The sequence below is a fragment of the Petromyzon marinus genome, chromosome 22, assembly GCF_048934315.1.
Source record: "Petromyzon marinus isolate PM22_M1 ecotype Great Lakes invasive population chromosome 22, UKy_Petmar_22M1.pri1.0, whole genome shotgun sequence".
Lineage (NCBI taxonomy): Eukaryota > Metazoa > Chordata > Hyperoartia > Petromyzontiformes > Petromyzontidae > Petromyzon > Petromyzon marinus.
In genome coordinates this window covers 17,899,343-18,023,227 of record NC_133688.1, presented here as the reverse complement: position 1 = coordinate 18,023,227, position 123,885 = coordinate 17,899,343, and the positions used below count along the sequence as shown (strand labels likewise).

General features: G+C 42.8%; 2 protein-coding genes and 1 long non-coding RNA gene across 3 annotated transcripts; 2 read left to right on the top strand and 1 right to left on the bottom strand.

Moving 5' to 3' along the window:
- The first annotated feature begins 2,240 nt into the window (after positions 1–2,240).
- On the top strand, positions 2,241–36,432 carry LOC116944884 (receptor-type tyrosine-protein phosphatase epsilon). Its single transcript, XM_076068803.1, has 29 exons — positions 2,241–2,573; positions 3,957–4,034; positions 5,045–5,146; positions 8,177–8,239; positions 8,432–8,488; positions 8,984–9,040; positions 9,233–9,292; positions 10,807–10,941; positions 12,303–12,440; positions 13,686–13,810; positions 13,995–14,052; positions 15,807–15,918; positions 17,360–17,409; positions 19,248–19,363; positions 20,205–20,295; positions 20,536–20,603; positions 20,728–20,764; positions 20,898–20,995; positions 21,646–21,771; positions 22,580–22,740; positions 23,966–24,101; positions 27,010–27,159; positions 28,170–28,260; positions 28,381–28,517; positions 30,087–30,221; positions 31,146–31,271; positions 32,688–32,836; positions 32,939–33,074; positions 33,687–36,432. The coding sequence occupies exons 1-29, from the start codon at positions 2,495–2,497 to the stop codon at positions 33,816–33,818; spliced, it is 3,003 nt and encodes a 1,000-aa protein (XP_075924918.1). The 5' UTR covers positions 2,241–2,494; the 3' UTR covers positions 33,819–36,432.
- A 590-nt stretch (positions 36,433–37,022) lies between these two features.
- Positions 37,023–43,228, bottom strand: LOC116944885 (sialidase-1). The gene is made up of 6 exons (XM_032958744.2): positions 42,934–43,228; positions 39,573–39,762; positions 38,623–38,885; positions 38,269–38,451; positions 37,914–38,133; positions 37,023–37,643 (listed from the first exon to the last, which is right to left on the bottom strand). The coding sequence occupies exons 1-6, from the start codon at positions 43,009–43,011 to the stop codon at positions 37,417–37,419; spliced, it is 1,161 nt and encodes a 386-aa protein (XP_032814635.2). The 5' UTR covers positions 43,012–43,228; the 3' UTR covers positions 37,023–37,416.
- Positions 43,053–121,725, top strand: LOC116944886 (uncharacterized). The gene is made up of 5 exons (XR_012942586.1): positions 43,053–43,152; positions 51,886–51,934; positions 53,573–53,601; positions 54,946–55,063; positions 120,302–121,725. It is a non-coding gene; the product is annotated as an uncharacterized LOC116944886 (long non-coding RNA).
- Positions 121,726–123,885: the final 2,160 nt, after the last annotated feature.

Genomic DNA, 123,885 nt, shown 5'->3' with positions numbered 1-123,885 from the left:
AGGGTCACGTAGTCAGTCCTTGGAAAGCCCCATGCGGCTTGGGAGACGCAGGTTGCCATCCCCTGGACCAAATCTTTCCAAGATGTGCTTGTCCTCAGAAGGAGCCACACAGACGCTGACAAAGCAGCTCGTGAGAGCAAAAAAAATACCCACATACATTTGCATATTTGCAATCCGTGTATTTTCCCCATTCCTTTGCGTATCATCTCTGAGTTTTAGGCGGCCCTTTGATCAATGTGGATCGTTTTAATAGCAACACAACTTTGTCATGATATTAGATTTTTACAAGAGCCACTATGATCCCCCCGCCCCCCACTACAGACGGACATAGCGAATGGATAAACGCTTTTACAAACAAGGCAAAACATCAAAACATCAGTAACGCTCTTCATATTGCAGACGTGATTGATGTACAGATCAGTTGAACACGTAGGCTTTCGCGACCAATATTATTCATAATTAAAAAGGGTTTTGGCTTTGATCGACATTTTGGCCAGGTCGTGTGCATTTATTAAGACCCTCATGGGCAACTCTGACTAAATTGGCCAGGTTTCAATACGCTAAGGCCCACCTTTAAACTTTACAGTGGACTCTTATACTGGATCATCTTTACAGGAGCGACGTTGTATCATCTCCACTGCCTGCCGTGGCAGGCAGATGATTGGACAGAGCGAATGCATATGTGGTGGTGGTGTTATTGGAACACGCGCACACCAACGCCAGTCAACTCCCATTACTTACCTGATATTGTTGCTACGTGCTGATTAGCGTTGCGTGACAAGGTCTTTATTCAGCAGTGGATTGACAATTGGCTTTTATATTAGCACTATTCAAGATCACTATGATCAGCCATGATCTGTGAACTGTTGGATGGAGGCCTTCTCATACGGTGACAATCTTTCATGGTCGTGCGATGCAACAATCCAGTGTATTCTTATTGCACCACTCCATCTCAACGTGGGTAGATAACTGCTTGGGCGTGTTCCTTCCTCTGGCTGACATTCTGTCTTTAATCTTCACCACTGAGCATTTCCCCTTCTTTGCAAGATTGTCCAAGGCCACGAGAATTTTCTTTTTGCAATCAAAATAACATCCCTAACTTATGTATGGTCTCCAATCCATGCGTTCCTCTAATTTCTCAATTTAAATCCACACGTTAACCCCCCCCCCCCCTTTCACACCGCCTCCCATGCTTCTTTGCATTTCTAATCAGTGCACCTCAAACAAGATGTAAGGAATGTGCGGTGTAGTCAGCTTCGCTCACCTGCAAGCTAGGTTCAGTTCATGATCAAGATAAACAGGTTGCGAGGTTTTCAGATAGGATATTTTGTGTTTAAAAATACCCTACACAGGCCAACCGCATCCCATGACATAATCAGATGGCTTTAGGAATTTGTTCTTTTGAAAAAGTGGTTCATAATCATACACACAAGAACACAATGTAATTCCATGAAAAGGCAAAGATACACAACATCGTAAATAAGCATTAGACTGCAGCTGCCCTTTTACTGATAACACTTAGGGAACTTAACGGAGCGTCATTTGGCCGGTCAACCAAACACATTGGCACATCTGGTTCACGAAAACTCATGTTAAAGGCTGAACCGATCAAAGGGGTGTCCACGTGACAAACACGTTATGACACCTATACAAACATTTTAAATCGAATACTTGGTACGATGAACATTGCACCCAAGACACACATACATGGTTCATAACATTCTGCACACTCCCAGTTCGTATAGAGTGTGGGATACTCTAAATGTAGCAATATCAGACATTGTGCAAGTGTGCGCGTGTTTAACTTATCGCTTGTATTTTTTTAGACTGCTGGTATATTTTTTAGTGTTTCCTGAGAGATTGTTCCACGTCAAAGCATCCCGTGAAGCAATCACGGGCGCTGTTGTGGAGAATTTAAAATGACAAAATTAATAAGCGGACAATAAACACGGCCCTGTATTATCCCTTCCCGCCCGGTGTATATGTCTGGTCCCTCATTCGTATACGTGTCACTTTACGGCAGCACTGTGTCTGACGCTCATTTCCCCCCCCCCCCCAAAAAAAAAGACAGAGCGTGGGCCAGTCCAGATGGCACGGCCGATGGCTTCTCACGTTTGCGGGCACTGGGCATTGCGTGCGCGGGCCCGATAAGGAACCTCCAAAACTCGGAGGGCTCGGTGTCGTCACGGGTTCGGCTCCAAGAGGCACGCGAGTATAACTTCTCGTCCCAAACACTCGCCCCAAACACTCGCCCCTCAGCAGCGGCCTATCGGGAGCTGTGTTTCACGTCCCCCCCCCCCCACCACCCTGTTTTTTGTTCCTAATTCCTCAAGCGGGTGACACTTCAGCGCATGCACACACAACACGCACGCACGCACGCTCCACGTGGAACCAAAAGGAGGAGTTTTTTTTTAGTCACCGTAAGATTCTTGTAGAGTACGGACGCAAGACACCGCTATCCAAGTGTCGCTGGTGGGCAAGGGGACTAGGCGAAATGGAACCACGCAGAGCCCCCTTTGCCAGATGTATCGCTGTTTGCGCGCTGATGTGCCTGGGGGTATCTGTGAGCCACGGTAAGAGTTCAACCACAGCAGCTTTGCTTTTTTTTACGTTTCGTTCGACTCGCGTTTTGCAATTAATGTTCCATTCAACGTTGGATACACAAGCAAAGTTATGGTACCTTAATAATAATTTATCTTGCGAAAAATCACAAATAGGCTATGTTGTGCCCCACGTATGCGGAGAGGGGCATTGGTATCTACCATGCGTTATATCTATATATCTATTTAAGTGTTGCTTATCAACCTGCATTTGACACAATGTTATAATTATGCATGAATTTTAAGACTGAAACGACTGATTTCATTGGCCTATGTACAATCATTTTAATTTTAGACATCACCGGTACAATTGTGTACAGGCACATGTTTTTGGAAGTTGCTAAAATGATACAATTATTTTAATAATTGATTTAATTTAGCGGGTTTTTTTACACACACTTTTTTGTTTTACAAATTAGGCTTGGGTATGACATTGGTAATTTAAAGTAATTTATTTACGACTGCATAAGTAGTGAAAATGTTCAGCATGTAAGATAAGATTTAACTCATTCAATATAGTCACATATATAAACTAGAGCGCAGTGGTGGAACTGCGCTGTGTGTGCACTGCACTTCGAGTCCAGTGACCTGAGTTTGATTTCTGGCCATGGCTAACATCAGTGGTGAGCGATATCTGAACCAGTGTTGGTTCCCCCTTCAATCAACTTGCACTGAATAGCATGGCGATATAATGGTGTACAGCCCTCATCGTGGCTTAATAAAGGGCTGTAACTTAACATTATTAGAATTACACATGCTGAGATAATATATTATTTAAATTTGTTAACTATGAGTGCGTCATTATTTGTTATAGACAGTGCCTAACTTTGTACACCGCAGCGCAGAAATAGTGATCACCCATAACCGAGACTAACATTTGCACAGTGCTAAAAAGTAAGATACTGTCTGTCATGGTTCCTGATGCCTGATGTAGAAATGTGGAAGTTCAGTCACTGGTTCAGGTCAATGGAGGTACGCGCTGCGTTGGTGTCAATTAGTAACATTTTTTAAATGTAATTTAAAACGTTTCAAGAAAATATCTGGTGTCAAGAACAATTTGCCAATGCATGCACTGAAACATGTTCGTCCACAGGACAATATACTTGACTCCGCTCCTTCATTTGCAAAACCAAGTCCTTTGTACCTCCACAGACACCCATTTGCAATGCGTATTGCAGTCTGCGTCACAAGCACACGCACGCACGCATACGCGCGCACGTTAGTTGTGCCTATGAATGTTTGGCCATTCGCCACGACGAAAATAGTCTGGCTATTTGGCGACAGTCGGTGATAATTAACAAGGGTCACTTTTGTTGGGCGATGTTGTTTGTTGCACTCCCCTTTCCACCGCCGCAGCGACAGCACAAACGCAGGCGAGCACCACGCCGAGCGCGAGTCCCACGGTGTCATCCGCAAGTGACCAATCGCCAATGAGTAAGCTGGATGGCATGAGTTTTGTATTGAACTTTTTTTTTTTACATTTTATTTCTGGCGGAATGTATACAATTTGTAAGAATTGTCATTTTCGTGTGATCATGTAGAATGTTCAACGTTACATTTGAATCCTCAACGTCATTTTCCTGTCGAAGCTGCGTCAAGCACCGTCATTTTGAAGAAACGTGATGCCACTTTTGGTGGTAAAAGCGTGGAAGTTACGCCATATAAGTGACTGTGATGTCACATGTAACCCTTTCGGATTCATCAATTGGAAACCAAACATAAATTGAGATCATCCGAAGTTTTGTATCACAGGCGAAATTTCTTATTTTTTTAAATCAGAAAATTGGGAACACATCCCCACGGCATATAGTTTATACCGAGCGTTCTATGCTTGGGTGTGGCAAAATGCACGCTAGATAGAAGACAATCATATCGTTACTCATGTATCGATAAATTTTGATTCAAAGCTTTCGTGACTGCAGTAATTCATATTCTTAGTTCTTTACCGAAATAACTAAGAACATGTATCGATAGTTAACATTTTCACGCACAATTTTATTGAGGGATTCCACTGCTGTGTCTTGGTGTGGTCTTGGACTATTTTTGTTTTCCTGCCTTGCCCAACATTGCATTTGATGTCGAAAAAAATCAGAAGGAATGTATACTTATATTTGTACTTATATACTTTATTTATTACTTAGTGACTTGCTTAGCTTCCCCTATACTTTGCACTCCTGCCGTAACTTTCTGACCCGCCCCTAACTGGACATCCGTGAAAACGAGTTTCATAGCTCATCGGATTCTTCCAGTGTAAATAAAGATTCTGATTCAATTTGTTTAGAGTTCAACATTGACAGCGTCGTGCCATCCTCCTCACCCCTGCCCCCCATATTCCAAGTCTTTGTAAGCCCCCCCCCCCTCCAATAAACAAGGCCACGCTACAGGGTTGATGTAAAGTCAATTGGACTACTGTTGTTCTCACGTATTGCGTTTTCATTTTTTAGGTACACTGGCAGCTGAAAAGCCGTCAGTGCTCCCGACGGCGAACACTTCACGTATGGCGAACACCTCTCGGCATAAAAATGACATTTTAAACTATAATGCCTGTAAGCAAGTATTTCCAATTGAGGGTTTGTCTTCCTTCGAAAGGGCCCACAAGTCCAGACAAACAGACAGCCCAGTCACACACCTCCAACGTTGATATCATATGAATACTCTTTTTTGTTCAAAAGCATTAGGATGTACGGCCAATATCATTAACACGAGTTTGCCATGCGGTAGGAAACCAGAGTGCCTCGAGAAACGCCATGCACACAAAGGGGGTTTACACTCAGCACAGCCATTTCCTGGTCACATTTCACAGCCCCATGCCTACAACGCTGAGCAAGCACGGGTGGCCCACCAATCTGATCTGGTCAGATTTGGCTTTCCAAATCTGGCCAGATCAGATGCATTCAGGGTGATTTGGCAGCAGGCATATGGGGTCTGCCTGTGTATTGTCCAAATTGCGTACGTATAGCTTTAATATTTCAGCCGATGATATATATAAATGTTAATTAAGTACATCGCATCAACAAGAGTACATAATAGGATATATACATGCACTTTAGGACACAAGGCCCATCGATAGATATGCGGGCCCCCAGTGCATAATAATGTTGGCTATCTCCCATCACCATTGTTTAAAGGCGATAATTTTTTTCCCAGGCACATATTGTACCCAATATAATATTTACTAAGCAAGTTGAAAATTTCATTTTTATTTTACATATATTTATATGTGGAGACTAGATCTAAATATTGTTCACGAATTAAATCGGTGGCTGAAATATGAACTGCAACGTTTTCGATTTCTCCGGTTTTGTTTGCTTATTTGCCACCATTTTCATACTTTAGTAATGTGCATCACATTAGATGTGAGTCATTTAAAATTCACTCTACGAGGCAATTAATTTTTGCTTGCAATTTATGATCTCCCAACGGAGCGTTGTACCCCGTTTGCCCCTTATCACTTGTCAGGTTTGGTAATCATATGGTCCCTAAAGTAGGAATATGCATTTCAGATTTTTTTTACGTGTGAGGACACATTTTGATTCAAAGTGTAAAGGTTGTGTACATTATAGTTCAGAGTTAATTGTATACGTATGCTTTCATGACCAATGATATGATTGATAGTTTGCTTATTTTTGGTTAGATGGTGTAATTTTCCTTGTTGTTTCAACATTCCTCCCATTTGGCTTAAAAAAAGAACGATTCAATTTCGCACATTTCCCTGCGTGATCGCTTAATTTGATTGGCTCTGTCACGTGGTGGAGAATTATGATTAAACACATTTACATTAAACCTACACGATCCAACGCAAGTTAAACGAATTATAAATGTGAGTTTAGAGCTCTGCGTTGACACATTAAAGATGGTGTCTGGAGTTTTGAAACATACATAAAGTAGGAAACACCAGTTTTAAAAGCACATCCGTTCACATGCCAATCAAAACCACGTACACCACAAGGAGTATTTGTTCAGCACACCTGCTTCAGTAGGCAGCTTTGAACAGGAAAGGGAATCGAACGGTGCCCTTTTATTATTTGGCCACATATACATATATATTGCATCAAGTGTGTAATTTTAGCCAGGCGCCTGTTGCCACACGCCCGAATTTAGAACTGTTGGCGGATCCCTCCTCCATGCGCGTTGAGGTTCCCATCTCCTGGCTCTGCCAGCGCATGATGGCAGTACAGAAAGTGGGTAAATTTCCATCTGTAATCCATATGTATGGGAATGTAGTGTTACCCCCCCCCCCCCCCCCCCCCCACCTTGCATGCGTGGTTACTCCGGATTTCTCCCATATATAAACACTTATTAATGGAGTTATTATGTTGTAGTTTATTACAATTAATTACAGGTTTAGTATTACAAATACGGCATTTGTACAGAATATACCAAAATACTTCACGTGCCGTTTTTGGCATATCATACACACATTGCGTTGGAAACACTACACATTCGTACGTGTCCTATACACAATGTCTCTCAATTTCACGACAAATTAAGCATAAATGCTCGACAGTGGCTGGTTTCGCTTAAATGTTGTTGTTATACTTTGGGATGTTTACACCTACCTTTGTTGTAAACTTCACGGTACAAATCTTGACTTAAAGCTTTCGTGACGGCAGGAATACATATTGTATGGGTCTTTCGGTAAAGTCACGTAGATAGAAAAATTATATACAAAAATATCACAACGTTTCGATCGCAACACAAGCAATCGTCTTCTCACCTGAAGATGATTGCTCGTGTTACGATCGAAACGACGTGATATTTTTTTTTAAAATACATTTTCTATCTACGTGGCTTCACGGTACAAGAAGTGCCTTTTTTTTAATACATTTGAGCTCGATGATCGTACGTGTGCTCTTGTCACGTTCGTGTTGCAGGAATTACCAACGCACCGATAATGATGGCCAATTCTAATGCCTCTGCAGCCACTCAATCTCCATGTAAAATACACACACACAGAGGTGCGTGTGCATATTCTTACTTTTAAGCTCTATGCCCAAGGGCGAACCCACATGGCTCAATTATTCGTCCACCGCACCGCACACTCACTCCTCCGCATCACTTTTGCGACATCGCAATCCACACAAGGTAGGGGTTCTTGGACCATGACTTAAAGAGGTGGTTTCAGTCCTGGTGGTTTCACCTTGCCTTGATCAACGGTGTTTATTTGGCGACAGCGCCATCGCCATTTGCAGGTGAAAGTCACGCTGAGCAGCACAGATACGCGTTACGTGTTCGCAATGTACACACAGCTTGATCCATGTATAAAAAAATTAATTACTGAGACTTTATAGAGAAAAGGTGTTTTGTTTGAAAGTCCCTAACATGTCTCCCACCAATCTCAAGGCACTTTGTAATGAAACAAAAACGTGACCTGCCCACCTCTGCAAGGTATAGAGGCATCCCTTTTACAATGTTTAATGAACCGTTGAGGCGAAAAAGTGTCATCTCGTCATGAGTGGATCAGTGGGGTGTCTGCGATTGGATCACACTCTGCGTTACACGTACTTGTATGCTTGTCGAATGATGGTTTAATCGGCCACCACCTAAAATGTATACATTTCGACTCCTCTCATCAGCTTCTGTTTCTACAGCCACAGCGGACAATCTGACCACGATAACCAGCTCAGTTTCACCGAAAGGTACTAATCTTGGTGTTATTTTCAAACTCGCTAAACTAAATTGTTTTAAACAAAATAAAACGAATGATTATAAATGATGAACATTGTTAATTTCATAGTTGCACGTTGGAACGTTAGGCTTGTGAAGAAATGTCAATAAATTTGTGCCGAACGGCGCATGAATGATTCTCAAAGCTTATGCCTCGCGCGCAGATTCTCCAACTCCGACGAACAACCAGACCACGGGATCCACGCTTCCTTCACCCGGAGGTATTTCTCTTGGTGTCATTTTCAAACTCACAAAACTAAAAATTGTTTTAAGCAGAAACGAAATAAATCGGACGGTTATAAGTGGCGAACATTGTTAACGTTATGGTTGTACATTCAAACGTTTTGCCCGTGGGAAAAAGACGTCTCGTGTTTAACACGTAGGCTTTCGCGACCAAACCTATCAAAATAAAGCGTCTTTTTTTGGGTTAGATCGCGTAAATATAAATGTGTGGTACTCGAATTGTTGTGTGGGTTTACCCTCAAACACACCGGTTTGCTGAAGGAGCAACTAATTGGCACGTTTTGTTTACGTGACAAACCTTACGAATTGGCTCTGTCGGGTGATGGCGGGTTTAACGACACATCTATATTTACGCAATCCAACCCCCCCCGCCCCCCCCCCCCCCCAAAAAAAAACCTTTATTAAAGACGTCTCGGTCAACGCTTGCAGAACAACACGCGAATGATACTTAATGCTCTGCCACGCGCCTGCAGGTTCTACAGTCGCACCGAGCAACCAGACCTCAGGACCGACCGCATCTTCACCCAGCGGTATTTACCTTCGCTGCGTTTTCCACGCACAAAAACAAATAAATGAAACGAAACTCACGGTGGAGTATTTTAACCATTGTAAAATTTCTTCACGCTTGCTCCTTTAAAAGTTGCGCTTGTTACAGTTGTCCGAGTATGCGCGCGTGTGAAGCAGCGCTCACACGCGTATATAAACCATGCTACGTGTGCCAGGTTCTATGCCAGTGTCCTCAACGTCCGGACCGAGCACAGGACCGACCCCATCTGCTTGCGGTATTTCCCTTGAATTCCGTTTTCCAAACTCGAAAATTAAACAATAACTTAAAGAAAAGAAAATGTATCTAAAAGGTATATTACGCGACTCTAGCGTGCCGCAATAGTGAATGAACGTACACGAATGCCAGCTGGGATACGGAATATTAAATAACACTGTGCACTAACAAGTCCATTCCTTTGATAATAACTGAAAATGTATAGATTAAAAAAAAACTGACAAATAACTTTTTATCTCAGTATTAATAAATACTTGAATATGTATATGTTTTATATTTTTTTATTTTATTGTTTCCCTTCTACGTGACTTTACCGAAAGAACCAAGAATATGTATATCCATGTAAAACATTGTCTATGTATTGTGTTCTTGCATCACACTCAACATAACAGTATTTTAAAACACTATTCTGTAGAAAATATTCAATGATATATATTTACAGTACATTACTCGATGCCATAAAACATAACGTTAGATTATAATGAGTGCCAATATTCATACACATTAAAAACAATCACACCATATTACAGTAATTATGAACAGGTTAATATTTTGTTTCGGAAAATGTTAATAATGTTGATAATTGGATTCATTGTCACGTTGACTTTGATGTCTACTTCATAAAATATTGTGAAAACGAAATTTGTGGCTGAATTACTAATTAGCTTGACTTTATTACAATTGTAATTTGGATTTATATAGCATCTCAATGTGACTGCATCTCTCGTCACTGTACAAAAACAGTGGCCTTGTCTTTTTTTTCATCGAGAAAGGCAGTCTAAAACCCAGTAAAGCTAACTGAGCTATTAGCTTTTTTTCAGAGGCGACCTGGCCACACATGATAGCTCACTGAAGTGGCGTGTCGTATGTAAAGGCAATTTACAGTCGCAGCCCAAAAATCTGAAAGCATGTTTCTAAATATTGAGGGTAAAACCGGAGGACCCAGAGAAAAATCCACACTACCACGGGGAGAACATGCACACTTCAAATCTACAGGTGTCATGGTCAGGCTCAAACCACTTGCGTCTTTAAAATGGACTTCTTGAGCCTGGACTCGAATGACTGGAGGTTAATGTGACAGATGTTTGGGAGAAGGGAGTTCCAGACGACATAGTCTGCAGAAAAGAATGAGTGACCACTCTTTAAATGAAGCTTGATTAGAGGCTTTGTTATAAAGCCTCGATGACTGAATATTTGGTTGGTGAAACTGATTTTAACATAGAATTTTCAAACAGTTTTGATCACACAGTAGATGTGAGTCTATAAAATAATTCACAATAGTGAGTATTTTAAAATTAGATAACACAATACTAGTTTACACTCAGTAAAGCATGGTTCAAATTATCAATCACAGCCTATTCAGCTGTTTAAGCATTTCCAGGTCACAAGGAAAAAATATGTGTTTACGCTTTTTATCCATATATATTTAAAAATCACGAATGTATAAGTCGTCTCATGAACAAATGCCATACAGTATTTACAAAAAAAGTTACACTTACAATTTTTTTTATACAGAGCAACCAACGGCTTTTCAATGTCACCGTTTCACCGACGGTGCCAATTCTCTCATCTTGTGTCGCTGGGAAGGAAATCCACGTGACACGTGCCCTGGGTACACGGTGCACTGTGCGGCAAATACGACATCCTTAGGTATGTGAACGAATTGTTTTGCGGGCGCAGTGATCAACGCACTGCACCGTAAACCCAACGAATTGACTTGAATATTGAACAGGTGATATCTGAACCAGACCCATTCACCCATGCCCAGCACCAGCGTGGTGAAGTATGGTAAAACAATCCCCCGTGACTGACACAGCATTGGAAGGTCTTCATCCGGCAGTAGATTGACACAGATCTGTGCAATATTATAATTTGACGATATATTGATTGAGTTTCTGATAGTGCTTAATTGCTTAGAACGGACCAGCAGGTCGTTACATTTTCAGAAGTGTATAATTGAAACATGATAACATAAATGGTTCCTATATTTCATATCATATTTGTATAGCTCATACATTTGCAATATAATATAGTTCTACAATAATTTGTACTGTGTAGTGTGTTAATAATAAATGTAAGATATATTTAAAATAGCTGGTAAACCTAGCGTGTATTTTCAATGTATTTTAAATGGGTTTTTCTGAATTTATTACACAATTAGAAAATAATATAACAAATACTGTATATACATATATTGCCCATGTATAGAACGTGCTTATTTGTAAAATATATATTGAAAATGTACTTTTATTTCATATGGGTTTATAACTTGTTGATTAAGTCTGTTATCGGGCAGGGCTATCATTCGTGTCATCTAAACTGGTCCAAGGTCAGCCTTACCCTCCACGAAAACAAAGATCCCCCGTGTAGCCTTGAAATACTGTTGGGACAAGTGCTGTTCGCGAACACTTTCGAAGGCTGATACAGCACACGTGGGGGTGGGTGGCCAGCACCACGTCCGGCTGCCTCTGTCTCCCGAGTGGCGATGTTTACACATCGCACCATGTGTTAAATTGAGGCTGAGTCGACCTAGGGGAGGCCCAGGACTGGTTTGACATAATTGTCAGCTGGTGTTGGCCGTGAGCGGGAATCGAAGTCAGGTCACCGGGTTCGAAGCGCAGCGCGTGAACCCTTATGTCAGCGCTCCCCTCCACATACCAGCGTGGTGAAGTATGGTCAAAGCAATCCCCGTAGGGAGGCGCTCATCCAGCAGTGGATTGACATTGGGTTGCACATTATTAATCATTATAATTTTGGGTTCATATGGCGATTGCTTTGCTTTCATTTGACCTGTAGGTCCAGCACGGTGCTGACGACTGTCATACTTAATTATTGTCGCGTATTTTTGGTTCCTGCTGTCACAACTAGACGTGGCTTATTTTTTTGTTACATTAAGTTATTGAATACTTTTTGTTCACTTATCAGAGATCATTGCGATATATGACCATGAATTGCATGTTTCATATAAAGTGTACCTGATTTTCCTTTCTGTGTTCTTTGTGTTATTTTAGGCCAACCCCAGTCCTTTACCAATACTGCAGAACACATTATCCTTTTTCAGAATGTACTAAATGACATCAACTACAGATGTACCTTGAATACTAGCAACTACCCTGAATCCATTTCTCTTGTGACAAGAAAAACATCCGGTATGTATACATGTTGGCATACGGGATATTCGTTGAACCATTGAATAATGAATGTTTTGCTTTATTGGAAAAATGACGTACCAATTCTGAGTCGGAGAGTACTGCACTGCAAACATGTCGCAAGTCCAGCTGGATACAACTATGAACACTTACGTGGATCATTTTATAATAACAGATTATTATCATTTGGGTGCCGTGTCATCCTGATAAATATATCTTCAAGCTGAAATAAGACCATGCAACTTAACTTGCTGACGACGACCGCTTTATTCGAGGGATTATGATATAAACTTTTTGCCTGTGTTTTTTTAAAAAGGAAATGTCAGGAATAATATTGCGTACCTTTTGCATTAAACAACGATTCCCTCCAAGTGTTTTTTTTCCCTTCTATTTACAACCTTAAAAATAAAACAAAATATATTGTTGCTGAGCACAGGTCCAAAGTCAGTAACAAACAGCACTCGCAATGGCGTAAAAGAAAATAGTTAATAGGTTTATTGAATTGAGCACGGTTCTAAGAACCTGAGAAAAGAGACCATGTGAGGCAATTCTAAAAGTCTGTGGAGCAGTACCAGGGGATACGCAGTTTAAGAGTTGTGACCTGCAGTGTTGGTGGTTGAGCAAAGTTGTGGACGAGATGAGACATTGGGTGGAAGAATGAATGAGTGAAGTTCAAGGTAAGCGTCAACATGGTATTAGTGATAGAAGAGTTCGTCAGGAGCTGTGTGCCAGTAACCGGATTCAATGTTTGAACAACCTGAACGTAAATTAAATGCTTTCGGATCATCGTATTCGATAATGTGTTTATATTTTGAGTTAAAGCTTTCGTGACTGCAGGGATTCATATTATTGGTTCTTTCGGTAAAGTCACATAGAAGGGAAACAATAAAATAATAAAAAAATATATATTGTTATATAAATATATGTTTGATATTTTTATAATTTTTTTGTTTCCCTTCTACGTGGCTTTACCGAAAGAACCAAGAATAATGTGTTTATATTTTGCCTTGTACAATGATTATCTGAGACAACGTGTAATTTAAGGGTGTATTCGTAGTGTTTGACTATGTTTCACTTTCAATTGCACTGTGTTTTTATTTTCTATACTTGTGTTTTTCTTTGCTTTTGTAACCCAGTTCTCCTTTTGAGAAGATACGATGTCTTCGTGGCTCCTAACGTGGTTACGAATTTTTTTGTGTTTGTCCATCTGACCAATACGTGTGTCCTTTTAACATTTTGCTCTAGGGACCTTCAAAGTTGCAGTCGTTTTCAAGAACCTCCTGGGTAATGGAAAAGGCAAAGTAATACGACGGACTGATGCACTCGAATTCAAAGAAAATGAATCCGGACATTACGAGAAAACCTTTGAGGTATGTAACCGTCCGGGTTACCGGATGGTTTACAATACAGATTGAATCTATTTAAAAACGTAAATTCCTTTATTTCACTCTCGTGAAAGGGCCTCGGCATTCCATGCATGGATGGGTCCTCAACAACGTAAAATAAAGAATGAACATTTGTAATGTTGACGTTCATTTTTCTTTGGTGTTTTAGACAAACAATCGCATGGAATGGGAAAATAAAACATTCACATTTGTGCTGGAGGCTGGTGGTAAGTAAACTCATGTATTTTTAATGTATGTATTACGCTTGTCTGCCCAGAAGAGCCTAACTGAGTGAGTCTCACGACTCCTTTTCAGGAGGGTCCTGCCAAGTTATCGCAGTGGGTGGGTGGGAGCAATGATTGCTATTTATGTTCCAACTGAGTTCGTCTTGCTGGACGTTTTTCAAATTAGCCAATTTCGGACCACGACGTCAGCACGCAACGGACGACTCTCTTGCGGAGAGGACTTCACGGGGTCTTTAGCGTTCACTGTGACACGGATGGCGCGCCGTCTTTTTTTGTTCGCGGTTAATACAACCGCCGGAATTAATTTGGGGGCGGCTGGCTTCTGGTTTCTGTACCGTGGACCTCGGAAAAAAAGAAAACGGAAAACGCGGCTACTGCTGGCCCCACGTCACCGCCATATTTAATTACGGACCATCGCATAAACTTTACGCTTTTAGCATGGACACAAGTAGTTATTGTTGTTGCGTGTAAGAATATTTGTACTCATCTTCTTTGGTTCTTTCGATAAAGTCACGTAGAATGAGAATAAAATAATAAAATAAAACAATAAAATTCTCACGACGTTTCGGCCACAACACAAGTGGCCTTCTTCAGGTGAAAGGAACAAACCTGTCGTCCCGACAGGTTTGTTTCACCTGGGGTAACATACGTGAGACTCTTCTTTGGTTCTTTCGGTAAAGTCACGTAGAATGAGAATAAAATAATAAATTAATACAATAAAATAACACAATAAAATTCTCACGACGTTTCGGCCACAACACAAGTGGCCTTCTTCAGGTGAAAGGAACAGACCTGTCGGGACGACACAGCTTCAATGAACGTTGGTAAGATTCGTGACTTTACCGAAAGAACCAAAGAAGATGAATCCTTGCAGTCACGAAAGCTTTACATCGAAATATTTGTACTGTAACGGAGCGTATTTTGTCAAATGCCTCATCGAGTTGCGGGATCTCTGTGGGTCTGGGTGTTTCCACTGCGTTCTGAGTCATCAGCTCCTGGAAATTATTGCACAACGCGGCAAGACGCTGTGGTCGGAGAGCATTCAATGCGCTAAAGAGTCCAAATGCCGAAAACTAACGAGGTTGTCTCGGTGTGCTTCTGCCATCAGGCAGGGGGCTCAAGATGCAAACAAAAGTTCCGCAATTTAAGTGCCAGGATCCTGCCACAGTAGTGTAATGGGCAGCGCACTGAACTTGCGATCCAGAAGTCGTCGGTTCAATTCGATCTCGTAGCGTGGCAGTTGCAACAATGGCGCAAGTTTATATCTACATTTTTTCAATAGACCCACCGGCTCTTGTCTCACTCGGCAGTACGTTAAAGGACAAACGGGCACGCATTTAGTAGTCAATCAGACGGCAAGTCCGCCTATGGTGGGGTAAAGTGTGGGCACTCCCACCTCTTACAAAATGCCTGGCCACCGTGGAGGAGTATGCTGATCTCCTCCTCTCTAAGTGGAGGCCCTTATGCCAGCAATGGCGTGAGCAAAGCAGTTGCAGGGCTGCACCTACACCCTTCGGGTGGCACAAAAATGAATGAACGGGAAAAGTTATAAATCAACAGTTGCTGTACATTAAAGATGCAGAATTTATCATTTAAGATGAATATTAAAAAAAACGTAACGATGTAATAAACAACCGCCAAGTGCAGTATGATATATGGTAGCCATGTATTGTACTTCCTACATCGAGCTGCGTCGGATCAAACGTGCATTCATGATTTCATCGGTTTCATTTCAGATTCTGGGTTAAGCAGCGGACAGATCGTCACGATTGTGTTGTTGTTGGTCATAGTCGTAGTCTGCCTGATTTTTCTACGGAAATTCTACCTGAAAATCAGAAAGCTTGAGAGGTGAGTACGGTGCACAAATGCAACCCCGCGGGGGCAGCATTACCGGCAATTTCACGATATCACGATCCCTTCAGCTCAACGTATTCTCTTGCGCTCATTACGCAGAGCGCTTGCCACAAATCATCCACGATACCTTGCTGATCGCGTAAAGGAGGATGAACCATCGCACGCGGACCCCGGTCATCCTAGCAGTGGATTTTGGAATGCCCATCGAATGAAGACGGTCACCGCGTCGCGCGTTTTCAGATGCCCTTCCGCGGCCTTCTAGAACGCTCGTCCTTCCAATATTAGGAAGCTACCGGAGCTATGCACTTTTAAATGTAGATTGGAAACTCGCTTCTTTAGAGCTGTTTTTTTTTGGCATGTACAATGTTATCCTTCCCCCGCACCTCCGATTAGCACAGTTGGCTACGTATGGTGCGAAAGAAGTTCAACATGCATACAACTTTGAAAGCGTATTTCGATTTGTTTTTTAGCTTTTGTACGTTGGCGTATTACTGTCAGCAGGAAATTAATAATGAAATATATTTTTTCATCAAGCCGACAAATTAATAGAACTCTGTCGTACTTCCAAGGACAGCTTAAGATTGGTTAACAGCTATCCAAACGTACTTCACTCAACATAAGCCTGCCACAAGTTGTTGCAATTCTACAATCTCTATCGCTTAAAATGCACATGCTGTCAGTGAAAGATGTCATATTGTCGACATCACTTATCGTATTGTACTCCGCAAAGCATTGTCCAAATCTCTCGATATTTTTTTTCTTTAAGAAATGTATTGTTGCAAACTTAACTTATTTCCGCATTGTTATTCCTTAACTATTTTGTGTCAGCGTATGAAAATCAGTGAACAAACAACAATGATCACAGTGTGACGATATTTCGCGAAACGCACGACGCGGCTATCGTGGACCGTATAAATTGTATATCATTGCATCGTCATATCACATCGACTCTTGCCCACACTCCAGTAAGTTATCTTACACAGGGACGGTTTTGCTAATCGGGCAGCCACAATGGAAATGTTTTTTCGGAGAATTAGCCCTCCACTGCAGAGTCAGGATCAACGTGAACAACAACAACAACACGAGTGCTCTATTGTGCAACTTTGCTATGCCCTGATTCCCAGGTGAACAAAAAAAATACTGCAACTAAATTAATCACAGGTTCCAATTACGAGCCCCGATGTTGTGAGAGAGAGAGAGAACAAAAAAAATGGGCCTACAATTGCTTCCCCACCTATACTGTGTAATTATAAGATCAATGTAATTAATAACATTCCATATGAAATATGTATCCACACTCGTGGATACATTCATCAGATTTAAAATAAAAACCACGCCGATCGTGTAATTATTATTTATATTGTGTGTGCGTGTGTATTTTATCCTCACCACTGTTACCAACGTAGTGTATGTATGTTTTTTTTGCTATCCGTAGACAATACAACAATGACGAAGGGGTGTGCTTGCTACCAAAAGGCATCCGCGGTGAGAGTTTTGAGGAGTGGGTTTATTTTGTCGATTCATATTTTGACGCTTACAAAAATATCACTGACAGAATCGGTGTTTTCTTGTGTATTTCATAACCGTCGTATTTACATCTACAAATTCCGTCTGCACACCAAATTTGCAAACATAACATTACTTTGTAACCAACATTATTATCCTTTATATTCAACACGTATCTTTTTTCTGCTGAGAAATAGTTCTGACGAAACATATCCATGGCTATATTTTCACAGTAAATGTCGAAGATTGTACAAAAATCGAAGGGAAATACTTGCCAAAACTATCCTGCTCTTGATTTTTTAGCCGTTACGAAACTACTAGAAGCACCATGCATTGCTTGTCAACGTTAATAGTCTCAATAAATAATGTACAGCTCTCTTGGTCAATGCGATTCTGGATGAATGATTTCACAGGGGTTATTGTTGGCCGAATGTTCCCAAGCTGGTTCGCGAGTCCTGGTGAAGGAGAGGGTCCAGGACCAGTTCAGAAATGATCCGCCACCAATGTTACCCATGTCCGGGAGACAAACACAGGTCACCGACAAACACAGGTCACCGTGTTCACAGTAGAACAGTAGAACACGGTGACCACTGCATGGCTGCTCTATCCCTGCCATTATTCTAAATAAAATAAGTCATTGGAGACATTCTCAATCCAGCAAATGATGAAGCAGGCTTCCCCCACACAATGCAAGTCATGCAGGAGTCTTTGCAATGGCGGAGCCAGGATTTTCAGGTAGGGGGGGCAACCCCTCCAGCAATGAAAAATGATAGAGGAGTTGTTAGTAAGTAAAGAGTTGTTAGTAAGTAAGGAGTTGTTAGTAAGTAAAGAGTTGTTAGTAAGTAAGGAGTTGTTAGTAAGTAAGGAGTTGTTAGTAAGTAAGGAGTTGTTAGTAAGGAGTTGTTAGTAAGTAAAGAGTTGTTAGTAAGTAAGGAGTTGTTAGTAAGAAGTTGTTAGTAAGTAAGGAGTTAGTAAGTAAGGAGTTGTTAGTAAGCAGTTGTTAGTAAGTAAAGAGTTGTTAGTAAGTAAGGCGTTGTTAGTAAGTAAGGCGTTGTTAGTAAGAAGTTGTTAGTAAGTAAGGAGTTGTTAGTAAGGAGCTGTTAGTAAGTAAGGAGTTGTTAGTAAGTAAGGAGTTGTTAGTAAGGAGTTGTTAGTAAGTAAGGAGTTGTTAGTAAGTAAGGAGTTGTTAGTAAGTAAGGACTTGTCCCTTGCTTTTTATTTGACGCGTGTGCGGCGATGGCCCAGCCATCGATCGAGGGTCGGCATCGCGCTCGCTGAAGGTGTTGATGCCTTCAGGGAAGTCGTGTACTGTATACGCAACTGCGCTCAATTCTGTGAGTTACCTAGAACCGATTTGCCGGTACTTATTGCCAATTATGCACTCAGACTATTGTCCTATTATCTCATAGAGTCCCTGGCACGTAATAATATGCTACACAGTGGCAGTGGGGGTCGCAAAATGCCGATTTATTACTAATAAACCCCCATGATCCGATCGAAATGAGGGATTTCGATCGGATCATTGGGGGGGCACGTGCCACCCCACCCCCCCCCCCCCCCCACTGGCTCCGCCAGTGAGTATTTTGTTTGTTATACTTCACCACGCTGGTCAGGAGGGGTTGGCGATGGGTGACGAGGTCAGGACCAGTTCTGATATCACTTTCCACTGATGTTAGTCACGGCCTAAAATCAAACTCGGGTCGCGGGGTTCATAGCGCAGCGCGCCAACCACCACACCACCTCTCCATCCCTTTCATGGCAGAAATTCCATTAGTGCTGACATTTTGGTGACAAATGCTGAACACTTGTGATTGCAGGGTTTCAGAAGGAAACTATCGTCAAGGAATCGGCTCCAATCCCCGCAAAAGTGTTGCGCCAAACTGTACAGACCAAATCCGCGTCGGGCTCCAAGCTGTTTCAGGAAGAGTTCAGCGTGAGACCAAACACCTGACACCCTTCGGGATGACGTTTTATTATTATTAGAATGTTCTGAATATAAAACCCAAAATTGTACTTTCTTTTATGACACCTGCTTACCGAGGAAAGCCTCACGGAGTCTCGGGAGGGTCCTGCGACGTTTCTGTTGTAGGGGGTGCGATGCTGTGATGCTTAATCCAAATTTTGTCATTTGCAAAGTAATTATTCAGCATTGAGCTGTGCACTTTTAAATCTAGATTGGAAACTCATGTATTTAGAACTGAGTTTTGTATTTAGAATGCTGCCCTTCACCCGCACCTCCGATTATCACGGTTGGGTATGTGCAGTGTGAAAGAAGTTCAACATAGATACGGATGTTTGGCCAATAATAATGACCTCTATTTTATAAAGCGCCTTTCACATTGAAGTATGTCAAAGCACTGATACAAGTTACATTGCGAATATATCTTTGCTCGGGGAGGAAATCGTAGAACCTGGAGGAAACCCTTGCAGAGCAGGGGGAGAACGTACAAACCCCACTCAGAAAGGCACCTGAGTCGGGAATCGAACCCAGGTCCTTTTTGCTGAGGCACAATGTTATCACTCTGCAACACTGCTGCCCGTGTGGTTTCTAAAGAGTCACAAGCAGTTATATATTTTTTTCTCTCACATATTCAGATAAAGTAAATACTACCTCCCTGACGTCCACCCCCAAAAAATATATTGCTCGGAAACCATAACAAGTTTGTGGTCCCTGGCCGAATGTTGTGCAATTTCTGCAATGCCGATTATTCACTGTTGTAGTTAAGACAACGGTTTGAGGAAGCAAGGTGATTGTAGGGTGTTTGTATTCGCAGAATTTTCCACGAAAGATAAATAAGTACTCCCAGCAAGAGGCAACTCAGGAATACAACACCAAGAAGAACCGCTACTCAGACATTCTCCCATGTGAGATACGCACCCATACCAGTGTGCTTTCAAAAACTAAATATCAAGCATCACAGAAAATGCCTTATTGCATATGCACCCAATGAAATAAAATATTGCCGTTTGTGAAATGCAATGAAACGCTTCGATACGTTAACAGCCACGGAGACGTAACAAACAAAAAAAACCCCCGTAATATTTAACTCGGACATTTGCAATAACCGAACCGATTAAGCGCTTATTCGCTATCAATTGTCTTAGATGATCACAATCGAGTGAAGCTGAGCGGTGAAGGAGAAAGCGACTACATTAACGCAAGCTACGTTGACGTGAGTGCGGTCGCACGCCTGCGAGCTGACAAAGCGAGTGTCGCGATATTCGGGAAGGCGAGGGCCTGGACTCCTGCCGTTTGCCGACGAACTCACGCTCTTTGAATTTCGTTCTGTGGTGCAGGGCTACAAGTCGTCCATCAGATACATTGCTGCGCAAGGTGGGGGACAGTTTATTATCGCCGACACGTGAACACGCACTCAAAGGCACATGTTCGCCACGGTTCATTTTTGCGCGGCTTCAGCGTGAACAAATTATTATAACGCGCGCTTGCTCTGTGGTGCGACTTTCAGGTCCCCTAGAGAACACCGCGGGTGACTTCTGGCAGATGATTTGGGAGAAAAAAAGTTCCGTGATAGTCATGGTAACCAAATGCGAGGAAATGGGAAAGGTATGGCTTACAACGCAGGCACGTGCACATGCACGCACGCACGCACACAAAGACAATACATCGCACGTTCGGTCTTATAGACGATTTGGGCAATTGTTGTAAGTGAGCACTTAGTAACGCTGCCACGAGAACAATCTTCTCGAGTGTCATTATGCGTAAGTGTATCACAAACCGAACAAACACAAATATTCCCCATATAGCCTACACAGGCTCTTTGGGCAAGTGCTTTTTAGCAAGCACCTATGAAGGCCGGCACACAGCTTGAGGGGTGACGTGTTTCAAACCCGGCTGCCTTTGTCTCCCCAGTGCTGATGTTTACACAATGCACGCTGCATCGACATTTTGGGCTGAGTCGACCTAGGCGAGGGCCATAACCGGTTCAGATAATCGTCACTGGTGTTGGCCGTGAGCGGGAGTCGAACTTGGGTCGCCGGGTTCAAAGCTCAGCGCGCTGTTAGACTACCGCTCTCCACATACCGAACACACACACAAACATATACATAGCCACACTATTCAACCACACTTCTACCCTCATATTTGCACGTAATTGTCACCCGTACGCACTCTATTATTTCATGTAAGATCTGCTATGCGTTTGCCTATCATAGCTTCACACGCCTCAGTCATTATGCTATTCATATTATTTGCAGGTAAAATGCTTCCAGTATTGGCCACATCCTGACGAAGACAAAAGGGCGTACGGGGATGTGACTGTGACTATCATGGATGAGAAGCCCTACGCAGACATCGTCATTCGAACACTCTCCATATCCCACGTATGATTTGTATTTATACACACACACGGCGCGCGCGCGTGCACGCATGCACACATAAAATAATGGAATGCACTGAATACTGCAGTGATGGAGATAAAGATGTATTGCCGCAGATCATTCAGTTAACTTTAATGGCCACACCTGACATTTCATTAATTCTAGAAAACCTTGGTTGATTTATTTCACCTTATCTATGGAGCAAAATAATAAAAAAAAGGGAGTCAAGCCACATTTTGACACGTGACAAATTGACTCGGCGATGCGTTGGCTAGGGTCATGGCGAGCCTACGACATAACTGCTGTGTATGACAATGCACAAAGTGTCATCCAATTTACTAACCAAAGTGTGATGCTTGGCAATGTCAATGGAACAATGTAATGCCATTCCTCAGGGATACTGCTGGGGCGTAATGATCAGCACGCTGGACGTGCAATCCAAAGGTTGCCGATTCGTTACTATCCAGGCGATAGCGCGGCAGTTGAAACGATAATCAAAGTTTCTGAAATCCTCCCGCCTTTGTCCACCCAGCAGCATAAATGGGTGCATACATCTAGTTGGTCAATTGGCAGGTCAGGTGTGGTGGGGTTAAGTGTAGTTAACGCCCACCACTTCCAAGTCATCTGGCCGGCGTAGAAGAGCAGGCCAAGGTAAAGCCGTCAATGGGGGGGGGGGGGGGGGTCTCTCTGCGGAGTTCACGCCAAGTGAGGCCCGCCCCAGGCCCTCTCCCCTTTCCGCTGGCGGAGGCTCCAGCAAGCAATTGCAGGGCTTGCGCCTTACACGGTGTACCTCTTCGCCGTTTCCCCCCAGAGCAAGCACAGAGGCTTTGGAGCTCACTGGGTGACCCACGTGCAGTTGGTGAGTTGGCCCGACCACGGCGTGCCCGAGGATCCCAACCTGCTGCTCAAACTGCGGCGACGCGTCAACTCGTTCAACGGAGCCGGCTGCACAGCCGTCGTCGTCCACTGCAGGTTGAGTCGCGGGAGACGCCGCCGCTGTTGCTTGAGCACTAGAAAGAAAAAAAAAACAAATCGAGACGGGCGATATATGGAAGTTTTTGTTGTTGTTGTTGCTTCTTTTGATTTAAAAATAAGTAAAATTTCGATTTAAAGCTTTCGTGACTGCAAGGATTCATCTTCTTTGGTGCTTTCGGTGAAGTCACCACGTAGAATGAGAATAAAATAATAAATTGATATTTTATCGATTTTTAAATAATACATTGATATTTTATCAATTTATTATTTTATTCTCATTCTACGTGACTTTACCGAAAGAACCAAAGAAGAAAAATAAGTAAAATGTTATCGTCGGCTGAACGTAAAGCCCCAAGGCTTTAGTGAAACAGTGTTTGGAACACGTTGGGATTTTATTACTTCATTTTACATGAAAAAATAGTGCTCGCAACATTTGAAAGCACTTGATACATACAATTAGAAAATATATATTTTATATGTATATTTGTTTATCATTTAGAAGTTTTGGTACAAATTACATTTGTTTAAGTTGTCGTGCTTTTTTTTTAGAAAGTTGTGCATAGAAAAGTTAAACATACATTTCACTCCCGCATGGATCACGACAGCCTGCGTAGGTGTTCACTAACGTAATTAGTTTATAAAGTCTATCGACGGCTAATTATAAAATAATGATTAATTATTATAATAATAAATATTATTATTGCACGTGTTTTCCCCAGGAAAGCCTTATTGAGTCTCAAGACCCATTTGCAGGAGTTCACTAACGTAATTAGTTTATAAAGTCTATCGACGGCTAATTATAAAATAATGATTAATTATTATAATAAATATTATTATTGCACGTGTTTTCCCCAGGAAAGCCTTATTGAGTCTCAAGACCCATTTGCAGGAGTTCACTAACGTAATTAGTTTATAAAGTCTATCGACGGCTAATTATAAAATAATGATTAATTATTAGAATAATAAATATTATTATTGCACGTGTTTTCCCCAGGAAAGCCTTATTGAGTCTCAAGACCCATTTGCAGGAGTGTCCTGCCAAGTTTTTGCAGTGGTGGGGGGGGGGGTGTAGGGGGCACGTTGCTATGCGTAATCCCGATTGAATCATTGTCATGCAATCTTTCAGCATTGGGGGTGAGTGCCCAGTAGCTTTTAGTCTGTACGGTTTATATAAAATGTTTTAGCTAAATCGCCGATCATTATTTTGTCTGACAATTCACAGTGCTGGAGTAGGGCGGTCTGGAACCTACATTGGTCTCGACTGCTTGGTGAGACAGCTGGAGAATGAAGGTCATGTGGACGTGTATGGATGCGTCTTTCGTCTTCGGCACCAGAGACCTCTCATGGTGCAAGTGGAGGTGCGATTTGCCATTTAATTGGTGTTGTGAGATCACCACTTTCATCATCAGCCACAATCAATCCACCGCTGGATGAAGCCGTCGTAATCTCCCACGATTTTGCGAAGTGACAATCTAACCAAGCAACTGCGCACGTGCCAATTTCATCGCTTCATCTTCTCAGCAGACGGTCTGTTGGACGCGTTGCATCCCTTCGCTGCCGCTCCATTATTATTCTTTACCATCGGTCATCATCCCTTCGAGAGAAGTGTCCTTGCCCAAGTCTATTGTTCACAGAGAGATGTCTTTAACCTGTGTACGCTCTTTAATCCTTGTGTTAATGCCAATAATGCACATATCCACGATTCTTTACCTACTTGTTAGTTTTTTGTTCCACGTTCTATTTGAATTCCCACGTGGTAGCAAATACAGTATACTGCTGTATATGCTCCATCTAATTGTGAGCTTTTGGCACACCATATATTGATTTTTGTTCCTAAGACGATATATTTGCACGTACATTACTCTTTGTCAATCCAAATCATTCTGCTATATTTTAGTTTCCCGATGTTTTCCGAATATGCACTTGAACTGATACACAGCATCAAACCAAATGCGTCGATTTATGTATTATACTGGTACTGGTAGGAAACGTAGTGGACTGGAAGCCCAACCGCGATTAATTCACAGGAGGCAGGGGATTAATTGTGTATGTCTGTCCACGTCGGAGGGATGGGGCTGGGTGGAGAGGGCTGGGTGGGGAGGGGCTGGGTGGGGCTGGGTGGGGGGGTGGGAGGGGTGGGGCTGGGTGGGGAGGGGCTGGTCACCCCGTGGTGCCCTTATATGAACTGGAAGCCCAACCTGATTAATTCACAGGAGGCAGGGGATTATACACTCACTTTCTGGTGCGACCTCTTTTACACTGCACTTTCTGGCGTCGTTTTATAATTCTGCTCACTTTTCATTTTGCTTTCTTCTGCGCACGACCCTAACAAGTTTGGCTTAAATATCCATACATAATTACTTAAAAATTTCCTACCAGCCCCCTCCGCAGGAATGTGTTTATTATTGCATTTGTTTCGCCAAAAAAAGCCTCGCAAACTCTCAAGACTCTCTTTGGCGGGAGGGAGAAATGTTCACTCTATGTACTTCCATTTTTAGTCATTTGCAAATAATTGTTCAGCATTGGGATGATTGCCCAATACCAGCGACATTGGACGATTTATTAGCGATGGGAGAAAACCAGAGAACCCCAGAGAAAAGCCACGGCGAAGAAGGAGGGAATAAAATAGAAACTCCACACAGAGAAAGGCCCGATTTGGAAATGGAACCCAGGCACTTCTTGCTCCCGGGCACGAGTGTTAGACCACAGCACGACCCTGCTTTACAAACTACAGCGCTTGTGTAATCATCAGCGACTGTGTTCGGGTCATCACATTTGCTCCGTGTCAATGCTTTCTGCACTGGGTAAATCGTAATCATTTTTCGTTTGTCAGCCGTAGGCCCTGAAACCAGGGACACACAGATGCTGGCTCAGTACACAGGCACGGTCCATTAGGCTCTATAGCCACCAAGCCATTACATGTATACACGCGTTCGTGTCTGCTATGCTGTACTTTAATTTATAAGAAGTCGATAAAATAAATAAAGTATCCCAAATTACTTAAGTGAGCATATTGCCATAACTACAAACACAGGGCCAATGCAAATAAACACACACGCAGACATGAGTAACACAATATACACATAGACACGCATGTCACTGATTTAGAAATATTGTACACATTTAATAATAAGCAAAGACACGTTCAATAAGCACGTGAACTAGGTCAGTGGGGTTTTTTTTGCCAAATTTTCACAGTGGATGGGGCATGACACCACGACTCACGCACAGGGCCGGATTAAGGCACGGGGCTTTAGGGGCTGCAGTTCAGGGGCCTCCGCCAACTGGAGGGCCTCTAGAGATTAAGTGAAAAGTTATTTCATTTGTGAATGCTGAATTTTATTTGTTGTTAGCTTTGTAAAAATAACATTTATTTTTCTTTAACTTTGTTTTCCTTTTTGAAAATATTACTGGGGGCCTCACAGTACCTGTAGCCCCGGGGCCTACAAAATCTTAATCCGGCCCTGCTCACGCACGCAATATTTTTCCTGGATTTTTCTGTCAGACGGCAGACATACGACGCGTTAAACATGGTTGTACCCTTGCCACGAGCAGTGCACTTGTAATCACAATGCAGGTCCATTCCTTGGTAGCATACACTTGTCTTTACTCATCCGCAAAGGGTAAAGCAATCACAACAACTCGCAGCTTTTCTAATTTGCATGTATGCAAGGGTACCACAATCTAAAAAAAAAAACTACTCCCTGTGAAATGCCAGGATCATGCCTCTTTCACTATGCAATTTGAAGAAAATTGCACTGGCATGTCATGTAATTTTATATTTACGTGATTTAATCCCAAAATAATCCCTTTATTACGAATGCAACGTAATTATTGAGAGTCTCTTCGCTGATTGCAATACTTTCGTACATTCATTAATAGTTTATTCAGCCACATTTACTTACGCTTACACAACCGTGTGCTTTATTTTGAAGGCTGCATTTACTCTTGCCCACTTTATCCTGCCTCTGTGTCGTGTGCATCTGGACAGGTGGCTCAGTGGCAGAGCGACTGGCTTGCAATCAGAAAATGTAACGAGTTCAAATCCTGATTGTTGGTTGACTTATCCCATCGTCTGGCGAATAAAACGAGTATCACTTTGTAGGCATATCAACCAGAGGTTGCCCTATGGATATACTCGTCCCAGCTGTAGCAATGTGTAATTTCCACCCACTAGCTCAGGGTTGTAAACAGGAGATGAGTGCCGTCTTAATACTCATTTGAGCATGTCATCCCTTTGACCTTTTGACCCTGTATCTCAAGCAGAGTCAATATGTGTTACTTCACCGGGCACTTCTGGAACATCACCTCTTTGGAAACACCGAGCTGAGCATGGCCAAGCTCCACTCAAGAGTCCAAGGCATGAAGTTCAAGGGTTCCCAGCAAGACGAGTCACCCGTGGATGTCGAGTTTAAGGTTTGACTCATCATCAGGCATGGTCAATCCACTGCTGAATGATTATCTCCCCAAGCTGCAACCATATCTCGCATTGCCACGATGTAAATAATTCATATAGCAGCCGCATGCGAGCGGACTTCATCGATCCCACCTTCCCCAAGGTTTGAGTCCGTCTGTATTTTGTTTTACTCACAATGAGCTAAAGTGCTAATAATTGGTACAACTAGTGGTAGAGTGGTGGCACAGTTTCTAGAACACCGCACTGCAACGAACCTAGTCAACCGTGTTCAATTTCCAGCAATGGTTCACAGTGGTTACATCTAAATGGGTCCTGGGCCTCTTCTTGACCAACCAGTACTGACCAGTGCGGTGAAGCATGCCTATAACACCTGGTTTGCACTGGTAGTCACCAATCCATCCGAGCACTAACCAGCCTCAGTGTTGCTTAGCTTCTGGGAGATGACGAGAGATTGGGTGCATTCAGGGCGACTTGGTTGTAAGCAATAACCCTAAATCCACCGCTGGATAAGAGCCTCCCCATACCATTGGGAGTTATTGTGGACCATACTTCACCACACTAGTCAGTTGCGGGTTGATGAAGATTGGGAGCATCGACGTGGGAGAAAAGTTCAACGCAGCAGTGGGTTTTGCTTTATTGCCCCCTGCTGCCCATAACACAGCCTTATAACTGCCTACACCACGTGTTTACTGCACAGTGGCCATCCATCCAAACACTATCTAGGCAAAATCCTGCTTATTAGCGTCCAAGCTGTGACGAGATCGATCGCATTGCAGGTGATTTGGCAACAGGCCATGAAGAGAGGGGGAAAAAAATGTCCATGTGCCCGAGACAATCAAATGCTCTACACGCAATAACCTAGTTTATGAGTGCACAACGTAAGGATATCTTAGGTCTGCTGGTGCAGTATCATCAACTCTGACATCGGCAGTAGCTCCGCGAGATCCACACAACCACCGCTGTGGGTTCAAACTTTGTGCTTTGTTGAAATTTGTGTTTCCCCCTGCAGAGGCTGCCAACGTTTGAAGGCACGTTCGCACAAAGAGCGGGCAGGAACAGCAACAACGTCAACAAGAACAGGAGCACGAATGTCATCCCGTGTGAGTCCTGTGGCCACTCAGCCAGTGCACATGCGTGCTGCGAAATAGATTCGTTTGACCGTCGCTTGCCATTGTTGTTGGAAAGCATTAACTGTGAGTGAAATATATCTGCGTCACCAGACGACTTCAACAGAGTGAAGCTTTGGAAGTTTACTCCTTCCGAAATAAATGATGAGAACGATGACAATAATTCTGATGAGTATGAAAGTGACAATGAAAACAGTGATAAAGACTACATCAATGCCTCCTTCATGGATGTGAGTGAAGTTTTTTTGGACACATTCAATGTAAAAAAAAATGTATTCACTGGACTAACGTTGTGCACGCATAAAGTTGGGTGAGAAATCCTCACATTTTCACATGGGCCACTTGAGAATGTATACAGTAGAACTCTTCTAATCTTCCGCTTTGTATGGGATGCACATTGCCATCCTATCATCCATAATTTGTTGACGAACTCCACTTATGTGCAAAAAAAACGTTGCAGATAATAGGCGTCACGATGTAATTTTCTGAAGTGCATGCTAGGGGAAAAAAAAAATCAGTACCCACAGATTATGGCGTGGATTATCGTTGTCGCAGACAGTTCTACCGTGTCGGTAATGTCCTGTACAGCCTGTGCCTGGTGAGAGAAAAATCTCGTAGCCAACCTGACAATTGTGTCATTGTGAAAGCGGCGGAGGGGGGGGGGGCAGTCTCACACTGCAGATGCAACCAAGATGTGCTTCTGCTGCCATCTGGAACGATCTTTCTTGCGATATTAGGCAGCCACTGGAGCTATGCACTTTTGCATCTATATTGAAACCTCGTTTGTTACGAACTGCTTTGTGTTTAGTTTGTTGTCCTTCCCCCCACACTTCCGATTAGCATGGTGCGAAAGAAGTTCAACATACATGCGTACGTTACAACAACATGCTAGATGAAAAAAAAGCCATCCAACTTGGATTTATGTGGGGACCCCCTCATGGGAAGTGGTGGTGCTGGCCCATTAGGGCCCCTAAGCAGAAATATAAACTTTGGGCCTTCCCCGCAACATTTATCAACTTCTAGTGAGATAACAAAAGGCATATACGGACAGGATATGGATTTTCGGTGAGATAAGAACAATGTAGATGACAATAGAGATTAAGTGACATGAGAGATGAAGCTGCTTTGTTTCTCATATTCATTAATGTCATTATTTTTTCATGAATCCAAGGCCACTTGGCCTTCTGCTTGGTTTGCTTTATTCCTAGCTCCACCACTGCTCATGGGAGTCTATGAAATCTTCTATAAAGGATAGCGTAGTCATCCAGTTCATTGCAACCTATGGTATTTGCAGTGAGAATCCAATAGGGCTTGGTAATTTGTATTGACCACATTTTTTGTTGCATAAATGGTTGGTGTCGTAAGTATTGGTTCATAATTGGTGTATTTTGGGTTACAATGTGCAATATTTATTTTAAAATATTTAATTATAACCCTCCACCACCCAACAAAAGCTTGCTTTATAACATTCCGGTTGACTGCAAAATCAAATCGATTGGCATATGTGCCTGGTGATATCTTGCATCGATTTGCTGTCAGGTGGTGACGGATTATCGTAAGGAAAAGTTTACAGTATAGTACAACATCTAACCCAAAAGTAACCCGTTACGAATCAAAACATTGGTCCTGAAAGCCTACTTATAGAATTGCTCTTGGTTGAAAACATGATCTGGAGGCGATCCATAGATGCACAGACTTATGGTTGACTACCGTGTCGCTTATACTTCATTCAAATGTTACATTTTATTGCAAATGTCGTGTACTCATGATGTAATCGCCTTCCATTTTCTTCCATTCAGGGTTATCACAAGCAAAAGAGCATCATAGCTACTCAGAATCCTTTGCCCGACACCGTGTCCGACTTTTGGCTCATGGTGGTCCAGCAAAACTGTAGCCACATTGTCATGCTGTCAGAGCTGTCAGAGGGAGGCAAGGTATGATCATTACAATGGGATAACATTCACATCACATGCATTGTCTTATACAAGGACATTGATGCGGAATACTGTTGTTTACTGAACCCGATGAGGTACTAAATTTCCAATTAACTTTTTTTTATTTGCATAAGTGCAGTTCATCTGATTGAAGGCTGTTGAGAAATATCGACGTAAAATGTCCTTTCGAAAACAATTGTATCGTCACGGTCAGGATAGCAGTTTGGCGGTTGATCAACTTTTTTTTTCGTCTGCAATGAATGTATTTCGGACGTACTGAGTACATTTTAATTTGAGATAATCTACGCGTAACAAGTGCTATCCAATAATGTAATTAGGACGGCACGAACAATAACAACCCATCGCACGGCATTTCAGGATTGTAAATGGCACGTTACGCAACCGAGGGACGCGCATTTTGAATTATGGGTTGGGGTTATTTCGCTTACTTCTGGTTACACGGAAAGAAACGCCACACAGTTATCAATGCAGAAACAATGTAAGTAAAAACTCCACAATACAGGTTTTTTTGGGGGGGTTAGACCACGTAAATATAAATGTGTCGTTAAACCCGCCACCACCCGACACAGCCACAAATCTGACTGCCGCCTGATGATGCTAGTTGTAATTACTGGCGAAACGTCGTACTCAGATTGTAAATGCTGTGGATTTACTCTCCAACACACCGGCGTGCTGTACCGGTAACGAATTGGCATGCTCTGGTTTACGTGACAAACCTTACTAATCGGCTGTGTCGGGTGGTGGCGGGTTGAACGACACATTTACATATTTACGCGATCCAACCCCAAACCTCCCCCCTCCCCTTCCCCCTTGCATTATGGATGATATTCGTCGCGAAATTCCCTCTGGCGTGTTAAACGAAGTGAACACTTTTCACCACTCGTCAATTCCATTGCGTTGCAGGAGCAGTCTGCCCACTACTGGCCGGTGAAAGGAACGCAGAATTATGGCGCCGTCGGGGTGACCGTGAAAAACGTGACTTCCAGACGGGACCTCGTTGTCCGGGAGTTGTCGCTGACTTATGAAAATGTAACGCATCCACGTGCACACACGAGTCCCCAAATGTGTGTTGTGCTGAGTGTTAACTCGGGTTGCGCAACACAATGCATGACGAAACAGTTGAGCAAATCATCACGATATTAGTTTCCTGTAAGTTCGTTGTGGTGTTTTGCATTTTTATTGTAGATTGATGGACTTTGCTGTACCTGCTGTGTGAATATGTATTACAGAATATAATTTCAGCAGCAGTTTACCCAACAACACCCGTCTTTCCATCGCGGCAACTTTACAATTCACACTTACAATGCACATGCCTCCATGTATGTAATTGAGAACTAACGACTAAGTAACTCATGGAACTTACAAAAAAATCAGTCATACACTGTAACCGGCATGCCATAAATTACTTATTTAATGGGTAAAAGCTACGAATGTATAACTCTAAACCATATTTTTTTTCGTTCTTCAGCAGCTCTCCCGCTATATTTTTTCACCTGATGACGATTGCTTGTGTTGCGATCGAAACGTCGTGATATTTATTTGATTTTTCTATCTACGTGGCTTTACCGAAAGACCCAAAGAATATGAATTTCTGCAGTCACGAAGCTTTAAGTCAAGCTCCAAATCACTTGTTATTTTTATACGGTACAGAAATGAATATACATTTTTAGTCAATTACCCATGGTAAACAGGATACAATGACATTTTGCAACAAAGGTGATACGGATTATCCTCGACCTTGTAGCTATTGTAGGACATGCCGTGGTATCGTGCGAACCAATTGCCATATTCGTATTCTTGGTTCTTTCAATAAAGTCACGTAGAAGGGAAATAATAAAATAAAACATAATAGAATAAAATTCTCACCAATTGCCAAATACACTGTGGTTTTTGAATAGCAACGCAGGCGCTCCCTCACGGAAGTCGAATCCGTTGACTCAGCCGGCAATACAATTTTATCTAAAGAGCACATTTTTGGTTGGTGTAAGCAGTTACATTTTTCCGTAAACTACTGTTTGTTCATACGGTTCACAATTTGTTTTGTTCAGATGTGTGCTGCAATACGAGTGTTGGCAGTTCCACCCAATGATGTGCCCAAGATACAGATTAAATCCCTACAGGAGTTGTGTCAAAAGGTCTAATTATGTTTTAGGTGCACACAACGCATTCGTCTTTCGTGTACATCTATATTATTGTAAATCCATACGTATTTAGCTCTCCGATATTTTTTTGGGCTGCACAGCGATTTGTTCTAAATTGTGCGCCGACGTTTCGCTCCACGTACCAATTCATTGCCTTAAGCTCGCCCGGAAGCACGTGGCGTCAAACATCGTAGCATCACAACGTGGGCGCGACTCGAAAGCACATCGGAGAGTTGCACAGCTCAACGGCGTAAGACCCAAACGGCAAGATGAATTGTGTTAATTGATTTTCCTTCATTTGCAGAAAGAGAGTGTGGTGACCCAGATCCAATACCCACACTGGAAACCAGACGGACTTCCCAAGTCGCCCAAGGCTCTAGTATCCATTATGAATGCGGTCCAGGGCTGTCAGAAAGAAAATGGCAACCACCGACACATTGTTGTCCACTGCAGGTAAACGCACGCTCCCATTTTGGCTCTTTCGAAGAAGAGGTTATTTTGCCTTGTGCTTATATATTTGTGTCCACAACACGTCTTTTGTTTCCGCCGTTTTAGTGACGGAGCGAGCCGAACCGGCACATTCTGCGCACTTTGGAACACCCTTGAGGCTGCGCGCATTGAGGGGATGGTTGACTTCTTCCAGGCGGTGAAGTGGCTAAATATGCAGCGTCCGGAAATTGTCAAAAATAAGGTAGACGTTCGACTGCTGTGTCGGTTTTCACGGTCGTGCGGTGCAGCGCCTCTCATGCGGTGTTCTCCCAACACAGAGAAGGCCCATGGGCACGTTGAGTTTTTTGCGAAAAATTATCATGAATCTGGCAAACGTTTACAGTTGTAAAGCTTCGATTGAAAGCGTTCGTGACCGCAAGGATTCATCTTCTTTGGTTCTTTCGGTAAAGTCACGTAGAATGAGAATAAAAGAATAAAATAAAACAATAAAATTCTCACTTTTTATTGTTTTATTTTATTATTTTATTCTCATTCTACGTGACTTTACCGAAAGAACCAAAGAAGAGTTGTAAAGCTTCTCCAGATCTTAATTACTTTGCATTGTAAATATAGACATGGGGACTTTATTATTTTGAGTGTAACCTTAAAGCTGATGCGATGCTACTATTGGTAGATATAAGGAATGCAAAGATTTCCACTAACCGGTGATTCGATTATCACAATTCAGGGTTACGGTTTTAATTCCACATCACATTTTTATTTTATTCTTGTGAATGTAGTGGCCAGTAGTGGCTACGGGAATGAACATGAATACCTCCATCATAGTAATGACGTTTTTTTTTCTCTTGTGAAGGTCCACTACCGCTTCCTGTACGAGACCGTCTGCAGCTTTGTGAATTCGACTAATGGCATACAGAATGCGTATACGGTCGCTCTGGAAAATGTTGGATCAATGCATTCAGTCGACATTATATCAGAACTATGATACAAAGAACAAACTGGTACATAATTCAACTCGAATTACACCTCGTTCAATTCCATTGGTAACTGCTTCGTTTCAGTTCCCGACTCTGCATTCATGTTGCACCCTACACTCAGGGATTTGCAGTTTTAGGAAACCAATGAGTGGTTCCTGTATGTCCAAAACAACATGACCAAAGAGACACAATATGAAATACAGGTGGTGTTTACCTCTTATGATTTAAAAGACGTGTATATATTGAGCGTAATTTTTTTGTAAAGTAAATTTTAAAATTTGTATGGACTACTTCTCTCAAACTCAGCTGGACAATGTCATAATCTAATTATTTAGCTTTCGTTTGGAGATTTTGTTTACTGTTCACTGCTGTACAAATTTTACTCTGCTAAAAAGAACACATTTACAAACTGCAGCTGCCGATTTTTACGCACGTGAAATTGCAGTCTAAAAATGTCTCATTAACTCAGCGCGCTCATTACAAATTCTATAAGGATGAGAAATATCTTGCTGAACCCCCAGCAACTCCACATAACCCGAGTAAAAAAAAAACCCATCAATAATGTTCTAGATGGCCTTCCCAAGCCACCACTTGGCTTTAATATCCTCATTTTATAAGCAAACAAAACAAAGTTTCCTATATGGATTCCTATCTGCCTGGCTGACGCGCGGCCAAGTGCGCGATAGCGGAGACAGGGAGGTAAGGGAGGACGAGCCAGAGGAGTAATGGGAAAGGAGTGAAAGGGCATGTAACGGAGAGGAATGGAAAGAGCAAAACGGAAAAAAATTAAAGCGAGTGAAAACGACAAGAAGTGCGCGGGAGGATTTGGGAAGAGGCAAGAGATTAAGATGTGAAAGAAAAAATTGGGAATAAGGAGAGCAAGTGCGAGAGAAACACAGAGATAGGGGGGAAGGGGAAGAGGGTGAGATACATTGGAGGCAGAGGAGCATAGATGGAGCGATAACAGGATACATAGGAATAGAAACAGGGAAACGGAGACAAAGCGAGAAATGGAGATAGATTTGGGAAAGGTGGAGACACGGCAGGTGGAGACACGGCTCTAGATATATATAAGAAGTATACAAAGTTTGACTGGCTGGGAGACAGACGAACACGTCCAGAGGACGTGCAGTTTGCTAGTATTAACTATTACAATCGTACATTGTAAAATGGAATACGTCCAAGAAGACATCTACCGAGTTGGAGCAATGCAATCGGTGCATGTGTAGGTGCTGAGTGGATTAGATATCGCAGAATTGTGAAAAGACCATCCAGTAGTCGATTGACCATGGTTGCTCATGGTCATGACATTCTAAATGCTATACCATATATACATGGCTAAAACCGTGTTGTTAAAATGTACTGCAAATGATTTACCATCTACATAGAGTATCGAAGCTAAAATGTATTGCCAGCAAGGAAACAAACCAATTTCTTCAGAGAAAGATTAAAAACAGTTTCGTCGGTATTTATTGAACGGCCGTTAAACCCGTTTAAAATCTGAAGTGAAATTGTCATAGTAGAACGTGTAATGGTAACTTATAACATGCCAAATTGACCCAGGTCAGAGTAAATAGTGCACTTTTCACTGTAAATGGTTTAGCTCTGCAAAGGGCAAAATGTGTGAAAAGGGTAAGCCAGTTGTTGCACCAAAATAAGGTTTCCATTTTCCTCGCACATTTAAGGAGCATATATATTGTCTACTTGTGATAACATACATCGCTTTACGTTTTGCATATTTGTATGCTGTTATTTAATAGGCACCACTGAAAAGCTGAACGAATTTTGTCGAAATTGATGATGCTTCGTCCAGATAAAACATAGGCTTGGTGCAAGGTTGTTCCAGAAAATCTAAAAAATTGCTCGCGAGTAAAAAGTCCGTTCCAGTCCACTGGATATACAGGCAATGTAACAAAAGATGTCACACCGACAATAACAAGGAATTTGTTGCGTTTTCATGCAATTTAAATCCCAAATTCGCTACCTAGCTTTATGCATATTACTCTCTGCAAGTGAAGAGACTGAGTCAATGTATTGCATTGCAAGCAATGGTGTGTTTTGCAACTTCCTTTTTAAGCGAATATATTTAGACTTTTACGTTGTTGCATTTTTTAGCATATTTTTAAGTTATGTTTTGCCAGTTTGATTTAAAGATACAATATATCAAATGATCAGAGTATCAAATTATTTCATTGATTATTCGGGTTTGTTAGAATAACTTTATAAATTGTATTAAGTAAATAGTAAGCAGTGTAACGTGCTTTAACTAATAATGTAATAGCCTTAAAACAAGTGAAACGCTTAATGATTGCAATTCAAGTGCCTGCTTTGGTCTGCACTTCCGTTATTGTGCTTGCACTATCAGAAACTTAGAATGAACATTTGGCAAGAGAGCCACATCGTCTCAAACAACACCATGAGATCAATGTATTTGGTTTACTGGTTTCAAAACTGGCCGAATCTTGATTAAAGGATTATTTTTGATTACAGATTGTTAGTAAAATGTTTACCAACAAACTATTATTTTTCATCAATTTACTTTTTGTTAACATTCCAGAAAGTGCTTGGTTTTGTTTGATGTTTTGTAAAGATGTTGGTAAATAAAAACATAACAAAGAGAAAGTGTTCCTCAAAATATTATTATACTGGATGACATGCTACTGTTTTTACTAGTTCATAATACAATAGTAACCCTTGTCCATATTTGTACCTGATATATATTGTTAAGAAAAAGTGAATATATCCCAAGAAATGTACATCTGTGAATCTGATCAGTTTATTCCTGTGGAATATAAGGAAATGTTTCTTTGACCCATTTAGACAGCAGTTAATCCTTAGAATATTTAGAAGATAATACTCGACACATACAGTATGCAATCAATAAAATAAATCTTCTTTGGTTCTTTCGGTAAAGTCACGTAGAATGAGAATAAAATAATAAATTAATAAAATAAAACACAACAAAATTCTCACGACGTTTCGGCCACAACACAAGTGGCCTTCTTCATTTATTATTTTATTCTCATTCTACGTGACTTTACCGAAAGAACCAAAGAAGATGAATCCTTGCAGTCACGAAAGCTTTAAATCGAAATTCAATAAAATAAATTTAAATACAAACACTGGTATAAACCCAAGACCTTAACAATGCACAGTATGTTTACTACGAATAATAATGCTTTCATACGTAAAAAAAAAACCAAGCGATCCTGTTTAAATTGCAGTGTTTTTATTTTGGCAAAAAAATATTCAAATCTATAAAACTTTTACAAAGTTCAATGTGATTGCATTAAGCTTGCAAGGCAGAACCAATGTCTTACATTTACAGTAGAGCACCAAAAGCAATATTAAAATATATTCCACATTATCACCAAAGACCAAAGTGTAAACAGCAGCTTTTCCTTCCCCAAACTAACATTAGCAGTATGACACCAAACAGCATTCAACATTTCTGAAAAATCCCGATTTTCACGTACCCTGAGAAATCATAAAGTGACACGTTTTCCAATAAGATTCCAAAAAAAACGTGGAATCTTTACACGAAAAATCTATCAGCCCAAAGATGAAAGCAATGAATAAAAAAAACCTCATCTTGAAATACTAGATTTACAATTGACCAGAAACAGGTGTGTACAGCTGCACCTTGACAAAGGAGATGGACTCAGTAGTGTCCACCTGGCCTTTCTCAAACAGGATGTAGACATAGTTGTTGTCCTCTATGTCACTGTCCAGCTTGGCCATGACCGAATATCCGCTGGGCCCAGGCCAGATCAGCAGCGATTCAGGCCATGTCGTCCCATTGTTATAGCTCCACCTCAGCGTCAGATTTATGCCTGGCAAACCCGGAAAAAGAATAATTACGTAGAATAAAATGTCAAGCTATGATAAAAAAAACAAATTGCCGGCATATTTTGTCTCATCATGAATAAAAATGTGTTCCATTGAAATAAGTCACCCAACTTGCAGAGAATAAAGGAAATTATTGTGTGGCCCTGGCATTAACGCACACAGCACTTAAACAGTTTTAATACTTATAACTTAAAATATATTCTAAAATGGCTTTGAGTTTAAGTTTAATTTCATTAAACTGAAACATAACTCACGTTTAGATCCGCTAGCTGGATTGGTAAAGAACACAACTTGGTTTTTCAATACAGCGCCAGCAGCCACTGCAGGGTCGATTAGTGACTTGTCAAAATAGAGATTCTCAATTGGGAAGGTCTCACCGCCATCGAAACTCTGCATCACGATGCGGCAGTGGCAGTGGTAGAAGTTCTGGTTGCGTGCGTTCACCACCACAGAGCCATCTGGCAGCTCGTAAGGCTGGGTACGGTTTCAGAAAAGTGGGGTTAAAATGTTACAGTCTGGGCACGTTGGGAGAAAACGCAATGACAATTCATTAAACATCTGCTGAGCTAGTGTACTGACAAAATGCATAAATGAGATGGCAGCAGAAACCTGGCATTCATCAGGGTTGAAGTCACCGGCCGCTTTCTTTTGCTTGTATGGAATGCTCTTCATGACACCTCCGTTAAACCAGGTCTTTCCATGGTCATCGCTCAGGAGGCAGAAAACTCCATCCGCCAGGAGCATGCCGTGTCCACACACTATCAAGCGCCCCTTCCTGGGCTCGTGCCTTTTCTGTACGAAATATATTTTTTTCGTGACAGTTCAAAAAGATAAGCAAACATGTCATTCACGCTGCCTTATAAACAGGAAAAAAAAGACGTAAAAGGTTAAAATGCCAGTGATTATTCAGAGAACACAACGACTGACCTAAATACGTTACTAATTTATCACCGTTTAGCTTACCTGAATGCCATAGCCTGGGCCCGGAGCAAATGCGTCGGTGCCAACCTGGCGCGAAATATTTATGGGTCTACTCCAGGTGATGCCGTCATCCGTGCTGCTGATGAGCATGGTACTGGAGACGGCACATTTCAGGTGGTGGGCACATCGCACGTACATGATAAACAATACACCCTCCTCGTGATCGGCGACTACCGCGCCCAGATTGAGGCCATCGGCAGTTGAGCCATCATCGGCCACAAACTCCGAGGGACTCCACGTGAAGCCTGTCGGCACATAAAAGGCAAAGAAAGGCTGGCTTATTAAATAAAATGTGCACTCTAAAGTGGTGGTTCCCCATCCTTGTTTGTCGTGTGCCGTGCCTTAACTGGACAAATCAATGGTCCACGGACCCATACCAACAATAGGCTTTATATTTTAACAAGTCAGATTTTACTCAATTATTCAGTTGTATGTTAAACTTCTTTCGCACCATACGTAGCCAACCGCGCGAATCGGAGGTGCGTTATTGGAAAAATCCCTGCACCCCTAATTAAACGTACATGTAATTAACGCCTGAGACATTAATTTAACGCTTAACTGAAAAACAATCCACTAAATAATTCCACAAAACAGATAAGTGTTCATGTTTAGAATTGCTAGTGCACACATGTAGAGCAGTGTGGCTTAGTAACCCCCATACCCAACTGACACATTGCGATTTGCCTTGCATACCCCTCGAGATATCATGTGTATCCTCAGGGGTATTCTTACCGCAGGTACAAACCATTGCTCTGAAATAGATTCAGACATGAATAAGTGCTTGTTGTTCTGTAAGGTCACAATGTAATTGTTTTGAGCAAGTGAAGATACACGCTTAATTACTGAATGGTAAACAGTATTTTGTAAGGGACACTGATTGTGTGCACAATTATACAGGAATGTTTTTTTTATTAAACTCAAGTAATGCTTACCTTTGTCAGTGGACCTACGAATGGCAATGAACTTGGCTCCTTTGTCAGAATAAGAGTATTTCCGAGCCTCCGCTGCAGCGATTAGATTTCCTTTTGGGGTATCAGTGATAATGGGTATTCTGAAAGTATTTACCTCCCCAGTGGCTTTCCTTTGCCAAAGCAACTGCTCCTCCAAAATCCTGGGGTTCACCTATGATATGCAATGGTTTAGTTTGAGTAATAATTGCAAGTGTTGTGAAAACATGCATTCTATGCGAACCAAATCATTTTAAACAGACAATGTAAATTATATTGCGTGTTTAGATCACTAATTTCACTGTAAACACATTTCGCAGTTATGAAAATGTTAGTTGACCTCGATCAAAGATTTAACTATTTTAAAGTTGTGTACTTCCAACAATAACCTTATTTTGTTGAGCAGCCTATTCAGACAGGACGTTGATTCTGCTTATGTTTATCAGTCCAAATTTGCAACATTATTCGTGCATGGTAGTCACTGAATTGAAGGGAAATTGGAATCAAATGGATGAAGTACAGAGGTGTATACTCAAACAGGCTAGAATTATTTTGTCAAGCTGAACTTCATGATGAAAAAATCGGTGTACCAATGTCCAAGAAGAATAGTTTGAACCAGTGGATTTGACAATTGTGGTGACATGAACCAGACATATGGTCACTGACAATGGAAATGGAACAAAAGCGAAAAGGAAATGGACAGCCATGTTCAAAATTACAGATGAAAATAAGAACTGTACTGTATCAGAGAAAAAAATAGAATTCAGTCATATGTAATGCACATCATATTGACCGATATGAAAGTTGGAATTGGTCAGGACACATCACGAGAAGTTAAGACATACAATAGACAAGATGTGTGACGTAATGGCAGCTGAAGGGTAGAATGTGCCCCAGAGCACAGACATGCAGTGATGACAAAGGAGCTACATGGATTGTGCCATCATTGTATGGTAGAGAAGATGGCTTGGGGTGGCATTAATCAAGCGGTGTCGACAATGGCTGCTGATAATGATTACACTTTAGCACAGTATAGTACAAAAAAACAAGGTAAATACCCTAAAATTAGGCAGGTTTAATCCGTTTTATAACATCGAGCTTTAGCACTGGATCCAGTTCAGACCATTATCAACAACATGTAAAAACTGGTTCGACTACTTTACAGTCTAAACGATTGTTCTCCTGGTACATATTTGTACAGGTATTGAAAAAGATTAGAAACAAATCACGTTGAAAATCAAAACATTGCATCCTGAAACAAGTTTTACGTTTTTGTTTAACAACCACTAAAAGGTTGTTTCTTCTCCAAGCCAGCAACTACGATTCAACTAATGCTTTATTTAAAAAAAAATATTCACAACATTGTGCAAAAAGCATCACGGTGCAGTGCACATTAATGAAAAGAATTTTCTCAGTAATGAACATGACAAACGCGTCCCACAAGCTTTGACACTGTTGTCCGGGCAGCCAATAAAGTGAAAGGCTCCAAACGCACCAGACACTATTATGATGGCTCGTTTTGTGACCACCACCCACCCCCCTACACTGCAACTCACCAGATAAGATTGAATGAGGTATACACGAGCACGCTTTAACCAGGCCCCCTGGAATGTCATGGGTTGGTTTTATTTTACAACAGAGTCGCTATGAATTTGACATTGCCATGCTTGGCACACCGAAATACTGGTGTGAAAGTTCTAAGCTGGTGTGGGCTCAAGGGACGTTGTCGGGGGGGGGGGGGGGGGTGGTGCAAGTGTTAAAGATTGATGTGTTTCGCGGATCAGAACATTTGCCGCTGGCAAAGGCAATGTTGAGCAAGGAGTTGACGTAGAGGTTGTCAAAACTTGTTTTAAAGGCACCCCTAAGTGTTCCACAATCGGTTAATCTAATTTGCACTTCATTTGCAACAAAAGTTGGCTTTCCAAACCCACCCTCTGCGTTATCCAATCACTATGTACGAATGGGCGTTTTGCGAATTTTTTACATTATAAACCACAAAGCCAATTTCAATGTCGAGTGTCTTCCAGAGATTACATAATACCCAAAGCACGTGTTACATTATTACAGAAACAACCTTTGCACCACTCGTGCACTGTAGTGTAAGTGTCCCTTCAAACATGACCATGAAAACTGAAATTTTTGATTCTTATTAATTATCCATTGAGAATGGATGAGGTTTTTTTTAACCATACTTCACCAGTGCGGACTGAAGAGTGTGGGGGCCAGGAGTGATTTACAGCTATCGAATGTCAATGGCTAAAATAATGTCCAGCATAAACGTACTTTGGCCAAATTAACTTTTATTAAGTTAACAAAAAATAATCGAACAATATCCCAGCATTTAAATACTATTGCCGCATTTCAAATCCGTTTGAACTTGGAATGTTCGCCTCTGCTTAGGGTTAAAACTTTTGAAATTAGAAAAGTGTGCTTTCACATTTTGAGTTGTAATAATTAATTTAGTTTATCTAACAGTTATAACCATTTCTACAGTTTATAAAAAAAATACTTCAAACAGCAATGCTAAAGATATCGCGGATAAACCTTAGCCTTTCCACTTCCTTATCTCTTTTTGCGGTGTTTGTAATTGATAAGAATGACGCAGCGTAATTCCTAGACACCCGCACAATACAAATCAACACACTCTCCAATGTTCCACGAGATAACCCATTAAAACACGTAATAATTCCCGTAAACCACGTAAAAAGAAATTCCAAAGGGTATATTACTGGCGAAACGTCGTACTCGGATTGTAAATATTTTGGATTTGCTCTACAAACACCGGCGTGCTGTACTAGTGACGAATTGGCATGCTCCGTTTACGTGACAAACCTTACAAATTGGCTGTGTTGGGTGGTGGCGGGTTTAACGACACATTTATATATTTACGCGATATAACCCCAAAAACAAACTTGTATTATGGATATTGGTCGCGAAAGCCTACTTGTTAAACTAAGCGTATAAACGTCACAAACACGAGCAGGCACTGTAATTGAAGACGTGTTAAGTCCGCGGAACACAACGCTACGTCTGAAATGTAAACAACTGCTAACGAAACACAAAGCGTTGCGATGTTATTCTATTTTAGCATGTTCCATATCTTAGTTGTACCTTTTAAAAGTTCAAGGTGTTTGGCCTAGCAGAGCACCCGGAAAAAAAGTGCAGCCTACGTGTTGCCTGATCCGCGTGCCCGAAAAAGTCGCACAGCAAGCGGCTGCGCTTGGCAAGATGCGGCGGCGGCGGCGAGCGGGGCGGCGCGTCACGTTACGGGACACCCCCTTAAATCGATGACAAAACACAAATCAATAACGAGATCGATCACTTCAAATTGTAACAGCCATCGTACCTTCATGAGTCCCACACAAACGGAGCTACAAGCTCCCAGGAACGCACACAGCGCTAACACATTCGGAGACAAGGCCATTGCCGACGACGACGGCGATGGCGATACCGGCGGCTTGAGCTAGCCCGCGCCGCGCCCCCTTAGAGGGCGTTCGCGATGGCCAGAGAGGTGCCGATGATTGGCAAGTCACGCGGTGGACGATGCCAACCCGTGCGTCACCAGGTAAAGGCGCTCATCGAGCGTACAGGTTGTGCGTAAAAAAAAATGAACAAACAAACGCGTCCGATCTCAAACGCGTCCGATGTCTCCTCGTCACGCCGTGCGGTTTACTCCGTATTCGTGTGCGGCCGGGAATGTTGGGTTTGCAGGTACAGCCGTTTCAATACGGGCACAAAAAAATATTGGGTTTTTTTTTCTCTCTCTATTGTTGTTCGTGTTTCTCCCTCGTGATGGGACTTTGTAGGATGAACGTTGAGATTTATAAAGGGCACGGGGTGACCAATACGGTGTGAGTTGGTCTGTAAAATGGTAGGCACTGATTAAAGGTTGACAGGTACGCTATACACTAATAAACACTACACTACTATACACTACACTACTGTACACTACACTATACACTACGATACTATACACTACACTACTACACACTACACTACTATACACAACACTACTATACACTACACTACTATACACTACAATACTATACACTACTATACACTACACTATACACTACACTACTATACACTACAATACTATACACTACTATACACTACACTACTATACACTACACTACTATACACAACACTACTATACACTACACTACTATACACTACGCTATACACTACACTACTATACACTACAATACTATACACTACTATACACTACACCAGGGGTCGGGAACCTTTTTGACTAAGAGAGCCATGAAAGCAAAAAAATTGGAAATTTATTTCAGTGAGAGCCATATAATATATTTTAAAAGTGAATTCAACTAAATGTCAGTATAATAAGCCTCTGAATTTATTCTTTTAAATAATGTTGTTATAACACTCACCATTAATGCGACTTCTGGTGCTGCATGGATTTGCTGATGTCTTTGTAGTCGGGTTGGTACTTGGTGAGGTTAAGCTTCATGCAAGCGTTGAGGCTTTCATCCGTTAAACGTGATCGTAGGTTGGACTTGATGTTTTTAAGATGTGAGAATGACTGCTCACATGCATACGTAGATCCAAACATGGTCAATACAGCAATACTCACACGCTGCAGTGTGTGGTATGTGACAGGAAGCGCGTTCCAAGTTTTGAGAATCAGCTGGTCTTCGGGTTGGAGTTTTTTCATTTCTGTCCACATGTGCTTGCTCGCCAACTCCGCTTTCTGTCGTGTGATTCTTTCCAAATCTTCATTCAGTGACTTGAACTTATTCACCCACATGTCTGAGGCCTTCAGGTCAGCCACTCCTGCTTCAAAATCTCTGACGGAGACACCAGGGATGTAATTCAGGTCGGCTGTGTTCAGTGAACACTCGTTTGGATGGGTGATGAACTTAAAAAGACGAGTGTGCTCACAAAATTCTCCAAAGCGTGCTTTGAAGGACTGTAGGAGGCTGGATGTGCAGCCAGCTAGCTGGTGGAGATCAAGGTTTTGAATGGGCTCACTTGCTGTGCATGCATCTTTAAATTGGCTCAGTTTTTCAAAATGTAGTAAACGACCTGTTTCAAGATCCGTGATGAAAAGCTCCAGCTTGTTTTCAAAAGCAAATACAGCTTGTTGAAGGGATAACACTGTATTTCCAATGCCTTGCATTTTCACGTTGAGCTGGTTCAGATGTTCAGTCAGATCTACGAGATAGTAAAACTTGAGGAGCCACTCGGTGTCGGCTAGCTCAGGATGCCCGACGCCTTTCATTTCAAGGAAAGTCCGGATTTCGTTCAGGCAAGCCGCAAAACGGCTAAGCACCTTCCCTCTTGACAACCAACGCACATTGCTGTGCAAAAGCAGACCAGGATAGTTATTTACAACTTCATCCAGCAGTGTTTTAAACTGGCGATCATTTAAGGCTCGGGCAACAATAAAGTTGATCACACGAATGACCAGCGACATCACTTCGCCAAACTGCCTGTCACACATCTGAGCACAAAGTGCCTCCTGGTGTATAATGCAATGGAAACTTAGGATGGGTCTATTTTCATGTTCACGGAGAAGCGCCACAAATCCTTTGTTTTTCCCCACCATACACGGAGCACCATCAGTACACACTGAGAGAAGTTTATCCATAGGTAGACTTTTTTCTTGAGCAAACTCCATGAAAGACTTGAATAAATCCTCACCTCTTGTGGACCCTTTTAATGGCAGAACAGCAAGACTTTCTTCGCGCAGTGTGTCACCAACAGCATATCTTGCAATCACGCTGAACTGCGACAAATGGCTCACGTCTGTTGACTCATCCAAAGCCAGAGAAAAGAACGGCGCTGCATTTATGTCCTTCACTTGCGTTTCCTCCACTTTGTTTGCCATCACGATGGTACGATCATGAACAGTTCTTGCCGACAGAGGCATGTCTTGTATCCGTTTGATTATCTTGTCTTTGTTCGGAAGATCATCAAAAAGTTCATTGGCTACATCCAGCATGAACGTTTTAGCATACTCGCCATCTGTGAATGGTTTTCCGTCCCTCACTATTGCTAAAGAACCAGCAAAGCTAGCCGAATTATAGTCACCTTGCCGGGTCCATACGCGGAGTTGCTGCTGGCTAGCTTGCACCCTGCTCAGAAGCTCTTGGCACGCTTTCTTTCTGCTGTCTCCCGCAGGGTATTTTGATGCAAAGGTAGCGTGGCGCGTGTCGAAGTGCCGCTTTACATTCGACCGTTTCAACGATGTAATTTTGTCATTGCAAATTAGACACACCGCAGAACCCGCTCTCTCCACAAAGGCGAATTCTTCGGTCCATTCGTCCTGAAATGTACGATACTCGTCGTCTTTTTTTCTTTTCGCCATCTTCTTCGTCGAAGGGTTAGCTTTGAGCTAATGACCGAGCAGACGCAGTCTCAGACTGATTCAAAAGGGGGCGTTTACCTGTTTTACCCAGCAACGGCAAACGTAGGCCAGTATCATCCAATTAAAATAATGGACAATTGCTCCTGCAGCCCTGAACAGGACATGCGCAGTGAAAAATCGATGGATGGATTAAAACAAGTGAGAATATTTTGTTTTATCTGCGAGCCATATGCAATCATCAAAAGAGCCACATCTGGCTCGCGAGCCATAGGTTCCCGACCCCTGCACTACACCATACTACTATACACTACACTATACACTACACTGCTATACACTACACTACTATACACTACAATACTATACACTACACTACTATACACTACACTACTATACACAACACTACTATACACTACACTACTATACACTACACTATACACTACACTACTATACACTACACTATACACTACTACAGTACTATACACTACACTACTATACACTACAATACTATACACTACTATACACTACACTACTATACACTACAATACTATACACGACACTGCTATACACTACTCTACTATACACTACAATACTATACACTACAATACTAAACACTACTCTACTATACACTACAATACTATACACGACACTAATATACACTACAATACTATTGACTACACTACTATACACTACAATACTATACACAACACTAATATACACTACTATACACTACACTATACATTACACAACTACACACTACACTACTATACACTACACTACTATACACTACAATACTATACGCTGCAATACTATACACAACACAACTATACACTACAATTCTATACACTACAATACTATACACTACACTACTATACACTGCCATCCACTACACTATACACTGCACTACTATACACTACCTACTATACACGACCATCCACTACACTATACACTGCACTACTATACACTACCTACTATACACGACCATCCACTACACTATACACTGCACTACTATACACTACACTATTATACCCTACCCTGTCAACCCATATGGTTTACCCGTAGTCTTGTACAGGGAAATTGAGTTTTCAGGTTCATGTGGCGTGCAGCCGCATGAACCTGTGCTGGGACTTTGTAGGATGAGCGTTGAGATTTATAAGGGCACGGGGTGACCAATAATATCTGAATTAGTCTGTAATAAGGTAGGCACCGATAAGGGGTCGACAGGTTTGTATAATAATAGGCAACACGTTAAGTGGGGCTATTGGATAGATGGACGGACCGTCAAGAATAATGACGAGGAAATAATGACGACAAGGGACATTGAAAATTCCACCGACGAGATGATGGATAAGCAGATAGCAAAGGCCCTCTTTAAAAGCTGAGAAGATGTCACGACCTGCATTTCTTTTTTTTTTACAGATTGTCATCTTTGAATTACTGTAGTGCGTCACATCCAAACGTGAGACTGCAGAATATATAATGGGCAGCTTTCTGTTTCTTTCAATCTTCTACCATTTGCCAAATTGTCGTTTCAGAGTGAGAATTATTAGTTCAGAAGATTGCAATTACGTACAGTATATCAAAAGGCTCTGGTCATTTTCCTTCCCTATGTGCTTTGAATACTATCTTTTTTTTAGTCATGAATAAATGATATCCACTTAAACTTAACTTTAGCCGATGCTACATTGTGTCATTACTTGCATCTCTCTGTGCACGTAGTTTTGTGTTAATAACCAAATGTACTCATTCTGGTCATTTGAATTCTCCTGTGTATTTTACTTTCATAATAGGACCATTCATAATTAGCAGAAACATACTACCCTTCCACACAAACTAACTCTTTAGCGTATTCGATTTCAGCTAATAACACGGTATATATAAAACAATGGACACTCATACCATGAGTTTCAAGATGGGCTAATTTTATGATAAATATGAATATTAATACTTATGGCACTTAGTCATTTAACAGCATAATAAATATAGATTGTTTTCAATTTCTCCCATTTAATGAATGCAAATGCATTCATGAAATTAAAGGCTGACTTTAATAAAAAAAAATATATATATGCACGTTCACACATGGGAGTTCAACTCATCGGCAAAACGTATATGGGGTCCTGGACATTGAGGGCCCATCCCAATGCAATACCCGGGCTGCATTAACACAGTTCAAAGGTTACTGAGAACCCATATCACTAGTTCCCAAAAGAGGCCTGAAAAACCTGAAGAGCACTCCAGCAGCTGACAACCGAAAGGAAAATCGAAAATAATTAGAGCACACGGAGCGATTTTGAACATTGAAATGCGATTTTAATTTCACAAAAAAGAATGCATGATGATATCCAACGGACCCAATGATATATAAATTGTGCACTATAGTGTATAACGTGCCATAATATGACCATTGCACCAGACGCTTGCAATACACGCGTATACATGCACGTTATAATTTTATGAATGTACAGTTTGTGCTATAAATAGTTATTAATTACATGCAGACACATTTCCTACCCCTCATACAGCATTAATACAAAAAACACACACACACACTGGTACACTACAAGCTGTAATACAGTATTAGACATGTTAATGTTTACACAGTGAAATATTCACATAATCAAAATGATTAATACATATATTAATATAAAACAGCCGGAAATCACTTCTGGAACGTAACTTGGAATAAAGCACGTTCAGCAAATCCATTAGATTCTTTCTCCATGTCCATAAACTAATCTTTTGCATAAAACTCGTTATACTGTCAAGGATAAAATATGCAACGACTTTGACGTTATTGCATCTGCCTCGGCAAAAATATTCATTTGCTGAGGAGGCTTGCCTCTTTTAAAATGCGCTTTCTGCATCAAGTAATTTTGAAATAATCTACCAGTGTATTCAATGGCCAACGTAGAGAAAAAAATAGACACTTTTTCAGTCAGGCAATTGAGCACTTTGAAAGTTACGTCTGCAAGACCCGATTACAGTTAAATGACCCGTTTTATTTAATGGCTTGGTTGGGGCTGGTAAACGGCTAAAGGAGCTGATTGAGACTTACCAATCACATAGCACGCAACCCTATCTCACTTTGGCATATTTCATGCGTTAGTCGAGATAGTTTTAATCAAAGCTAACATTTATTCCATAAATAGCTCACCCGCATCCGTAATTGTGTTTCCCAATAATTGCGTGCGATGTACAATGAGGGAAAAAAAAGTATTTGATCCCCTGCTGATTTTGTACGTTTGCCCACTGACAAAAAAAATGAGCAGTCTATAATTTTAATGGTAGGTTTATTTGAACAGTGAAAGACAGAATAACAACAACAAAAATCCAGAAAAACGCATGTCAAATATGTTATACATTTATTTGCATTTTAATGAGGGAAATAAGTATTTGACCTCTCTACAAAACATGACTTAGTACTTGGTGGCAAAACCCTTGTTGGCAATCACAGAAGTCAGACGTTTCTTGTAGTTGGTCACCAGGTTTGCACACATCTCAGGAGGAATTTTGTCCCACTCCTCTTTGCAGATCTTCTCCAAGTCATTAAGGTTTCGAGGCTGACGTTTGGCAACTCGAACCTTCAGCTCCCTCCACAGATTTTCGATGGGATTAAGGTCTGGAGACTGGCTAGGCCACTCCAGGACCTTAATGTGCTGCTTCTTGAGCCACTCCTTTGTTGCCTTGGCCGTGTGTTTTGGGTCATTGTCATGCTGGAATACCCATCCACGACCCATTTTCAATGCCCTGGCTGAGGGAAGGAGATTCTCACCCAAGATTTGACGGTACATGGCCCCGTCCATCATCCCTTTGATGCGGTGAAGTTGTCCTGTCCCCTTAGCAGAAAAACACCCCCAAAGCATAATGTTTCCACCTCCATGTTTGACGGTGGGGATGGTGTTCTTGGGGTCATAGGCAGCATTCCTCCTCCAAACACGGCGAGTTGAGTTGATGCCAAAGAGCTCCATTTTGGTCTCATCTGACCACAACACTTTCACCCAGTTGTCCTCTGAATCATTCAGATGGTCATTGGCAAACTTCAGACGGGCATGTATATGTGCTTTCTTGAGCAGGGGGACCTTGCGGGCGCTGCAGGATTTCAGTCCTTCATGGCGTAGTGTGTTACCAATTGTTTTCTTGGTGACTATGGTCCCAGCTGCCTTGCGATCATTGATAAGATCCTCCCATGTAGTTCTGGGCTGATTCCTCATCGTTCTCATGATCATTGCAACCCCACGAGGTGAGATCTTGCATGGAGCCCCAGGCCGAGGGAGATTGACAGTTCTTTTGTGTTTCTTCCATTTGCGAATAATCGCACCAACTGTTGTCACCTTCTCACCAAGCTGCGTGGCAATGGTCTTGTAGCCCATTCCAGTCTTGTGTAGGTCTACAATCTTGTCCCTGACATCCTTGGAGAGCTCTTTGGTCTTGGCCATGGTGGAGAGTTTGGAATCTGATTGATTGATTGCTTCTGTGGACAGGTGTCTTTTATACAGGTAACAAGCTGAGATTAGGAGCACTCCCTTTAAGAGTGTGCTCCTAATCAGAAAGGGTTTTATTCGCCATGAAAGTTCACACAGACACGGAATTTACTTTGGCAGGATGGTGCATACATTCACCATATAGAAATCTCAGCTCCTTACCTGTATAAAAGACACCTGGGAGCCAGAAATCTTTCTGATTGAGAGCGGGTCAAATACTTATTTCTCTTATTAAAAGCAAATCAACTTATAACATTTTTGACATGCATTTTTCTGGTATTTGTTGTTGTTATTCTGTCTCTCACTGTTCAAATAAACCTGCCATTAAAATTATAGACTGATCATTTCTTTGTCAGTGGGCAAACCTACAAAATCAGCAGGGGATCAAATACTTTTTTCCTTCGCTGTATGTGCGCAGTGTACAAGTGCTTATGCGGCGCACGCTTCCACAAGATGGCAATATACCACGTCCAAAAAAACATTTCAATCGAACCAAAGGCAGAACTGCATTTTCCCTTTAAATTGTGAGAATTTTAGTATCTCACGCCCAGACATATTTTCTGACTCTGGGTATAGATGTCTTTGCGATGTCATATATAATTGTACTCATGTACACTATGTAGAATAAAACATATTTTGTTAATTTTAGTGGCTGGTCATTTTACAACACACATTTATCACTAAAGTAGGCTATGCAGATAGCTCAGACCTTTGAACAACATCCTATTTTACATTCCTTTGAACAACACACCTTACTGTTAAGCCTAACATTATGATGCAAAAGCATGGACTATACTATGTGTGTAATTCAATCTTAACCTATAGTTAATAATTTATATTGCTGGATACCAAAAGCTAGATTATGGAGTTGAGAGCCACTCCTTGTCAACCAATATACATTATGTATAAATAGCACATCCTATGCGGCATTATATTTTTGGCATATTAATAATTACAGCCCTTTGTCAATAATGCACTTCTGGATAAAGGCTGCTGCATATCATTTTAGTTAGATGGATTGTTTGACCATACTTCACTACGCTGCAAGTTGTTAAAGGGTCGGGGGTGGACAGGACTGGTTTCATATATCACACGCCACTGATGCGAACTATGACCTGGAATCAATCAAACTCCGGTGACCAGATTCACTTTGGAGTGCCTGGGCAACTTCGCCGCTGCATCTCCCAAGTGATATATATGCATGGCTAAATTCATGCGGAGGTATAATGGCAGAGCAAATTATTTGTGTACACCAGATGTTGACAGTAAATGCACGTTCACCTGTCGATCAGGACACACGTGGCTTTGGAGAGTGTCCGTATCAGAGCTTCGGTCAATAGATTAAATGAATGATTAATGTTTTATCATGTGACGCAAACTATCCCCACTTGTGTAGCGTCGACAATCAACGGTGTGAAAAGTCACACCAGAGGTGTTGAATTACCACGGCGCATTCCACACCCTCCACCTCCATCTCCTGCAGGTCTGAAAAATTCCCTGGAGGTGTGCGTGGTGGGGAAGATGGATGCGAGGTGAGAAAACGCACGTTGTTGGTTCCGTGGGTGAAAATTCTAATGAGCGTGATTGTTTAACCAACCCAGGCAACAGCACTTGGCAAAATCCCACTTTTAATATTTCATCAGGTTGATGTGAATAATACACGGTACTGTACCGTATTCACGGCTATTAACTATTGATCTAAGATACGTATGAGAGAATCAGTCGTATGACCAGATCACAACCTGAATTACACTCAATCTCATCAGGTCTCAGAAGCTAAGCAGGCTTTATCCTGGTTATTACTTGGATGGGAAATTGCCTGGGATTACCAGGCTTGTAGGCTTGTCCTGTAAATGCCAATGGATTCTTGAACGTATCGGTGAATTATGTTCAGTGTTACCCAATCATATGTGTCCGGGGTTTTCTCTGGTACTGTTTTCCTCTCATATGTCAAACGCTCATTATTAAATGGAATTGACCACACATCCAAAAAGCAGGAAACATCGTGAAAAAGAGTCTTTAGACTCAGTGTAAAGGGAATCTATATTTATTGAATGGGGTAATATGGTATTTTTTTTACAAATATGACAGGGTACTTTGGCAGCATACTTCTACACGATAATGTCATTGAAATTATAATATTAACGCTGTTTTAATAGCTTGTTTCATATCACCATTTCACTGGGTATGTTTAAGCTATCACATGTGCTTCAACGATCCTATACTTTAAAAATATATATTTATAAAACATGTTTATTTACACTCAGCTGCACGCAAGAGACACCGCTAAGCAAGGGCTAGTTACGGCTGATTAATGAGACGGAAGGCAGTTGTCATCCCTGTAGACTTGCATTTTTTCTCATTGTGGTGAATGATATATGAAGGTGGTATGGATTATTTGTCCCCGTCCGTGATATAAAGGTGGTGTGGGGCGATGTACTCATACCAACGCCATCTTATGCACATTCTAGACGCCTGACCTGTCCGTACGCGGTACAATGCCACGTGTCCATGTTGGTGGGGGAAAGATATCTGATAGCGATAGCCGGGGGGGGAGGAGGGGATGATTTGGTGAGGTGTGCGGGAACTGGGGGGGGGACAACCTGTGGTTCAGCAAGCCGTAATTCGCGGAGTTGAAAGCAAGGTCAAAAGCCATGGGAAGGCACTAAAGGCTCCGCGCAGTCACTCGCAAATTAATATTTGATTATTTCACTCCGGATCAAGGTGGCACGAACGGAGGAGTCGTGCTGCGCGTTTTAAAAATGTAATTTTTTTTTATTAGAAGACGGAATATTTTTTTACAAACAAGTACGCGCCTGATAACACGGAAAATGCTCTCCGCGCTTATGTTCTGTTGTGCAGTGTGTACAATGTGCCACGTTTTTGTTGTTGTTGTTGTAAAAACACATGAACATTCAGCGCGGTACTTTTAATCCTTGTGAAATTAAGCAAAGGGAAATGAAGTTTGCGCGCGTAAATTTTTTTTCCCAATTCCTAATTTAAATGCATGTTGTTTTTTATGTACTTTCTGGAAATTGTAGTACGTACCGGCTGTATTTTTTGTTGGCGTGAAAATTGGAAAGGAGCTGTACCTTTAAATATGTTGTGTGACTGTAATCTCTCTTGTCTCGTATTTCAATGAATATTTTATCATCCCACCTTCTGTCAAGGAGGAACATATTACAGAGCTCTTTGAGAGGTGGGCCTGCACACTGAAACCACGTGTCTTTGTGTGATTCTGATGCCGCAACACAACCAATTCTAACTTGTAAGCATAGAAAAAAACCGCACGCACACTCACACTCAACGCTTAACATTTACCATCATCTTACAGCAAAATACGTAGAGTAATGACGCCACATCCAACATCAGCGCAAAAAAAATCATACTTGTTGATATCACTTCATAATAATGTATAACCTTTAGTCATTCTACTGCAGGATAGAGGCCAGTGTCAATCATTGGGATGTTTGACCAGACTTCACTACCTGGTCAGTGCAAGGTAGTGAAGGGGAGGCCCATCATCAGTTGAGATATCAATTGGCAATTATTTTACCTGAGTTCGATTCCTTGCCAGGGCTAAGCTTGGTAAATACATTAATTTATGTCACTGGTTCATAGCGATGTACTTTAACTGTCGTGCCACTGGTCCACCACTGATAAGTAATTGTCATGAAGTGCATATAAAGTATTCTTGGTTCTTTCGGTAAAGTCACGTAGAAGGGAAACAATAAAATAATAAAAATATCAAACAATAAAGTGTGAATACTAATTCCGAATACAGTGTGTGAAAACCTATGAAAGTATCCCTCATTCACGAGTAATATAACTAGGAAACATATACTGTACAGTAAAAAAACAGGTATATAATTAACTTATTTAATTTACTGTAATTTTATTTATCACTTAATTTTTTGGAATGCTGTAAAATATAGTTTCTGTGAAATGTAAGTGACTTTGTACTCAAACTAAAATCACTGTTACGTGGGAAAAACTGCCGGTACTTGACACATTTTCACACACTCTTACATTTTAGTGAAAAATATCTGGATTTCTTATTATAATTGCAATTGACAATCGTCATTAGATATAACAGCAATCCTGTCACACTTGCAAAACGTCATTGCACTAACTACGTAACCGTTAACATTTTTGGTAAAAAAAAAATAACAAGTAAACTCATCCGTTACATGAACAATAATATTATAGCTTAAAATGTTTAAATAAAAATAAGAAAACATTGTGACAAGGTGGGTGGAGTAGCGGCAGAGTAGTTAGTGCACGACGCTATGAACCTGGGGACCTGCACTCAATTGTCGCCCACAGTTAACATCAGTGGTGAGTGATACCTGAACTGGGCCTGGCCAACCATAACCGACAAGGCTTAGGGAGGCCTTCATCCATCAGTAGATTGCCAGAGAGCTGTTAATTCTTCTTCTCCTCCTCCTCATTATTTAACAATAACAAGGTCTTCGTTTACCACGAAACAGGCTGTTTTGCAGGAGGGCAATTATTTTAGCCAACTTGTCTCTACGCTGCGTAGGATTTTGTCAGCCGTGCTGCCGATGTCCGACATTGGTTTTTCTCTCCACGTGCTGGGAGCATCTTCGGTACCACCTGACAGCATGTCGGAGAGCTGACTCACCTGCCACAAGTAAACGGTGAGAGCAAACAAAAGTGTCTGATGAAAACCCAAGCGCATGAGCACGGAGGGCACTCAAAGTCTGCAGGGGATAGGTGAAAAACGTGCATTGTGTCCTACCTCGTACATGTAACTCATGGCACGCATGGTGAGTGTCTCCTTGCGGATTTCCAGCGATCCTATGCCACTATGAGGTATTTGAAGTACAGTACAGTAATGTAGAGGTGAACATATCCCCCTGTTGTCAATACTTTGCTGAATGAGGGTTTTTTTTTTTCCATTCCACGTGGATCTTGGGTTATTTGACCATACTTCATCATGCTGGCCGGGACGAGTTGGTAAACAAGGGGTGCATCATATAACCGGGAGCATAGAAGTACAGAACAACAATCGATGTTGCCACATAGTCTATAACACTCGTTGTGCATGGCGGTCACCCATCCAATCACTATCCAGGCTCAGCGTTGCTTGGCTTCCAAAATCCGATGAGATCAGGTGCATTATGGGTGACTGTGTCAGTTTTGAAATAGCACTGCATCATATTAGTTAACAAAAGTAGTGTTTTCGCATACAATAGATCATGCAGGTTTTGAGACATTGAATCAGCCCGCGTCATAGTTTAACGATAACACATTTTTCGCGCTAGGGACGCGCATCCAGTTTAACACGCATCAAAGTAAAAACCTGCTGTGTGAAAATTCCTAAAAAAGAGAAGATTTTTGTTTGGTTTACGTTACTTATAAAATCAAACACCATCCAGTTGGTCACTTGTTGTTTCGTCTAAAAATGTGACACGTCGCCAGACTCGGCGGCGTCCATTAAATGTCTCCTGAGGCGTGAGGTTCTGAGCAGCGCCGACGAAAGAGCCTGTTTTTTTTGTCTTGCCCTTAATTTTTGCCCAAATGAGCGCTGCAGGTCTTATTTGCATGTGTTGCACATGCACTGCTGCTGGGAGAAGGAGGGAAGGGCTTGTACGTGGCATGCTCTGGGGCTGAACATTACATGACAACACTCACAGAGCATTTGCAATAGTCAAGTTGGCTTCGAGATTAGCCGAGTAAAGTGCTTTACTGTACTAAAAATGAATAGTTTATGACAAAATGCGCCCTTAGATAACAATGGCCTCGCTGGAAATGTGTGTACATTTTAACACTTTAGAAAAAAATATATATCGGTTTATTTTGTGCTCTATATTGAACTTTAATTTGAGTACCTTGGAGAAAGGCACTTTCTAAATGTAATGTATTTATAATTGTGCACTACAGTTGACGCTGGATATGTAACACAACCCTTGGGAGGGAACAGGTCCATGTATGCTTATATCCGAAGAGAGCCCCCTTATTACAGAGTATTTGGCTTACCGTTCCGTTCTGGACTAGACATCATTGTTAAAGGTGGGAGTGCCCACACTTTACCCCCACCTGACATAACCTGTCAGATGGACTAACTGTGGTGTGCCCGTTTGTATCGATTAGGTGTATAGAGGCGGGGGGGGGGGGAGGTGGGGGCGGATTTAAGAAACTTGCCCAATGTTTAAACTTGCCACACCAGCACGCCGGGAGATGGAACTGCAGACAGAGGTAAATGTCTGAGATGGATACACATTACGCTTACATTACACTAAGGCTCATATAACGTGTGCTCATTTGCAGCTTCACACGGCACGGATTGTACAACGTTCAGTTGACCTTGACTCATTGCCTCATTAACGGCGGATGCTGGTGATCAGATAATATTACTGTGCAATCACTCTGCCGTAGGCCAAGAGAACTCTGCAAGCACTGCCAACGCACTTTTAAAAAGGCATCGTTCACATTATCAAGCAAGAGTGCACCAGGTTATTTAGCAAAAGGAGAGAGTGCGGCTCTTATTGTTTCGGATGTCTCCATGGCATATACATTTACAAAAAAACTCGGCGCGAGTGTGGTAGTAGCAACACAAATATTGCGTTGTCTGATTTTGTGGCATTGTGCAGCTTGATGGTCATTTTGCTATGGTTATAGGATCCAATTGCAATGAATGTGTTTTTGTTTTCATGCCATTCGTAAATACCAAAAATATTGCTTCTTGCATAATGGCTAACTAAAATGACATTTCAGTAATGAACCAAGAATAAAGCAACATATATGCACCAACACCATGAACATTGAAGGCAATTTAAAAATTGCATCAGCCATGACCTATCAACTGCTAGATGAAGGCTTCCCCAAATTGGGGCGCCGCGGTGGCGAGATGTTACCTACCTCGCCTGGTATACTGGAGGTCGTGGACTCGATCCCGACCCTGATGCCTGTATATTTGGAGTTTGTATGTTCTCCTTGTGGTCGCGTGGATTTTTTTTCCGGTTCCTTCAGTTATTTCCTCCACATTTAGAAACATGTGTTCAGAGTATCTGGGTGCTATACATTTCCACTTCGTTCAGCTATTTGTGGCCAGGGCACTTCTGAAAACGAGCTATGTAGCTCAGGGGGTGGGGGGGGGGCCTTAGCTGGTAAAATAATGTAGTTAAAATAATCACCATCCCTCGTGGTCTTGAAATACAACAACCCATTTCGCACCTGCACGTCAGCTTGACCTCACCGCTCCCTCTCAGCGGTGGGCATCCTCTCTAATGCGTGTTTTTCCCTCCTTTGGCTGCCAGTTCATGATCAGTCTCGGCCATCATCCCTCCTAAGGTGGTGTTCCGCCCAAGCCCACTTATTCTTCTCAGCAGTCAATACTGTGAGCCTGATTTGAGTTAGTTTCTCCAATCAATGAGTTCCTAAGGTTGACTCTCATTGTCATCCTCAACAACCATCTCTCAATTCCTTTTTGTGTATTTATTAATTTTGTCAGCGTCCACGTCTCCAATCCACAGTAGGTAATATGCATTGATTTTAAACTTTTCTCCTTAACCACATTGGTGTCTTGATATTCATTATCAAATGCAATTTTGTTCAAAGCGCTCCAATCCGCTTACACTCACCCCTTTATTTCACGATCTTGATACTCATCTACCTGGGCATACATAATCTATTGTGCTTATCATTTATTTATGCAATAATTATTTTAAATTGTTTTGAAAATTAATTGCACGTCACTTTTGTTTCTCATATATGTCTTAAAGCCGAACTTTAAATAATGTATTGTTCAATATTTTGAACCATTATCTGTAATACATTTCCCATTGGCTGTTAAAAATTCCTGTGGTAAAAAAAATTGTAAAAAAAATGTTTTGGTTTAACCCCATATTTGTCCAATGCAATGTTTTTTTTGTTAAATATCTTATAGTGTCACTGTGAATAGCACCGGTGAAAGCGTATATCCTTGCCTGACTCTTATGAATTATAATGTTACGGCACTGTACTTTGTGCAATGAATGCGTAGCTCTTCTATCTCAATAAATGGTTTTGATCATTTCTATAAACATACATTTTATGAGGGCCTTGGTTTGTGAGAGCCTATATGACTACATCAGTTTCTACTAAATCAAACGCCTTTTCATAGCCTATAAAAGCCAGGCAAAGCGGTACAGTGAAAACGCATTCAAATTAATAATGCAATACACAAACCTCAACTCTGGTAGCTGTTCCCAAGGTTAACCTTTAGATGGCGTTATGAAGCTGACACTCCCGTGCTTGGAATACGGGAGGTTTGGTTGGCATATGTAATGTCTTTTCCATTTGGATACTTAACCAGTGGTGTTGGTTTGTGGTTCTAATTTGTTAAAGCTACGGGTGTTCACAGCCTCAAGTTATGGATTTATTGGTGACTCGAATCTGAGGGCAACGTGTTGGTGATGATAAACCACCGGCGCTGGGGTGCCCAGCAGAACAGGGCTTTTGGGGAAGCTGTGTAGGATGCATGTGCCCAGCTGATAGAGAAGACGCCAATGAAGTCACTGTCATCGCATTGCAGTGAATCAATTCATCTATGCCAGCATGCTGCCGTCGTGCAATGCCGAACACAGTGGACTTGCGAGTGAGGTTTTCTACCTTTTCCATTTTCTTTGGGTCTTTCGGTAAAGTCACGTAGATAGATATTATTTTATTGTGATTTTTTTTATCTACGTGACTTTACCGAAAGACCCAAAGAATGCGAATTACTGCTGTCACGAAAGCTTTAAGTCAACCTTTTCCATTGTAAACAAAATCCAGACGTGTTTCTCTGGCAGCCCAAATCTATCAGCACTGTGCAGTAAACTGTAAAGGACTTTATATGTTTTCTTGCCAACCACAACAACAACCAAGACTTCAAAAATGTACTTCACCACCGACTCAAGTCTCTTTTCCCCTTCTGGGATTGCACCGTCGCCATCTTAGAATCTCACCCAAATCTGGAAGAACGCCAGCAAAGCCAGAGTGGAACAATGCGGACGTCCAGAATAAACACCTCATTCGAGACCCACACCTCGCACCTCCTGGCTTTCACATTCCTGGAGGACACTGGTGGTGGAAGCATCAACCGCATCAGAACGTCAACAGGCTGATGCGCACATCTCCTTCACACATTGAAATTCAACGCAAGCCAGAGTGCAACTGCGGCCATGCAACCCAAACTATGGCTCTAGTAAATCACAGCATTCCATGCTCCTTCAACTGAGGAGAAGGAGGAATAGCAAAACTGCACAACTCCCTCCTGAAGCCCTCTCGTGGCTAGCAGACCTCGACATTGGCATTTAGCTCCTGAAAATATCGCAATACACAAGAACAGAATACTGTAAACTCTAATCGAGTTCAACACAAAACCACCAGATCTTGGTTAAATTAAATTCACATAAGATGCCAATCAAGATAGCTCAACAAAGTGGCTTTTCACGTGAAAATTTATATCAGCCAAATACTCCAAATGCACGTTGATTCGAAATGTGGATGGAAAAACCGGAGGACCCAGGGAAAAATCCATATAACCGCGGGAAGAGAGACATGCAAACTCCATATAGACAGGCAGCAGGAACCCACGACCTCCTGCATACGAGGCAAGGTAGTTAACATCAAAGCACTGCTGGATGAAGGCTTTCCCTTGGGCCATCGCTGTTTTTCATGGTCCTGCGATGTAATGATCAACTTTGTATACCAGTCCCCATGTGTTGTGGAAGGCAGTTTCTATGAAGGTGTAGCGCTGTAGATGGGTCTCCAAGAACTCACTACAAAGGCAATCAGATCTGTAATTTGAGGCTTTTCGAGCGTTGGTCTGGAGTGCCATGGGATAGGGTGTAAAGTGAGCACTTGTGCAAGCGGATTTGATTTCCATTATCCCCAGTTAACAGTGAAATATGTAGCAGGGGAAATACCACTTTGAAGATGATATTTTAAAAGCACCGTTGTCGTGACAGATTAACGTTTGTGTCCACGACTGTTTATGTACAGGAAATACTCAAAACTATATGTTTTCCTCGATCGTTCTTAAAATTTTACCCAGGCCGATCAAAGAAAGCCACAAATAAGACATGAATGCTGGGGAAGGAAAAAGGAGGTCACCTATTCTCTTGTGCACCTGGTGAAGAAACAAGAACACACCAGTAGCACTTTCCCATAGTATATATGTGTAGCCGGGCGGTGGTGGCTTTGCACGTGGCTTGTAATCCAGAACTGTGGAGGCGAGGGTTGGTGGACCACACAAACGTCGTGAAACTCCTTTCCCGTGGGTATTGAGGTGCCCATACCCTTGCTTGCCAAGCAGAAGGCAGTACAGCAATTGACTCATTGCCATCTGTTTCCATCTGTACGGGGATAGTGTTCCCCCTTTTTGTGAGTGCGGATTTTCACAACGTGCTCCTGTTTTCGCCCACTTGTATAAACGCTGAATATTTGGATAAAAACAAAAAAAAGAAACCGATGCAGAACCCTCCTGAAAGTCTATTATTGTTATAAACATATTATATTTTACCTATGGTACCTATTGCCACGTGTACTCTTTGCTCTAACATATGCTTCAGAAACATGGTTATTAACAAAAAAATAAATAAACCAAAGCTGAAAAGTGCACAAATAAGCATGGAGAGATGCTTGCTTGGATTGTGTTGAGAGCAGAGAAAGAGGAGTGCATGGATTAGAGAACATACGCAGGTTCACGTATTTTAGACGATTGAGAAAGTGAGGTTGGGCAGGGCCTGTCACGATAAAGGATGGGATTATGGTCAAGAATATTAACGGAGTGACAGCCAAGGCAGCACCGTGACGAGATGTTAACTACCTGGCTTGGTATGCAGGAGGTCATGGGTTTGATCCTGATGCCTGTATATTTGTAGAGATCTCTCACGATGGAGTAGAGGCCCTTTTTTTGCGAGCAGTGGCATAAACCAGCCATTGCAGGACTGCACCTTTATATTCTACAGGGCGTCTATGAATGTAGTCGCTTTTCCACCATGGTCATATTGGTGGCTTGAGGCTAATCGCCGAGCCTGCAGTGTTGTTTATTTATTTAAGTATTCGGGAACCACAAGAGTTGGCAGGTGTGTACTTGGGAAGGCAACAAAAAAAAATAGGTCAACATTGAAAGCTCGCACGATCTGTTGGCGAAAAAAGGATGTGTCCTGTGGTTCATGGCTGCAGAATTATTAATTCGTTTGCTTTAATGCGTACGTGGCAGGGGTGTTGCCAGATGTCAAAAATGTATTCTCACACTGGGCAAGGAAGAGGGATACGAAGGTGGGCGACTTGGGTTAGGGGGTAGGGGGTGGAATGAACAAACAGGTCTCCCCTGCGTTTGTGATGGACCTGCACAGATGGCCTCGCAACGCAACGTCTCGGAAGCTGGACGCATCCGAAACAAAGTGCAACCGTTGTGGTGAGCTCAGTTAAAAAAAAGGCATGTCATTTCTAGTGTGCGTGTTTGCATGCACAGGTGATGTGATCGAGCGGTAGCGCGTTTGCTGCTCATTGCAGATGTTCAAGATGTGAGCCTGGTGGGCACCCTGGTTAATACTGGGGGTGGGGGGGGGGGTATTAACAAAAAATATATACCAACTTCTTCACAGTTTATGTCAAACATCCTGTGAGATTATTCGTAAAAGGCTAGACTGCGTGTGTTGGCAATGCAGTCCAACTTCACCAATTTTTAAAGGAACCTGCAAATTACTTGAATTAGTGAACTGGGTGAAACCCACATAGGAGCATCGCCCCATACCTGCAGATGTTGCACGCCTGTGAAACATGGTGCATTCGTGCAATATAGCCTTGCCCGATAACAGTGGCGCAATACCAGATGCATTCATCACGATAAATTGAGTGCCCTGCGGCTGTGAAATTGATACCTGAGTTTGACTCAGAGCCGTGGCTAACATGAGAGGTGAACGATACCTCCTTCGCCCATTTTAACCAACCAGCCCCGAGCAGCGTTGTAAAGTATGGCCCAACAACCCCCCGTGCGTGACCAATGTGGCGTTGGCGGGTTTTCGTGCAAACGTGTATGTACTGTATGTACTGTGCGTTGAACTTCTTTTTGCACCGTACGTAGCCAACCGTGATAATCAAAGGTGCGGGGGGAAGACAAGAAACTCAGCACAAAAAGCAGTTCTGAAGAGATGAGTTTTCAATCTAGATTGAAAAGTGCCATAGCTCCAGCGGCTTCCTAATATCGTAAGAGCGTTCCAGACGGCCGCAGAAGCGCACCTGAAAGCGGGCGATGCGGTGAAAAGGTGCTGGATTGAAGAAAAAAAAATCCGTAAATTACTTTTTGTCAATCATATGCACGGCAGCGTACATTGCATATCTGGTAATGCTGTGATGTGAGCACCTGTGCATGCCTGGGCTGTGAGCTACACTGCAGCGAGCAAAAGAGACATTCACATTGACCACGTTAACCTTGGATTTGAAGCCCTCATCAGCAATATACTGTCAAAACACAACTGTGAATTGGTGACTCCTGATAATGATTGAAGGATAACAATCTATGCACAAGAGTTATCTTGTACATCGATTGTATATAGCCAGGGCTTATCCAAACGTAAGGGCTTAAGTTATATTCAATATTACGTTATGTTGTGTTATATTTAATGCAGCGCTGGAACAGCGGAGCATATGATTACGTTTGTATGATGTGTTTTCAGGTTGTACCGAATGTTGTTTGGTGTAACGTTTGACACTTTCGCTTCTGCAGGAACCGAACTAAATAATGAGGAACATATTTTCAGGAACTAAATGTTCAGCTCCGGTTCCCGAAGAAGCTCCCAGCAGGTGGAGTGAAATGTCAAACAGCATGCCGCACAATGCCGAAAACACACCAGAGAGAGACGGAGCACAACCGTGTAAATACCTGCACGGTGGTGTTGTTGCAATTATTTATAAAAAAAAACGTGTCGTCTTCACAAGTTTGTCGAAATAATAAGCTGACATTGTCCCACAATAAATATATATATATATATGCCAGCAGTGACACTGGAATTATTTTTGAGCACAGGCAATGCGCGTTTTTCTTTTTATTTCTGCCTATGCCGGAGCCACCCAGCACAGAGGTGGAGTCATAGTAATTGCTACCTCCGGCCAACAGCAGAGCTGCCAATTAGTGCCAAAGTCACATTATTAATCACCAGTTATTTGCTTCAAACCATTGTTCATGCCTTATATATCCCTTCAGGCTTTGTTCAACACGATTTTTTTTGCATAAAATGTTCAGCATTATGGTGCCTTGTCCTGCATATACCACATGACCCTTATGCAACAACTTGTTATAATGATGTTTTTGATGTAAATAACATTACACATTCTATGTTTGTAACTTAAATTTTGAAATCTGGTTTATTATTAAAATATGCAGTACATTGACTGAATGTGTTTTAACAATACCTTCAGTTTCAATACAAGAGGAATCATTATTGTGGGTTTACTTTTGTTGTAGTAACGTTTTAAATTGTAAACGCTCGGAGTTCCATTGTTACCTGGTGTCAGTGTGACCTTGTAAACAATGTGAGAGTTGTCTGGTGGAAGCGTATTTTGCCGTTAGGAATACGTTTTGGCAGTTCGCATTCTCGTTTCAGTGAATTCACAGTGGGTTACAGGTAAACCCATCAACATGCCGTCACTAGAGGAAACATTAATCCTACTTTTATTAATTGCAAATAGGGGCCAATTTGTTTGGAAGGGAAAAATCATAAAAGGTCAACATCACTTTGAAATGTCTTTTACAAAGCAACTTGCAGTTATAGTAGCGCTAACTGTTGAGGAGAATGTACAAAAATATAGGATGCGATGCAATATTGAGAAATAAAACGGGTATATTTTACAAATACACAATTTCTGGGAGAAATATATTAATCGCTCATTCACCATCATTCGTTACGGCCCTTTGTGAATCTGCTGTGAGATGATGGCCTACCCATGCCATGTGAGTAATGGGTGGGGGGGTTTCCTTGATTATACTTCACCATGCTGGTCAGTGCAGGTTAGAAAAAAAGGAGCCCAGAATTGACTCAGATACCATGCCACTGATGTTTATTAGGCAAGGCTGGGAATCAAACCCAGGTGGCCTGGTTCATCGCGAATTGCATGAACCACTGCATTACCCCATACATGCTCGGTGTCAATCCTTATTTAACTATAATACGCACACACTAAATACTGTTTAGTCATACGCTACACTTCGAAATATTACCGTTTGTTGTCATTAATTATACATTGCAACAGATCACAATTGCAAAAACACTCATTAAAATGTTGAGTCACGTAGGTGAAAGGAATGAGCATCAATTTTGAGTTGCACATACAGCACCTTTGCTCAGCGACTAAGAAACAATACAGCGGTGCTAAATCCAATAGTGGTGTAGAAAATGCCGCAAAAAATGATTGGGTGCAATTGACTGTGCAGAATTGTAGGAAATTTCATCCTGACATTTTCAACCTTCAAGCCCTGCCATTCCAACAAAAGAAGCCTCTATATAATCTGCTCTTTGTGGCAATGTGGTACGACAGTGGCCATCTGTATAAAATGCTATGAAATTCATCCACTATACAGTATTTGAATTTCATTTTTTGCCTGTCACTCAGAGATACAAAAAAAAAACACAGAAAGGACCATAATAGAAGGCAGACATTTTTCAAACTTACGATTAGACCTGTTTTGCTTGAACTTCATGCTGCGCATCTTTATAATTTTCACAAACTTCATTTCTATCCCTTTTCCAGATGGCAATTTCTGCATTATGGGCACGTTCCAACTCAACGTTATTGCACGGTTAAGCTCCGTTTTGGTCTGCAGTCACGCGCGACCTCTCCAATAACTGTGCACGGTGATTGCCTCATCAATATTCCAAACATCGTTGCGCCGAGAGCAAACACTGCCTTTGTAGGCTTTTGCACTGCCTCTAATAATGTTTTCGCACGTAACGGAGGGTATGCAGTCAATCGCTAAAGAACCAACATGGATTAATTATGATGTGAACAAAAAAAATCGGTGACCAATTCTTCATGTGTAACTACTAGCGAGGTAATGAATTTCAGATTTTCAGATTTTTTTAATGTAAAATTTTTATTTTTCTTGCTTCAGATTTTGCGACTTTCAGATTATTTGCATTGTTTCTTTGTATTCTCGGGCTCACCAAAAGTGATGTCACTTAACAGCAAGCATGTGACACAAAATCTGTGGTGGAAAACATGAGTGTCATGTATGACATCACTTCCTGTACAATTATATTTGTTGCTTTACATCAACATCAGCCGTCTGAAGACGACAGCATATTTTTTTGCATAATCCAAAATCAGATTTTCAGATCATCCAAAATTTCATATTTAGGCGTGTTTTTTTGTATTAGTTTGGAAATTGGGAACATTACTAAAAAAACGAGTATATATTTAAAAGTATTTTTTGGGTTTTTAATCTGAAAGTATCTTACATCCATCCATAGAATATCTTTTGCTTACAATATAGTCCGCCTAAAATGTGTTTCAATTTAACGATTGTATATATTTTTTTAAGCAATACAACCCGTTTTTCTTTGCAGCCAGACCATGTTCGAGTTGATGATTGACAAGAAAATAACGGTTGTTTACGGATGCCAAAAGCCACGTACATACCTGCCACATTTTTTTTTGTTGGTCGTCTGCCTGAAAGCACCGAGAAGAGAAATTCTCTAAGGGCCCTCTTCAGTGATGGATGGCTCTGCGGATCTCCACGGTGCCACGGTGCGTTTACATTTGCAGGTTGTAAACCGCACCGTGCGTATCAAACTCCCGATTTTATAATCGGCAATTAATAACATCGAGGAACCGCCGGTAATAACGCAATGCACCAATGCGATTTCAGTCGTAAACGTTATGCTCCAAAAGACGTGGTGATCGGGGGGGGGGGGGGGGGGATTAATAAATAAACAACTGCACGTGCCTCGAATGCAGCTGATGGCCTGGCAAAAAAGTTTTTGTTTTACTCACGCTGAAGCTACAAACTACTTTTGTATATATTTTTTCTCCCAAAGACTTTATCTGGAAGAAAAAAAAATGTTACCTGCTGGCGGCATTCTCGATTAGTGCTTGCTAAGGGATTCCAAGAGAGGCCACAAGCCACCAGAAGAGACCGTGCAGCTTTATACGTTGGGTAGGGGAAAAATTGGCGATTGATTTGAGGTTATTTCGGCTTGTCAGATGTATTCTTTTGGGAAATTGGATCATCCAGGTTAATAACCCCCACTGGGAAGCAGCATAGGACTGATCAACCAATCTTAATGACACCCTTAGTGCTTTTGTAATGCTGGGCCAATTGAGCACATGGGAATATGCTATGAGGCATGCGCATTGACTCAAACATTCTGCCCATATGCCTGAAACTATGTATAAAACAATGGTATATGTAAATACTATATTCATACTATATTCATAGTATTTCATAGTATTTCGTGGAAATACGTGGGGCAAGCTCTGCTATCTGTCTTAACTTGTGATATTCGTTGATTTCAGTAACTGATCTTAATTATAATATATGCTAAGATCAGTTTTAAAGTATATTTATCATTAAGTCTTGGGTATTTTTACAAATTGTATTTCATGTAAAGCACTCTGAGATGCCTGTAATGATGTGAATTACACGATATGCATAAACATTTTTAGTGGCAGAACTTCGTTCTGTCTACAGATATAAATATTTAGATTTAAAGCTTTCGTGACTGCAGGGATTCATATTCTTGGTTCTTTCGGTAAAGTCAAGTAGAAAGGAAACAATCAAATAATCAAAATATAAAACAATAAAATTATCACGACGTTTCGACTGCAACACAAGCATCATCAGGTGTAAAAACCACAGCAAGAAAATTTGAAAAAAGTGGTGGTTATTTTTAACGTTAGCACCATGGAGAGCGATTTGACAGTTTGTTCAGATGGACAAGTCCATCTATGTTTGGAAAAGAGGAGGGGGGAGACGAAAATAATGGATACGGTCTGAAAGCCACCGTAAGCGTGAACAATCAATTAAGACCCGAAATGGTTTATCAAATCCTTCCAATGATTGCTAAGCCAGAATCCATCTTCTCGGTTGAAATTATCTCTGTGTTTGTATATGTCGATAGCCTCATGAACGAATCTCTCATGGTAGCCAGATGGCTTGCAAATAACCTCTGTCTTGGAGAAGTCAATGTCATGTGAGCCTACTGAATTATAACAATGATCTGCCACGGCTGAGGTGTTGGTCCTACCGTGTTTTAGGTCTGCTTTGTGTTCACGGATGCGGTCCTAGACATGTTTGGTTTCTCCAATATAACTGCTACCACAGAGGCAACTTAGTTTGTAGATGCCAGGGTACTGTATGTCCGGAATCACATCTTTTACAGACGGAACCAGATCACGGATTTTATGTAATATGTTGAATCGGACCTGGATCTTGTGTTTATTCAAGACTTTGGAGATCTTTTTTGTGATCCCCGCAATGTAGGGTAAAGTGATGGTTTTGAAATGCTCCTCAAGAGGGTCCTTCATCATGGTTGGAGTGATAGCTTTGCGGATTGTGTAGTCGGAGTAACCATTAGCCTTAAGAGCTTGGTGTACGTGCTTGAGTTCACTTGCTATGTGTTCCTGGTCGGATATGCATTGGGCTCTATGGTGCAGAGTCTTGATGAGGGAATTCTTCTGGGATGGATGGTGGTGGGAATCCGGTTTCAGGTAAGCATCTGTATGGGTAGCTTTCCTGTAGACAGAGTGGCTCATTGAACCATCAGGTCTCTTTTTTTATTAGGACATCCAAAAAAGGTAGCTTGCCATCTTTTTCGACTTCCATGGTAAATCTGATAGCTGGGTGTATGGAATTGATGTGGTCGAAGAATTGGTCTAGAGCAGGTCGGCCATGTGGTCAGATGACAAAAGTGTCATCCACGTACCTCTTCCATAAGGTCGGGCGTAGAGTGGCAGTCTGGATGGCGTCAGTCTCAAATTTATCCATGAAAACGTAAAAAAACGCCACTTTTTTCAAATTTTCTTGCTGTGGTTTTCACACCTTATGATGTTTGCTTGTGTTGCAGTCGAAACGTCGTGAGAATTTTATTGTTTTATATTTTTATTATTTTATTGTTTCCCTTCTACGTGACTTTACCGAAAAAACCAAGATATAAATATGTTTTAGTCCGTTGGCCTATTGGCATTCCAGACCAATTTTATTCAGCAAATATTGTTTTAGCAAGCAAACTGTTGACACATTTTTGATCTTCTTAGTCTAATCGGCAGTCAGGCTTTGTACACAACGTCTGCCGGATTACTAGAAGTTTTATAAATCAAGTTTGATTGAGTTGATTGATTTTGAAACAATATACATTTTCAGTTTAACAGCCAAAACAAAAGAATATTACATATGTGCACTATTCTGCGATTGAAATGCTGGTTGCAAGCTAATATTTTCTTCTTAGTCTTTATCAGAATGCACCTATGTCTTCGTTTCCTTTATGCAATTGGTCACGACAACATAAATTCCAACACAAGAATTGATTAAGCGCTCTGTGCATATATAAAACAAGCAAAAAAATAAGCAGATTAACTGCAGGAAAAATATAATTATCTTGAAATGCCATGTCGTAGTGCAAACTGATCAAATATAATATCCTCCCATAAGACAGCACAACTCAAGTGTGTACCTCAACACACAGTGCAGAGACAAATGCCAGTGTACAAGCAGGAAATACACGACTGTGTAATATTAATGCATCACCCACAGGTCTCTACAGCTTAACGTGGTGTAACAAGATGCTGGGTTCATAAATAAGCCGCGAAATAAGAGAGAAAAGGAGCTCGAGAGACACACAGAGAGACAGAAAAAGGCTTTCCCATACCCATCATTCAATTTATCGTGAAAAAATATAAATAAAGAACAGTCCAGGATGGTGAAATATGGGCGCACTATCTATTTCACTCGGAGGCTCATTATTGATGTGGGCGTTGTTAAGTTGCATTGCAGCGCAGCCTTTATTTAGTAAGGTATTGATTTCTGACGGTGCTGGCCGGGGCTGGCTCACAGTTAGAAGTGCGTTTTAAAAATGTTATTCTTCTTCTTTCTGCCCTCAGTGCATTGCATTGGCACCGTTACGAACGCATACCAACACCTGGCCAGATTACTCGCAAAACCGTTGGTCCAACACGCATTTAACAAAACAAAAAAAATATTCATATAACATCGCGGCGTCGCTGGCATCGTTTGGACATCAATAGTCGCGCGGGCAAGCGTTCCCGAATTTGGGTATAAACAAAACCATTATTACAAATCAAAGGGCTCGGGGGAAACCGCTCCTCCGTTTATTGAGGCCTCCCGCGTTCACCGGCGAGTGCTTTCGAGGAGGCAAAGAGAGAGCGTGCCACAGCCGCGCGCTCTCGCTTTTGGTCGCGGTGCGTTGGCGAGGGTCGTGGGGGTGGGTGGGGGTGGTGGTTACTTTTTTTCTCTCTCCCGAGCAAGAAATATACGCGCTGTGCGCCGTAAATCACGGATGATCTATGGCTGCATGCATTTTGTTTCCATTAGCTGCGGGCCCTCAGGCCGGTGCCTGTGGCAAGATCTATGCTGATAATAAGTTGAGCAATGGCACCCTATGGCAGTAATGTGGACCGTGAATTAGAATTATTCCACGCTTGTCCGCTTAATAAAAAAATGGGGGGGGGGGGGAGGGAAATTATCCGTCATGAAAAGACCCGCGTGTTGAAGCAGGCCCAAGTCAAAATAATAAAGCTACTGATGTACTCTGAGCTTCATTTGATATGACTCTGGTCTATATCACCCCCCCCCCCCAGTTATCATTACAGGAAATGTGCTCTATACGAAAATTCAGCAATATTACGTGAAGTGCGATTAACATTGGCCTCGCTTATTTTGTTTAACTCCGATGGTTTAATTGCGCAAACTGTAGACGGAACATTTTCCACCACAACCGCGTTCCGCTTACTACATTGAATGGACAAAGCTGTTTTGTTTCGGAGAATATTCGCCTTTTCCCCACCAAGTGGATAATTCATTTATGACATAAGAACACTGTGACCCGCTCTTGTCAATGTATATTACGGGTTCTTTATCTCGTGCACGCAAGCACCACGGACAGCAGTAGGCTTATGCACATAGGCCCACTGCTGTCAGGCTTGCATAGATAAGTTCGAATATCCTACTGGTCACAGCCACGCAGGTTTTGATGCTAGGGGCTCAAGGAATACTTTTCTCGGATGTCTCATCACCTTGTCTATTCAACTCGCCCATCCCGTTGAGCTTACCGGACGTGTCCCATCATTGTGGTTGCACACTCCCATTTAACCGTCATTCGCATGCTGACAGGGAAAGAGAAAATAGCAATAGAGCTTCACCAGAACCCTTCTGTGTGTTGAGGACTATTTATGGAACGAAACAGGAAGATTTCTCCACAAATATAGCTGCCGCCTGATGAAGCTAGTTGTAATTACTGGCGAAACGTCGTACTCAGATTGTAAATATTGTGGCTTGGCTTTCTAGCGCACCAGTGTGCTCTACAAGTAACGAATTGGCATGTTCTGTTTACGTGACAAACCACCCGACACAGCCAACTGGCTGTGTCGGGTGGTGGCGGGTTTAACGACACATTTATATTGATGCGATCTAACCCAAAAAAACCCCTCTATACTCTTTGGTTCTTTCGGTAAAGTCACGTGGGTATAAAATAAATTCAATCACGACGTTTCGATTGCAACACAAGCAATCATCATCAGGTGGGAAAACCACAGCAAGATAATTTTGTTTTGCTGAAGTGGGAGAGAGATGCCGTAGTAAGAGGTTATATAGGTCAATAGGGGCAAGGGGGAGAGAGGGGGGGCGTTGGCGTGGACGCTAGGAGAGGGACGTGAAGCTGGACAGGGAGAAGTGGGCGGAGCTGAGAAAGTTGGGCATGCGCGGGGGGAAGATGCAACAACAACAACAACGCCACTGCAGCAACAATGCCAATGAAGCCAACAATGACAATGCAGCAGCAACGCCCAAACGCTGGGGATGCAATGAACTCGGCAAAATAGACTAGTGCCCGGCAAATATGATGGAACAACCATAAACAGTTAAGGTTTTACCTATTTTGCCCTCCCCCTACCCCCCTCTCCCCCCCCCTTGCCCCTCCCCCCTCTCTTTACCTATATAACCTCTTACTACAGCATCTCTCTCCCACTTCAGCAAAACAACATTTTTTTTTGCTGTGGTTTTCCCACCTAATGATGATTGCTTGTGTTGCAATCGAAACGTCGTGATTTAATTTATTTTATACCCACGTGACTTCACCGAAAGAACCAAAGAGTATGGATTCCTGCAGTCACGAAAACTTCAAATCCCCCCCCCAAAAAAAAACCTCTGTTACGCTGAGGACTGTTTTGCTTGCAGAGGCACCAGGATACCCGAGAAATCTGCCTACAAATGGCAAACGGATTCCATAAACTCCAGCACGCCACGCCATGGCATTGTATACGTGAGTCAAGGCAAAGACAACAAAAAAAAAACGAGCCAAGTCCAAAGGAAAAAAAAACTAAAATCTCAGAGCCATTGAATTCAAAATTTGTAAATGGACAAATGTCCGCACGGGCCTAGTTTCATTACACTCCTGTCAGCGCTGTCCGCCTCGAAAGGAAGCCTTAGTTGAGCACTCTGTGAGCTTTCTACTGAGCTCTAATAATCCCAACTATCCGGAATGCCAATGTCAGATGAATCCAACGCAGTTAATTGAATGACTGATAGTATTGGAAACGATTCACACGTAGTCTATTGACTTCTTCTGATGAAGGCTCGCCGGGCTACGTGGGATGGTTAATTTGTACGACAAGAGCAGACTACAACTTGAGGGCTACGATAACTAATGCAATGCGTGTGTGTGTGTGTGCAGCGAATGATCCTCCTTGGAGTGTGTTTTGTTTAAAATGTCCATTGGTGCTTGAAAATGAAAAGCATTTACGTCTTCTTTCATCTGCTTTGCGGCACCAATGACGCGACTCGGTTGATCTGTGGTTAATTTTCGCACAGACAAACGTAACTGCTACCTTTACAGATTGTGGTGTGCTCGATCATCTGTCATACTCGTGTGAATGGTCTCTCAATGTTTCCTGTTACACTCAAAATCAATCAGTGCAGCCATATACTTTAATGTGAATGCATGCACGCCATTGTACATTGAGCAAACATACGCCTCACATGGAGGACAGTTCTGCAAGACTGGTGTCTTATATATTTTAATCTTATTCATGGGCGCCTTTCATTGTTTTTGTCAACACATATGTATAAAAAAAAATCAGCTGCCTTGCGTGCGACAAACTAATCAATAAATAAATCATAATTCTGCGTGCTCTCTTCCAAACTTTAATCCCATGAGGCAAAGTATAAGGACAAAAAGTAAATTTCTCATGAAGAAAAAATAATCTATGGGTATTTACTTCAGATAAAATGGGCAAAATAACACACATTTAGAGGCAGAACAGCCGCAACTATTGGCTAATAAAAGCAATTGCAAGTAGATATAGATTATGCTTCGAACACCTCTGGGTATCTCTCATCGCTCCTTAATTATCTGAGCTGGAGCATTTTTTTATTTTGCGTGTTTAAAGCTCAGCGAAGAGGTTCGTAAATTACTCGCGACGCCAGCTTCTGAGCTCAGCCGGCCCCCCTGAGGAATTTCCGTCGCGACAGCGCCTCATTTCATTTCCCATTAACCCTTCCCGACAGCGTCAGATGGGGAGAGTCAGGGATGAAGATATGAAGAGGAAGGGAAGGGAAGCACAGGAAAAGTAGAGGGTGGGGGGGGGGAAGTAGCCAATGAGGGAAGGTGACAGTGAAAGGGGGCGATCGTGCGTGTGAAATGGTGGGGAAATGATGCAGATGCTAACTTTTGTGTGACCCTGAATGTTTTGCCGTAACTTTAGAGGTACATTATTGTTCTTATTCCAATCCGGACCAGGAAACTACATGGAGCAGACAATTTAAACCAATAACACGCTATGTTCCTGAATATCACGCATAGTCTCCGGTTCTTCATGTTTGATTTGTATGTGAACGCATACATACTTGCAGAACATTCCAAGTTTCCCTTAAAAATGTGTCCACATTTTAAGTGTTATGTTCACGTGTCGCAAGGTGCATGTACAATTTCCGAATGAAATAAGTGGGGCACTGTCACGCCTAAAACCGAATAATCACATTTCCAAAATGAAATGTGTCGAGGTAATGTGTATGTGTATTTCTTTAAGTGCGCTCAGTGTGAAGCCGTCAATAAACTTAGAATTTCTCCGTGTGGCAGAGTGGACACACTTCATCGCCTGGCCTACAAGATAAATAATACCTAACACGCCACAGGCATCAAGGTTGACAAGCTTACTGTGCGAACAATAATTTACTACGTGGATTTTTTAATGCATACCGAGACTCGGGGTACTTAACCATATTCCTGACATCCCGTAAATAACTAAAAAGAAATATACGCTGTGCGATTTTCAGTGCCCAACCGCAAACGGGTAGCAAGTGCTAGCAGTGACGTATATGCTCAGACAGTCAACACAATTAGCCTCCCTGTGTGCTAGGTATAAAACAATCCAACCCCGATCCCAACAACTAATATATTCGTTGGTTTGTATGTGTGTATGCAGGGGCGGAGCCAGGGGGGGTGACAGGGGTGACATTCTGCATATAAGTGTACGATACTCGGTCTGGCGGACTCCGTGCAACTGCATTGTCAGAGTGTGTCGCCAACAGCCTGACTCTCTAATCATTCTTGAAATTAATATTTGTTGAATGTCACCCCGGCCTGAAATCCTGGCTCCGCCCCTGTGTGTATGTTGTTTGTAATGTCTCCCTGGTAATGTTTGTCATGTAAATACTGGCTCATCTGCATCCAAAATGTGTAGTCCTGTAAGCTGAAATCATCATCAGCCAAAGTAAATCCCGCTGTCTTTCATGATTCTGAAAACACGTATGCAAAAACATTACATTGTACTGTGCTGGACGATGTGATTTGCTTATATTATTATCAGGTTGAAGTAGTGATGGAATGGTTAACACACTGTGGGGGGAACCCGGTGAACCCGTGTTCGATTCCCGGTCAGTTCCGACTCAAACGAAATCTCTTTAAAGCAGCTTTCTCATCATTTTCTCTGCTCCTCTCCGGATCTTATTGAGCCACCTGGTTCTTTCTTTATTAGCTTCGTCCTTTTCATGCATGGCAGCTTGATACATTATGAAAGGGGCCTCATAAGTGCAAATTGTTATAACTATTATTCGCGAGCCCACACTGGCCAGGGTGGTGCAGTATGGTCAGATAGAAAATATTCCCTAATTAATAACCAGGACTCCAGGGCAAAAATTTGAAATATTGTTCAGATGCTTGCATTTTTTTTAACCAAGATTCCACATTAATGCAATGTCTCTATTAATATATAATGTTCGTTTATAGAGTGTGTAACGGTCAACGTAATTCATCAGCCGCGAGGAAACACCTTACTCTTTAAGCTTTGCAATGCATTCAAACGGTGGTGGTTTGAATGTTTGCATTGGGTCTGTTTGTAACGAAGGGAGGAACGGTGGGGGAGGAGCAGGAGCAGGATCGCGGGGGACACGATGACGCCCGTAAAGTTGTTTTGACATTAGGAAGACATACCAGGGCAAAAAAATATATGGAATATTTTCAAATATGCAAACTCATTTTGTACTGACAGCTACGCGTCCATGGCTTCGCTACTTGACTTGGAGGCCTGTGAAGTAGAGCCTAACAGTTTATTGGGCCCACCTGCTTAAACAAATAAAATATGTCAATGTCACGTAGGTAAAAAATGAAACAATTAAAAATCACGACGTTTCGACCACAACACAAGTGGCCTTCATCAGGTGAAGGGACCATGCTGTCACGCAGACAGCGTTGGAATCAAGAAAGTCAAGCCAGGTCTGTCTTCGTGACAGCATGGTCCCTTCACCTGATGAAGGCCACTTGTGTTGTGGCCGAAACGTCGTGATTTTTTTTTTTTTACCTACGTGACTTTACCGAATAGAACCAAAGAGTATGGATACTTGCAGTCACGAAAGCTTCAAATCTAGAATATGTCAATGTATCTACTGCAAATTAAATACGAATAGAAATGTAAGTTGCAAAGCGTCACATAAGCCACACATATGCACGATTGTTCCTCGCTTGCTTGTTGTTGTCAAAGCCTGTCAAGGAATTCAAGGTGAGTATCATTTATGATTTACACTTTAAGTAAATAAATCGCTCCAGGAATGCAATGATGCCAATAACGACAACAGCAAAAAAAATGTATGATTTGTTTTATTTCTCTTGGCTTAAAATAAAACAAAATTGTAACAAAAAAGTTTCTGCAGAGAAAAAAAGCACGTATAAAGCGTGCCTGCTTAACCTTAAAACGTTAACATAATCCTCAGTGCTCCATTAGTTTAAACTCAAAGAAAAAAAAAGACGACATCGCCCTGCAAAGTTTATCTGCTGGGTTTTAAATTGCGTGTTCCTTTAATGAAGAGTGGAAATGCCTGCTGGAATAAAGTAAAAATAATAGCTAATAAAACGTTTACATGCTTGGTCACATCTCCACCAAGATATCAGTGCCGTGTAACGACGGCATAAAGTTCAATACGACACATTCTTAACGGCCTTAGAAGCTCCAATTGCTCTGCGATGGCACAGTAAAGCTCGCGTGCTTTAAAATAAAATAAAAATAAAACTTTCACGTGGCAGCGTAAATGTATGGCTGTACTTGGATGTCATCCTCTACAAAAACTGATTTGAAGAATTACAGAGTTTATTTTCCGCTGCTATGAAGTTGGTCTATTGCCCCAGACGTTGCTTATTATATATATCTTTTTCTTCTAAGGGCAGTGGTATTTATGTCTGTGTTGAGTTTTTTTTTTACGTGTGATGTGTGCTCGTGCACGATTTCTGTTTAACTTCTTAGAATTACATACTCATAGTCTCCAATCACAGGTGTAGAACATGTTTACAAAGACTTTGGAGAGCCATTTGATGACCAGTTCAGAGGCCAACTAAACGTGAGATCAAGCTGGTTTTAGAAATATTTTTTTTACCGTAGATGACATACACAACTATCACTCACATTCTCGAGAAGACAACTTACTATTAAACATCATTATGCATTTTTTTCAGTAGAAAGTATCAAAACTAGTAATTAAGATGCAATAGCTACGATAATATTGCACAAAGTTACAAAACACAAATCAAAAGGGGAGTCGCGCAAGCAGGTATGCTTCAAACAAGACAATTCACGGTGGCGCTAGAATATATTTTCAGAAAATTGGTGCGTGGAAAAATAATGGTTAATTCAAAGGCCAGTCAACCATGAGTTCAAGCTGAGTTTAAAATGGAACGCGACGGAGAGGATCCCTGCCGTGGAGATGGAGTGATGAGATCAGATCTTACGCAGGAGCTCGACAAATTATGGCATCACAAGACCGTGATGGACGAGGCGGATATGGCGAGGCCTTCGTCCTGCAGTGGATAGATCGTAGGTGATGATCAAAATGATGACTTGGGATGTCTTTTGGGCTCATTATGTTAGTGTGAAAAAAAAACACTTGTTGTGGGAATCTGAAATGTTTTATGCACGTAGTTTAGATGTTCTACGTAAGCTACACAGGTTAGACACATCTTATTGACTGTTGCATGAAACTGTGTAATGAATACAAAAATATATATACGTGTTTAAACATTATCATGGGATTATAACTGCAGCTCATGCATTTTAAATGTAGAACTTTGTCAATACGGTACAGGCTACATTTAACCGATATTTGGAAACCATTTTTTTTCACACGTGCAATTACTGTGCCTGGGAACCTGGCAATTTTATTTTTGGCACCAAAAGAAAATAACGCCGACGAATAACACAGTTATATTTTAGCATGCAGTGTCACTCTCAAAAACTTGTTATTACAGGGTGCTTAAATTTTATTTTAACATTTGCAACAATGCCGCAAGAAATGTGCTGCTGCCTCCGGGCTCTGGAGACCACCTGGAGAAGATTCCAGGCCACGTGTTGACAACGATGGTTGACACATGCAGACTCTTGGACATTTTAAAACTATTAACATACATTTGTTATCATGTTGCAGTGCATTATCCGTTGTTTTTCCATAAAAAACGAAAAGTACCATATAAGTTTTGATTTAAAGCTTTCGTGACTGCAGTAATTCATATTCTTAGTTTTTTCGGTAAAGTCACGTTGAAGGGAAACAATTCTCACGACGAAACGTCGTGAGAATTGTTTATTGTTTTATATATTTTATTATTTTGTTGTTTCCTTTCAACGTGATTTTACCGAAAAAACTAAGAATACCATGTAAGTGTTAAACGTTTTTTTGAAGCACCCTGTAAAATTGTAATAAATAAATATAACATAGGTTTTACAAACAAGATCGTTTCATGAAAATTACACTTTGGTTACATGTTACTTGTGCTTTCACATATTCTTTTATTCCCCCCACTACCCCCCCCCCCCCCCCCGATGTGCTTCACATATGGTGACTTGGTTTGGCGAAAAATGCGAGCATCAGCAGATTTGATTTGCATATTCACTGCGGGAGGAGACAAGGAAAACCTGGCCACAAATAGCGGGCATCCAAACAAGTGCATCACACGAAAACTTGTTGGTAGAGCAATGATGCGAAAGAAGCAAAAAAAAAACCCCATCAAAATACATACTTATGATAACATGGCTTTAATTTCTCATGCTTTTTCATACCCTAATAAAGAAAGCGCCGAGGAGACCAAAGCTGCGGAAGAACTATCGGGGTTCATACATCAAACCGTTTTTGCCGGATAGATAAAGCCTTTGAGAATGCCTTAATGATAGCAACTGAGCCATTTCTCATGGTTTCTCAGAAGAGAAGAGGAGGAAAAAAAATACTGCTAACGGTGAGGTGGTGGGGCATCAAGTAGCGGCAAAAAATAAAGTATTCAAGGCACAATTGAGCAAAAGTTTGAAGGTGCTATCTGTGTACAAGTTGTATTCGAATATGCCTCCAATGCCCTATTTTGGATCAATAGAGGCTATATTAAAAAAAAAAGTTCTACAACTTTGTGCATAATTCACGTTTAAATAAATCCACCATCCCTTCAAATAAGAACCGTTGCGAATCAGTATCCCTCAGTGGCTGCACGGGCTCGGCATGAACCCTTTCATCATCACAATTATCAGCCATGATCTATCCATTGGTGGATGAAGGCCTCCCCGAAAACCATCACCATCTCTCAAAGTCTCGCGATACGACAATCCATCTGGCACCTGCACGTGAGCCCATTTTTATCGCTCCATCCCTGCTGTGGACATTCTCTTAGGGGCGTGCTCCTTGGGGCGTGCGAAATGCCGCTCCATCGTGAACTCATCACAATTGTTTTTTTCATATTTTTATTTTACCAAGTATATTTTTATTTTAACAGGTATTTTTATTTATTTTACCAGGCATTTCATTTTTTTATTTTACGAGGTATTTTAATTTTACCGGGTATTTTTTATTTTATGAGGTAATTTCTCATTTTGCAAGGTATTGTTTTTTTCTTTTACGAGGTATTTTTTATTTCACTGCATATTTTTTTATTTTATCAGGTGTTATTTTTTCTTTTACCAGCTATATATTTATTTTAACAGGTATTTTTTTTATTTTACCACGTATTTTTTTGACCACGTATTTTTTTATTTTATCCGGTATTTTTATTTTACCAGGTATTATTCATTTTCTTTGGGTCATTCGGTAAAGTCACATAGATAGAAAAAGAATAAAATCACGACGATTTTTTATTATTTTTCTATCTACATGACTTTACCGAAAGACCCAAAGAGTATGAATTCCTGCAGTCACGAAAGCTTTAAGTCAAGATTAATAATTTTACCAGGTATTTTCAATTTTATCAGGTATTGTTTTAGCAGACTTTTTATAAAAATGTACCGGGTATTTTTTATTTATTTTACCTGGCATTTTTATTATCAGGCACTTATTTTTATTTTACCAAGTATTTTTTTATGTTACCAGGTATTTATTTAATAATAGGGGTTTTCCCCTTTTTTCTGGCAACAAAACTGAAACCTTTTTACAAGGATTCATGTTACTGTATTAACCACAATACCTGCAGTCAAAATGCAAACAAAAAATATACTATGATAATATATGCCTCGACCCAATTGGTGCTCGACCAGATGACGCCTTTTGGCTTAAAAGCACCAATTGGGTCGAGGCTCAAAAGAAAGCCATCCCTTGGTGTGGACCAATCAGTTTCAAGGACAATGCATATATTATCATAGTATGTTTTTTGTTTGCATTTTGACTGCAGGTATTGTGGTTAATGCAGACATGAATCCTTGTAAAAAGGTTTCAGTTTTGTTGCTAGAAAAAAGGGGAAAAACCCTATTATATTTTGGTACTGGCAAAGGAGGTCTAATGAGGTAGTTATTGAGTAATTACCATGTTTATTTATTTATTTTACCAGGCCTTTTTATTTCACCGCATGTTTTTCTTTTATCAGGTATTTTTTTCTTTTACCAGGTATTTTAAGTTTACCAGGTCTTTTTTTATTTTAACATGTATTTTTATTTTACCACGCATTTTTTTTATTTACCCAGTAATTTTTATCTCACCGGATTTGTTTTATTTTGCCAGATATTATATTTAGTTTTACCAGGTATTATTTATTTTACCAGTATCTCAGCGGCCTAGTGCGCGACTCGCAATTGCAATGTTGCAGGTTCGAGTCCTCTTTGGTGGTGGCGGTGGTTGGCCACAGCACATCATCTGAATGCAGCTGATAAAATGAGTACCATTATTTCGCAAGGCGGGGGGGGGGGGGGTGCAATCCAACAGGACTTTGGCTCCATGGATGGAATCTCCCTCCTATAAGGATGTGGAACGTCCACCGCGAGCCCTGCAGGACTGTAAACTATTAAAAAATATTTTTTTACCAGGTTAGGACCACTGAGCTTCCTAGCTCTTTTTCAGAAGCGACCTGGCCACAAATAATAGCTCAACATTATGGCATATCACGCGGTAATTTTTAGCAAGCAAATACTCTAAACGCATGTCAATTCTAAATGTGGAATGAAAAACCGGAGAACCTAGAGAAAAATCCATGCCACCAAGTGGAGAACATCCAAATTCCAAATATACAGGTATCAGGGTCGGGATCGAACCCAAGACCTCGTGTATACCAGGCGAAGTAGTTAACATATCGCTGGCCATCATCGCTTCGAGTGATGTGTATCTTACTCATCCGAATTAGGTTTCCTAACAGTCAATGTGAAGTCTCTAGCTTGTGTTAGTTTTCGTCTATGTGTTCCTCTTCATGCCATTGAAATCCCGAAAGTGCACTTCTACGTGATTCTTTGTGTACTTTTCAGCTTCACCTACATTTTCGTCCAGGTTATATACACTGATTAAAGCATATTCAGTTCAGAAAACAGAAGGTCATGACGACTTCCTGGTCTCTGACCTACATTCGCTTGACGCACTTTCAAGCAAAACCGTTGCATCTAATGTCTTAATTTAGCTGCGAGGCTTGTTCTTAGACTTCCCGGCGATTGTTAACCAATAACATTTGACGTGTTAAACGCCTGTACACGTGACCGTCAATTTTTTTTTGTAAGGTGGTGGAGGGTTTTTATGACAAATACATATTTGGTTACATGATTACGTGGCCTAACCCAAAAATCAATTACGAATCAGAATACTTAACCACAAAAAAAACCTACACGTGAGGTTGAAATTAAAGCGAATCAAATCTTCAAATTTTCGGAAATCCACTGGTGGATGAAGTCCGCCCCACTAAATGTTGCTCATCATGCTTGTTTGACCATACTTCACCATGAAGGTCGTTGTCAGTCCATAAAGAGGTGGGTGCACCGGACCGTTGCAGGTGTTAGGTACCGTTAATCTTTGCCGTCGCTGAAAATCATTCTTGGGTCGCCGGGTTGATAGCGCAGTGCGCCAATCGCTGCACCACTGCTCGACTCCGTACCATACAAAGACAAAGATCCCCCATATAGCCCTAACACATTTCTTTGGGGCGAGTCTTCTTCACGGACGCCAATGAAGGGCGGCACGGCACACGATGGGGTGGGTGGCCAGCAACACGCACGGCCGTCTTTGCCACCCAAGTGTGGGATGTTTAAACAACACACCAGGTACTCGTACATGTACCGTACAACATATACGAATCAATGCACATCGATTCTCGCACACGTGCAATTCAATAGACATGACGTGAGCTTTCACAATCGAGATTAATCGGCATGTTGTTATATCCCCCATCGATTATAATGTGATCAATCTGTTTGTCTTTAATTTCTCACGTTTCAATTGTTTTAACATACATACTGCAATTTTACAAAAAACAGCACTGTGGTTAATTGCTACACGCGCAAGATAATTTTAAACACAGCTCTAGTAGAGTAAAGCACTCCTAAATAAAAGTTGTTTCAATGCCTGCCGCGCTCATTGACTTGTTTAAAAGCGTGAAGGAATTGCCCATCATCTGGGCACACCGCTCGCCACCCTCCCAACTCTCGCCCGAGTAAAAATCTTGAGAGCAGTTAACTGTGAAAATTCATGCGAATTGCGGGACCGATTGATCACGGCCACTTCACCACAAGACTTGACCCTTGGGGGCCTCTTCCCATCTGCCGGAGCACAGCCCAATCCAAGACCCGTATTTTTTTATCGCACTTTTTTTTTTCTTAAAGAAACGCTCCTCAACAGTCAGTCGCCTCTAACCTCGCGCATCATGGGCTCTGATCCCTTATCCGAAGTGCATTGAAGAAAAAAATAAAAAAAATAAAGATAATTGGGAATGCTACCGTGGCGGGAGCGACGGTCAGCATGCTGGACTTACGGAGGAGGAGGAGGGGGAGGAGGAGGAGGAGGAAGAAGAGGAGCTTGTTCAGTGACTTTGTGACTCATAAGTAGAAGAAGATTTGATTCGATCTCCCGACATGGCAGCAGAAACGATGGCGCGAGCTTCTTAAATCTCTCCCCACCCCCTACCCCTGCCCTCTGCTCACCCAGCAGCAGCAGAAATGGGCAAGGCCGCGGTGAGTCGATCGGCAGGGTCGCATGTGAAGAGGTTAAAGTGTAGGTACTCCGACCACTTCCAACACGTCTGGCCAGTGTGGAAGAGGAGGCCAAACACCCTCTAGAGAACTCTAGAGGTGCCCTCTTGAGTTCCGTTCGGTAGAGGCTCTTCCGCCAGCAGTGGCCTGAGCAAGCAATTGCAGGGCTGCGCCTGTACATTTTACTGCTGGCCTCAGGGCTGTACACGGGAGATGAGCACTGCCCCATGCCAATTTTAGCAGGAAACCACTTTCATATTTTTATTTGTATGTTGAACTTCTTTCACACAGTATGGAGCCAACCGTGATAATCAGAGGTGCGGGGGGGGGGAAACAACAAACTATACACAAAAAGCATGTCTAAACAAGTTTGCGATCTTGATTGTATTACATTGGTTGAAGTGCTGTTACTCTATCTTCGAACTCGCTTGAGATGCCACTGAGATATTGTTGGGCAGGTGTCCTCTTGAATTATTCTTTGTTCCAATAGACAAGATCAGAATGCATCAAAGTTGTCAGCACGGTCACCAGATGTCAAAATGCACGGATAAATGTTGACATTGTGAGGTGGATATCAGATAAAGTGTGGAATGAATCGGGGGCATTCTGAATTGGCTCGTGTTGGCAACTTCACCTTCGTCAATTTCCACCACCGCGTCTCATTTGTATGGATTTTTTGTTGACATTTGTCATTGTCGTCGGGCAGACGTCACCAGGGGAGACCTTCATGCACGGGACAATGTTGCGTATCTACCCATCGGAATGTTTGAGAAACCTACCTGTCGGGTGTTCGCGGCGCACGTGCGCATCATTATCGCTTTCGCTCTCTCACGATGCGGGCAACATGAGACTCCTTTCTGCTTTACCGGAGGCCGACAATCATTCGCGAGGTTGCCTGGCAACGTCAGCATGCTCTCAAGCCTCGGCTATCATTTGCATGTCTTTATGATCCAGCTGCTCTGCCAGCTGTTACTTTTTCAACTTGCATTATGTCTAAGCGAGCTCATCAATTTCTCTCACCCCCCCCAACCCATCCTCCTCCTACCTAAGGTTGGTTGCCACTCAGATGAAAGAACTGAGCCGTGGTGAAATATTTATTTTATTCGCCACATTGAAATTTTGACTGATTTCGGATTCATTTGGCTTCCACCATGTGTTCCATTACTGGCGTGTAATGGGATAGAGGAAACTGCGATGTCTCAGCTCCCTGCCTAATGAAAAGCCATCTTTCCATCTGCCTTTCGCAAACAGCGTGAAAGGACGTGGGTGCTCGCAAGCACACTTTCACAAATGAAGGAGTACGGGCAGGCGTAAATTCAATACCGCAATTTCTAGTCGCATAGGAGCACCAAACTGCAAGGTGCCTTGCAGTTAATGCACAGTAATGCAGTGGGGCGGACATGATTTTAATGGAAATGTTTGAGTACTGGAGAGTGGCCTAGAGAATCGTGTGTGTGTAGGGGAAGCAGAAGTAAAATACGAATTTCAGCTACCTACCTGTGTATGTATGTTTAACTTATTTTGCAGCTTACGTAGCCAACTGCGCTAATTCTAAAGAAGAGTTTTTTTTTTCAATACAGATGATTTAAAAGTGAATAGCTCCAGCGGCTTCCTAATATCGGAAGGAAGAGCATTCCAGACGGCCGCAGAAGCGCATCTGAAAGCGGGCAATACAGTGAGCGACTTTATTCAATGGTTAGCTTGAAGCCGCTGCGACGATGACTGGAGTTTACGTGATGGTTTATACCTGCCATGCGGAGGTCGATGTCATGATACGCACAAAAACGACACGAATTTCATTCGTGGAGTTGAGTTTAATGCGGCTGTAAACATATGGTCGCATTCTTTTTCTGGAGTATAAAACAAATTTAGATTTTACAACATTTTGAAAATGCTCAATATTGTTTGCATCTCTGTTTTAATCAAAAGATCTTCTTAACCAAGCACATGCTTGTTTTATATATATTTTAAAAAATGTTTATTTGGCATGTCTTGCTGTGAAATTAAAGGCCATGCACTTATCAAAGAGAAGACTGTCAAATACCTCGCCTGGCTTTGTAGGTTATGGGAAATTTGAGTGAACATACTTCACCACACTGGTCAGCGTGGGTTTGGTTCAGGTAACAATTGCCACCAATGTTAGCTGTCGCCGGGAAACAAATGTTACTCACCGAATTCTTAGCGCAGTGGATTAACCACATTGTCTCAGACGCGTTCTATATCTTCGCTGCCGCTCCATCACTATTCTTGAACCTAGGCCACCAAGACCCTTCTATAGCGACGTGTTTTGCTCAAGCCCACTTTTTTATGATTCTTAAATTTAGAAGAAAAAATTGCGAAAGATATTTTATTCACTGCATGCCAGAAGAAGCAACAAAACAAAAAAGCACCCAACAGGATGAAGGCAATGCTATCGGTGGAAAGTTTAATTTCCCACAGGGACAATATTATTCCTTTAATTATTTTACATCATGTAATTAAGAGATTAAGAGCAATTGGCAGGACACTTTTTTTGTCGTGATAAGAATGCATGAATACAAATAAGGAGAAGACGTATATTTACCGGTGAGCTTAAAGATAGAGAAATGTTTATCTTGTTCTTAATTACACTTGCAGTTGTTCGATGATTCAGGAATGGGGTCATGATTAGGTTGAAGAAACTATATCCCCCCCCCCCATTGTGCATGCTACACCTCCAGGGGCTGCAGGTATGATGTGAATCCATTATGTACAACATATACAAATGAGAAAAAAATACGTCAATTCATATTTTTTCCATCTGGTTTGTATAATTTGTTTTTTTTTCTCTCGTCTGTACAATATTGTAAACATTATCATATAATTTTCTAGAATTCACATACATTTCTAATAATATAATCAGCTCCCATGTGAGGGCAATGCACCATGTATGACAGTCAACCCGATGTTTTAAAATTTCCAGAGCTGAAATTTAGCCACCTTAAGTGCACAACCAAATTTAATGAGATGGAGTTTTTTTTGTTTGTTGGTGCAGTCATCCATTGGTGATCGTGCTGAGACCATGAACTCACTTCTCTCGAGAACTCAATTTAATTACAGGCGGCTGAAGCCTGGATTCGAACCCAGGTTCTCAACTGTGCCAGCTCAGTTCTCTCACTTATGAGTCACACATTATTCTTCTTCTTCTTCTTCCGTATGGATAACAGTGGAAGCAGAGCAACAACTTCACATTCAGGTGGTGAAGCCAAATAACCGCGTGAGGAGTAGCGCGAGTGTATTGCTGCGATGCCTCCTTTGTATTTGTGGATCGAGGCATTGCGTCGTTTTACGTTGTATCCGGTCTGTTCCGGATGACCACAGTCGCACACTGGAGATTTTAGATTTTTTTTCTTCCCCATTTGTGAAGCTGGTATCCGCACCTGCCATGGTTTGGTTTGTGCGCATGCGGTTTAGGGTGGACAATAATAACATGCAGTCGACAGGGTGCATGTTATTAGTTAAACATTTTAATGAAAAACTTAAAAGCAGTAGAGGGTGTGCACTCCAGTGTTCGTTTGTGGATCAACAACAGCCTTCTTAACCTCAAGCCACTATATTTTTTCTTGTGCATGCAAATATAGTTCAGAAGCTAAATGCCAATGTCACGGTCTGCTGGCCACGAGAGGGCTTTCAGGAGAGAGTTTGTGTAATTTTGCTTTTCCTCAGTTGAACGAGCATAGACAACAGTGGTTTCCTGAATGGTCCATAGTTTGGTGACATAATGTTCGCCAGGACAGGGAGCCAGGAGATCGGAGCCAGCGCCAGTGTTCTGGTCATGATGCGCATTGCGTTATTTAGGTGTTCATCTTAGCAGTTTTGTGCATGCAGTACAGCACGATGTCACACGTTTTTTGGTATTCTATGCCACCGAGCGGATCAAAGATAGGGCTGCAGTTCGCGGCATACAAGCTGAAGGTGGCCCAGATCATTCCTGTAAGTTTCTTTAGTAGGGCAATTATTAACTTGGTCTTTCATATATCTCTATTGTGTGGGGCTTCAATGTCTGGCTTTCTAACCATAACCCCTCGATATATTGGTGTGTGGTCATAGTACACTGTCGCAGAAGGGCACATTCAGGGTGGCATCTGCCGCATTATTTTTTATTTCAGGTGAGAAGCGCTTGTGGTGGTTTTGGAAGGATTTGGTTGGAGTCTCCAGCGACACCAATATGCTTCCAATAAAATTATATCAGCTGTTAGAGTGATTGCAAGGTTTGCGCTGTGTGCAGAAAGGCCTGCGGACTTGTGAGATGATGCATATGGCAGATCGCTTATATATGTTAAAAAGTGATGGTGCTCCTCCCAAGCCATGCGAGTATTTAGAGTGGCATTCTTATTGACTTATACTGAACAATGTCTTTTACAAATGTATTTATTATTATTATATATTCTAGTTTTTTCAATGGCATTATGTCACGAGACACAGAATATATTCGAACGTTGGTGGACCTCTTATCCACTTTCCCCAACCCACCTGCAACGTTGCATGACGGTCAACTGGATATTTTTAATTCTCAGAGGGGGAATTCATCCAAATGAAGTGCAGAACCAAATTTAGGATGTATATTTTTTTTATCTGCATGCCATCATTTTGACCGGGCTGAGACCCTCAACTCACTACAATTGAGAGCTGCTTTCTTTAGCGGTGGCTGCCTCGATTTGAGCCCAGGATTTCTGCAGTTTCAGTGCAGCAGTTTGACCTCTGAGCCACCCGGCTACCTCAATTTTAAATGTCTTTAAAAACTATTCAACGCGAGGACTTTCATTTTCTAGGATAATGGTACTTAAGGGTATACTGGTTTAATATCTTTTGTGCATAATTTTAAGTCTTGTCACAAAGTACTGCATGTGGAAATGTCCTAAATTCACTCATTGCCGCATTACACTTGAAAATTTATGGCATATATTCAAAGGTTAAAATGCTTTAGCACCGAATACACCATGAGAGCCTCATAAAACGAAAAATCCACCCGGCACGGACGGACTCAAGAACCGTGGGAAAGAATAATGCAATTAAGTGAAACATAATAGATGTTTTGGGTGAGGCCACGTAACGATCTAATCAAATTCATGTTTTCTTAGACCCCCTCACCACCCGACATAACCACTTGCGTTGAATTGCCACGCGTACGACATTTTGACGCACCGATCGTTATTGCTTCAGTCAACCATTGAGTTGAGGAAAGGTTCTCACGACCCAAATGTATTGCTCTGAAAATCCTTGTAGATCAGTAGCTCCAAGCGAAACGTCGTGATTCTGATCGCGAAATTTGCTCGTGAGGATTCTTCTTCGACGAACCGGTGAGTGAGCTCAAACAAAAAAATAATCGCCACGCCATGCTTGTATTGTTGTGCATGACGTGGCAATTAAATTTTTTTGGCTGGGTTGGGTGGTGGAGGGTCTTACGACAGTCTGTTTGGCCCAGATAATTTAGGTGGCCTAATTCCCGCAAAAGAACTAAATAATTCACTATATTGGCTGCGAAAACCTATGAATGTTGCAATGAAGTGTTTAAAACTGCTTTTTTTTTTCTAAACAATTAAGTGTTCAGAACTGCTTTTTGTGTTTGGTTTATCGTCCTTCCCCTGCACTTCCGATGAGAACGGCTGGCCATGTACGGTGCGAAAGAAGTTTAACATACCTACGTTAAATTACGAGTGTATGTTTGTATAAAAGACGAATACATGTGAGGGTTTATTCATCAAGAAAGATTTAAAAAAAACCTGTCAATTATGTGCGAAGCAGGAAGCACGGCTGTGTCCATGAGCACACATTATTCATCCCTGCCTACTCTATCAATATATTGTCCATCCCAGCGATCAAAATTACCCTCGATTTCATGAAATGCAAACGCTTAGCTTGCACGCTCTACCTCCTTGGCAGACAAACGGATTCTGAGATTTTTCTTTTTGAACTTTCAATTTTGAGCGCGCGGAAAAAAGGGGGAAATAACGATGCTTCGCTCTGACAGATAGCCCTAATTGTTTTACACATCAATGCCATCATTAAGAGAAATCGATGGAAAACAGCGGTCAACTGTCCAGCCCCGCGCAATTGAGCAATGTGCGCACAATTAGCCAGGGTAATCCTTCAAATTGCTGCTTCTCCTTTGAACCTAAGAGCTCTTTAACATATGTCACTGCACAGAGCTCTCCTGTGATCTATTCACTTTTACTTAAAGTAAGGATTTACAGCACTACTGGAGCAATTGCTTACATTTATCTCCGCGTATATATGTACGTGTGCTGAAGTTATTTCGCACCTGTACGTAACTAGCAGTGCTAATCGTAGGTGCAGTGGAAGGACAAGACACTAAACAAAAAAAACTGTTCTAAAAAGAATTTAGTTTTCAACCTAATCTAGAGTAATCTTGATTATTTACATGCTACAATGTATTTCCAGACACAAGTGCATATATATGTATAATATAACGTACTTTGTAAAGGGAAGAGGTGGTGCAATGGTGAGCACACTACTACTATGAAACTGGCAACCTGAGTTTGATTCCCGGCCATGGCTTACCATCAGCAGCGAGAGACATTCGCCAACCCACACACGTTGGCGTGGTCAAGTAGGTCAATCGTTCCCCATGTCTGACGCAGTGTGGGAAGGCCTTCATCCAGCAGTGGATGCATAAAGGGCTGTAAGTTATTATAATAGAATATATTCTGCTGACACCTTGCACTACCCACCTACAATACCAAACGGTCAGGTGATTGCATATTTCCTCATAAAGGCAGCTTCGGTAGATTGTGTCATTCAAAAAACGCGGTATTTATAACTCCACATAAGTCTATTAATTTATGATCTGAAGGTAACAGAAAAAAAAAGGTAATAAAGGAGAGAAGAAAAACTGAACTGGCTCCGAGACATTTCGGGCTATCTCACTCATCCTCGTCGCTAACATCAAACAGGCCTGCTGCCATTGTGCACCAGATTGGGGGCGGGGGAAGATATTAAGTACCAAGCTGAACGGAAGGGGGGCACTATAAACCAGCGTATGAAGCTGTCACTACGCAATCAACCGCTTTCCCATGCCCAAACGCGGGCGAGCTCCCTGACTTATTGGACAAAGGCCCTGAGCCGCTTCACCAACTATCCGGTGCCTAAACGATGCATTTCACTGATTTAACGGTGGAACTCTGAAATCCAGCGGTTGCACTTGTTTTTGTTTCTGTGGAACGGTCGCTGACCACGTTGAAATCGCTTTGCACTGCAATCTCCTGATGACAAAGCGGTCGAGATGGATACAAACCTTTCAAAACAAAAAAAACATGTTTTGTTCTCGATATTATCCCACGGTGTCACACGTCAACGGACGAAGCATCCGTTAGTCAGAACCGTCGCGCAGCGTCACGTAAAGTGGCCATCGGGGCGGCGACATGGCCCAGCGGTAGCGCCCTCGCCACCTGTTGCAGACGTTCGAATCTGGCAGGCGGCCCTGATTAATACTACGGCTGTGTTAACCGTAAATACACACCGTTTGCTTCAAAGCAGGCATTACAAATTCCGTGACGCCATTCAAAATGGGTAAGCTACCCTGTTGCCGGCATTCGTGATCCACGCTTTCCCAAATTCCAAAAATTATACCGCAAATTGCTGAATCGTGATTACACGTGGCAAACATCGACCCCCTACTGGCAGAATAATGTCCACTTGTCTGCTGCTGCCGAGTCACCTTGTGCCGTACTGGGACAGCTGACGCTGGGGGTGCCCTTTGAATGATTTTAGATTAGATGTGATGTAAGGCCCCATCTAAATGCAAAGATTATGGTATCATATTATTAAATGTCTACTGTATATGTGTATGTTGAACTTCTTTCGCACCAATACGTAGCCAACCGTGCTAAACGGAAGTGCTCTTAGGTTGTATGATAAAGCCGGGCAGGGGACATAGCAGGAGTAGACAGCTTTGTAAAAGACAGATGCAGGCCATAGCAGTTGTATTGCCAGATTTATGTAGCCCTCAGAGGGTGGTAAAACGGTGGAAATGGCCGAGAGACGATGCGAGGAGCCCCGATCCAGAAAGCGTTATTGGCCATCCTTCCATTTCGTGTTGGCGGAATGGCGGTACAGGACATTGCAAATGGTTTGGCGAACCCTGTAAGTGCAGAGGCTTCGAATGTTATCCTCTCGTATTAACCGTGGTCCGTTTACCTTGTGCGTTCTGGTTTCTTTACCACACAAAGCAAAACACTGATTTAATAGATATAGCAAAATATCTTATTGAAGGGCCCTTCTGAATAGGTCTCAAGGTTTTGTGAGGCTTGAATGGATGAATAAATGACGCTGAAATTATTAAAGGATACTGATATTTGAGTAAATATATGATTACATAAATTAATAATTAAAGTGTGCTTTTTTTTTTTTTTTTACATTTCTGGACACTGCTCATATGCATATACTGATATAATGAAATGTTTTACTGTATGGCATTGGCCAGCGCTGTCAAATGTGATCAACCGGCTCCCATGAGCAGCATTGCATGTGGAAGCCTTCATCCAGCAGGGGCTCGTCAAAGGGCTTGACATTGTTGCTGCATTATTATTACAGTGCATATTTAGTAGAGTCGAATACAATTTTAAACTATTGACAGAAAAAAAGGGCACTGTCGGACATGACCACTCATACTGACGGTATCTGCACAGAGTTTCCGATTTTACAAAAAAAAAAAATCCCATCCATTGAATAGAGTTATAACATACGTGAGTGAGACCGTACATATGTACTTTTCATTGTAGATATAAAAAAGGTCAGGTCACATCACATCAGCTGGCAGACAGCTTCCAATTGCGGTCAGCACCCATTATGCTCATTGCGGTGAGTTTTCGTGCTGAACTTCTTGTGCACCGTACGTAGCCATCCGTGCTAATCGGAGGTGCGTATGCAGAACAGCTGGGTCAACTAATTAAAAAGAAAAATTGTAGACGGACGTGAACTGCATATATTTGACAGTAATAATGGAACAGGTAACCCTCAAGAGAAATACAATATCCTGGGTTTGGATGTGGGAAGTGCAAACTCACTGAGCAATTCTTAGTGCGTTTAATTAAACATTAACATGTCTTACAACCTTTCCAGTCTCACATGCTTTTGATAGTTAAAATCCCTCGTTGTCCCAAAGCGTGTTTCTCAGGGAGGGCAGTCTCGTATCCAAAGAGAGGGAGAAGGATGGTGAGTTTAAATGAATGACACAAGGATGAGGATTATTTCTTTTTTTAAGCAAATGCTGTTAGTAAGCACCGACATGGCAACCGAGGGGTGCGTGGCCAGCACCACACCCGGCCGCCTTTGTCTCCCCAGTGGGGATGCTTACACACCACACCAGGTACTCATTGGAGGCTGTATCGACCTAGGTGAAGCCCAGGACTGGTTCAGATAATTGTCACCGGTGTTGGTCCTGAGCGGGAATCGAACTCGGGTCGCCAGGTTCGTAGTGCGGTGCACTAACCGTGCCACACTACCTCTCCCCATACAACTACAACAACCGTCATTCGCCAGTAAGTGGCGGTGACGTCACCACAATGCTTGTGCCAGGCTATGTGCACGTTGAGGCCACGTGAAGTGTCGAACGCCCGCTGGCAGGAGGTCACGGGGCAGACCCAAGTGCCACGGGTCGACTGGCTGAGATGACTGAGCTGACTGGCTGATGCACCACCTGTGCCCTCTACTGTGCCAACAATGCTGTGTTTTAGCCACCCGGCGCTCCGCTCGTTGTTGTGAGCGTCGCTCCTCCCCCCTCCGTTGTTGTTGCAGGGCGACTGCCTCCAACTGCCCAGTAGCAGCGTCCGTCACGAGCCTCTTCCACAGAGGCTGATTTGACACCGCTGGTGCCAGTCATCGGCAAGTACACTCAGCTCCACATCCTACTGTACCACATGACTCCATCTCTTCTCTAGCCCGTACCGCGCCCATTTAGCCCCCTCGATCCGGCCGAACAAAAGCTGTTTAGGCTTGCGGTGGAGCTACATGACCCAGCCAACACAGCCTTGCCTGCTGGAGGAGCTCACCGATGGGACTTTGTCCAGATCTTTCAAGGATATGTGAGCTCCTCACACAATCCAGCCTGGTTAAACCCAGGATGGATCTTCGACAGGCCAGCCTAAATGTTCTAACCGGCGAAGATGCTCAATTAAGGGGGTCCACGTTTCGTAACCGTAGAGAAGGGAGGAAATTAATGTGGCCGACAGAACCTGAAGCTTCGTGCGGAGCGACAGACCAGCTAACTTCCACACAGCGCTATGCAACCGATTAAAAGATAATGCCACTCGACTGATTCGGAGTGAGACCTCTGCTGTCAAACCGGAGCCGGTTATGAGCACACTGCCCAGGTATGGGAAACTCTCCACTCTCTCCACAACTGCCCTATCACCAATTGGGAGTTGTGGGGGTGGAGTGTCCGATGGTACAACATACCCAGGCAGGTGCTTAGTTTTGGTGGGGCTGATGGTAAGTCCCCACCTCTTAGTGGCAAGCTCCAGGTTCAGCAGCAGCACCTCCAACTCCTCCTCTGAGTGAGCAGCAATTACCAGATCATCGACATACATAATATGGTTGAGCAATAGGAAGCCATCCCTTGACCGCACCAGGGCATCGATCAGCCTCCCATTGTATCTGTACTAGATGGAAATTCCTCCGGTACAGCTATTGAAGGCTTCACAAACTACGTGGTCTAAATAGATGTTAAATAATGTGGGAGCCAGAGGACATGCCTGGACATCCCTGTCGCACCCCTCTGGTTGATCGGAAGGCGAAACCAAAGTAGCCTGGGGCTTACAGCTTCCCATACCTCACCGCTACGCTTCCACGCCCCCTTCATTCTTTTGTTCCGAAGAAGAGCCACTCCCTGTTGTTTGTCAGTCTCCTGCCCCGAGTAGAGGACTGTCCACCCCTCATGGTAGCAGGAGCCAGAGCCGGTCCACCGGACCTCCTGAATACTACAGAGATCCAGCCAGTACTGGTCCAGCTCCCGACAGAGGAGTGGCAGCCTCTCCTCCACAGTGAGCGTTCGAACATTCCACGTGACCATCCATAGTGGCTTTTTGTTGTTTCTGGAGGAGCCCCGAGGATAAGGATTCAGTCCCCTGGCTCCGCCAAATGGGGTTTGGCCAGGAGACGTCATAGATGCCTGTCCCCCCAGGGCTTCCAGCACAAGCTTAATTGAATTTTTACATCGTAGTTTAGTGGTAGTTACCAGCCCCTCTCACCCATCCAGAGCCCCCATTTGACCGCTGTGGTGGATACAAACGCCATGAAGGGAAAGGCCAATCTAAATTGGCCCTCCCCCCATGGCACTGCCCACCACAACGTTGCCGTCCGGCACCACGAGGAGGTAGGGGGTTGTTTTTGCCGGATATGCACACAGGCACGCACACAAATTATGTCAACGTTATTTCCTGCTCAATGAGGATTAAGGCAATGGTGCTCGTCTCTTGTTTATAGACCCTGTAGAGCCAGTAGTGACATCTTACACATTCCTATCGTGGGGGCGAGACATTGCACAGGACAAAACCTCCGCTGATTTCACCCGCAGAGTTCTGTACACATTTGATCGCAGCTTCTGATTGTCAGTTGCTCACTCAATTGCTGAGCCACCAGGTCAATTATCATAATATTTATCTTATTACTAATAATAATACTACATTTCAGACATTTGAAAATACACTTCTGGATGAAGGCCTCTCCCACTCAGTCTCGGTCGTGAAAGTTGTTTGTCCATACTTCATCGAAATGGTCGTTGCAGGTTGGACATTCCATGACTCGCCGCTGATGTTAGCCATGGCTGGTAAATCGAATTTAAGTCACCGGGTTTACAGCACAGTGTTGCTAACTGATGTGCACCCGCCTGTTGCCCATACTGCGTAGATAATACATTTGTAAAGCAAACTAAAATGGCATTAGTGCAAGTATATCATTATGTTGGCGAAAAGATTATTGTGTTTGTAGCTGATATATCAAGGGCGACAAAAATACAAAAACCCACACTGCCAAACAAATGACGTGCGGAATAATGTTTTGGTACTTACGTGAAATGCCCTTTAGCATGTGACATGCGCTGTGATGCAGCCAGGCGACGGAGATAATGCGTAGAGAGAAAATAATAATAATTTTAAGCAATAGTTGGGGAGTCAATTTCCCGGGCTGTTAATTAACACGTGATTACACGCAATTCAAATCAATTCAATGTAATCATTATTTAATTATAGGCGGTCACCATTGTGGTATCAAGTAATCACTTGTCAAAGGTGAAAGTCATTCCTGTGCCTGAACGCCGTCCCTTCAATTACGGGGCACTTGCTGGAATGTTGAACGTGTGGAGCATGTCTAAAGCACGCTGCTTATGCAAAGGGCCTTGGAATTACTGCTCCCTTATGCCACCATAATATTTTCTGAGTGGTGCATAACTTAGCGAGCTTCCTTTATTTGACATTATGCTGCGGTATATCATTCTTTCGCCACAGTTATGCATTCGTGCATTTTCCTGCGCGTCTTTATGGCCATATTGAATAACAATAAATAGTAACATTTAAATAAAATTATCAAATATTTATATGTATACGCACACATACACACACGAGTTCTTATAAACTTACTGGCGGAGAGTGAGATAATGGACGTGAAGATTGTTGAATAAGCAATTTGTTTCGTTGCCACGTTTCAAAACAAGGTCCCAATTATGCCAACGCTTCTTTTAATACGGCACTGAAAACATCCATTTACGTTATGGCGGTTATAAGCGGAAATTTCACCGAAAGAAAATAGCAAGTAGAAGATGTGCCATTGTCTTCTGGCCACACAAAAAAAAATATCAAGCCTCAATTTTCTCCTGTACTCACTCGGTAATTTCGGCCTAACAATGGCAATGAGTAGCACTTCATATGAAACATCTTTTCCGAAGTGAATCGCGTTGTGCAGCAATTAAGTACCGTTTTTTTTTGCGTGTCTTCGCCGGTCATATACGTAATTTATAAGCCTTCAGAACAAGCATAAATATTGTAGATACTACACGTTCGTTTCCATTTCACCAGAGCTGAGTGTCTGAATCCTGATGAACTAAATTGTCACAGCCCATCGTCCCTTTGGGATAAAATAATGGTGATTAATGAATCATTTGGAGAGAAAAAAAAATACTACAGGCCGAGTGCTTTCCAGTTCATTTTTTTTGCGCCGTATGAGACTAACTTAAGTGTAAGTGAAGGGAAAAAGAGACTCGATGTTCACGGTTTGGCTACGTACGGTGTGAACGAAGTTCAACATAGCTACGTATGTGCATACACACTACTGCCAGGTGTTTGCGGTTGTGTTGTGCAGCTGCTTGTGGAGCTGTTTGTATTCGGCTCGTGCCGTGCGTCGCTTGGCACGACACACGCATGCAATTTGAGAAAAGACAATTTTGCAAAAAGCTGAAGAGTGGACAAAGAACCATGCAGAGGTGCAATGTTGGATGTAAACTGAGCGACGGCAAATAGGAAAAAGGGTGACTTGGGAGCATATGCAAGCTAGACACATAGTATTGAATGTTAAGAAAAAGTAAAGTGTGCTTGAGCAGGACACGTCACAAGAAGGGATGATGAGCCGGTGGTCGAAAACTGTCGACAGTGTCAGCTGAAGTGGGAAACGCACTCGAGAGGATGTCCACCATGGAGATGGAGCCATGAAATCACATCGTGGACAGAAGCTCCGTGGATTGTTGTTGTATTGCGAGACCAAGAGAGAAAGTGGCAACTTCAGGGAGACCTTCCAGCAGTGGATAGAACACAGATGATCATATTATTTTTATTAAAACGAATATCATTTAAAAGAAATATACTCGTGGTAACGCATTCACTGCTTGTTGCAGAGGTTGACGTTTTGAATCCAGCAGCTGCCCTGCCTTGGTGGCGAGATGTTAACGATCTCGCCTGGTATACAGAAGGTCGTTGGTTTGATCCCAACCCTGATGCCTGCATATTTGGAGTTTGCATATTCCCGTCGTGGCCGTGTGGATTTTTTTCTCTGGGCCCCCCGGTTTCCCTCTCCGCATTTAGAATCAACATTTGTTTAAAATATTTAGCTGCTATCACTTTCCAAATCATAAGCCACTTCGTTGAGCTGTCATGTGTGGCCAGGTCGCTTCTGAAGAAGAGCTATATAGCTCAGTGGGCCTTACCTGGTTAAATAACAAAAAATAAAATAGTACGCTGTGTGTTAACCATTATAATACTATATGCGTCGTCCACTTTGCAGCAGACATTACAGATCCCCCTGATGTAATCCGCAAGAGTAGGTCATCGTGTGCCAGTGTGAGGGTCCGATTTTTCCAAATTCGAAAATGACCTTCAAATATTCTTTGGGACTTTCGGTAAAGCCACGTAGATAGGTTCAAAAAATATTTTTTTTAAAAAAACGACGACGTTTCGATCGCAGCACAAGCGACCGTCATCAGCGACCGTCACGTGATGACGGTCGCTTGTGTTGTGATCGAAACGTCGTAGTAGTTTTTTTTTAACCTATCTACGTGACTTCACCGAAAGAAAGCTTCAAATCTAGAATCTAGAATTCACCGAAAGGCCCAAAGAATGTGAACTCCTGCAGTCACGAAAGCTTTAAGTCAAGATTTACCTTCGAATAATTCAATTGGTATAACACATAGCAGCGGCAATCATCACCCCCTACTGACAGACTAATGCCCCAGATCACGCTTGCAAACGAAGCTATTCCCCCGGCCTTTTGGTTTCTCACATGGTTAAACAAAATGAAGGAGAAAAAAAAACCCCACCACGAAACACTGATTATTTGTATGGTAAAACTGACACGTTCCAAAAAAATGTGAAGTGTCTAACCACTGCCTCAGGACTGTAAATGTACATCGCCACAGTCTTTACACTCACCCACTTGAGCAATTATTTCAATTATTTACTCAGAAAATAGTGTAGGTCCCGCAATTTGAAGGTTTGGCCAATTACGTCGAAAGAGTTTGGGAGAAAAAAATGCCACCACATTAAAAGAGAGGGTAATACTCAAAGCAGTTCCACACTGATGGATTATTTTTACTTGCTTAACTGACATCTTCGGGGGAAAAAATCCTCGTCCCAGGACGTTTGAGAGAGACTCGTCAAGATACGAGATCCACCATCCCTTACCTTCATAGTTCGCAGTCACTGATGTGCATCATCTTGCCCCAGCCCAATTGAGACTCGTAACTTGTCAAAATCGTGCAACTTTGATTGAACATTTCCATAACTATTCCTTCCATTTGACATGCCTCGTCAGGCATTTTCCAAAACTATTACGGACTAAGCCATTAAGACACATGTAATGGAGTAAAACATTTATCTTAACAATACATGATGACGGTTATTAAGTGTTAAACACTTGTTCTTCAAAAAAAAACTGTGTTAAAAAAATTGTTCCCCCTTGATCATCATTAAAATTAAATAAGGCTGTTACAATCGTTCCTCCCCAGCGCGGGTCTCAGTTCCTTTACAAATATGCCTCCGACAATGCTTTTCATATTGGAAGTGAGGATTGTTGGTTTATCTTGGCAGATACGAGCCCGAGGCAATTCCATTTCAAAGTAAGTACACGTGTAACAGACCCGGGGACTGGCCTGGCTGATTAAGTCCCAGCACAACCCCGTAACGAATGAAGCAATTATATGTGCAGCCTGATGTATGCACCACACCAAATTTGTTTTATTGCAGAGAGCACACAAAAAAAGATGTAAAGTAATATAACTATCGGATTAGATGTTTTACTTTTGCGCCGCAAATTAGTTATTGCTAGATTTCCCGGGCCGTGAATTCATGTAAATGTTTTGCTACGTTAGCATCAGTTAAGATTTGCAAATTCAGGGGCACGTTTATGTAGCCAATATATGTTATCGTGCGCTCTCCAAGATGCGGTTACGGTCACGCCTATTCAAGGTCAGCGTGAGGACAGAATGCTAATCCAAGGTGGGAAATAAGTCGAGGGTAATGTTGTAGTCAACTTTGATTACGTGTCGGTCACAGCGTCATTATTATCATTTTGCCGATTCACATTTGAAGCGTTTCAAATGGCACTATTTCGCTAGATAGCACGCCGACACAACGGCGTGTGCGAGATCGTAAATGTGGGTGAACAGTTCAGAGTATGATTTGAAGCCACGGAAGTGTCATGCACAATATATATTGTTGTACAAGTCTGGCCTGAATTTTCTGTTCACAAAAATATATATACGTGTTTTTTTCTATTTAAATGTGCTGCGACTGCCACTGCAGTGGAATGGGTAAGGCATTCGTGTGTTTAGTGACATCTGCTTCATCAAGATAGCCTCCATGACATGAAGCACCTCATTTCAATGAGAGTGTATGTATGTATGTTGCACTCCTTTCGCACCACACGTAGCCAACCACGCTGATCGGAGGTGCCGGGGAAGGAGAACAACGCAACAAGCAGTTCTAGAGAAGTTGGTTTGCAATCTCGATGATTTAAAAGCGTGGCTTCCTCATATCTGGTAGGAAGAGCGTTCCAGACGGCCCGCAGAAGTGCTTCTGAAAGCGCTGTGCAATGCGGCGACCACCGTCCTTGTTCGATGGCCGGCCAAGAGCCGCCGCCGCTGCTGAGGAGTGCTGCTGGTTCGAGATGCTGCCGTGCTTTTAACGGTCAGCACACTCGGCTTGCAATCCAGAGGTCGCCCGTTCGATTCGATTTCCCGGCGCGGCAATTAAAACACTACGGAAAGTTTATACACTTCTCCGAACCAAAATCCCCCCCCCCCCCACTGCCGCTGTCCACCCAGCAGTATCAATGACTACGCCGCATTGAGGTCTATTGGCAAGTTACCAGCTCGTGGGGTAAAGTGTGGATACTCTCGCATCTCTCAACATGCCTTTCCTATGTGAAAGGATATACTAGAACACCCTCTAGAGAATAAGATCCGTGCAGATCTTATTCTCGTTGAGGCTCTTCTGCGACAATTGACATGAGCAAGAACTTGCAGCGCTGGTGGAGAGTCAGGGACAGACCGATGGTGTGGCTGGTTAGAGTTACTACTTCAGAAGAATGACACACAGCCATAACTCCCATTCTCAGCAATGCCACACCGGAATCACAGCCAGGTAGTGCAAGGCATCATCAATAACACCCGAATTCAATACCAAATCACGTAAAAGTCCTTCTGACATCCAGCCACAAAAATGCGCTTGCACGTATACCACTTTCGTCAATCCACTGCCGGGTGAGGGCCTCCTCCACATTGCACGGCTCGTGGTGGATTATTTGCTCATCTTTCACCACCATGCTGAGCAGTGCCGGTTGGCGAAGGTCGGGATGCATAGATGTGAGACCATAGAAAGTACAGCACAACAATAGATGTTGATGCATTGGCCTCAGTCCTTGTAATAGAGATGTAAGGATGTAAGGATTTCCCCCCCCCCGCCTCTCCTGCCCCTATTCTCCTCCAGAACCAATTCCGATTGAATGCATTTTCATTTTTCAGGGTCATGATTCGATCCACGAATCAATATTTCTTTCACATTACGGTGGATGGTAGCACCTCATAGAGGCCGCAGGTGCAATGCGAACCCCCATCGCACGCAACGCACGCATCGAAGTTAATGTGGATTTTTGCACACACAATCAGACGCGTATATGTCACGACCCAAATCATTGATGTACTTACTCTTCAATGGACAGAAGCGCCGTTACAAACAAAATCGTGCATAAAGTTCAATATGTTATCGTGGCCAAAGCTGTTGATTCCCCCGCGCCATGCATCCGATTATTCCGTATGTATGTTGTATGTATGTTGTATGTATGTTGAATTTCATTCGCACCATACGTAGCCAACCGTGCTAGTCATGGGTGCGAGGAAGGACAACAAGCAAAACACACACAAAATGTCGAAATTAATTAGTTTTCAATCTAGATTATTTAAAAGTGCATAGCTCCAGAGTTCCAGACGGCCGCAGAAGCGTCATCTGAAAGCGCGCGATGCAGTGTCCACCTTTAATTCGATGGCTTAGCCAAAAGCCGCTGCGAGGATGCTGCATACGGTGCGAAAGAAGTTCAATAACCGTGAATACATTCGCCAATGGTTTCGACCCTCCTCATCTCCTGCACGATAGACAAGTGACCTCCAATATCTGTTAGGGCAGATCTTGGAGGTCAAAGGCCAAATTACATTACATACTGTAATGTATATGATAACTTCACTTGCAATAGCATTTGACATATATCCTTGTTTATTTACGTATTAGTACAATAGTCAACATATATCTCTTTAATGTTTTTTTTTTATAACCTAATTGTAATTTTGCTATGATCCATCTCAAGATAATCTGCCCCGAGCCAACGCAAGCTACAGGGAATTTCTAAGTTTCTGTTATATGTATGTCCGTGCAATATATTCGATTTTTGTCAAGCGACGCAGTTGCTTTTGCGCCAATTTCTTTTCGCTTTGTTGCTGTAATTTAATTTCTTTGTTTTGCTTTTGTCATTTAGGTGACCCAGGTTACTCTTGCCAAATGAAAGTCGATCGTGGCCTCTCGGCTTCTGATATAAACTGGAAACTGGAATATCGCATTCGGACACATATTTGGATGATTTCATGTTGGAGAAAAATAATAATTTAAATGTATATTCTTTGGGCCTTTCTGTAAAGTCACGTAGATAGGTTCAAAGAAAAAAAACTACGACGTTTCGATCGCAACACATTGTTTTGCGGTCGAAACGTCGTAGTTTTTTGGTTATTTTTTGTTATTTTCTTTGAACCTATCTACGTGACTTCACCGAAAGGCCCAAAGAATATGAATTCCTGCAGTCACGAAAGCTTTAAATCAAGATAAATCTATATTAATAAAGTATTAAAGCTTTCGTGCAGTCACGAACGCTTTAATACTTTATTATCACACTTCTACGGGGAAGTTACCGTTGTAATTACGTGTAAGATGTGCCCTTTTTTGAGCTGCCGTTTTGTATTTACAAGAGGTGGTCATTTTTTTGAGCTGCTGCTTTGTATTTACAAGAGGTGGTCCTTTTTTGAGCTGCCGTTTTGTATGTGTAAGATGTTGCGTGTTTGAGCTGCCGCTCTCGCTCTGGCCCCTCCCCCCCTCCAACCGTATTGCATATTTAAGCTTCTGTTCATCCCTCCGGCCCCCCCCTCTCTCTGCCTCCCTGTCCGTCTTTCCTCTCTCCTTACCTCTTGGTGGACTTGTATATGTATTTCTACTGACCGTGTACTTCGTATTTTTTATTCTATCTATGCTGGTATGTGCAATCCAAAGGTTGAACACGAAATTTAACACTTCTGAAATTCGTGGTCCGCCAGGAAGTGTCTAACTGTGTTCTTGGCCTGACTGGATGTGCTTCACATAATGTTTTTTCAGGTTTATTGAATTCTCGTCTCTCATCTTTTGTTGTATTTACCTCCGTGATTTGTTCTTGACACCTGATGAAGATCGCTTGCGTTGTGATCGAAACGTCGTGATTGTTTTTTGTTTTAATATAATTTTATTGTATTTCTACATACGTGACTTTACCGAAAAAAACAATGAATAAATCTATATTGTTTATGTAATTATGTGCCATGCAATGTACAGAACAGTAATAGCTGTATAAAGAGTACTAAACAATGCACTCCTTTGAAACATGCTCGCATACATGTATACTTGAAGCCGTAGTGTTGTATTATTAGCATACAGGAAGAGTAGGCATTTGCCTAAGGCTGTGTGAGATTATTCTCGAAAAATAAAAATGTAAATACATGTAAAAAAAGACACACACACAAGCAAATACTCAATTTGTATTTCACAAGGCACCAGGGTCTTGATACCACATCACCGTTACAGCTCCAATATATCTCATTATAACCCCCACAGTGTAACACCTCTAATTTATGGATCTATACGTTTGGGGTTGGTGGATCATTCTAAGACAGGATCACTGGTATGCAGGTCACACTTATCCACATGTCATACACAGTTGCTCACATTTGGCCGATGACAGAATCGCCCAAGCTTCATCCGATCTGGTCAGATTTCGGAAGCCAAGCAGAGTCAGTCACGGACAATGTTTATAATGGACCACCACCATGCATAACAGGTTGCTATAGGCTGCTGCGGGGCGATGATGTGGGGAGCAGAAGACATGCATAGCAAAATACATTGTTGTACTGTACCACACTCCCGTGCCTATGCTTCCTCGTCTTTACAAACCCGCATTGACCAGCGTGGTGAAGTATGCTTCAATAACCACCCCCCCCCCCCCACAATCTGGGTGTCACGGGGCAGGCCCTGATCCAGCAGTGGTTAGTGCGTATATTTAGAGTAAGAGATGCAGATGATGCAATTAAGATATAGCCCATGTGTAAACAATACTCTCATAATAATCTATGAATGTTAAGTTAATGCAGACTAAAGAGGAAATAACTCGTTCAATTTCGATTTAAAGCTTTCGTGACTGCAAGGATTCATCTTCTTTGGTTATTTCGGTAAAGTCACGTAGAATGAGAATAAAATAATAAAATAATAAAATAACATAACACGATAAAATTCTCACGACGTTTCGGCCACAACACAAGTGGCCTTCTTCAGGTGAAAGGAACAAACCTGTCGGGACGACAGACGTTTCGGCCACAACACAAGTGGCCTTCTTCAGGTGAAAGGACAGAGCTTCTGTCGTCCCGACAGGTTTGTTCCTTTCACCTGAAGAAGGCCACTTGTGTTGTGGCCGAAACGTCGTGAGAATTTTATTTCGTTTTATTTTTATTATTTTATTTCCATTCTACGTGGTGACTTTACCGAAAGAACCAAAGAAGATGAACTCGTTCAATATTAGACAATAAGAAGTCTAATGTTTCCAACAGGGTGCATCCAGCTACGAGCAAAGATGGATGCAGAGGACGTGCGTCACATTAATACGATGGTGTGTGATGCGTGCGTCACCTTCCATTTTCTCCTTTTCTCGCCACGGCTTTTCAGGTGTCCTGTAGTAGTGCCCTGGGGAAGTGAATTTCATTTCTGAGGCTCTGATTGCTCTCGTTATCTAAGGAATTGGGGTGGGGGGGGTGGGGGGGGTGGGGGGGTAGAGGCTCTCTGCCCTCCGTCCCTCATTATTTTAACCCCGTGTTACTCCACGTGAAATGTGGCGGTGGTGTCTTCAAAGAAAAACGAACACACCCACACACACACACTTTTCATTGCCACGGAATCGACTTGTCATCGTGCATTTGCCTTTACTTGCTGAAATGCAAAGCAGGTCCCAAAGTCAGTTTTACACGTGGTGGGCTTTTGCGACCATCTATAATCGAAGTGTTTACGGGTTCGATCGCGTCAACATAAATGTTTCGTTAAACCCGCCACCACCCCCCGTTTCGCCTAGAATTACAACTAGGATCATCAGACGACAGCCAGATGTGTCGCCTAATAATGCTGGTTGTAATTACCGGCGAAACTTCGTACCCGAATTATAAATGTTGTGGCTTTACTTTCCAACACACCGGTGTGCTGTGCTAGGAATTAATTGGCCTGTTCCGTGAACGTGGCAAACCTTACTAATTGGCTGTGTTGGGTGGTGACGTGTTTAAGTGTGCCGTGCGCTGTTTTCTTAGGTTACCACAGTTTCCTCCGGATATGAAACAAACGTCGTGAATATTCCGCGGTGCGCAAACAAAGCAAATGTTCTGTCCGTAAATGAATGATGTAAGTGTCTTATCGAGAAGAGGCGTACACATTGTGTGGAATAATGGGGGACGCTTTGGGCCTGCAGTTTTCCCTGCCCCACAAAATTTCAACTTGTCATGCGAGACCTAACGCGGGCGACAAGTTATTGTTGGGCGTTTTTTGTAACTGTGGCTATTAGCAAAGATAACTGGCCAGCGGAAATAAGAAATTCATTGTAATTTTACGGAAGAAAGGTTTCTAATTTGTCATTACATTGTTTTCTTATTCAAAAGGCGAAACGTAAACATGTTGCCAACTGCATTATTTGTTTTTCGAGTAATGTCGTCCTTTTCCGCTGTAATTGTATTTATCTACATTTTGTTCGTCAAAAAATCCAACAATGCACTAAATTAGCTATCCGACTGTTACAGCTCTAAGGCAACTAACCAAATCTCAACTGCTTCCCCGCACCGTTTGGCCACCATTGCGACCAAACTTTTCTCAAGATCGATATTAATGTCCGGTGCCTTCGTCTGATGCACGTGCTGCCCAGCTTTTGCAAATCGGAAATAAACCTCCTTTGGCCACTTGTCTGCAGTTCCAATAACGTACTGCGCATTCAAACATGCGATTCTGGTGCTCCGTTGTACACGCAATTTCCTAATGTAACGCGTCAACTAAAAAAAACACTAAACACAGCAAGCAAGCACTTTTAATTCACGTGTCAATAATGTGGAAATTGTGATAGACGGGACCACAGCACAAATAAAGGAGGTGGGGGAAGGGGTAAAACAAAAAAAACACGTACAAAGTGTGATCGTGCAGACGACAGACAACGTCAGGATGCCCGGGCTTGCCACCACTCCGTCCTCTCGAAGTTGCACGGTGGCTTGTGGGGTGCCTTGTTAGGTGCAGTCGCCCGCTGTGATTTGTGCGCGCGCGTTGGAACACCTGGATATGTGAGTAATAGGAGCGCCGAGGGTGAGACCTCGTTAGTGGAGGAGAAATGATGGGGCCCGTGCGTCTGATGGTTTTCGCGTGCTGCGCGTGGTTCGTGCGGGGGTAAATTACGCGGTACAGTATGAATGGGGAAAAAAATGCGGTAATCCAAGAGCGTTATCTGGACAGCACCGTGCAATTATTTTATTATTATTAAACAAAAAATGTGTGTCCACAAAGCCACACACTAATTACTGCGTGCATGCGTGGAAACTGCTACCTTGCTGTGTGTGTGTGTGCAGCACAACAGCGTGGTTTTTGTTGTTGTTGCGTTAATTGGAAACTGGTTTCTGGAGAGATGCTAATGTTCCCAGAATAGTTTTGTGCGAAAGCCACTGACAGTTCACACTATACGGCGTTACGCAACAACAATGGGCGCGCGCATTGCACAGTGGCATGCGCGTAAGCAGAGTGTATTTTGAAATGAATATTCAAATCCGAACAAGAGTTCGTGTGTTCACAGCGAGGGGGGTCGGGTTCAGTGGAGGCGGTGTTTTGGCATGGGGTTGGGGTTAGTGCTCGGGGGAAGGGCTGGTGGTTTGGTGTTGGTGGGGAAGGCGTTTGAGGAGAAGAAATGAGTACAGTCGTGTGTCGGCGCAGGCCCTTATTTACGTTCCAGGCACGTTCTGCAGACCTTCGCACCTTCAGAGGAGGGGGGCCACGATGCTGACGTGGGGGGGGGGGGCACGCGGTCGAGATGAACCGCGGTGACAAATACAATATATATGTGTGTGTGTGTGACGCCGCGCTGTCAGGCTCGTGAGGTCTGCCAAGAAATATCAGTCGCCCGTCTTGTTCATCCGAATATCACAGCTGCCCTCGTTTCTTCAAGCCGCATGGCGTGTCCGCGCCCGCATGCGGCGCAAGCAAAAGCTGACGGCCACTTACGATCGAGGCGTCTCAAAAGCAATTTTGGTGCGAAATTTGCTGTTTTAAATCATTAGCATCTGCGCGCGTACGCATTTTTTTTTTAAACAGACCTCTGTCGATTCAACACTAAGTGAAGAGCTCCATATGCCGTGCCAGCAGTAGGTGGGGTGGGGGTGGTGACGGGGTTTGACCATACTTCACCACGTTGGGCATTGCGGGGAGAAGAGTGGTGGAAAGAGGGGGAGGGGAAGGCAGGACTGGACCAAATGTCACTCGCCACTGATGTTAGCCATGGCCAGGAATCAAACTCAAGCCGTCAGGTTCACAGTGCAGGGCGTCGCCCATTACACCACCACTCCACCTCATTACAAATGCATAACAGCAGCAGCCAAGAATACAATATCCAAAGTGTACTTTCAATTTTTCATTTATTTCACATCGGTATTCTTTTTGGGACAACAATTGCAACGGTATTTTTTTTATCCAAAAAAAACACACTAACCCTCCAGACCTTTTCAAAATAGCTCTTCAATGGCATGCTTAGCGAATCCGTCAACTGCTGTTTTGCTTTGTGTGGTGAGAAACCGAAACACCCAAAGTAAACTGATCACGGATACAAGAGGGCAACGCTCAACCTTCAGCACCTACAACGCTGACCGAACTATTTGCCGTACTGCCATTCCACCTAAACGAGACAGAATGATGGCTGATAACGCTTTCAGAATTGGGCCCCTCTAATGCCATATCCACTGTTTTTCCTTTCCTTTGAGGGCTTACATCAATCTGCCACCGTGACCTGTGGCGCGATTCTACAACTGCCTGTATGTCTGTCTGCTGCCACGCTCTCCACTCTTCTGGCCCCTGCCCTGCCTTAAACGCTCATTTATACATGCGATGCTGTTCTGTGAGAGTTTTGAAAGGACGCGTCTGTTCGTGACGTGACAGTAAAAGCGCAATTGGACAAAAAAAAATTGGAACCAGGCGTGAGGAAAGAAACAAAAAAGATAAAATTGCTTTGTCATCGGGAGGTTTCAATGCAAACCATTGTAGTAAATTGTATCACTATTCCATAGTGAAACACCAATTATGGGTTGCAGAGTTCTGTGTTTAATCTGTGAAATTCGTCATAAAGCACCTGGCCTTTGTACCAATAATTCCAGAAAGAGCCTATGTTTTGGGTCACGGAAAATGGCTTGATTGCTTATAACTGCTGTTTGACAATGAGTTGGTGTGTAGTTTCTGTGAAGAAGGGGCACTTGGGAATGGTGCCGATGGCACCCGCCGCTGATGCTCGTTGTGGTCGGGAATCAATGTCAGGTCGCTAAGTTCACGGCACAGTGCGCTAAACACCGTGCTACCACTTCCCTGACAATGCCGCTATATTACGCTCATTACGTATGTGACAAACATTTCAATATAACGACGTACATGGTTGTAGTTTAAAAAATGAATAAAATATCCATTTCGATGTTATAACATAAAACGTATCATAGTAATCGACAACGACCTATCCACACGGCTGGATTAAGGCCTCCCCGATTCGTCACCGTCTCTGACGGTCTCACGATGTTACTACTCCATCTCGCTCCTGCACACGAGACAAACCTTTTGCGCTCCATCTCCACGGTGGACACCCTCTCGTGCATATTTCCCTCCCTTGGTGACCATTCGTTCACCACCATATCCCTTCCAGCGATGGGCCCTGCCCAAGCCCACGTACTTTTCTTAAGAGTCAAAATCACGTCACCAACTTGCATTTGTTATCCGATCTACAGGTTGGTCCGTGGTCCGGATGTCTTGTGACCGCCCCCCCCACCCCCCCCCCCCCACCGCCCCCCCCCCCCCGACCAATGAATTTACTCCGAATATTTTATTTACCTTTGCATTTTCATTCGTTTTTTTTTAACGTTACTTGAAAATAGTTTTTCCTTTTAGATAATTAAATGGGGGTCACGAGACATCTTGACCACCCTGTATACATTCCTCTATCTGCCATTGTAATTCCAGGCATGCATCTCTCGGCGTCTCCTTGCAGACTTGTGTAATAATACATGGTTTGTACTCAGCACGGTATCGTGAGTTGTTTCTCTCTCCCACATAATTTAGCTGAAAATAAATCCCAACTTCGAGATTTGCTATAATATAAATCTCCTGAAGTTTTTGTATCAATCGGCTAGTTTTTTTTTATTTCACCAAAGCAGCTGTTCACAGCTGCATTGCAAGCTAAAAGCCAATGGGCAGCTGTGAATTAGCATCATTACCTACGCCAGAAGGCATAAAGTAAATGTTTCGATTAACCAATTCGGCGTGAAAATGAAACAGGAAAAAAAATACAAAATTAAAGCATGTTCCGATATTGGTGTGTGAGCAGACCATTGGTTTTAATTAACACTTTACGGGGTGGGGGGGGGGAGAGTTTGATTGGGAATAGTCAATATGGTCTTTGCCATTAACCAATTGATGGAAGGTCTATCGCCTTTAGCACTTTGGTTTTCAATTCTGTCCCATCCGGTGTCCTCTGGGCAATGGCCAGGGATTGTTTCCATTCTTTATCAGTTCTCCTGTCTACGCCACACAATAGTCAGTGGCATGGATTGAGGTCGTGACCAGCTAAAGCGTTGTAAGCGCATCTTTCCCCCCCTCCTCGCTCTCTCTCTCTCTACACATGCAATAAAGGAAATGTGTTTCCCTTCAACCAATGTACGAAACAAAATCGAGAACAAGGCGCAGATTGTAATTATGGCAAAGTGCAAAATAGGGCTCTTTAAGCTTTGGCCCTGTGGCCGTCAGTATTGCGAAAAATGATGTAGCTAGTTTTAATAAACCATCACGTTTGTTGTTTAGTCGTGCACCTCTGGTACATTTGGGTCGTTGCGACGACTCTCGAGGTGAACGCCGAGGTGTGGTACGAATTTACAATCTTGCAAGACAAATGGAACATTTCTGAGTGTAACCATTGCGTCTATTGTGCCATTATGAAACCCATTATTTAAAAAAAAATCCACTTGAGTTTTCATGCAAACAAGAGTTCCCCTCAAGTGGCATTGTCTATTATGTAAACAAAAAAACAAAGTAGTGATCTCATTATTTCCAAGAGGGAACATTTAAACTCAACAGCATCGGGTTAATAGACCTTTTAACAACAAACATTGTTTTGAAGTGGAGCAAGAGCAAAAATAATTTATGTAAATTTCGATTTAAAGCTTCCGTGACTGCAGGGATTCATATTCATGGTTCTTTCGGTAAAGTCACCACGTAGAAGGGAAACAATAAAATAATAAAAATATAAAACAATAAAATTCTCACGACGTTTCGACTGCAACACAAGCAATCATCATCAGGTGTGAGAACCACAGCAAGAAAATTTGAAAAAAATATATATTATTTTTTCAATTTTATTGTTTTATATTTTTATTATTTTATTGTTTCCCTTCTACGTGACTTTACCGAAAGAACCAAGAATATAATTTCTGTAATCTAATAATTATGCTGCACTTTTTTTCACAATGCAAATTATTGTTTCACCCACCCCCCACCCCCTTTTGCTAACAGTAACAGAATGCTGATATAGATCTGAGTTTATCCGAGCAAGAGATATGCGTCTATTGTTCCACTGGGCATGAAGATAACTCAATTCTCCGAGTGTCATTTGATCGCTTTAGCGAGTTCTTTGAATCTTTGTCGAAATAATCATTTGAAGGTGCATTCCATCCCGTCGATGTATAACCTGCCTCAAGAATGTAGGATTGAGCCTTAGAGAACAGTGCCACTCAAACACATCCACGTAGAGTCGAAGACAGCGCTGATTGAGCACAGAGGCACTCATTGAAGTTACAGGGCCCCCGTTTGACTATCGCACATCGGAGCGTCCGCAATTGCTCTTCAACTTCCATGCTAACTTGATTCCCCCCAAAGTACAACACGTGTCATTCATCATGAACGACAAGAGGGCTGCCGTGAATTACATTTGGAGGACACACCTGGCCTCTTAGGGGTTAATTAGATTTCGGGTTAAACCGATTGCCTCGCTCTCGGAGCGGCTTCCTTTCGCTCTTGCCATGCTCGCCCTCCCGTGAACACGCACGGTTCCGCCGTCAGGAGGCGTGGAAAAAGAAAGACCTCGGCTGGGACCCGCGTGCACTCCCCGTGTGTGCGCGTGCCGTGCGTCTGCGCGTTTTCGCAACACCTCCCCAAGCACTCCGCCAACGATGGGGAGAACAACTTCAACGCGCTTTCGGTGGCGCAGATTTAGCGGGGAGCCATTTTTGCGGCGGTGCCTAAATTAAGGCAATGATCTTCACGTCCCGCTACCGATCCCGCCGCTGGAGCCTTCAATTGAATTACAAATTATTAAATTACGGTGCGAAAGAGCCCACCGTGGAAAAAAAATCCGCGATTCTTTTGCACGCGCGTCCGTGTGTTTCATGAAAATAAAAACTGACAGTTGTTGTCTTGCGAATCTGCAATCAAGCTGGTGTTTTCTTGTCCACATCACATTTTGCGTGGAATAAAATGCTTTCCGCTGGCTTGGCTCTATTTCGCTCAAATGCAAACAGCTCTTAATTTGTCACCTTAATTGATGCGTATGGACATTTTATTGTGACTGAGCACGGGCCACCAAACCCCTGAGAAATTTGGCATTCCCAAAAATGTTCCTGTAATTAGATTTCGCGGTTTGAATTTATAGCTCCGTTTGCAGATGTGTTTTGCAACGACTTTAGAAAATCCATTTTACTCCCACGTTCTGAGTGACCCAAAACAGGATCTACACTATAAAGTAATTTGCCCGCAGTCTCCATGACAATATATACTCGATCATTATAATCATGTGGGCTGTAAGGTCACAACCAACTCCCTTTAACCAGGCCACCGTGTCCTAAGTTGCGGTTATCACTTCAGAACAACCACTGTGGCTCCACGACAGGACGTGGAATCTCATTCTATCCCTGGGTTGAATTCTCATCGGCTATAGCTGATTATCTCGTATCATCACTATTATTATCATAATTTTGCATCTACCGCTGGATGAAGGCCTCTCCATGCTGTTTCCATCTCCATAGCAGACACGCTCTTGGGTGCGTTCTATCCTTTGGCTGTCATTCTGTCACTCGTCTCATCCATTGGCCAGTATCCCTTATATGTCCTGCCCAAGCTGGCTTACTTTCCCTAGCAGTTACAATTATATTTCTCATTTGTGTTTGTTCCCGGATCCACGTGTTCCTCTTTCTGTCTCTCACTGCAATTCCAAGCATCAACGATCAAACAAATGTACAGATAAATAGAGCCGTGATCTGTATTGTGCTTTGTTTTCTCTCTAAATCTGACACGAGGGTGAAAAGCACACACTCAAATGCACACGCAAAAGTGTATGCGGAGACATTTTTTGTATTCGCATGATAGATAGAGCACTGTTTGCGTTAGAGGCTGGACAAAGGACCCTGAGGATTTGCCAAAATTCTAGATCTAAGACTTGACCTTCTCTTCAGTGGCAGCAAGCGCGAGCTAAATCTTGTAGCCGATGCTCAGAAATGCACAGCTCTTCTCCCGCGGCAAGGGAGCTGAGGCTCCAAGGGTCGTAAAGGTCTTCGCTCCATCGAGACCTCCTCCATCAGCCCGCTCCGCTCAGACACCAAGATTGCCTCTTTACTTGAAGTCCATCGTCCTCTTGGGTTTGCTCAGGCTTTGCGTGATGAGTTGACAAATCATTTGCGTGGTGAAAAAAAGCATTGCTACTAAACGCAATCAATGAATGTAAACAAAATAAATAAAGCTGGGAGATTGATATCCACCAAATTTATTTGCATTTTTAAGTCGATGGTTCGCCACTTTGGAATTATCTCTAATTATGAAACAATTTGCGTGTTGTTGGCAAGGTTTATTTTGATATTTCTGTTAACAATGATACTTGCTTGTTGACGTCGATTTTAAAGTGACAATGATGACATAATTATACAATACGTAGAAGAGATGTGTGACCACGCATAGGTTTAAATTGATGCACCACAGTTAGTCAATTGGCCAGTTACGTGTGGCGGGGCAAAAGTGTGGGTACTCCCACCTCTTCACAGACATATAGCCCTCATGGAAGAGTAGGCCAAATATCATCTCGAGGGAGTTCTCCAGTGGCGGCCCTTCTGCCAGGAATGCTGTGAGCAAGTAACTGCAAGGCCCCACCTTAACCTCTCTAGCGGCACAGCGTTTGGCTGTACGGCTGCATGCACCTGGAGTTCAACTCCCAGGCGCGGCGCGTGGACAACAATCTTTGGCACGTGTCGTGACGGCTACTGCAACATCCGACCGTGTGCGACAAAGTGCTCACCGAGCCGCATTCATTGCCCTTACAGTTGCCAGACAGGATACGTTACAAGGTCGCACTCATTACACACAAAGCGCTTGCCACAAGTACACCGAAGCACCTCACCGATCTCGCCAAGGAGCGTAATCCACCACGCCAACCCCGGTCCATCCTCGCAGTGGCTTTTGGCTGGCCATCGAACAGTGACGGTCGCTGCATCGCGCACTTCCTGATGCGCTTCTGCAGCCCTCTGGGGATACTCTTCCTCGAGATATTCGGATGCCACTGGAGCTATGCACTCTAGATTGTAAACGCATAGATTGAAAACTAATTTCTTTAGAAACGGCTTTTTGAGTTTATGTTTGTTGTCGAGCAAGATGGCCGCCCGAGGCGCGCGCGGTCCCAGCAGCGGCTGGCGGGGGCCGCTTGTGAGGGGGCCCAAGGAGGGGGCCCAGGGGGCCGCTTGTGAGGGGGCCCAAGGAGGGGGCCCAGGGGGCCGCTTGTGAGGGGGCCCAAGGAGGGGGCCCAGGGAGGGGCCCAGGGGGCCGCTTGTGAGGGGGCCGAGGAGGCCGGGGGGGCCGGGGGGGGGCCGACAGAGCCAGGGGGGGGGGCGCGACGGAGCTGGGGGGGGGCGACAGAGCCAGGGGGGGGGCCGAAGGAGCTGAGGGGGGCGACAGAGCCAGGGGGGGGGGGCAAAGGAGGTGGGGGGGGCGACAGAGCTGGGGGGGGGGCGACGGCGGGAGCAGAGGGAGCCGACACTGACTCACTCACACATCATACACTGACTCACTCACACAACATGCACTGACTCACTCACACATCATACACTGACTCACTCACACACCATGCACTGACTCACTCACACATCATACACTGACTCACTCACACAACATGCACTGACTCACTCACACATCATACACTGACTCACTCACACAACATGCACTGACTCACTCACACATCATACACTGACTCACTCACACATCATACACTGACTCACTCACACATCATACACTGACTCACTCACACATCATACACTGACTCACTCACACATCATACACTGACTCACTCACACATCATACACTGACTCACTCACACATCATACACTGACTCACTCACACACCATGCACTGACTCACTCACACACCATGCACTGACTCACTCACACATCATACATTGACTCACTCACACATCATACACTGACTCACTCACACATCATACACTGACTCACTCACACAACATGCACTGACTCACTCACACATCATACACTGACTCACTCACACATCATACACTGACTCACTCACACATCATACACTGACTCACTCACACATCATACACTGACTCACTCACACATCATACACTGACTCACTCACACATCATACACTGACTCACTCACACATCATACACTGACTCACTCACACATCATACACTGACTCACTCACACATCATACACTGACTCACTCACACATCATACACTGACTCACTCACACATCATACACTGACTCACTCACACATCATACACTGACTCACTCACACATCATACACTGACTCACTCACACATCATACACTGACTCACTCACACATCATACACTGACTCACTCACACATCATACACTGACTCACTCACACACCATGCACTGACTCACTCACACATCATACACTGACTCACTCACACATCATACACTGACTCACTCACACATCATACACTGACTCACTCACACAACATGCACTGACTCACTCACACATCATACACTGACTCACTCACACATCATACACTGACTCACTCACACATCATACACTGACTCACTCACACATCATGCACTGACTCACTCACACATCATACACTGACTCACTCACACCATACACTGACTCACTCACACACCATGCACTGACTCACTCACACACCATGCACTGACTCACACATCATACACTGACTCACTCACACATCATACACTGACTCACTCACACACCATACACTGACTCACTCACACATCATACACTGACTCACTCACACATCATACACTGACTCACTCACACACCATACACTGACTCACTCACACCATGCACTGACTCACTCACACATCATACACTGACTCACTCACACATCATACACTGACTCACTCACACACCATACACTGACTCACTCACACCATGCACTGACTCACTCACACATCATACACTGACTTTCTCATACATCATACACTGACTCACTCACTCAACATGCACTGACTCACTCACACATCATACACTGACTCACTCACACACCATACACTGACTCACTCACACCATGCACTGACTCACTCACACACCATACACTGACTCACTCACATCATACACTGACTCACTCACACATCATACACTGACTCACTCACACATCATACACTGACTCACTCACACCATGCACTGACTCACTCACACACCATACACTGACTCACTCACATCATACACTGACTCACTCACACATCATACACTGACTCACTCACACACCATACACTGACTCACACATCATACACTGACTCACTCACACAACATGCACTGACTCACTCACACATCATACACTGACTCACTCACACATCATACACTGACTCACTCACACATCATACACTGACTCACTCACACATCATGCACTGACTCACTCACACATCATACACTGACTCACTCACACATCATACACTGACTCACTCACACATCATACACTGACTCACTCACACAACATGCACTGACTCACTCACACATCATGCACTGACTCACTCACACATCATACACTGACTCACTCACACATCATGCACTGACCCTCTCACACATCATACACTGACTCACACATCATACACTGACTCACTCACACATCATACACTGACTCACTCACACATCATGCACTGAATCTCTCACACATCATACACTGACTCACTCACACACCATACACTGACTCACACATCATACACTGACTCACTCACACATCATACACTGACTCACTCATACATCATACACTGACTCACACATCATACACTGACTCACTCACACATCATACACTGACTCACACATCATACACTGACTCACTCACACATCATACACTGACTCACACATCATACACTGACTCACATCATACACTGACTCACACATCATACAATGACTCACACATCATACACTGACTCACTCACACATCATACACTGACTCACTCACACATCATACACTGACTCACTCACACATCATACACTGACTCACTCACACATCATACACTGACGCACTCACATCATAGACTCACTCACACATCATACACCGACTCACTCACACATCATACACTGACTCACTCACATCATACACTCACTCACACATCATACACTCACTCACGCTGCTGCTGACTCACTCACACATCATACATTGGGAGTGTTGTGCTGCCAGCTATGGCTTCATTTTTTCGTCGTACGTGTTATGTATATCGTTTATTGTTAAATTTAAAATCACAGTTCCTATGATTACTGTTGTTACATTGTTTTTATAGCTTTATTTTGGTGATTCGAAAACATATGGTTAATCTAAATTGTCTTATGATTGTTGTTGTTGGCTTGCACCACATTAATTTTTGCACACAGCGTTTTAATACGTTTTTTTTGTGTGGAATATTTGCTGGTTTATTCCAGGATGTTCCTGTTACCCGTCGTCGCTTTAAGATGTTCTGTGTTCAAATTTTGTTTGTTGCGGTTGCACCCGACTTAAGAGCCGCATGGCTCACAGGGCTATACCTAATAAATTAAACTTGAAACTCCCCCCCGCAACTCCGATTAGCAAAATCAACATACATAAGTACATACACGGATAACTTTGGTGGTGGTGGTGAGGGCTTTCAGGATCATTCCTTGGCCTACTCTTCACCAACTGCCACTGACCAGCATGACGAAGTATGCTTAAACGACCAGATGGCGAAACGGCACGGCGAGGAATTCCTCCAACAGTGGATTGGCAAAAAAACTGTACATTTGAATTTTACTATTATACTGTATAAAGTCATGCATATACAGTTTGTTCTCCTATAAGCCGGTAGTTGCGTTCCTGAAGAAAACCGCGCGAGTAAAAAAAATCGTGTTCTAATAAATAACATAATACAGGGTAAAGCACAGTCCGCGGTAACACGTGAGATGCGTATGGAGGCTGAACAGAGACCGAGGCGCGTGGGCAGCATCTCGAAGCATCCAGCAGCATCCCACCTTTGCGTGATGCTACGTCGAGGCAGCTGTACAACCGCTTATTCGTACTCGCGCGACGTAGTTCCAACCACCCAACAGCGTTGCATCCAATTCGCATCCACGTTACGGCAAAACAAACAAAAAAACGCGTTCCCTGATAGATTAATCGCGTTATCTCCAATCGGCATTGTGAAAACAAGGCGCGTCGTTACTGGAGAACGCGACTTGCACAAATTCTACCTCACATGTCGTCCCTCCCTGTCTCCAATGTCGCAAAAAAATTTAAGTCAGCCAGACTTCTTCATGTGGTGTTGTTTGGCACGCAGGGGTTTAATCAATAAATCATTCACATTATTTGACCGGTCATCAGAAATTGCAAATGCTTACAGAGTAAAAAATAATTGCCTTTTAAAAAATGTATTACACTTGATTGCAAAATAAAGGTGCACACTTCTAATCATATATTTAACAATTATTTTTCTTCCCGTCTCTAAATGTATTTATTTACCAGCTAGTTAAGCTTTGCGGGCTGTCTTACAAAGTGTTTTCAATCCCACTGAGCCCATTAAGTATTAGTTTACGCACGTTTTGTATTGGTTATTTATCACGTGCGCATACATGCTGTGGCATGTTCATTAGGAGACGCAGGGCAGTGAGGGGTAGCTCCCTGGCCTGAAAAGGATACAAACCAACTCCACAGCTACTCCTTGAGATATGCCAGCTATCTGCTCCAGTGTAAGCCATAGATTATTTAGATTATTTGGCTGCTATAAATATGCACGTGATAAGCCACTTCGTTGAGCTATCATTTGTGGCCAGGTCGCTTCTGGGAAAAAAAGAAGCTGAGACCTCAGTGGGCTTTACCTGGTAAAATAAAATAAAATGTTTTTTTGTGAGACGTTATAAAAAAAAATGACCTTGGATGCAGGCTTATTCTGGTTGCTTCTTCTTGACATGGCAAACCAAGGCCCACTGTTCCTGTCCCAGACTCGTTAATTCTCAGGATTCTTATAAACATTCATGAGACGTGATGCACAGGGGACACTGCACCGATGCCCCCGCCCTTATTCCAGCAAAGTTAGATTCTTCTTTTTTTTGTCATCTACCGAACACGGTCACTCGGCACAGGCCCAAGGGGCCCCACTTGCGTGACGCGCCCAGAAACAAGCGGCGCTGTTCAAGTTGCGAAAGACAAAGAGTGCAACACGTTTCTTAAAGTGAGCAAAGGTTCTTATTGTTCATGTTGTTGTTGTTGTTATTATAAGAGATTGGGAAAAGAGATGATGGGGAGGGAATGCCAAATTTTAGCAGTGCGAGGGAATAAGCAGAATATATATTTGATAAATATTATAGTGTATTAGGAGGCCACTGAAGCTATGGCACTTTTAAATCGAGATTATTGAAATCGAATTTCTTTAGAGCTGCGTTTTGTTTTAGTTTGCTGTCCTTCCCACGCACCGGCAATTAGCACGGTTGGCTATGTATGGTGCAAAAGAAGTTTAGCATACATACAAGTTCGACATACATACATACAATCAAGATGAGCACTGGTAATGTTATGTTTACAGCCATGAGCAAGTAGTGCAGACTCCATATTCGTATGGTGGGGGCGAGGCAATCCAAAGCACAGCTACCATTGACTTCCCCACAAAGCGGTATTCCATTTGTTAATCCAAGAGGAATGATTGACTTCGTAAAAAAAAACAGCATGTAAAGTTCATAGTTAAAGCATTACAATTGTGAGGAGTGGTGGCGCAATGATGAGCGCATCACACTACGAAGTTACAAGGCCTGAATTTGGTTCCCAGGTGCAGGTAACAGACGTGGAGAGTGATAGCAGGGACAGCGCGGTGTTTGGCTTTCTGATTTCCAGCGTCCATCACGGTTCACCTGCAATAGAAGAAGCATAAATATGGGAAAGATCAACGTGGGATATTGTGTCCTGGCCGCGTGAGTAAACTGAACATTAGGATTAGGTGCAACATCAAGGCTCTCTGTTATCTCCTATACCGGGCTCGGAACTATTTGTCCCACCTCGTATAACTCAGTCTAATTGGGCAAGGGGTGCTTATAGTGCAGTGGTACTGGGCACTGCGCCATGAACTCAGAGATCTGAATTTGATTCCCGGCCACAGAAGACGGCCGCAGCAGAGGTCAGGGGTGAGTGCCTTCCAAACTGCTTCTGCCTCTCGCCAAGTGTGGAGAAGTATGGTCAAACTGACCCTGCCCCTCCCCCCATGACAGACAGTGTGGGGGGAGGCATTCATCCAGCAGTGGACTGACCAAGGGCTGGCATCGTATTGAGATTGTGCGACCAAAGTAACGCAAGAGTGCAGGTAACAGAACGAATAAGATGGTTACATGGAATCACATTTAAAGAACAGCATTCTCTGTACCGTCTTTTATTCCCCTGCTATTTCGGCCAAACTGGCCCTTTATTTAAATAAAATGAAGAATTTTGCAACAATTATCGCATTCATAAAGGAATCTTGAGTGTTTTTTTTTTAACTGAAGGAAGGCGGTTCGGTCTGAAATGTGAAGACGAAAAGAAACCCGTGTTATTTTTTTTTAACCTGCTATTCTTTGTACACATTCACCGAAGCATCGGCCATTAACAAAAAAAAACCATTATGTATAAGATGTGAACCAATTTTCGTCAAATTATGTTTTTTTTTTTCACCCAGACACACCCAACGGTACAACTTGCAAACACAAAACGGTGTCACGTTTCATTACTGTAATATGAGATTCACTGTAATAACCTCCGTAATTATTTCAATTACTGTTACGTGCCTTTGATGCCTCCGAATGTATTTCGCCGTTCCCTCCTGCCTGAAGAGGAGATACTCACGTGTGTGCATATATGTTTTAAAATAATTGGTCGCAATGCTACGCTGAAAGCGATACGTAGTCACGGTAAAGCAATTTTCCATAAGCTGTGTTTTGTTGTTACAATTTGAGGAGTCCCTACAAACTGATATGGAAGCCTCCACATCTAGGCAACATTATTCAACTATTGGCGAGATGTTAATCTCCTTTGCTTGATGTACAAGAGGTCGTGGGTTCGATCCCGACTCTTGCGCCTGCATATTTGGAGTTTGCATGTCTCTCTGTCCGTGGTGGCATAAATTATTTTTCAGGGTCCTTCGATTTTTTCCCTCCACATTTAGAAACTTGCGTTTAAGAGTATTTGACTGCTGTACATTACCACGTGACAAGCCACTTCGTGGAAATATCGTTTGTGGCCAGGTCGCTTCTGAAAAGAGCTAGGTAGCTCAGCGGACCTTACCTGGTAAAATAAAAAAAGAAAATTAGTTACATTTACATAGGAGATTTGAAATGGCAGAATGTAAATGTTCACCCCTGCAATTGCCCCGCTCACGATGCTGCTGACGGAAGGGGCCTCTGCCAGAGGGCACCGTCGAGAGCCCATCCAGAGGGTATTTGGACTACTCTTCAAGGTGAGCTAGATATCTGGATAAAAGTGTACCCACAATTTATCCCACCACACGTGACCTGCCTACCGACTAACGATGAAACTAACAAACTATGTAACTATATATATTTTTTCGGGATTGGATTTTGTCTTTATTGGGGTTCATCAGCACGGCACAGTCACCAATGCTCACTGCTGCGACGTCTTTTGCAGCATTTTGGTTGCCTTGACAAATTTCCGACTACCGTGCGGGGAGATTGAACCACCATCCTCTGGATTGCAAGTCCATCGTGCTATCCATTACACTACCCCGGCAGCGTCGGTGGAGTGGAGTCATTCTTTAATTGCATCTCTTTCTCCGGGCTGCAGACGACGGCGGTTTGTTTGAAGACCTTGGACCTCGGAGGCAGCACGGAATCATGAAGGGCTTTCATCTTTCAGCGGAGAACAACTGCAGATTGCCGCGCGGTGCAAAAAAAAAATCTATAAATTAATTCAATTGATGAATTATCATTCTCGGGCCGGTGTCTGAACAAGCACAACATTATAAACCCTCATGAATATATAGTTACGGGGTGGTCGCTTCTATGGATCACCATAGAAATCAATATCCCTGTAAGTGCTTTTATTTTAAGGAAGCTATCCTATGTAGGGGGGTTACTCAAAGCAAACGGTTTTCCTTTAACCTGCAACCGAGTAACAAAGAGGTCTTTAACCTATGGCAACACTGCACACAATTCCTCACTTGCACCGCATCTCTCTAGATGTTGCTCGGGGGGGGGGGTGGGGTGACGTGGGAATGACCAGATGTATTTTTCCCCAACTTTATCACTCCATTGAAGTGCAGGGCTTAACTCTCTCATCGCCAACGATGAGAGAGTTACCCCTGGCGCGCCGAAATTGACGCAAGGTCCCAGCGCGCAGAGTGGCTCGCAATCCGGTGGGGTTGAGGCGTGGTGGGCCCCTTCGTGCGGCACGCTCTGCGTCTCCCTTCAGCCCCGTGGCCACGAGGGCCCTCACGCGCCATGGCGAGGGCGGCCGCGTAGAGGTGGAGATCGAAAGTCGGCCGTCGCCGTCCCTGCCGCGGGGGTTGTTGCGCGCGCGCGAGTGGGTTAATAGGACTGGCAGCGGCTATGCGTGTGCATTCATCAAACCTGTCGCACTTTCGAACAACATTAGGGGGAAGTCCGCCGTGCCACACCATTCCTCAACGCATTGCAGGGATATACAAGCGTAATAAATTCTGCTGAGCACGCACACCCGCCGATTGTTCATTTCACAATGCGCTACTGATTCATGAATTACCCGGAGCATATATCAAGCAGCAGGCTCGGACGCTGCAATAACACTCTGCACGTTTGTTACAGAAGACAAATTAAGTTTCCTTTCTCAGCTTTCCCATTAATATCATTTTCACACTTACCTGCCCCTCGTCCTTGATGTATTGCACAAAGGATGTCCGGGTATACATCAACGTTCTACATATCCACAATCCCCATCAATAATGAGAATCTGTCCCACTTTCAGGAAAAACAGCTGTATGACCTCGGCAACAATGTCCCCTACAAGGGGGAAAAACAACCTAAAATGCTCCGGGCTATATTTAATTACGTATGAAGAGTCAATGGCAAGCACGTGATGGCGTTGGTGCGATGAAACGGCGAGCAGATCACAAAAGTGATCCCGGTAAACAGATCAAACAAAACGAGTATATTTCGATTTAAAGCTTTCGTGACTGCACGAAAGCAACGATTCCTCTTCTTTGGTCCTTTCGGTAAAGTCACGTGACTTTACCGAAAGAACCAAAGAAGAAAAAAAAAACAAGTATAGTCCTAGAGAAGTTTGAGTTCGGCTAAAACCCCCCCCAAAAAACATCTACGCCGTAATAGCAAGCGATATTTTGCACAGCTCTCCGATGCGTTTTCGGCTTTTATCGCACGTCGTTCGGGCATGGTCGAATCAAATCGGCAGTACGATCCGTGGCGCCGAAGGCTATCACGAGGGTGCAATGCTTCACAGGCCGAGTTAGAGCCCGTGGTAGTTTGGCAGTAGGACGGCGATGTACGCTACGCATGTTTCCCAACCGAGCAACTTCCGGGAACGACGCCCGACGTTTCGCTGCCCGTCCCCCCGGCGAGCAAAAGGTCCGGATATCGTGTCGAACGACGGCGCGTGGCGCGAGCCCGAAATCACGACGGAGGTCTTTTGCGGCACAGGCGTGAAAAAAAAATTCCCACGCGGACGTGCCGTGGAATTCCACCGTTACGAACGGAAGTGTGTAATTTAAACGCTGTGGCTGAAGCGCTCATGCAAAGATGGCATTTGACCTTAAATTCCAAAGAGACATGAAGTCAACGATTCCTTCACTCTGGGCCACTGCACAGTGTGGAAGGGTTCCTATCCAAGGCTGTTTAAAGGTTACGGGATAACCTGAGACCTGGAATGCTCATCGACATTCACGGCTCTTTATTGCCTTTGGAGTACACGGCACTCTTTGAGGGTAATATAACCTGACTTTAAAAAAAAAACACCAATGTCTCCAGAGAGGGGGAAAAAAAGACTAATTTGCTCAGAAAATATGGAAGCGCAGTTTTGTTAATTTCACGCCGACTTCATGGAACACCTGGCACCTTGAAACACAGCTCGTGGAGGGAGAACAGTCATTGTTGTCATTGTTAAGAGCGAGCTCGCGTTCACACGTCTCGGGCGGCACACCGAATTGGATGCAGTTTCCAAAACACGAGCAGACGTGTGTCACAGTTCACTGAAGTCGTTCATTTTCTGCACAGCCAAAGGGCGGTCATATTTTTGCTTTGCAAGAGACCACCTGCCACCGGCGTATCTAAAACATCTTAAAGAGCCACATAATTGACAGATAATTGCATTACGCTTCTGCATGCGAATTAGGCGCGGCCGTCTTTTGCCGTAATATTTTTTCCCCCTCGTTACTTTTAATTTTTATCACCGCATTCTACACTGATGCCGAGAAAAATTGCATCCGAGATTCATCCATTAGTCATTTTTCAATTAATGGACGCAAATATCAAATCGATTGAGCATTCAAAAGGCTATTATTCACTCTTTGCGCGGGGGGGTGGGATTCTTTCACGAATTGCGCGCACGCGCGCATTTTCATCAGCCGTGAGATATGCGCGTTACGTAACATTCCAGTCGCGCGGTATCAGCGTGCATTTGTCGGTGGCTTCGACTTCACGAATCGCAAACAAAGGTGGTGTGCACACGGTGTAACGACCGCGCTGCAAATGTGTGCAACGCGGGCGAGCGCACGTGACATAGCTGCCACTGCTATCCGGTAGCCTGAAATAAAAAAAATATAGTTATAGTTGACCGATGTATGAAATTATTATGTATTTTGATTATAGTGCGCTGCTACTGCTATTGTTAATCCGGCTGTTATGGATTGACTTATGCGGCTAGCGAAGGACGCTAGGTTTAGTGGTGTGTGTTGTGTGTGTCGCTATTGTAAACTTGTAATCACATTTGTTGGGAAAACTGTTACGTTGTTTATATAGCATTGTTTTAGTAAGTTTTAGAGGGGCTTGGTTTGGCCAGATTTTTTTTATTTAGTATAGATTTATACTTAACATTTTGATCTTTATTGTATTATGGTTGTTATTGGGATCAAACATCGAAATGGATTTTTTTGCACTTTTTGTACGCAGCATGGACGGGTTGTGCTTTTTTCTGTAGGATTTTATTGTTTACGTACGTGGTGATGTTTAGATTTGTGTACAATACATTTCAGGTGCATCTTGTAATTGTATTGTTTGTTGCGGTTGAACCCAAATCAAGAGCCGAATGGCACACAGGGTAAATCCTAATAAATGAAACTGAAAACTGAAAAATAAATTGACACGAGAGTGCACAGTAGGAGGCATGCACAGACGCAGATAATGCTCGTGCACGCACCTGTACGTGCCAGGCGCGTGGCC

Coding starts and splice junctions, on each gene's coding strand:
- LOC116944884 (XM_076068803.1), top strand. CDS start 2,495: ATGGAACCACGCAGAGCCCCCTTTGCCAGATGTATCGCTGTTTGCGCG. Junction 2,574..3,956: donor GGGGGTATCTGTGAGCCACG/GTAAGAGTTCAA, acceptor CCACCGCCGCAG/CGACAGCACAAACGCAGGCG. Junction 10,942..12,302: donor GGCAAATACGACATCCTTAG/GTATGTGAACGA, acceptor GTGTTATTTTAG/GCCAACCCCAGTCCTTTACC.
- LOC116944885 (XM_032958744.2), bottom strand. CDS start 43,011: ATGGCCTTGTCTCCGAATGTGTTAGCGCTGTGTGCGTTCCTGGGAGCT. Junction 39,763..42,933: donor TTTGTGTGGGACTCATGAAG/GTACGATGGCTG, acceptor TGCATATCATAG/GTGAACCCCAGGATTTTGGA. Junction 38,134..38,268: donor TCAACCCTGATGAATGCCAG/GTTTCTGCTGCC, acceptor AACCGTACCCAG/CCTTACGAGCTGCCAGATGG.